This window comes from Megalopta genalis, chromosome 1 (assembly GCF_051020955.1).
Source record: "Megalopta genalis isolate 19385.01 chromosome 1, iyMegGena1_principal, whole genome shotgun sequence".
Lineage (NCBI taxonomy): Eukaryota > Metazoa > Arthropoda > Insecta > Hymenoptera > Halictidae > Megalopta > Megalopta genalis.
In genome coordinates, this window is record NC_135013.1 from 380,634 (window position 1) to 524,812 (window position 144,179).

The 144,179-nt window shown below is 38.3% G+C and overlaps 5 protein-coding genes across 5 annotated transcripts; 2 read left to right on the forward strand and 3 right to left on the reverse strand.

The window, feature by feature from the left end:
- The first annotated feature begins 30,716 nt into the window (after positions 1 to 30,716).
- LOC143263815 (uncharacterized) lies at positions 30,717 to 32,870 on the forward strand. The gene is made up of 3 exons (XM_076528567.1): positions 30,717 to 31,289; positions 31,851 to 32,120; positions 32,217 to 32,870. Exons 1-3 carry the CDS (start codon positions 30,717 to 30,719, stop codon positions 32,868 to 32,870), a joined length of 1,497 nt encoding a protein of 498 aa, XP_076384682.1.
- Positions 32,871 to 54,451: 21,581 nt separating this feature from the next.
- Positions 54,452 to 79,205, reverse strand: LOC117227898 (vascular endothelial growth factor receptor 1). Its single transcript, XM_076528351.1, is given in 27 exon segments — positions 54,452 to 55,158; positions 55,400 to 55,505; positions 56,249 to 56,580; positions 56,815 to 57,052; positions 57,425 to 57,593; positions 57,960 to 58,184; positions 58,870 to 59,020; positions 59,095 to 59,207; positions 59,280 to 59,305; positions 59,307 to 59,440; positions 59,746 to 59,885; positions 59,955 to 60,110; positions 60,238 to 60,381; positions 60,621 to 60,756; positions 61,031 to 61,197; positions 61,265 to 61,458; positions 61,768 to 61,894; positions 61,988 to 62,159; positions 62,236 to 62,384; positions 62,704 to 62,837; positions 62,986 to 63,187; positions 63,291 to 63,424; positions 65,255 to 65,432; positions 65,509 to 65,672; positions 66,816 to 68,391; positions 68,653 to 68,788; positions 79,046 to 79,205. Coding segments are annotated over 18 exon segments (3,159 nt in total). The 5' UTR covers positions 62,112 to 62,159; positions 62,236 to 62,384; positions 62,704 to 62,837; positions 62,986 to 63,187; positions 63,291 to 63,424; positions 65,255 to 65,432; positions 65,509 to 65,672; positions 66,816 to 68,391; positions 68,653 to 68,788; positions 79,046 to 79,205; the 3' UTR covers positions 54,452 to 54,681.
- LOC143263816 (uncharacterized) lies at positions 71,651 to 76,888 on the forward strand. Its single transcript, XM_076528568.1, has one exon. It carries the CDS (start codon positions 71,651 to 71,653, stop codon positions 76,886 to 76,888), a length of 5,238 nt encoding a protein of 1,745 aa, XP_076384683.1.
- A 17,734-nt stretch (positions 79,206 to 96,939) lies between the features above and the next one.
- Positions 96,940 to 98,513, reverse strand: LOC117218910 (uncharacterized). The gene is made up of 5 exons (XM_076528569.1): positions 98,477 to 98,513; positions 98,215 to 98,394; positions 98,003 to 98,157; positions 97,595 to 97,935; positions 96,940 to 97,510 (listed from the first exon to the last, which is right to left on the reverse strand). The coding sequence occupies exons 1-5, from the start codon at positions 98,511 to 98,513 to the stop codon at positions 96,940 to 96,942; spliced, it is 1,284 nt and encodes a 427-aa protein (XP_076384684.1).
- Positions 98,514 to 138,157: 39,644 nt separating this feature from the next.
- Positions 138,158 to 139,213, reverse strand: LOC143263817 (uncharacterized). Its single transcript, XM_076528571.1, has 3 exons — positions 139,060 to 139,213; positions 138,234 to 138,869; positions 138,158 to 138,189 (listed from the first exon to the last, which is right to left on the reverse strand). Exons 1-3 carry the CDS (start codon positions 139,211 to 139,213, stop codon positions 138,158 to 138,160), a joined length of 822 nt encoding a protein of 273 aa, XP_076384686.1.
- Positions 139,214 to 144,179: the final 4,966 nt, after the last annotated feature.

A 144,179-nucleotide genomic window follows, 5' to 3' on the forward strand; every position in this document is an offset into this window, starting at 1 on the left:
CTTAAATCAAAATTATATACGAAATCTTTATAAATCGATACCAAATCGTATAGTGGAAGTAATAGAAAACCATGGGGGATGTACCTATTATTAAATAAGTATATAAGTAATTATTGTTAGTTAAAATTTATGTTGATTATTAGTTTCTTATTGTATACATGTGCTATCATTTCGCTCTTAAAAAATATATATATACATTGCAAACTTTTTCTAAATTCGACCCTGACCGTCCTTTCGAGTCAAATCGACGAATGTACGACGCTAAAATAATTTTGGCCACGGATCGCTTATTCATTATACAACGGTTGACCGGTCGTTCCCGCGTTTCAAGCCCCTACGAGGATTTGCACGCGTCGAAATCGATCGTGGCCCGAAATTCGCTGCCCCCTTAGAATTGAACGATAGCATCAAAATCGATCCTCAGTGTTCTATGCGATTTATAATAATATTATGAATAACATCGAGAGAGTCGAGAATAGCCCGTAAGCTCGTGGCACGGTGATATTCGACTCGAAATTTGGCCACGATGCAATATCGTCGAGAAACGGTTGCTCGTGTCGATTACCGACGTAGAAGACACGTGCTTTCCGTTTCGCGAGCTCTCTCGAGACACCAAATGCCTATCGCACCGAATAATTATTCCAGCCGAGAGAAAGTTACCGAGCCACAGAAATGTGGCTGACAATGAGACATACCAAAAGACTCACCAGAAATTTCCAACTATGAATACAGCCTCTGGTCCGTATACTAGTCCTGATGTATCTTCAGGACCGCCGTATGAACTAACGTGGTATCAAATTCTCACTGTTACTAATTACTGATTACTGATTACTGATTACTGATTACTGATTACTAATTACTAATTACTAATTACTAATTACTAATATCCATCAACTACTCGACACTATGTCCCACGAGACAATGATCCTCGTTTTCAGCGGCTCGATCCCACGGCCAGAAGCGACGCACCCCCTCTGCCGTAACTCGGAGCTCGGTACGGCGCACAAACCCTACGCGCACCTGGTGTTGCTCAGGACTGCACCATTCGGTTCTTGGCCCCTAATAATCCCGATTCCGCGAAATATTTCATTTATGCCTTAATTGAGCAAGATATATTTCTCAGAAAATTGTCAGAAAATATATTTATCGCATATTTGTTGGGAAAGAATGTTGAAAACAAATTCAATAGACTCAATAAATGAAAAAGAAGTTTAACTTCTTAAGATTTATAAAATACAGAAACTATCTTTTTAAATTTCTAATAATAATGAGTTTTTTCCGTGATTTTATTGAAAGACTTACAAATCACGTTACAAATAAAAATGAAAAAGATACAGAAATCACACATACCAAAACAAAAAAATAAACTATAATATATATAAAACTCGACCAAATTATACAAAAACAATAAATAATCGACTGCCTAAGTATATTTCTTCATTTAAAGTAATTCAGTAATTCAAACAATTTTCGTCTTGTTTCTATTACTGTGCACCGTAATTGGATTAATGTATTTGTTTTCTGCGTGCGTTGATTAGTGAGCCCTCTGATGGCAAACTACGTGTTACATTTAACGTTACTTTTATGATTCGTAAAATATGAATACGCTACACATGATTATGTATACTCAAACATGTATAATAAATTATGATACCTACAGGCCGTACAATTTTCGAAGTTCAGTATTTACCTAGAGCTAATCACAGTAATTATATTAGTCCACAGAAATCGACGCACAGTAACCAGATGAATGTGCAGAAATTGACACATGATAACTAGAAAAGGCTCAGTAACCATCACACAGTAATTAACTTTTCATTTTCAAAAGGACACAGTAACTCGATCGAAAACTGTTTCTTATATTTTGATAAAATAAATCAAGATAAAATTCGTATTTATATTTTTATAAATAATCAATATATATCTTCAATGTTTTATATAACAAGTACGATATAGGTAAGAAAAATCTTTAATCTGTCGAGAACTCCGGCCGTCACTTTAATGAGCATAGTAATTGACACATTTATCTTATCCGAGTATCACACGGAACTAAAAAATAACAGTTATGAAACCTATATAATATTGGTTGTAAAGAATCAATTCAAACTTTTGAATGAGACATTTTCGGTTCTCCATAATTCTTTCACGAATCTAAACCGATATATCATAACTGTTTTCAACCTCTTATTTATGACGGAATATTGTAAAGTTTGCAAAGAATGTAAAAGTTTGAATTTCCATTCGTGCGTGATTCTCTATCTGCTTACATTCTATATCGTTGGTCAGTCGCTGGGTCTTTGACTAGACTCTACACGATGTTCGGCAACGCGATTGTTCGATGTGGCAAAAGTTATTCGATGATTTACAGTTGCACATTTGTCGCAGGGGTTACTGCGACGGTTTATATAAAATAATCCGAGAGAGTTTTTTTGGTTTTTATATAACGAGAACTTTAATATAACTTGTAACAAAAGGCGATGGGGTACAGTGTGTAAAAGGTAAAGGTAAACGAGTGACGGATGAGACAGAAATATGGACACGTTGAGAGTCGGAGGAAAACTTGCTAACTAACGTCTCCCGGTCGAGAGGTCCTCGTATTTATTGGGGAGAGCGTATTGAGATTGGTAAGGGAAAGTCCTTGGGAAGGGCGAAGATTTCCCGACCGGGGTGATCCGGGACCTATGGTCCGAAGCTGTGTCCCAACGTTTTTATTGTTTTATTGCGGTGTGTACGCCTTGCGTCGGGAAAACCCGAAAAAGGCATATGCACACCCCGCTTTTGAAGGACGTGTCTTTTTATGTCTGGTCCGCCACACACACAAAAGTGTTCGTCCAGCAGAATCAAATATGTTCAATTCAATTTTATTAGTATTTACATATCGTTATTTCAGAATGTGTTTTTACAATTAAAGAACATTTCTTAGTCATCAAAACTGTATAGGAGTAAATAAACACGAACCTTTTTTCTTTGAGTAAATAGAACATATTTATTATATGGTAGAAATATTAGGTAATAAAAGTCTACGAATAGTTGCGGGATAAATTGCGTAAATACTCTATTATTGAAACAAATGACAAACTGAAACATCTGAATACTGAATATTAACCGTAGGATACCTTAATAACCGATTATCAAGGAGTGCAATAAGTTCAATTAGAAAATTAGTTTGCAAATATGAGTCGCAATAAAAAATGAAGAGAAACGATCATTGAAGAGCGGGAAATGATCATTAATTTATTTAAAAAATAAAAATCGTTAAGGGAAATTGCAAGCATGGTTGGGAAATCACATTCCATAATACATTGTAAGAAAATACAAAGAAGAAGGATGTATCGTTAATAAAAGCTGTGTACGGGAAGAATCAAGAAATTAGAAACTAAAGAAAGAAATTTTATTTTAAGAAAAATAAAAGCGGAACCTACTACAAGTGCAACAAGTATTGCAAAAGAATTACGAGAAATCAATGGAATTGATGTACATGCTGAAACGATTCGTCGTACATTACATCGAAATAATTCTCATGCGTATTCGCAAAACGTAGATCGTTCATAAGTGAAACTAATCGTAAGAAACGATTGCAATTTCCAAAAAGTATGTTGGTAAACCGACGTCGTTTTGGGAAGTGTACGAACACTTTTGTGAGCAACTATATGTATGTATATATTTCAGCAAGATAATGCAGTTATATATACCGCTCATGTAGTAAAAAATTATTTTCGTTTTAAATTAGCCAGCAAGGTCTCCTGACTTATGCATTATAGAGAATGTTTATGGGAATCTCAGCCGAACGTTATATGAAGGAAAGCGCTCGCCAGAGCAACTCGTGCAAGAAACTCGCAGATGAACATCCGCCTTAACTTTTGTCGCCGTGAATGAACACGTTGCTGAGCGTCGAACCTCTAACTTCAGAGACCCAGCGACTGACCAAAAGCATGCAATCTAAGCAGATGGGGAATCTAGCATTATTTACAATTCTAATTTTTTTAGTTTTAATACGAACTATATTTTTGATGCAAATAGATTGTAGAGATTATCTTGATGAAAATGATTCCACACGACATCGTTCTGACTATCTTCAATAATATTACAATTTTTATCACTACACATTACGTATAAGTAAACAATGTTCAATTACACTCAAGTTTGGACTCATTTTCATTGATAAAAGCTCCTCAATTAATTCATAACATTTTAAATTACAGTGCATTAAAAATGTAAAAGTTTAAATTTACATTCGTGTTTGGTTCTCCGTTTGAATTGTATGCCTTTCGTCAGTCATTGGTTCTTTGATATTCGAGACTGAAATCGAACCTTTCAAGCCACTCAACACCCTGCAACACGTTTATTCGAGCTGACCTTCGAATAAAAGGTACATACAGATAAAAGACGAAAATTTTATTCGACGCTACGACTACAGAAGGTATAAACCTTCCTCGCATACATTCTTGTCCAACAAAATTATTTATTCGATACTCGGTGAATAAAAAAGCTCTTTATTTTTATCTTTTATTCATTATTTGAAATTTTTATTTAGATAAACATCTTGTCCACCTGTGTTAGACTGCAGTCGCAGTGACCGACTTAGTCTAATGGACCACAGTTTGACAAAATATTTACGTAAATAAAAATGTTGAATAACGCATATGTAATAAAAGAATTTGTATTCATTATTCGAAGCGCATTTATTCGTCGCATGGAACACAATTCTCATCTTTCAGTAATTTGAATTGATATTTTTCATAAAAAATGAAAATCTAAATATCATTGTACAAACTACTATTTATTCTACATTTATGATTCATGCATGTAACATTTTATGTAATATGTACAATGTTTTGTATGTAAGTAATGCCCAACTCTGCTAGGCCGATGTTTGCTCTTCGCTATTTCGATCATCTACAATTTTCAGTTTTTTCATTTATGTAACAAACTCACCCTTGCAACGTGCAACACGATTCGTTTTAGAAATATTAATACAATAAAGAATCGTTTTACTGTTAGTGAGCCTTTTACCCTCATTGACGGTAGCTCATGAAACATCTTCATGTCAAATATAATGTATATATGTACCTTCGAAAAGATTGGCCGCGCTCATTCCGCAGGCAACAAGCAACGTCATTTTTCTTGCTTCCTGGTCAATTTCACATTTACTTTAGATGAGAGGGAAGCCGTAGCGAGGTAACGTCGTTTATATACGGTGGCATTAAAAATATCCGAATGCGTTTCGAAAACAAATGAGTTATTACGGTTTATTATTTAGACTTCGGTACTTCGTAAGAATCTCGATGTATGAGCCGGCTCCGCCTGCTCGCGTATACGTGTTCCTATCTGCATTGTCTCTTCTCGCGTCATAGTCATTTCTCCGACAGCTTGATTTTTCTCGTTGGGCCAACGAAAATGAGAAAAGAACCTCCACGTGCACTTGAGGGTGCCTTTCCCCGAACCGTATTCGAGGACGAGAGCATTAGCTAGAAATTACGCTACAAGACAAAGTTTCTTTCTACCATTCTCACCGTAAACGAATGTTTCCAAGATATGGCATAGTATACGGTGTACCTCGTCACATTTTATTTCTTTCGCGAAATCATTTCCAAAGAAGCGCCCACCTCTGATATGCTACTGAATTTTGTCTGTTTCTTTTCGTCGCAAAGTGTGAAGCAGTAATGCAAAGAGTGTCCGATGTCACGTGGAATGCCGCATGTACGAATTTACGAAACAATCTAATATATTCAGAACACTGTTTGCAATACAGGGTGTCCCAAAAATGTTTCGTAATCCGGAAATGGAAGGTTCCTGGGGTCATTTGAAATAACTTTTTCCTTAGCGAAAAAGCAATCAGCGATTTCGTTTACGAGTTATTAACGAAAAACACTGACTAATCAGAGATGAGCTCGCTGCTAGGCCACTAAGTGGCCGAGCCAATCAGCGGAACTGGGTTTCGAACTTTGCTCGCCTCCCGTTACCTAAGCTCCGCTCTCATTGATCAGTGTTTTTTGTTAAAAACTCGTAAACAAAGCTGCGGATTGCAATTTCGCTAAGAAATGCGAGACATTTTTGAGGCACCCTGTATATTGTAGGGTTTTTTCCCGGTATGAAAGGTAAAATGATTAAGAGCTAATGTCGTCAAATACTGAATAAATAGGACAGATGTCCGCAGAGTGTTTGGGCAGCTTCGAGAGACCTGAGTTTATTTCTCGAAGGCTGCGTAGCTGATATATAAAGCGCGCGCGCGTGCGAGAGAGAGAGAGGATGAGTGAGACAGAGTATGTGCAAGAGAGAGAATGGTACGATAATGAAAGGAAGAGATTGGCGAGGGTAGCCTGTGACCGAGTGAATTCCTGCGTGTCGTTGCCGTTGTCGAGATCATAGTCGTTATTGTTGTCGTGGTTGTCGCCGTTGTTGAAATCATTGTTGTTGTTTTCATTGTTGTAATTGTTCGTGAGGCTGATCGAATCAGTTGATGATGTTATGAGTTATAACGAATTAAAGATGGCAAAAATCGCAGTTTTATCACGACTATGACCAAAAACTGGAAGAGATCTACAGTTTCTTAAATCTTTCAACGCTTGTAGCTCGACTTGTAGCTCGATCTACGAGAGGCATTTTTTTAAATTTTTGTTATAGGCTCGAATAAAAAAGTTAAAAAAACAAGTTTTTTTATATTTTTTTTGTCATTCCAAGTAATAGCAAAATATAAAAAAAGCATTTTGGTCATCGTCTGGTAGACTAATTCCGCTATCATTTGAACAAAATTCAAGTAACTTAGTTCAGTTTTCAAAAAGTTATTGCGTTTCGAAAGGTGTTCGAACACTTTTGTGGCCCACTCTATGTATTGAGTTCGCAAGAAAGTACTTTCGGTTTGCACCAGTAGATAGTGTTATGTTCGTATCGTCATTCTTCTGTTAAGGTTATAATATTTTTGTTTTCAGATTTGGTAGTTGACACTTTTAGGTTACTATAGAAACAAATTTCGTGTGGTTTTCTTTACAACTAATAGTTTGCAATCAATTTTAACATGGAGTGCAAAAATGAACATTTGCGACACATTTTACTTTTTTATTTTCATAAAGGCAAGAATGGCAAGGCTCACAAAGAGATATGCGAAGTTTATGGCGTCGATTGCTTAACAGAACGCACGTGTCAGAATTGGTTCAACAAATTTTGTTCTGAAGATTTTTCACTTGAAGATGAACAACGTTCTGATCTACCTTCTGAAGTTTACGATGATAAAATCAAAGACATAATTGAATCGAATCGTTATATAACTGTACGGGAAATTGCAAAGAGGTTAAATGCATCGCACACAACAATTGAATATCACATAAGATGTCTTGGACTTGTTAAAAAGCTCGATATTTGGATTCTGTATGAATTGAAAAAAATTCACTTAACGCAACGAATCAATATTTGCGATATGCATTTTAAACTTAACGCAATCGACCCTTTTTTGAAACGAATTATCACTGGTGATGAAAAATGGATCATTTACGATAACATTAATCCAAATAGTTCATGGTTCAAACGTAATGAACCAGTATAAACCATATCGAATGCTGTGAATTCCATCAGAAAAAGATTATGCTGTCAATTTGATGGGACTATAAAGGTGTTGTGTATTTTGAGCTGCTTCCAAGCAACCAAACGATCAACTCAGATGTTTACTGCCAACAAACTTATGAAATTGGAGGAGGCAATCAAAGTGAAAAGGCCAGAATTGGCAAATCGCAAAGGAATCGTGTTCCACGACGACAATGCGAGGTCTCACACATCTTTAGCAACACGTACAAATTTATTGGAGCTTGGTTGGGTAGTGATGTCGCATCCTCCATATAGCCCCGATCTTGCACCATCGGGGATTATCATTTATATCGAAGTTTGCAAAACTTTTTAAATGTTAAAAATTCCAATAAGAACGATAACCTTAAATCGCACTTGATTGAATTTTTTACTGATAAGGACCAGAAGTTTTATGAATGCGGAATCATGAAGTTACCAGAAAGATGGCAAACGAAAATGGTCATCGAACGGAATGGAAAGTATTTAACCGATTAAAGTTCAATTCTTGTATAGAAAAAATTGAGTTTTATTTCATATTAAAATACCGAAATTACTTTCCTGCCAAATCAATATTATTCCCGGGGAATGGTCTTATCTTTAATACTCGGCAAAATCAATATTTCGTCGATTCTTTTGTTGTGTCATTACTTTTAACCACAGTTTCAAATACAAAAGAAGCAGAAAGAATTGTGTAATATAATAGAAAGGACCTAGCGTTAATTGCGTTAAACATGGTTCTCCGAAAGAAATAAGATCCGGCGAATAAGCTGAGTACTTTTCGGTACTGATAGTTCTTTTCGGCTGTAATTGTCTCCCCAGTTCGAAGGAATGAGTATTGAATTACTCCAGTCACATTCCACCAAACTGTTATTAAAATTTTCCGTGGATTCACAGACGTTTTTGGTCTTCCACGCGGTTCATTTTGTAGGGAAAAATCACAAGACCGAAAGTTTTCAAACTAACGCTGCACTTTTCGATCGTTAACAGTATTCTCCCTAAGCCTGGTGTCTATTGCGTGCAGCTTTTGCAGCATTATTACCAAGTTTATACTCATATAAAAAAATTACACACACACACACATGCGCGCGCGCGCGAATACCGGTTGAATTCATATCCTTACGAAATTCAAAACAAATAATAAAATGGAACACTTTTGAGCAAGTCTTCTTTGTTGAAATGTGACTTTGGCAATGCACGATAAGGGCTATAAACGAGATTATGTCAATAACAAAAGCATAACGAAAACAGGGAAACAAACGTTTACATGTTATGAAAATCCGATATTTCATATGCACTAACCTAATATTTATTGAATAACACAGTTTGGAAATATGTCCTTCTATCCCGCATGATATTATACAGGAAGAACTTACTAAGCACAGTATCCGACTGTCATCCCAGATCAATTTTATTAGGGCAGGTATAAATGACCCTGCATACTCCCACATATTAAACTTCCGTAGGCAATGTTTTATTCACTGAGAAGATGTTGAAAACTTACCTGAAGCTTATCTGCTTCCTATGCAAGGAGGAGGGGCCCTTAGCCAAATTTTACGAAAACACAGATGCCTGTCATCAGACACTGAATAATATTCCATTGCGGCAAGATCCCATAGCTCTGCCAAATAATGCATCATTGAATGTGAATGCGATTCAAGCTGTGGATAAAGTTTCATCGGCCCAAGATTAAATCTTTTTTCGTCGGTAAATAAAATGAAATTGTGAAACAACGACGACAATAATGATTTGGGCCGGAATTGGTTACAGAGGCAAAATTGATATGAATTTCATTAATGGAAAAATGAACAGTAAAATGTATATAGATTTAACATCTAAACAAGTACACAAACATGCAGATAGGATCATAAAAGGAAATTTTATCTTTCAGCATGACAATGCTGCCGTGCATCAAGCTAAAATTGTAAAAGCATATTTTACGAATCAAAATATTGCAGTTTTGCCATGGCCTGCACGCTCTCCCAACTTAGACATAATGAAGAATTGTTAGGGTGAATTAGCACATGCCGTATACAAGTATGCAAGACAATATAATAATAATCACGAATTAAAAGAATCCATCGTGAAAGAAAGGGACAATTTATTCCAAGAGACAATAAAAAAACTGTTCAAATGATTACCAAATGGAATAATTGAAGTCATTGAGAATAAAGGCAGTTATACTAATTACTACTTTTAATGTAAACTGTGTTTCTAAAATAAATTTATATGTGGATTTTGTAAATGTGCTATTATTTCGACCCTTGTGTTTACACGTTATTTCGACGAACTACGGATGTCAGCGAGAACGATTTTGTTTACTAACATGTTCCTTCCTTTTGTGTCATAACCTTTAAATACTTGTAACGAACAGAGGATCTTCCCACGAATTTTTTATATTTCTTTCTGAAGGCATACGCCAGGCTGGCGCCAGCCTGGCTTCGCCAGCTTTGCTCCCAAAAAGATGCCTTTAACAAAACAGGAGCTCGCACCGCTTATTTTGAAACTTAATTCTAAATACTAAATACTAAATACTAAATACTAAATACTAAATACTGAAATGATTGAATGATAAGATGATGATGAGGTAGGGTGGTGATGTTATTTACACGATGGTGGATGAGATGAGAATGAGGTGGAGTTGCGATGATTTTATTTACATATAGGATAGATGTAAAGATGAGGTTGGGGGGAGAGCGAGGATGAAGTGAAATGAAATGAAGTTGATGACTTATTAGATAACTTATGAACTAGTTCGATTCTTAGGAACTGTCGCGTCAAGATCGTCGTGATGATTTACAATTAATCGCCATTGTACATGATTCTTTGTCAGTGTTAGGAGTGGCCGTTCAATAACAGTAATAACAATTGCACTTGCTCACTCCGCAGGTAACCGTAGTGATTTAAATCTATCGGCTATCCACCAGTATTTCTTATAATCTAATCTTTCCGTTTCTATGAGATCTTTATGCGAGATAGTTGCGCTGTATCGGTACCCTAGTTCAAGTGTAATTGGATCATGCTCCTGTTGAGAGGGTTTCTCGGATGTAAATGTCACATCCGGGTGTGCTATAGAGAATATTAGGCTATTGTTCGTGACGTGTTTTGTATTGGCAAAATAGTTTCGTGTTATTTTGATTATGAAATTATCAATTCTATGGATGTTAGCTTTATTGTATATGGTTTCATTATTTATGTGTCTTGTATAGTTTGAGTGTGCTAATCTGTATAATCCCAGGCAAGCTCTGAGGCTTCGCCTTTCGAAGATGCGTATTTCTTCCATTATAGAGACAGCGATATTGTACCATATCTCGCAGCCATACGTTATGATGGGCCTAATTAGGAGTTGGTAGCAGATTAATTTTGCTCTCCGGCTAAGTGTGCGGGAGTGGAATAGCCTTGCGCACCTGCCGGAAGCTTTTCTCGCTTTTTGATGCTGTGTTTGTGGGTGATTGTTTAATAGGAATCTACTATCTATAGCTAGGCCTAGATATTTGACTGTTCCTTTATGTGGGATTTTGGCACCAGTTTGTGGGTTGCCTATGAGATGAAACGACTTATAGTTCTTGAGTTGATAACATATTGCTCCATTAAGGATGGGCCTGAATAATATGGTTTCGCATTTCTCTGTATTTACTTTTAGTTTCCAGGATTTGTAATAAGTAAAGATACTATTGATTGCGTTTTGGAGGACTGCTTGCACCTTTTGGGGGTTTGTCCCTGCGTGGTATACTATCAGGTCATCAGTGTAAGCTATCATGGAGCATTTTGTTCGCTCCGGGCCAAATAAATTCTGGACGTCACTCGTGAATATATTAAATAGGATTGGTGAATTTATGGTGCCTTGTTGAAAGCCACAGAAGTTTTAAATGGGCGTGAAAGAGTATCGTTGGGTAAACTTACTCTAAAAGATCTGCCTCTTATCATATTTTTTATTAATTTAATTAGGATCAGCGGAAATTCTTTGCGTTTTAGTTTGTAAATCAATCTATATAACCAGACTGTATCAAAAGCTTTCTCGAGATCAACTAAACAGGCACCTATGCAGGAACCACTGCTCAGGGCAAGATTGACGTCGGAGGATAATTTGTTAATCGCGTGAATTGTGGATATTGATTCTCGGGAATTAAGCTTTTGCTATTGCAGATATCTAGAGTCCTGTCGTTGATGATGGGTTTGTAGACTTTCCTATGTTCTGTCTGGATAAGAAGGATCTTTGCCTTTTTTAGCAATGGAGATAATCTTAGCATAGATAGTCTTCCAGGAATGTGCTGAGGTTTAAGAAGTTGTTGAATAGGATTGTGGATGCCCGTGTGATATAGTTGGGGAGCTTTTTTAAAACAAAGTTTGGAATTTGGTCGTTCCCAGCCGATTTTTTATTGTTCAGTTTTTTGAATTTGTTTCTTACTTCATGAAAATTTGTGAAGTATGTTGGCATAGTGTCTGGTTGTAAAGGGGTTAAGGCCGAATTTGTTTCGGTGAAGAAGGCTACGGTGTTAGGAATAATCTTGGAAAAGTTAATCTGCACGGAAAAGTGTGCAAAATAATATTCCATTTTGTTTCGTTCCGGAGCTCTTTGGAACTCAAAAAATATTCCTTGTGAATTGTAAAAAATGGTTACAATTCCTATTAATGAATTCAGCATTATTATTCATTTAAATTATAAACATTATTCTTTAATACAAAGTGTCATTCTTATCAAAAAAGCGTGTTAAATATTTTAAAAAAGAATCAAAGTAAAAATATTGAGTAGTATTGTCACAGAATATCACATTAAAGAGAACCAATTTTGGTCGTGAAAAATACTGATTTTAAAATATCCAGGTTTCAATGTTTATTACTCTTATAATATTTATTAAATTTTGTTCATTTCTTCACTTCCGAAGTCCATAGACATTTAAGAAGCAAAGCTTTATATTTTAGGTAAAGTGAGAAGAGAAAATTGTTATCAATTGGTGAGAAGATCATTGGCAACTTTCATCAAGATTCAATTGAAAATCTTAAGGAAGACTGCATGCGGCGCCGGACGCGAACGCAGGCTCGCGGATCGCCTCCTACTATGTATTTGTATATAACGGTCAATACAAAATTAACATCGTTGTATAAAATAATTCGTAAATATAAGTGTTAAAAAGAATATTGTAAGAAATAAACGACAATTTTGTGTAGACAGTATTTAAAAATAATTTTCTACCTTTACGTGTTTCTTCTCGCGATCCTGTTTAATTTAATTGTCCCAACTACAGCGTGTTTCAAAAGATATGAAACTTTCCCTCTCATTTTTCTACGCGTAAGTAAAAATTTTTTAAAAATCGCTGTTAACCCGTAGTTTATAACAAAATTTTTAAATGTACGTTTTGTAGATTTCGTTAACTGATATGCATGTTGAAAATTTCATCGAAATCGGTTAACATTGTTATGAGATACAAACAATGAAATATAACAAAGATCGCAGTTTTTTAGAACTTTCGACCAGTAATTCTCAGAAATCTCGTGATTTTTACATCTTTTTATGTCCATAGCTTGTCTCTGCGTTAACCGATTTCGATTAAATATTCAGCATGAATCTAAGTTACCGAGATTTACAAAATCCATTTTTTAAATTTTCGTTATAGGCTCAGATAAAAAAGTTGAAAAAATCCATCAATTTTTAATTTTTTTATTAACATTTAAAAACAGTTTTTTAGCTATCTTCGAGTAATTTCTCCAACACCTCAAAATAATTTCGATCGCTTAGCCAATTATAAAGAAGTAATTTCGTTTTAAGAAGTGTTTCAATATTTTCGTGATCCATCGTCTCATATTATATATGCTAAATATTCATTTAGCATACGAATATTAGCATATCATGGTAATCTTGTACTTCGTGCGAAGGAAGATATTCTGACTTGTTTCTTACAAGTACAATTAGCGATAAAAAGATAGCATGCTTTAAAGATAAGTAATTTCTATTTCTTTAATATTACATTCAACGTTTTCTTTTTATACAAACTTGCAAAAGACCACTATAAACACACACAAATTAAATATAATTAAATTCCGCTAGTACAAACAATTTTATTTGAAGAAATAGAATTTTTATGGGAATATGGTGCGACATACTGATGGCACATTCAACTAAAAAAAAATTATATATAGCAATGAATCAACGAATGATATTTAATGCTTAATATTTTGTGGCTCCTACTTTACATTTATTAACAGACATCATTATCTTTGGCAAAGATTTATAGACTTTTTTTAATAGTTCTTTGTTTTAGTTGCTCCCACTCATTTTGAATACGGTTTTTCCATACCGCAAGGTTTTGAAATCGTCTGCTGTTGAGGACTGTATCTCTCTATACGAACCACATTATGGACAAAGCTGGGTAGGTAAATTAATTACAAGCGTTTCTCTGACGACACGTGAATCTATTTGACAGATGACTAACGATGGAAAAGTACACTGAAGTATGTAGTATAAACGCATGTAGTAGAAAGGATTATAGTATCTTCAACGATGACACTTGGATGTATTGTTTTATTAGTAACTAAAGTGGCGCCAATATATGTACCTGCTAATTTTAGCGATTGTTAGGCCTTGGGTAAAAATATAACTGGAACCTTTACTATGGAGCTTTCAAATGATCGAAATTGGAATTTTCCTCGTCATATAAGGTATTCGCGACAAATTCGATCAGCATTTTTCTAACAAACGATAAGTGTATGAATAAAACGAAAGAGGAAAAGTTTAATATTTCATATGCTCAATAAGATGTATGATAGCGATTTTTTATTCGTACAATATTTTTCGAGAAACGAAGGTGGTCTTCAATTCTTTAAATTGAATGATATACATTTTTTTTATTCGACATGGAAGCGGTTGTCAAGTCAAATTCAAACATTTTACACACCATGGCCTTTAAGGTCACACAAGGTCAGAAATGAAGAAAATATATTGAAAAATGCTGAATATTGTGCTTACTACTGTGTTGTATCGACGTATTAATAATACACTTCTGAGCTCTTTCGGTTACGTTCCTAGTATGTACAGTATTTTGTGCAAGAATCAGTGACAATTTCTCATATCCTTGAAACTGTCGCTCTAAGAAAAGTAGTCTATTCAATCAAGTCTATTTAATGTCAAAAATAAGAACCTATGTTAATTCCAAATTGTACCTGAAAATATGTTTCCTTCCTAATTTTTGGATTTTTAGTTTTTCACAAATAAGCATTATAAAAATTGCTCATCGTGGTATTGTCAAAACTTGATTCATCAGTTCACAAAATTTTTCTATAAAAATTACAATTTTTATATTATTTATTATAATACACAGACCTTGAATTGTCTGATATTTAAGCGGTTTATAGTCATACAATGAATCGATGAAATGGAATATAGTCTGGATAGTCTGGCCATTTTTCTTGTGGTTGCACGTGGATCTTCTTGAAAATCCGAAAGTACTTCCAAATGTTTGCTTTCGAGAAGTTTCAGTCGAGTACAACTTTTTCTTTGCAACGAATGCCTTCCTTATTAAAACGCTTGTAAATATTGACAAATTAATTTTTACTTGCTTGTAATTTATCCGGATATCTTTGTTTGTACATCAATTTACTTCGCCTCTTACTTTTATTACACTCAAAATAATGTTTAACATATTTATTTGATCTTATTTTAAATAATGATATATAGCTATAAATATTATTGAACACTTTAAACGTGATATTCTTCGCTATATCATGCACAAATTGCTGCTGAAACTACGCAATCAGGATAACGCTTACGTCTGTAATACGGAAAATATAAATAAATATTGAAATAGTTAATACAAATCACATTGAACATGATATGTAGTAGCCAAGTAGCCAATTCAATACAGTAGTAAGCACAATATTCAGCATTTTTCAATTTATTTTCTTTATTCCTGATATGCGTAACCTTAAAGGTCATAGTGTGTGACATGTTTGAATTTGGCTTGACAACCGCTTTCATGCTGAGTAAACCATCGTTTCTAAAAAAATATTGCTCGTACAAAAAATCGGTATCATTTTTCTTATTTGTCGCGAAACTAAATTTAACGCGAACATTCTGTATAAGGCAACTTTGCAAAGAGCAACGAACAATAATAATTATCAATATCCTTGATTCCGCAGGAGTTGGGGGATATAGAAAATAGTCAGGAGAAAGTTATAACCTGACCGAAGGACTAACGTCCACTGAAATTCGCAAGCACTTTGTAAATACCGATGCACTTATATACCTCAATATGGATGGTTGCTGATAAAAAAAGAACACGTCAAATATTTGTCGAAGAACCTGTCATAAGTTTCAATAATTTCTACAGATTTCGATGAAATTTCCAGCATGGTAATCAGTTATTGGAATGTATAAAATTCATTGTTGTAAATTAAGAAAAAATTTAAGAATGCAATTTTACAATTATTTTCTGTCGTTATAAATGTTTGTAATTTCTGTAAAATTTTTTTGACTCTTATTTCAATTTTTTAAAATTAACATCTTAAAAGAAGTCCGAACATTTTGTGAACGCCATCGCATACATTCGTAGATACTGAGCAATCCTATGAGAAGCTTATGTAGCTTACTACTTCTTTCGTCCTTTCCTAATTTGTTGGTATCTCGATGTTGTGAGCCGTTCTTGTTCTGTTTACCTATCGCGTGCACGTGTTTTCATCTGTTGTCACAAGTCGTCTGCTAGCCATTTCTCTAACAGCTTAAACCTTCTCGTCGGATACTTGAAGGTTCCATAAAATAACATTTCCCCGAACCGCTGTCAAACAAGAAAGGAGTGTCTCAAAACTACGCTGCAGGACACAGTTTTTTTTACCATTGTCATCTTAAACGAAAGTTTCGAGGATATTACACAGCATATGGTGTAACTCGACGTATTTTATTTCCTTTCATGAAACCATGTTTAAGTAAACGCTAGACCTTTTCTGATATATTATAGAATTTTGTCTGTTTCCTTTGTGTTAGAAATTGTGGTATAAAATAATAAGGAAGAAGAATGATTGATGATATACATTTTTTTTTCATAGGAATAAAAGCCGAGAACATCAAAGACCCAGCGACTGACAAAAGGCATATAATATAATCTAAGGTGATGGGGAATCAAGCATTAGTGACAATTCTAATTTTTATGGTTTTAATACGAATCATATTTTTAATTCGGATTACGTATCTTCAATAGTATTACAATTTTATCGCATATCATTACGTATTAGTAAAAAATGTTCGATTACACTTGAGTTTGAACTCATTTTCATTGGGAAAAGCTCCTCAATTAATTCATAATACTTTAAATTTCAGTATATTAAAAATGTAAAAGTTTAAATTTTCATTCTTGCGTGGTTCCCCGTTTGCTTACATTGTATGCCTTTCGTCAGTCACTGGTTCTTTGATATTCGAGACTGAAGTCGAGCCTCTCAAGCCACTCGTCCCGGCAACACGTTTATTCGAGCTGACCTTCGAATAAAAAAGACACATAGACATAAAATATGAAAATTGTATTCGACACTACGAATAAATGCGCTTTGAATAAAAAAAGGTTCATTACTCGTCGGATAAATTCTTGTCGAATGAAATTATTTATTCGGTACTCGTCGAATAAAAATACTTTTTTTATCCGAATGTTCAAATAACAAATCAAATTTTGTATCTTTTATTCGTTATTCAATATTTTTATTTAAATAAACATTTAGATAAACAACAACGTCGGTCGTTGCTAAAAAATCATTGAGTAAAGATCCAATGCACTTCCACTTACAATACATACATTTCTTATTCAATGTGTATTTATGCCTGGTGTCGAATAAAATTTTTATGTTTCATCTCTATCTTCATTTAAAGGTTACCAATAAATCATCGAATAACTTTTGCTAGATCGAACGAACGAGTTTCGAAACATCGCCTAGAGTCCCCAATGTCAAAGACCCAGCGACTGACCAACGGCACATAATGTAAGCAGATAGAGAATCACAAATGGAGACACACAAATGGAAATTCAAACTTTTACATTCTTCAATATTCCGTCACAAATAAGAGGTTGGAAACATTTATGATATATCGACTTCGGTTCGTGAAAAAATTATGGAGAACAGATAAAGTCTCATTCAAAAGTTTGGTTTATTTAGAACCGATAGTACGCGGGTTTCATAATTGTTATTTTCCACTTCTGTGTGATAGACAGATGAGGTAAATGTGTTATTTATTGTGTTCATTAAAGCGACGTCCGAAGTTTTCGACGGATTAAAAATTTGTTTACCTGTATCTCACTTCTTAAAACATTTAAAATATATATTGATGTTCATTATATAAATACGAATTTAATCGTAATTGAAATATATGATCAGATCACAGATCAGTCACAGATCAATTCGATTAACTCCACTTTTTGAAGTATTTTAAATTTAAGTGTCAAAGCACTTTGTTCAGTCATAACTTTTTTTATTTGTAATAAATTTCCCAAATAATATAGAGTAACATCATTAAATAACAAAATTTGTTGGTCGCCGAATAATAAATAATTTATTTCAGCCAATAACAATTACACCAAGGCTATTCTATCTTATTCGTTCTACGTGTTTTTATATGAAAAACTACATTTGTATTTATATATTATACAATGTTTATTTCAATTTTTATTTTAGAGAGAATTTGGAAAAACAATGTACATATTTCATCACAATTCGCCACTTTCTGTTCCATAGAGTTAATCGACTTGGCTAGTAAACGGCTCATATAAAGAACACAAAATATTTAAGAAAATATGAAATTTAATTTTCGATCGTGTTATCGTGCCCTTAAAAAATGAAAAATTAATTACTATGTGTTAGTTACTGAGTCTATTCTAGTTGTCATGTGTCAATTTCTGCACACTCATCCAGTTATTGTGTGTCGATTTCTGTGCACGGATATAATTTTACTGTAATCAGCTCTAGGTAAATACTGAACTTTGAAAATTGTATGGCCTGTAGGTATCATAATTTATTATATGTGTTTCAGTATACACATAATCACGTGAAGCGAATTCACATTTCACGGACAAAAAATAGTAACATTAAATGTAACACGTAGTTTGCCATAAGAGTGACCAACGTACGCATAAAGAAAGACATTAATCCAGTTACAGTGCACAATACTATAAATAATTAAAAGCACATTACTATAAATAAAAAAGAAATATTTAGATACTCGATTGTTTATTATTTTTCTGTAATTTGGTCGAGTTTTATGTATATTATAGGTTATTTTTTTGTTCTGAAAGGTATGATTTTTGTACCTTTTTCATCTTTATTTGCAACGTAATTTGTAAGTCTTTCAACAAAATCAAGGCAAGAACACTTTATCATTAGAAATTTAAAAAGATAATTTCTGTATTTTATAGATCTTAAGAAGTTAAACTTCCTTTTCATTTATCGAGTCTACCAAATTTGTTTTCATGATTCTTTTCTGACAAATACGCGAATCCTATATTGTTCAATTAATACATAAACTAAAATTTTTTGAAATTGTGACATGCAGCATTCCTTTACGCGCGGAATCGGAGTCGTTAGGGGCCCGGAGCCGAGAGTCGAATGGCGCGGCCCTGAGCAACGCCGGGTGCGCGTAGAGTTTGTGCTTTGTACCGAGACGCGAGTTACGAGAGTGGAGAAGGTCTCGTTTCTGGCTAGGGAATCGATCCGCTGAAAACTAGGATCACTGTCGCGTAGATCGTAGCGTTGGGTATTTGGTTCGAGTTTGCGTAAGGGTGAGAATACGATATGAGGTTAGTTCATACCGAGAAAGGTAGTCGTTGGAAATCATAGGGTAACATTCGATATAATAAAGGCAATACTGGCAATACATGACAGCGGCCGATCCTGAAGATACATACATGAGGACTAGTGTACCGACCAGGGGCTATATTCATAGTTGGAAATTTCTCTCTCTAGTCAGTTTTTAGGTAAGTCTCATTCTCCTTATAAATTTCTTTGTTTACGTTTTGGTGGCTCGGCTGGAGCAATTATTTGGTGCGATAGACGTATAGCGACTCGAAAAAGCACGTGAAGCGGGACACACGTGGCTTCCACATCGGTAATCGATGCGGGGAATCGGTTCTCGCAGATATTGCGTCACGGTCATACTTCGGGTCGAATATCACCATGCCACTAGCCAAGTGGCTTCGGGTATTCGATCTTCATAAAAATATCGATTCTCGGAATTGATTCACCAAAAAATCGAATCTCGGAAAATCAATACGATGAATTGAATTTGTAGCTTTCAGCGCAAAGTTGTATAAACATTGAAATCGTTAAATTTGCAAATATATAATTTATACCTGAAACAAGGGAAAAGAAAGAATTAAATGGAATTTTAGTGTTATCTTTATCGTTATTTATTAGCCATTTATTTAGCGACAAAGCATTAAAAAACAACAAATTTTGTAGATTTTTCGGTGATATTTTGTTGCGTTCGTAAACTATTATATTACCAGCCATTGAAAATAGTGTCTCAGATAGAACAGGATCTTTACTGTATTTAATAATCGAGTGCTTCAAACAATATATGTGCATAACGACCGTAAACTATCCGAACTGTTTCTATTTTGTTGTGGAGTTTGTGATTGTTTCTTTTCCATTAAAATATCCATATTTATAGCGACAATTCTATCATTAATTTATTTAATTGCGAAAATGCTAGTGGGTTGTTAAAACGTTGGCATTTAAACTGAGTGTCTAGAAGTGTAGACGTTGCTAAAATAGCAACTTGTTCAATGGTACGAAATCTTTTAATCAAGCTTTTTGAAAGAGTTTTAAATGATTCTTTAGCAGTGGTTGAACTTAACACAGTTTGCAGCGAATTAATGTTTTGTTTTAAACATTTATTAACTATCTTAATGATCACATATGGGTGACACTAATTTTTTACCAATTTTGAAAATTCATTTTCGTTGTTATATGTTTGAACGAAATGAATTTGACTAGGATGTTCCGGATGCGAAGAAGTTGCTTTGACTTTGGGGGAATTTTAGTGGTTGATCGTTGGCGCTGAACGTGTTAATTAGTTTTTTTGCAAGTTGACAATTGTCAGCTGACAGCATCAAAAACGAACCGGGAAACTTTAACAGACATGAACTTATATTACTGAAGAGATGAATAAATTGTTACAACTTGTAATACAATCGAATTATCGAATCCAAAGGGAAACATTAAATCCTTTGAGTTATAGAAATTTTGAGTAAGAGAGTTTTAATAAACGAAGATTCGAGATAGAGAGCTTTTGCTTTACTACACTCTTTATAGATTGCTGATCAATGGCATTATCTATTGAGGTTAATTCAGAGAATACATTTTCCTCAATATCTTTAGATCTTTTGCCAAAACTGCATAGAACATTGACTGCTGCCCTGGCTTGTTTAGTTATTACTGATTGCCCGTATGGAACAAACTCTCTTCTTCATTAACATCTTCAACTACGTCACCATCTAATGTATCTTGGTCAACAAATTCAGTAATTTCTGAATCTGTCAATAATTTAATGATAGAAACTTGATCATATCACAATGTACGAAATCCTGAAAGATTACGTTTTTGATGTTATAGTGAGACGAAATTTATTCCTATTCGACTTCCAAGTTATTACTCGTAGGAAGTGCGAATTGTTGTTCGTAATTTTCTTCCGTATCAAAGGAAAATCTACATGTTTTAAAACAACTGGTAATTGTTTCTTCTCTATTACATTCCTGCATGATTTATCCACTATTCTCATTGCTTGTAGGATGGTGATGGAGGTCTTCTTCCCTTTATCTATGTCTGTTATGATAGTTTCTACAGCCTCTTTCCTGTACAGAGTTTAAAAATTTTTAATAATTTCTTGGTTTAGTGCTAATTTCTTTCTAGAGGCTTGCAAGACTGCGTTCCGCTTTTCTTACAATGTTTCTTATAATTTTTCTTCACAATGTGTAATCTTATATTGTTAACTTATATTATTTACTTATACAACTCGTGGCAAAAGTTTCCGATCAAGCAGGTTGATACAAAATTTTACGAAAAACTGTCGTGTTTGGGGACATTAAAATGTTGTGTACAATTAATTTTTTGTGTATAATTAAAATCGATCAGGAATGTGAGGGATAATAATCAACCACAAAATAACACAATCTTGCACGGAAAAAAGTTTCCGATCAGGGAAAAACTTGGAAATAAGTTTCCGATCGAAGGTGTAATTAATATTTTGTAACATTGTCCTGTGCTCGAATAACAGCTTTAATACGCCGTAGCATTAATGTGATTAAGTTTCTGCAATCTAATAGTGAAATTTCTTGATTTGGCCTGTCTTTATGGCCTGTCGAAATTCATCTTTATTTTGTGGCTTTAAGGTCGGGACTATTCGCGGGCTATTGTATTGTTTTGATGTTATTTTGTAGTAAATAATTCTTCACTATTTTACTGTGGTGGCAGCTAGCGTTGTCGTCTTGAAAGGTAAAGTCGGCAGAATCTCCAAACATATTTTCTATGCTTTGGATTAAAATATGTTCCAAGATATGAATGTATGTTTCTGAATTAACATTGTGATAAAGGATACACAATTTTCCCACTACTTTCGCTAATATACAGCTCCATATCATGTGTTAATGTGGAAATTTTTCTTGATAGTTTAAACAATCTTCATGAAACTTTTCATTTGTTCTTCTCTAAACAAATGTTCCTGCATCATCTCCAAGGCATACACGTGACTCGTCACTGAATATTATTTTCGACCAGACGTCTAATGTCCAATTCCTACATTCTTTACACTATTGCAAGCGTTTCTTTCTCTGTGCCTTTGTAAGCAAGGGTTTTGTTTTAGTTTTTCGATATATGAAAACTGTATTGTTTAATCGATTCTTAACTGTATGATCCGAGACATTTGTTATCCATTGTTTAGTTAATTGTTTTGAAGTGGTTCTTCTCATATTCTTTAGAATATTACGTAGTTTTCTATCGTCTCGTTTAGTAGTTCCACGAGGACGACCAGAATTCTTACGATTTGAAAAACTTCCTATCTCATCGTATTTCTTCTTTGTATTCTTCTGTGTATTCCCCTCCTTGAGAAGCTCAATTATTCTTCTTTTTATGTTGTTTGAATATAATTTACACGTGATGGCATAATGCACACTTCTGACTTGCTTGTTCACTACGTGAAACACTACTAACTAATTAATGCATAACATGTAAGAGCGTTTGTTTACATTTTCGCAGATTCGTCTTGTGTTTATAATTAACTATCGACGCTTCTAGCATTGTTGAAACTAACTATTTCAGTCATAATCGGAAACTTATTTCCAAGACTTTCCCTGATCGGAACATTTTTTCTGTGCAAGATTTTGTTTTCCCTCTATATCGTCAGTGAAAATAAATGAAAGTTTGTGTTATTTTGTGGTTAATTATTTCTTATAAAACTCCACTACATTCCTGATCGATTTTAATTATACACAATAACATTTTAATGTCCCCAAACACGACAGTTTTTCGTAAACTTCTGTATCAACCTGTTTGATCGTAAACTTTCTGCCACAGCTTTTTGCCAACTTCGCTTTATGGGTATGTCTTAATTTTATTTTTAGACATCTAAAACTATCTTTTGAATTGTATAACTTTTATTACCTGATAAGTTTTATACTTATCATTTAACTTAAACTCGCTAAATTTTTAATTCTATTTTATCACAATTTCTTAATTAATTTACACTTACATTTAGTGTTGATATTGCTTTTTAAATACTGTAATTAGAAACTGTCTGTTTCATTATTTTATTTCTATATCTTTTATCTTGTTATAACTTATCTATAAATTCTTTTTACTTTTTGTGTAAATCTTTGGTTATGGTTTACTTTTTTCTTATTATTAGTTCTTTTCTTTCTATATAAATCTTTGAAAATATTAACTTTATATAAGCTTTTATAAATTTTTGTCTTTCCAATGTTATTAGTCTTAACAAGTCTATCTATTTTTACATTTTTGTACAGATTACAAAATATCGTACATCAAAACAGTCTCTGCAATTTTGTGTGTGTCTTTTTCAGTCTTAAGTGTATTTAATTCGAATTACTTATCCAAATTTGATGTTATTTATTTTGTTTCCTCACTGAAATCCCTCAACCTGTCTATCAGGGCCGTAAGCCAAAATCTAGAAAGAATTTTATTGTAACATTGTTGATTTTATGTTTGTTTACTGCTATTAACGCGTTGAACGACCAGCGTGAATCGGTAGAGTTTCTGCCGGCGCCACGAAGCAAAAAAAAAAATTAACAAAAGACTATAATGTACTGCCTGAGTGTCCAGAGTCACCCCAATTATGTTTACAATGTTTTAACGAATTCCATCGTAACTAATAAAATATTATAATATCTTAAAAACAAATTTAAACGTAAGTATAATTTGTTAGTATAAGTATATTTTATATTTTATTATCTTATTTTATTATTAGTATTATATAAGTATATTTTTAATGTTTCTTTTTGTTTACTTTATACTTTATTGTTACCCTATATTGTCTATACCGTCATAGTTGTGTTACAAATAAAATGACTATAAACTACCTCCAAAATCCTGGTTTAACCGTTTGCATCCCAGAGGTTATTCAGACAACACTGTTGAAAAATGCCGAATAGTGTGATAGCGCTGGTCTTAATTGATTGCGAAGAGAACCAAGCGAGAAGCAAGAAACCAAACAGAACCAAAAAGAAAAGAAGAAAATGAAAGCAGCTATGCGATGTACGTGTGTCACTAAAGTTGAGCGCGATACAAAATCAATACAAAATCGCACCTAGATATGTGTGTCATGACGTTCAACGTGTAAATTTCCATAATTTTTCTCCGTATTTATTAATTTCGTCCCTTAGTTTTGACCTCAGCTGTTGACACTGGAGGTTATACAGAGAACAGAAGAAAACCACGTATCCAAAGACTCCTGGTCCAATACGCAGTCGCACATCCCTGTTGTTCTCATTCTTTACGGTCTTTTGACTCCTTTAAAGAATAGTGATTAGTTACAATTTTACTCAATCTGTTAATGACTTCTCTATTGTATTCTTTATTGTAGAAAACGATTTTCCTTTCAAATCGTTTTTATGTATGTTTTCAAAATATGTAGTTCTTACCTTTTTGCTGTGCTAATTGTCTCTAATTCCCACTTCTTCCCTACCTTCCTTTTAGTTGTGCTTAGCATGCTGCTACCGGGATTTTGATGCTTCTACTTTGTATTTCTTCCGTCCTGTTCTGGGCTATCCGACTTTCTCTCTAGAGGTCGGGGCATGTCTCTGACCTCAGGAGCCTCGTATAGAGGCTCCTCAGCCTCTCGCCCAGGACGCTCATGACGAGCAACCAGACCAGGCCGGGGATACCATCCGGCCCCGGGGCAGTATTTTTGCCCCGGAGCCATTTGACGACCCCGGTCATTTCCTCCGGCGCGACCTCAAGATCCGGAGACCACTCATCGTCGTCTGGCTCAGGGACGGACCGGGACGCCTCCCCGCTAACGGGGAATAACGCGCCCACGACCCGCCCGAGTAGCCCCGGATGGGGAGCGCCCAGGGACGTAATCGTCCCATTGCCATCTTGTATGGGCGCCCCTACGGATCTCGGTTCAGAGAGCCGAGGAGATCGCGTCAGGCCTGGTCCTTACCCGCCTAATGGCCAGCTGCAGGGCGACCACCTTCTCCCTGTATCGTCCGTACAGCAGGGCAGCCAGTACTTCGTCTGTTCGTCATGATCGACGGGCGCGAGCGTACCGGCGCGGCGCGCGGACGCTCTCGGTGCGTAGCTCCGGTATCGCGCGCGACCGCCAGTACACCGCTTTCCTTGGGAAGACCCTGGCCCGGGGCATGGCGACGTCGCAAATCGACGTCATTGCACCCCGGAACCAATGGACCTCCCCATTCCCGTCGACTGGCCCGGCCGGTGTTGCTGGCCAGGTCACGACGTGGGCTGCCGCCATCAGAGCGTCCTGGTCGAGGCGCTTCAGCGCCCACCGCGGCTGAGGCAAAACCTCATCGACGGGGCGACGTCGGGGTGTCGATGATGGGGCGGCGGAGAAGCCGATAACTATGTATCTGTGGTCAGACAGCGTCTCGACCTCTTCCGCCACCCTTCACCCCGTAATACGGCGCGCGGCCGGGGGCGTTGCCCACGAAAGGTCAACGATGGACCCCCTGTTATGCCGCACGCACGTATGAACCGAGCCCGTGTTCAGGAGACGGAGCTCGAGTCCCGCCGCCCAATACAGCACCTCCGGGCCCATCGAGTCAGTCCCGGGGGAACCCCAAGCCATGGCCTTGGCATTGAAGTCCCCCAGGACCAGCATCGGACGGGGTAGGGAGATACATCGAGAGACCACCTTGGAGGTGCGTATATCGCCACAACCGCGGTGCCGTCCCAATCAACAGCCATGTATCCCAGGCCGCGCTCGATAGCCGACCTCGGCGGGAATCCCGGCCTCCCCGCCCATATTATCGCAGCGGAGCCAATCGAATCCCCCATCCAGTGTGGATGTTTGGAGACCTGTGCGGCTCCGCCACGACGGCCAACCCGGCACCCTGCTCGGCCAGGCATTGAAGCAGAAGATCCTGCGCTCTGGCCGAGCAGTTCAGGTTGACTTGGATTATCGGACCCGGGGGCCCCATTACTCGATCGTGTCCATCGCCGTCGCGGCATTCCTCTTTCGCTTCGGCTTCTCTCCAAATCTGCCGCATCCCCTCGTTCGCCTCGCACTGGCGGGGCACGCCCGGTTTCCAGACGGCTTGCCGCCCCCGCACAAAGCGGGCAATTGGGCGTGACCGTATAGCCTGCCACCTTATGGTCCCGACTGCCGCATCTATAGCAGCAGTCGGACCTGCCCTCGGCAGCAGTGCACCGCTGCCTGGCGTGACCCACACCAAGGCAGCGGTAGCAATGCGGAGGCCGAGCATTCAGGGCCTCTACGGCCGCCTGGGTCCAGCCGACAGTTGTCTGACCCGGACCGAGAGGGTGCCCAGTCTCAAGGGGAAGACCGTATTTCGCCGGTAATAACGTCCCCCTCGCTGCACCCGCCCACGCAGACAACAGCCGCAGCAAACTCTGCCGGCGTGGTCGAAACGACCAAGCCGCGCACCCTTGGGTCGTCCTTTTGACCGAGCGCGCGACCTTTACACCGGTTCCCGTCAGCGCTTGCTCCACTTTTGTGGCGAAGGTGGTGGCCCTGGCGGTCCTATCGTTGCCAGGGACCTCCTATATTATCTCCCCGGTCACCGCCCTTCGCGGCCTCAGCGGGGCGATGCCAATTTCGACCAGGTCCAGCTTGGACCTGGCAGTGGCCATCGCGTGCGCGTACGTCATGTCCACGCCAGCCGGAAAGGTAATGGTAACCGCGGCTGTGCGTGGAGGATGTGGAGGCAGGGGAGCCTTCTTGGGGGTCGCCGGGGCCACTCGTCATTTTTTATTCCCGGCCGGAGTGGCCTTGGCAGCCGCCACCGGTTTGACAGTGATAGCCGCCATTTTGGCCTTCCGGCCAACCATCTTAGACCACGCCTCCTATGTTGGAGACGCGGCGGAGGGTTGCGCTACGTTACGAGCCCGCGGGCGAGCGGGCTCTGGCTGGGCCACTTTTGCGACCCTAGCCTTCCCCTCTTTCTTTTTCCTCGCCCCCTCCCCTCCCTGTCCGTAGACTGAGGAGGGACGGACGGCCCAGCTGCCACCGATCGCGGGGCCAAATGCATCTGCGGCGCAAACTCTCTCCTGAATGATGCCAATTGAGCATCAATTAGGGAGCCTATTTGCGTCAACAGATCTGGTGGCGCAGCCGCAGGTGGGAGCTAGGACCCTTCTCGCCCGGGGTGATGGCGCTTCCGGGCGCCAACGATCGGCGCCTGAACTGAGCCCTTCTCCGGGCCCGGCGGTGGAGGCATTGCAGCAACAGCCGGTCTCGCCTCCACCACCTGACGGAGCCAGGCAACCTCCGCCCGCAGCTCCGTCATTTTCCCCCTGAGGAGGGCATTTTCGGCCTCCAAGACCCGGGTGGCGTCGGTAGCTGACCTCACTGCCAGCTCCGACACCCCCACCCTGCCGTTTAAGGCGGCCACCTTCAGGGCGCGGGTCAAGTTGCCCTTCAGCCCCTTCGACACGCCGGAGATCCTGGTCACCCCAGACAGGCTCTGCAATATGGCGGCCGCGACATCCCGCGTTGGTCGGTTGCGGAAATCTTCCGCAATTTTGGTTTCGTCCGGGAGCGGGATGCTCGACCGCGATGGTCTCGGCTCGGGGGCACCCGGGTCAAAGATTGCCGCAGCCTCTCTTGCCTCAGCCTCCAGTTGAGAGGCTTCGGCCAACCTAAGTTTGGTCCCGGCGAGGCCAACATAGTCGCCGGTCGTCGCCGCTGGTGCCCGGGGCGCTCTGCGACGAGAGGTTGGAGGAGATCGAGAAATCCGACGCCTCCCCATCGCCGCAGTCGTCCAGACCTGCCGCGGACCTTTTTATGCCGTCTGTTGCGGAAAGCATCCGCAACACCGGCACGGCAACCCGCTCGAAGCGAACACTCAACTCGCGGATGCCTCCCTCCTCATGTTGACTTCCTACGTCAACATTAACAGGTCACCCTATAATATTTTCCTTGATCGCTCTTAGTTTTCACCGCTCTTACCGGCATGGGAGGCCCTGTCAGGAACCGAAGTTCCTGCCGGCATCGCTCCAGTCTTCATCGCGGGTACTTAAGCCCCTATACTACGAAAGGTGGCGACCGCATAGGAGTGGCTTCTATTCCTGCCGAAACATACGACTATGCTTCAAATTTAGCAGATACACCTTGTTTTTTCACGTTTTCCTGGTGAGATCGAACAGTGAAACTGTTAGATCTACGAAGGTCGTAAGTCTCCGATTCAATCGTGTATGACACCGAGTCTGCGCGATTCCCTATGACTCTTTCGAGTGATACGAATGATAGGTTGATAAAGAATGGTTTTATCACTGGCTGATATCAATAACACTATATTTTAAAATAACATAACAATTTTTAGCACTATGGTGACTAACTGTACTTGGCTTAGAATGAATTGAGTTGATGGTGAGACCATCGACGGAGTCTTGATCGTCTTTACGCGTTGGTGTCTGGTTAGTATCTGTCTGTTCGTTGTCTGTTTTGCCTTTTAAGAAGATTCGTTAGGGGTGTGAAGTTTTTACTGAGACACTCGGATTGGATGTTTTTCAAGTTTTCCGGATCTAGAAAAGGAAGCGGTCGTTTTGAGTGATTGGTCAGAAAATTGTGAGCAAGGGGAAAGGTGACTGCCTCGAACTAACAGTCACTTGCAGGTATTAATTGTACCTGCGAGTGAATCTCGAGAAGAATCCGCGTGTCTCGAAGGTTGACCGTCGCAGGTGATAAGAGTGGGGAAAAAGATATTGCCTTGGGTAATTGGTGTTGTGCAGAAGGTAAAGGGAATACGTGACGATGAAAGAATTTTGGCGACCAGATGTAGGCAGCGTTGAAGGAAATATTTCAGGCAGGAAATAACGGCTTTTCGGATAATTAGATACTATTGCTACGGTCGCTTATTTGTTTGTGGTAAGACGCTTGCAGCACAGATGGGGTCGTTTGGTAATTATCGGAATCTATTGTATGGTAGGTACGGTGTAGGGTCGAGCGGTCGAGCCGCGTATGCTTCATTAAGATAGAATGCTAAATTTGAAGCTAAATCGTATGATTCGGCAGAAATTTAATCCAAATCGGACGTTTAGACTAAATTTGATTACAAATTGTATGTTTTTGCGGAAATTGTAGCTAAAACATATATTTCGGCTGACCTTGAAGCTATATCATAAGATTCGTGTGAATCTGAAGTAAAATCAGGTGTACCTGCTAAATTTGGAGATAATTTGTAACATTCTGCACAATTTGAAGCCACATCGTACGTTTAGTTAAATCTTGATGCTAAAGCATATGTTTCGGCAGAATTTGAAGGCAAATCGTATCTTTAGCCCGAATTTGAAGCTGAATTATATGTTTCGGCTGAATTTGAAGCTATATCATTAGTATTGGTAGAATCTGAAACTAAATCAGCTGTATCTGCTAAATTTGAAGCTTAATCGTATGTTTCGGCTGAAATTGAAGCCAAATCGTACGTTTAGTCTAAATTGGAAGCTAAATCATATGTTTCGGCGGAATTTGAAGCAATATCATAAGTATCGGCTGAATCTGAAGCTAAATCATCTGTATCTGCTATGTTTGAAGCTTAATCTTATGTTTCGACAGAAATTAAAGCCAAATCGTACGTTTAGTCTAAATTTGTAGCTAATCTATGTGTTTTTTGAAGAATTTAAAGCCAATCGTACGATTAGTCTAAAGTAGAAGCTAAATCATCTGTTTCGGCGGAATTTGAAGCAATATCATTAGTATGTGCTGAATCTGAAGCTAAATCGGTTGTACATGCTAAATTTTAAGCTAAATCGTATGTTTCGACAGAAATTGAAGCTAAATCGTACGTTTAGTATAAATTTGTAGTATAACCATATGTTTTTGCAGAATTTGAAGCCAGATCGTAAGATTACGCTGGTTTTGATGCTATATCATATGTTTCGGCTGATTTTGAAGTTATATCATAAGTATCGGCAGAATCTGTAGCTATATCGGGTGTATCTGCTAAATTTAAAGATAAATCGTATGTTTTGGCAGCATTTGTATCCAAATCATATGTTTCAGCTGAATTCGAAACTGAATTATATGATTCTGCTGAATTTGAATATATATACCTTCTGTCTAGAATCTATTCTCTTCTGTAGAATCTATATAGCTGCTATATATAGCAAAACGATTAAAGATCTACTAGAAGAGAGAACACTATACGAGACAAAAGTCTTCTATGAGGCAAATAATATCTATAAAGAGAAAATGGCTTAGATGAGGATGGTTAGTATCGAAGAGGTGGAGAGAACAAGAAAGATCCCTTCAATGAAAGTGGATATGATGAGTCTTGAGGCAGTAATCAAAGACATAGCGCGAATACTTTAATCGGCCCAAGCCTGCTATCAAGAGATTACGAAAAAGGAACCAAAGGTGTCAAAAGGGAAAGAAAATATAAATATGAAAATCGATGCACTTAAAGATAAGATAGCTCTCTTAAAGAAGGTCAGGATGTTTGGAGAGCTGAAAGACAAGGAGAAAACTACTGCAAAAAATAATGAGAGAACTAAACCTCAAGGCATGTTTAGGTCGGGACTTGACTGAAGCCATAGCAAAACTTGGAGAAAAAGCTGCTATATATCAGAAAAAGCCAGAGATATCTGAACAAAGAAGAGAGTACAGACGACAAAATCAGAGCTTTGAACTGTATAGAAGTAATTTCTATAGAAACCTTGAGGAATCGGAAGTCGTAGAGCATCAAGTGAAAAATGTAGAAATAAAGAATTTTTGGTCAAAGATGTGGGAAGAAGATAATGAAGAGATGAACGAAACAGATCTCAAAGAATACTTATTTGAGTTTATACCTGCAGAAAATGAAGTAAATACATTTCTATTATACAATGAGTTTACTGAGATAATCAAATATCTTCCCAACTGGAAGACGGCTGGCTGCGATGGAATATATAACTTCTTTATAAAGAAATGTGAGCTATTGCATCCATTCCTTTATGATATAATGAGAGAAATGTGCATAGAAGGCAAAATTGGAGAACCATGGCTTTACAAGGGAATAACGTACCTAATACCTAAAGGAACCCTTACAAAAGGTGGGGACTTTAGACAAACCTTTGTAAGTACCGTATGTCAAACCTTTATAAGTTAATGACGAAATGTGTCACCAAAATACTTCAAATAATCGTGGAGAATCGTGGAATGCTCGCAGAGAACCAACTAGGAACACTTAGAAAAGTCCAAGGAGCAAAAGAACAAGCACTTTTGAATAAGGCCATCAATATTGAACATAAAAATAAACTATCTATCATGTGAATTGATGTTAAGAAAGCATACGACTCAGTAAAGCATAAATGCCTTGCAGCTTGTTTAGAAAGGCTTAATCTGCCAAAGTGGATAGTATATTTCCTTATAGGAATAATAAATAAATGGACTATTTAAGTGAAATCAGGATGCGAAACGATAGTGGAAATAAGGGTTAAGAGAGGAATACTTCAAGGTGATAGCCTCTCTCCGTTGTTATTTGTACTTTGTATTGGTCAACTCAAAGCTCAACTCAAAGTTTCCTACGGTTGGAATAAAGACTAGGGAAGAATTCTTGAATACGAACTATCTTCTGTTTGTAGATGATCTAAAACTTATTTGTGAAAAAGAGGAAACATTATTAGTATTGAATTAGGAGACGAAGAAGTTCTTTAAAACGATAGGATTGGAGGTAAATCAAGAGAAATCTGCAACCAACAGTGAAAGGTGTGAACAAGATGCAGTCAAATCAGAAGGGACACAGGGGTACAAATACCTAGGAATAACGGAGGATGCAACAAGTGCAGTAAAAAAGGAAACGTTTGAAAAAGTAAAAGCCGAAGTTTTAAAAAGAACTGAGACAATATGCAAGACAAAGCTAAATGGAAAAAACATGATTAAAGTGATAAATGAATATGCGATCTCAGTAATAAATAATCATATTGGCCAATAACCAAGCGATTTCCAAGCTCTAGACTTTCAAATTCGCCAGGTGTTAATCAAACACCATATCCACCTACAGCCAGCCTGTAAAGAAAGGCTATACTTTCCAAGAACAGAAATTGGTAGGGGTCTCATTAATGTAGAGCATAGAAGCGAATACATGCTGTTTGATATCAACCAAAACTTTAATGAGACAAGAAACAATAATCTAAGATGCTCGGCAATACTTAAAGTGGAAGAAGAAAATGAGACACACCTTGCTGCAATAGACAAATACCTAAATATTAAGTACGGTAAACAAATGTTGTCAGTACGAGATATCTTAGAAGTACAAAAAGAAACATTATATAACAAAATTAAATATAAAAACAACCATAAAAAGTTGTATAATGTAAGGGATAACGAGCTAGTGAGCATTAAAGGCTCGCCGACTTGGCTGACTAAAGGGAATAATCAGGCTAGATCTGAGGCAACATACTGCTCCCTTGAAGACAGAAATATCTTTTGCGGTCAGGAGACTATATGTCCCCACTGCAGAAAACAAAGGAAAACAGTAGATCATCTAGCAACTAAATATGACTGTATGCTTGGGTTTGACTATACAAGAAAACATAATAAGGTTGTTAGATGTATCCACTTACTTCTTTGCAAAAAATACGGATTTAAAAAGTCCAATAAGATTAGATCACATTCCGTACAGGAGATCCTTAAGAACGAGAATGCAGAAAAATAAGGGCAGACACACGGATATCTACAGATATTAAAGTTGCCCACAACAAGCCTGATATCTTGGTAATTGATAAGAAAAAAATTCAAATAATTATTATAGAGGTAGGAATAACAAATCAAGATCTGCTTAATGTTGTAGAAAACGAAAAGCTAAGAAAATACGACTTACTAGCTAATGAACTTGGGATTATTCACAAGTCTAGAACCAAGATTGTTCCTTAGATAATGACCTGGGATGGGGTGGTAACTAAGTTCCACAAAAAATATTTGCATGAGCTGGGGATACAGGACTCCCTTGAAGCATATATTCAATCCATGGTGCTGAAGAAGATCCTTGAGTCTATCTCAATTGAGCGTAACAAAATGATCAACATGTCATTTAAACTAACCTATTAAATCTTTGTTATTATATTTGGCTACCGAAAAACTCAAAGTATAAATTTTCGATATGATAGTATCATTTATATGTTAGATTTATAAATGAAGTATTTAGGGAAAAATGTTTTATTTTACACGCTTCCATCAATTTATATTACTATATGCGGACAAATATAAAACATAATATGTTTTGCTTATTCTTAAAAATTGTTTTATAAATTTATGTCTGAGTACAGGCATATTCTGATACGTATTTGAAGTTATAGTGTTATTTTAATATTTTAAAAGATACCTATTGTAAAAATAATGAAATAATTTGTTTGTATTACTAAAAATATTCTTTTTATGAAAATAATGAGACATAAGATTTATAATATCGTTTTTTTTTATTTACTTAATTAGGGTTGAAATATATCATAAATGCCTTTTATTTGTTAAAAATACATATTTTATAAATCATCAAATCTGATTTTCAAAGAATCTAAAACACCGTCTTCAATTAAATTTCAAGAGAATTATTTATTTATTTTGAATTTATTATGCTTTTTATCTATCTATGTTTTATTTATTAACCCAGTATTTCAATTCAACCATAACTTACACCTGAATTTCACAACAGGAGAAGATTTATTAAATAAACGTAAAAAATTGTCAAACTAAATACATGTTTTCACATTTTTATTTACAGAGTTTTTCATTTTTATATATACAAGATTTCATTTTTTTATGTACAGGATTTCATTTTTTATGTATATCAAATTAAAAAAAAGTAACCCTTAAAATGGAAAGAAAGACTAAAAAAACAATTAGAAAAGAAAACAAGAGAATTGGTGATATTGGTGATAACAGTATTAGACAAATATCGTCAATGTTAAATATTCATAGACATACTGTTTATTTATCTAAGTATGAGGGTTAAATTTATATAATAATTTATATTCTCAACACATACTGTTAGAAAAATACTACATGACTATGAATCCGGAGTTATTTTTACAACAGCGGGCGATAAACGAAGGAATACATGCAAGGAAAGGAATGCTATGCACTCATAGGTCGAAACGATTTATAATAGTGTTTTACGTAATAATTCTTTAATTCAGAGTGAAATAAAAGATATTGTTTTAGAAAAAAATAATGTTAATGTATCAATTCCAAATATGTGCAGGAGATTGAAAAATATTGAGATAACAAGGAAAAGGCTATCTCTTCTGCCCATAGAAAGAAATACAGTTGAAAAAATTAATGACAGGAGGGTTTTTGCTACGGAAATTTCAAGGATATCGGATGAAAACTTGATATTTATTGATGAAACTGGATTCAATGAGCACACAGCAAGATCATATGGTTACTCACCTGTAAATACCAAAGCATATGTATATTAACATACCAGTTGGAAAGGGGATTAATAGAAGTTTATAATATGTGCTATTAATGTAAAAGGAATAATAGGATACGAATATATTAAAGGGTTTTATAACCCTGATCTCTTTATTTCTTTTATTAAACGGGTTTTAGTTACATGCTAAATAATAATACCAATAGCGTTTTGATTATGGATAACGCGCTCGAATTCATAAAACAAATGCTGTATCAAGGTGCTTACAAACAAATGCTATACTTTATAAATGATATTAAAACCTAAAATACTTATAAACCTTGCAAACTCGTTTCTTTTATATTATACGACAAGAATTGGAAATAGAGTATATTTTATTTTTTTTCTTAATGTTTTTGCGAGAATAAATAAATTTAAATATTCAATATAATACTATGATAATTAATGTAAGCTAAAATATATCAAACATAGTTTCATTTAATTTCAAAACGAAATCTTTTTTCATATTTGTTTTTTAAGTCTGTTAAGTTATATACTTATAAAATATTCTTACAATTAACATTTTTATACACCTAAATTATTAATATGTCGTTTTCTCAGACATCCATTCTTTAAAGATTAAACAAAAAAAACTTTCAAGATCAGTGTGTTTCATTTTTCAGCAAAATATTTCCTACATCAAAAATAGATAATCCATATTTTTTAAAGAAATAAGAATCTAATACTTTGTTTTTTAAAAATACATCATTGCGCAGATTTTTAATCTTTAATAAAGATTCTTTAATTTGAAAGAAAAATGGATTCCATAAAATCGAGCTGTTGTGTAATATCTTTCTTAAATATATAATAAAATGATGTACAATATCCTGATGTTTTATAGAAATCATTTTTTTGCGCAAGTTTAATTTGTTGTCCTTAGATGGTGTATAGATGTCCTTGCTCTTTGACGGATTAAGTCTCATAGAATTTATTTGTGATTTGTAAAAAAATATTTAAATGTTTCTTATAGTCCTTTTTTACAAAATTAGTAGATGTTTCATTATAAAATACAAAAAGCTTGCTTCTTCTATATATGGACAGTCTTTTTTATCATCCCAATCCTTAATTGATGGATCTGGTTCTAAAAGCACAAATATATCACCAGATTCAACCATATATATATATATATACTCATATGGTGATGAATTAGATCGTTATTTAGAGGATTGATAAGTTTGAGTCTTATTGAATGGATAGATGTCATAATTTCGTCTAATGTGGAAATAGAACCATATAATTTATATATCATAGGGATATAATAGAAATCGATTTTATATTGAATAATTAAAAAAGATATGCACTATCCATGATCAAAGATCTATACCGAATCTTGTCGTTATAAGATCTAAAGATACATATGAAATTTTATATCACGATTATAAAAAAATTTTATCATTCTGAATTGAAAATTAACATAATTATAGTTTAAAAAATATATATAAAAAAACAGAAAAGTTTTAAAACAATCATTATCCTATGATTTTTTAATAATGTATTTATAATATTGTTCATATTTTATTTTAGCATATGATAGAATTAAATTTCTAAAAATTTTATACATATCAATCTAATTTAAAAAAAAACAAAATTTTTTTAATATATTTTTAATTCAATTTGATACTTTACTCTTTTGTTTCTATTCTAAAGACTCTCTTAAATAAATAAAACAAACCGATTAAAATATGCCATGTTATTCATGTGATTCATATATAAAACATAACATTCAAGTATAAATATATTTTGTATTACAATTTCTATTGGTGTGTGTGTGTGTGTGTGTGTGTGTGTGTGTGTGTGTGTGTGTGTGTGTGTGTGTGTGTGTGTGTGTGACATTAATTCAATAAAATAAACAAAAATTTGTTAATGTACATGTCAAATTCGAAGCAGAAAAACCTAATTTTATTTGTTTAAATTTAATAAAACCAAAAATAACATGAGTAAATAAATATTATATAATAATAGATCAAAAGGCAACAACGAAGTAAAGGCAAGGAAACACTGTTCTGTTTTTTATAAGATATAAATTTTTTTTATGAAACTATCAAGAATTTGCATTGCAAAAATTATAAAAAGACTATGAACCATTAGACAACAACATCCTAAAGAGTATTGAATTTTGAATGTACAAGACAGCATAATAAACTCGTTCGCGGCGCGATACATTAATCACTAGATATACTTCTGACACATAATCCATATTCTCAAAAAAATACAAAACTACTCAATTTAGGAAATAATTGCAATAAAAAAGTAGATATTTGAGTTATATATTGTGGTATAAACCACATATATTGTTTAAAAATTTATCTTCTTTAAGAAAATTCTAGAATTTAGAATTTTCTAGAAAGAATCAAAGATAACAATAAAAATATTTTCTAACCGATATCCAGGAACAAGAAAAGATGAATACAAACTATCTAAATAAAAGAGATTGTTTTTTAAACATATTTTATAAACAGAGTAAAGTCGACCAAATCTAGAGCGTAGTTGAAGAGTTCCTACGTTCAGATCGCATACCTGCTAATTATGTCATATATAAATTAACAATAACGTTACGAACCATTATAAAAACTCTAAAATATTTATATTTTTGATAAAATAAAAAATATAACCACGTTTATAGATGTCGGAATAACTTGTCAGGACAGTTAGTAAACGGTCAAAACTGAAAGTTGAGGAAATATAGCATTTTTGCAAATGAAATATAGCTAATGTACAAATTGAAGACGAAGATAATACTATGGTATCGGGTGTCATTTCCTCGGACGGCCGAACGATGAACGACAAGGGCCCACGGTCGATGCCTGGATTTTTTGGCAGTGAAACATCGACTGCCAAACGAATGCGTCGAGTAAACGATTATTCGCGAACGCGTCTCAGTCATCTTTCGTAATATCCACAAGTGTTTCGGATTATCAGTGATTAATTAAGTGATCAGTGTTTGGTAACAGTGTAGTGAAAAAAGTGTAGCTGTACGTTGTACGAGGTCAGTGCCCTTCGACATCGTGAGCCACAATTCCAAAAATGGGTGAGTTTCTTATTGATAATATTTTTCATATTTCTCTAATAAACAAATCCTTTACGTCCCTGAACGCGATTATTTATTATTAAATCAGATTTGCAAATCATTCGTTGAATTCTGTTCGGACACGGAATTATTTAAATTAAAATATCATTTACGAACTTTGCTAATCCTCACTGTACACCTTGCATAAAAATTTCATATGGTACACGTAAAGTGTCATGCACACCAGAAAATTAAAACGGCTCTCACGGTTAAACTACTTATTATTTCGGGTCCGAAAAATTAGTAAATATTCTTCAGACATTCTGAAATAAGGATGAATAGCGTTTTTCTTAAAATTATCACTCTAACGTGGTAAAATAAAATTCGGAAGTTCACGCACCGTGATTTGTTCATTGATTCAAACGCAGCACGGAGCCTCCATCTTCTATCGAGATCCACGGCCGAAGCACGTTTCTCTCGATCGATCGACCACGTTGTAACTCACGCCCTCGCCTCTCATTGATCAGAATTTTTTCGTTAATAACTCGTAAATAAAGCTGCGGATTGCATTTTCGCAAAGGAAAAAGTTGCTTCAAATGACCTCAGCTACCCTTCGTTTTCGGCTGTTAAAATAATTATGGAATACATAATTGTGGAACACATCTCAGGTACTCCCCATTAACAGGTGGAAATATCTATATATTACGCATGACCACCCATGTCATAATTATGCCTCCTCCTACTATTTTTTAGAATATGTCTGTTTTTCAGACCTTAAGTCATGGCAGTAGTGATGAAATTCATCAGGTCAATCTATATTAAACCTTTTCTCATTTGAAAAAATTACATTGCACCATTCTGAAAACCACTTTACATGACTCAAGGCAAAATTAAATTGTTTAGACTCGCAGATTTTATGATAGCTCATATATATTGCATGTTTTGATACGTTAAATTGTAATTCATTGATTATTTGCTACAAATTAAGATTCCTTTTTCATTTTTAATCCCTATTTTATTTGTTCTTTCTATTTTTTTAATTTTAGAGCGACGGATTTTGTTCTATGTATTAAATTATACACCAATGTTTTGCCCTTATTTATTTAATTTGCAGTTTTTCTGACTACATTTAAATTTGAGTTATTGATCAATTTTTCCATAATATATATATAATTTTTTTTCCTTTAAACATAAATATAAACAATTTATGACAAGAAAATTTATTTTTTTACAAAAATACTAGTTTTTTTAGGTGGTCTTATAGTTTTGGAACGATTTTTTTAAATTAAAAAAATTTTTCCTTGAAAAATTGAATATATATGTATTTCTAATCACCGAAAGTTCATATATATATATATATATATATACAGGGCGTCCCAAAAATGTCTCGCATTACGGAAATGTGGGGTAGCTGAGATCATTCTAAGTAACATTTTCCTTTGCGAAAATGCAATCTGCGGCTTTGTTTACGAGTTATTAATGAAAAACACCGGTCAATCGATCGAGTGCCATGTGCTCCTGCCACTGATTTTGACAGCTGAAGGGGCACTCTGTGCTGCGTTCAAATCAATGAATAAGTCACGAAAGATATCAACTTTCGATATTGTTTTTACCACGTGGCAGTGGTAATTTTAAGAAAAACGCTATTCATCTTTACTTCAGAATGTCTCAAGAATATTTACTAATTTTTCGGACCCGAAATAATAAGTATGACAGCCGTTTTAATTTTCTGGTGTGCATGACACCTCATGTGTACCATATGAAATTTTTATGCATGGTAAAGATTAACAAAGTTTGTAAATGTTAATTTATTAAATTTTAATTTAAATAATTCCGCATCCGAACACGATTCAACGAGCGATTCGCAAAGCTAATTTAATAAATAATAATCGTGTTAAAGGACGTAAGAGATTTGTTTGATAGAGAAATATGAAGAATATTATCAATAAGAAACTCACCCATTCAGTTGTAAATCTACTACATGGTCGAAAATATATGTGCTGGAGGATAGTGCATGGACCTCGTACAATGTATGGTGAACTGCACAGCTGATCTGTATCCGTCGGCCACGGACAGAAGGATGTTTCCAGGCAATAAATAGCTATTTAACAAGACAATAACATATTATTGTACCCATCTCTAAGACATCTAAAATAACCTTAAATACTAAAAAATATGGGTGGCCTCATAATTTTGGAACGCACTGTATTAATTATATTTACTATATTTTATAAATAGTAAAATATCTTAACACTATAAAATGTTATAGTAGTTATTAAACATAAAACTTTATTATTATTCCAACTAACTAAATCTTAGAACGTCCGTTGATATTTTATATTGTTTTAACTCCCTCTTTAGTAAAGTTAACATAATATATTATTTCTAGTATTTATTTCATAAAATTATACTAAAGAGTTTTCTCTATCTCATGAATATTATAAAACAACAAATATTATCTTGATTTATAACGATTGAAATGTTCTTTTTGATATTTATAAAGAACCTAAAATTAAAATAAGGGCGGGTCGACTTTTAAAATGAAATAAGGGCCCTGAAAATAGAAGACTAAAAATTAACGGCAAAACAAAATGCCGAATAAATTAGAAGACTAAAAATTAACGGCAAAGCAAAATGCCGAATAAAATAGAAAACTAAAAATCAACGTCAAAAATGATATTATCGAATAAAATAGAAGACTAAAAATCAGCGGCAAACACAAATATTTCCGAATAAAATAGAAGACTAAATTTCAACGATAAAATATTGCTGAATAAAATAGAAGATTAAAAATCAGCGGAAAAAATAATTAACGAATAGAATATAAGACTAAAAACCAACGTAAAATAAAGCCATATAAAATATAATAGTAGAAATCAATGATAAATAAGGATTACCAAAAAAAATAAAACTGTAAAACCTAAACCTAAATTTAAAAGCATTAAAAATTTGGAGACTAATTTTAATTTAAATGTTATTTTAGTTTTTATTTGCTTAAAGTTTTTTTTAAATTATCTTAAAATTATTTTAATGTTTTAGGGTTATTAAAATCAATTGACTCGCTACTATATAAAAATTCCTGATTTTTTATTTACTTATTATCAAAAAGATATGTCAAATATAAAGTATATAGTATCTTTAATTCAAATTATTGTTTTATTTAACTTATTAACTATTTCACTATGGGTGTCGCCTAATAAAATAATCTGCATGAATAGATAATCAGCAATTGTGGCCGGCAATTCTTTTGGTTAAAAAACAGAGACGTCATATCATGTTATCGTTTCGGCTAAAATTTTTTTATGATATTAAAAAAAAGGCTATGCATTCAACATTTTTAAATTTGAAAAAATTTATGTCTAAATAAAAAAAGAATTTTAGTGATGTTTATATGCTCTATTTGTATTTAAAAAAAATCAAAAATTTAGGAATGTGTAATCATCAGTATTTTTGAATATAGTTTAATAGAAAGTATTTAAAGTCTTGAAAAAGGAAAATATCGCTTTATAAACTCACAAAATACTACTTAAATGAATAAAAAGGTCTTGGTATCATTGAGTTGTTTAGAATTCTCGATATATATTTTTTATAAGTTTAAAAAAAGATCAGAATGTGTTTTCTTTCACATTATTATAAAAGGGTATTTGTTCATTTTTTGACTAAAATAGTAGTTACATTTTAATGACGGTGTTTGTCGATGATATGTTATGACGTCAATGTTTTTTGCCGAAAAAAAATTGCTGTTGACTGTTATTATATATAAATAAATGCATCCTAAAGTTTATATTTGAACCATAAATAATACTTTTACGTTATTATAGCTTGTAAAAATATAAATTTCCCAAATATACAAACAATAATCACTTAGATCAGCATTTCTCAAACCTTTTTTTTAAGTGGAACATTTTAATAACTTAAAAATCTTTGCGGAACACTAATTCGAGCATAATACACCCAGTGGTACACTTATATATGAAATTTGTTGTACAAATCCTCTATATAACACGATTTAACCTATTTAAATTATTGTCGCAGGCCTAATCGACTTTAATGGAACACTATTGTTCCGTGGAACATAGTTTGAGAAACGCTGATATGGATAAAATCAAATTGTTTTTAAGTCTAATAAACAACGCTCGTTATTAATATAACATTTAATTATCACAGTTTTATCTAAAGGATAAAAAGCCTTTATAAGAGAGTTAAATGACTATTTGTTTTATACTGTGGTTTATCGGAAATATGATTCTTACATCAAATAAGACAAGTAGGATTGTGAAACCACATAAAAAAAGTTTTATCTTTGATTATTATACAATACATCTATATATATATATATATGTATAATACATTATATTTATTGTGCAATATCTAGTATAATACTTCATTTATCGACAAAAAGAATTGATCATCCCATCTCATAAATATCAATTATACTAACCAAGAAAAAAGGCAAATCTACAAGCTATTCTTTGTAATATTCTTTTATATTTTCAAAATTATGTAAAAATATTATATAATTTAACTAAATATTCTTAATGTAATCATTACAGTTTTGTCAAGAAAAATATTCACTTCTTTATTTGTAAACATTTCTTTAAATATAAAGACTTGTTAACCGAACATAATTAGTAAAGCGATATATTTAAAACGCGTTTTTAATTTTTATAGTATTTTAACCACTTATTTGATCATTTTAAATTAAAAATAAAATATTTTCTTCAAATGTTAACATATAAAAATGTAAGCTCTTGAAAGATGTAGATTGTAATTATGTTTAAAATATAAAATTCGTGTCTGTAAATTAAATAATTAAATTAACTTATTTTAATATTTTCATTAAAAAATATGTTATTTTTTTTCTTAGACCCAAACAAATATTGTTTGGAAAATTTAACATATATTCATTTTTAAAATCATGTTTCTAAACTTTTTATTGATTAACTAATTTATATTTTATTTAAGATTTATTATATTTTTTTTAATTTAAATTAATATTTATATATTTTCTTTTAAACGTTTAAAATACCTGAAAATAAATTATATTAACATACTTTAATCAAAGTTATTGACATATAAAAATACTTTTATAATTGATTATTTTTTAATTTTACAATAAATTCTAAACATAAAAACTTAATTTATTAACGTGATAAAATATTTTTGTTATATTTATGTTATTCTTCATAATCAATTAACTAAATTTTATGTTAAAAACTACTTTAAAAACTACTTTAACGTAGATATAACTCCATATTTAACCTTTAAGATAAATATTCCTAGAGATTCCATTTCACGACAGTACCTATTCAAGATTATTATACTTGGTCTACTCAAGCTATTAAAAAAACACATCCTAATCTTATCTAAACTAACTGTCATCAGTATTTTGAACTAGCCAAGAAAGCAGATTGTTTTTATACTCATCATCGATTATATTGTTTAAAAAATCTACATCTGTATCAGAAATAGGAATAATTTCAACGCATTCTATGTTACTTTCAGATCTAATAACAGGTTTGTTGTTATCGAACATACTTATACAATTGTCATTATAAAAACTATTTTCTTCAAAGTACATATCGCGTTGCTAAAATTCAAATCTAAAAAGGTATCTTGAATATGATTAACTTCATTTACACTCTTATCGCTTAAAAATTCAAAAGAATGAGTAATATCTGGTATCATAGAGAGTTCGGACTACTAAAAATACCATCATCAAGTGTTATATCATATTTGTTCATAAAAAAAGAGGACAGATTTGTTCTTGATAATTTATAAAAAGATCTTTTTCAAGATTATATAATGCAAAGAAAAATCTTCATCTATTATACCAGGACCATAATGATGAATCAAATCATTCAAATAGTGATGTCATCAAGATCAAGGCAAATAGCACTTTCAGTCAAAGCTTCTTATGCACAGTTCCGTGATTAAAGCTTTTAATCATATTTTTCAATTTGTTAATGCTCGTGGTGCTCCTTGTGAGCTTCGAGCTTTGTTGTAATTTGCACGTTAGTGTGCCGACAAAAACTCTATTTTGCTAACCGGGTGCTCCAATAACTAGCTTCCCGGGAGACCTCTGTATCCACTGACGACTCAAGATGGATCAGGGTGGATGGACAGATCAGGACTGACGAATAACCGTGTGGCATCCGCGAGGTCACCTCGGTTATCCCTACCTTTACTTAACCTAAGGAATTACGGTCCAATCACTGCAATCCCAAATCAAGTGAGACTGCCCCAAAACGGTGGGCCGGGAGTTAGGAGGGAGAGTGGCAAAATAACTCCTGCTAGACATCCCGCGTTGATGGGCCTACGTGCCCGAACAATGCCAGACCCAACCGTAGTTGACTGGACCGTAATCAAGGACCAGGAGACGTTATGACCGTGCCACATGTGCCCGGGAACGGCCCGGGACAGACCCATACCGTCCGGGTACCCAAGCACATGGCCCTTGCCATAAATCCTGGCCACTTGGCCGTAACATACCGCCCACCTTGAACTACCCTAGTTCAACAACAATTGATTATAAAATCGGCTGTGGCTCAACGGTACTCGATCCGGTGAGCTCGTCTTCGAGAGGCAGCAAGCAAATCCTGGTGGTGGGCCTCTTTAATGTCCCCTGGGCTGTACGGAGGGTGACCACCCTGCAGACACCATCCTGACCGGGATGCAGCTCCCAGATGCGACCTAGGGCCCACTTCATGGGGGGTAGGTTGTCCTCCTTGATGAGAACCAGAGCACCGACATTGGGAACAACAGCGCATCCTTGTCTCCATTTCCGACGTTGTTGGAGCCCATGCAGATATTCCTGGTGCCAGCGCTTCCAGAAGTGCTGAACCATCTGCTGTAACAACTGAAACCTATTCAGCCGGTTTCGCGGGGTGTCCAGGAGATGGACATGAGGCAATGCCGTCAACGCCTCTCCCACCAAGAAGTGACCAGGCGTCAGTGGGTTCAGGTCAGAAGGATCGGACGACAAAGGATGGAGGGGACGGGAGTTAAGACAGGCTTCAACCTGTGTTAGTACTGTACACATCTCCTCAAATGTGAGCCTCTGCTCGCCTATCACACGTCTCAGGTGCGTTTTGACGGAGCGGACCGCCCGCTCCCACAATCCGCCAAAATGCGGCGCGCGAGGGGGGATCAGCTGCCATTGGATCTTGTTTTGAGCCAATGCCCCTTTAACCTTGTCGTTGTGAGCGGGGGATGCCAGTAAGTGACCCAGGTCCCTTAACTCATTTCGCGCTCCAATAAAATTCGTGCCATTGTCCGAGTGTATGACGCGACACATTCCTCGTCGCGCAGTGAATCTACGTAGGCAGTTCAGAAATGAATCAGTGGTCAGATCCACTGCCAACTCCAAGTGAACTGCCTTGGTCACAAAGCAAACAAACAGGCACAGATAGGCCTTTCTACTAGTTCGAGAGCGCCCGCTGTCCACTACTAGAAACGGGCCGACATAGTCCACGCCGCACGTAGAAAAAGCCCGGGCAGGAGTAACGCGATCGGCTGGTAAATTACCCATTTGGGGTTGCGCGGCGCCAGGCTTCGTCCGGAAGCATCTCATGCAACTACGCACAACCTTCCGCGTGATTCGTCCGCCTGATGGAATCCAGTAGTTCGCGTGAAGAGATGCGAGAGTTTGTTGGCAACCGGCATGCAACAATCGGAGATGCTCGCGCCGAATTATCAGGACTGCCAGAGGACTGGAACTTGGTATTAAGATCGGATGTTTTCGCGAGAAGGCTATCGGAGCATTCCGCAGGCGGCCGCCCACCCTAATCCCGAGTTCGTCCACGAAGGGGTTTAGGGACAATAACGAGCTTGTTCGATCTAACGGCTGCCTACCTCCTAGCTGCCTCATTTCGACGCTAAAGTGATGGTTTTGCGTGACCCTGATTACAATTCGTTCGGCTGAAGAAAGTTCCATGACTGACGGGGAACCCTGACACTTGCTTCGCGAGGCCTTATCCGTCCGTTGACTCTTTGAGCAAAATCTAAGAACGTATGCTAGGATTCGTAACAATTTGCTGTAGCATGACTGCCCTTCAATCCGTTTCAAGACTGGGTGCTCCGGGCTAACCGAGGTTGTCAATTTAACTAACGCCTGCTCATAAGTTTCGCAACCGGTCAGCCGATCGTCGACATAGAAGTCGCTCCGGATGACTTCGCTAACATCCGGCAGCGAGTGCGCGCAATCTTTCCCGATCTGCTGAAGGACCCGAGTGGCCAAGTAGGAAGCGAACGCGGTGCCGTAGGTGATGGTGTTGAGGCTGTACCCCCCTATTGCATCGTGTTCCGAAAAACGCCACAGGATGCCTTGGTAGCTTCGGTCTTCCCCTCTAACCGCGATCTGCCGATACATTTTAGCAACATCCGCGGACACAACAATGCCATGTTTACGAAATCGCAGCAGGATGTCAAACAGCTCATCCTGTGTGGGGGGGGGGGCCTACCGTTTGTGTATCATTCAACGGAACGCCCGACGCGGTTTTCGCTGAACCATCAAAGATGACCCGAAGTTTGGTGGTCGTGCTATTGCCTTTCATCACTGCATGATGAGGCAGGTAATAGCTACCGCTGACCCCTCCTATGTCCTTCGGATCCAATCTTGACATATGGCCCAGATTTTCATACTCGCGAAGGAACTCCTTATACTGCGCTTGGAGGTCGGGCTGCTTCCTGAATTTGCGTTCTAAATCCAGAAGCCCACGTTCCGCCTGAGGACGAGACTCTCCCAATTCATGAGTCTTATCGTTGAACGGGATCGCTATGATGGATCGCCCCTGCTCGTCGCGCCTAGTATTTTCAACAAAGTGCTGTTCGCACGGATCGTGGTCTTTGCCATTGACCTCCGCGTTACCGACCTCCGCGTTACCGACCTCTTCGACCTCCCCGAGCCGAGGTAGACCGATTTCCAAATCGGAGTTCGTCGCAGTGACTGAGTTTTCGCGAGCTTTCAAAAGGAGTGTCTCAGCCTTGGACATGATCGAGTAGTAATCGTTTTCAAAGGACTCGCGCTCGGCAAACTGCGCTTCCTCGTGCGGGGTGTCCATGGCGATACATTCTATTTGGGTCTGAATGCGGTTGAAGGTTTCGTACAGACCCTCATTCGTTCTCAAGCGTTTCTCAAGAGCTATTACATCTACCGTTGCGCCTTCAGACTCGAGGAATTTTTTGAACATGGTGAGTCTGGCCTTGACAGTCCGGCGCTCACTAACGCATGACTTTACAGTTTCCATGATGTGTAAGGCTAACACAGATTAAAATAATGGAAATGACTCACGGAATAGACGGGTTGGATTAGCGTGACCACGTGGCTTCCTCAAATCGTCCCTTAGGATGCCTGCTGCGTCCTGGCGGCTAGAGGTGCGTCCAGAGTCCCAGTAGACAATGACGTCCTGGATGCTGTTGCCTTGACGATGGAAGCTTAATTGCGTGGCTCTTGCTGCAATCTCGAGTGGTCTTGCGCTCGAAGCGTGGACCCTGATGACGACTGTCTCTTGCTCGTATCACGTCCAGGGGTGTGGTGAGCTCAATTCTCACGCACGGCAGCCGCACTGGATGTACAAGCTGACAGCGGACTTCCAATAGGTCGAAGTTCTTCTTCAAATGTTATTGCACGATGCAACCCTTGAAGATGCATGCCGCTTGCTGCTATCACGTCCAGGGGGGTGTTGAGCCAAGTCCTCACACACAGGCGCCTCACTGGATGTACAAGTCGACGGCCAAGTCTTCCAACAATGTCACAGCACTGTGTGGACCTTTCCACACAGCATCCGGCTCGAAGGACCAAATGTTAATGCTCGTGGTGCTCCTTGTGAGCTTCGAGCTTTGTTGTAATTTGCACGTTAGTGTGCCGACAAAAACTCTATTTTGCTAACCGGGTGCTCCAATAACTAGCTTCCCGGGAGACCTCTGTATCCACTGACGACTCAAGATGGATCAGGGTGGATGGACAGATCAGGACTGACGAATAACCGTGTGGCATCCACGAGGTCACCTCGGTTATCCCTACCTTTACTTAACCTAAGGAATTACGGTCCAATCACTGCAATCCCAAATCAAGTGAGACTGCCCCAAAACGGTGGGCCGGGAGTTAGGAGGGAGAGTGGCAAAATAACTCCTGCTAGACATCCCGCGTTGATGGGCCTACGTGCCCGAACAATGCCAGACCCAACCGTAGTTGACTGGACCGTAATCAAGGACCAGGAGACGTTATGACGGTGCCACATGTGCCCGGGAACGGCCCGGGACAGACCCATACCGTCCGGGTACCCAAGCACATGGCCCCTGCCATAAATCCTGGCCACTTGGCCGTAACACAATTTAATATCGTTTTTTAAAAACAAAAAACTAAAAAATCGAGAGAGTGAAAGTTCGTTCCAAGTTTTGTTGTAAATAGTCTTATATGCATACGAATAGAGCATGATCAACTTGTCAAGAGGCCTTGGTTTGATTAGATTATCAGGAGGAGACGCGTCTTTTATTCTGTTACACAGTAGTTTTTTTATTTCGTCTATTCTAACGAGTTTTGTTTCGCTTATACTACTATATTCAATTTTTAAAAGTCTCAGTTTAGACCTGATGCACCTTATATCAAAGAAGATATTAATTCCTATAGGAATGAAGATATTTTTCATATCATTATATTTGAATAATTTTGAAAATATAGCCTTCTTAAATTTTTCGAGCCCTTTTTTCTTGAATAATAACGTCTATAAATCATAAAAAGGTAAAATTGCATCTTTTACAATAAATGCATTATCTGTTGTATTAAAATCATTGATATTGCTTTCATTGGGCGATGTGTTGTTAAAAAATTCAATAATATTTTCTATTATAAATTTTAAGCACTCTTCCTTTGAAACATATTATATAATTCAATACCAAGATTTACTAGATTAAATAACTTATTCAACCTATATGTATTGACCATTTCTAATATGCTTGAAGCTTAGTCTCAACTCTTAGTCTCAACTCCAGTTTTTTGATAGCTATTCGCAAAAACCTTGTTTTTACAGAAGTAACTATCATCAAGACTCCTGATGAGTCTGTTGAGATGTGCGGTATTCGTGTCCATAATCTTAAGGTTTCATTCGACCTACAGTGGCCCACAAAAGTGTTCATACACCTTTTAAAACTCGATAATATTTTTGAAACTAGACTAAATGATTTGGTTTTTTTTTATGATAGCGGAATTAGTTTACTAGACGATGACCAAACTCTCGTAGATTTCGGTGACTTATATGCATGCTGAATTCCCTGTGACATACCGAAGGCGACAAAATTAAAAACCTCGTATAAAAAGTGGTAACACGCACTCAATTTAGAGGATTAATGCAGTACAAGAAAATGTGTGTGATCATGTATGGTATTAAATCGTTAAAAAAAAAAGATAGAAGAAGCATTAATTTTCAAACTAATCCTACATACGTTTGGAATAAATGTAAGATTTTTAAAAACGCCTGCGTCAAAATACCATCTCAACATTCGACTGGAAATGTGCAGTATCATATGAAAATGAAGTTTACTCTAGATGAAATATGCCCTCCGTGGACCATGACAGGCCTAAATGGGCTTTCTCATTTTATATAGAATCCTCATTTTAACTCATAGTTTAGTTGCTCTAAACATAATATTAAACAAAAACAGTTAAATACTTGGGACTACATCTGGATTCAAAACTAATATGGAAACAACATATTACTGCTAAAATTGCACAAATTCGCTTAAAAAGACAACAGATGCCTTGGCTTATAGGTAAAAAAACAACAAACTATAAATTTATAAATCAATAATAATTAACATAACAAAAATCGAAGCTGAACAATCAATAACCCTACGCACAATATTAAACGCTCCATGGTTCATCAAGAATGAAGATATAAGGAAGGACTTCAATATCGCTACAGTATTAGAAGAAATAATCAAACATCCAAAAAATATAGAAGCAAAATTGAAGCCCACAACAACCCACTAGCGAACACCAACTACAACCAGCACATCAAAAGAAGACTACGAAGAATTCATCCAGCAGACCTGATACACCCTTAGAGCCCAAAACACAGACACTTTCTTGGTGGAGAAATTTGTCTACGCGATATAGAATCCAACACTAATATAAGGATTTACCAAATGTCCAATGGACAAATTGTAAAGTATTTAAGGGTTAAAAAAAAATTAGTGCATACATACTTTTGTGCAATACGTACATACCTCGCTCTCCACACACATTCTTAATGCACACTTATATAATCACTTATATAATCACAGTGATAATGCAATAAAATGAATTTCACAACAAATATTAAACAAATCAATGTAATCGAAATTATATCGTGTTTGATTTTATTTTAATCAAAAATATTTGTCCAAACTATATCATGCTTAGTCTCATTTTAACCAGAAAACTATGAAAAATATGTTTTAAAAAATCAGTTTTAAAATGTTATGTCGACTGAATCCGTCGAACCTTAGCATCGACGTAACAATAAATCACAGGGCCGTTGCAATAGCACAGGTACAAATCTCAGTATACAAAAATTGGTAAATCCCAATGCTGTGCCCTGCAATTGTTATTCTTCAAGCTGTTAAGAATTTTGGAAAATCGTTTCGTCGACAATCGACGCCGAACTCCTGCACAAGTAGTTTACACGAGCTTTTCGATCCGAACCTTCGCGGCCGAGCGAAGCTATTCTAGCGACCAAAATAAATAATATACAATAATGGACTCGAGCAAGTTTTATCCTCTCGTACACTCACATAATTGGTGACCCCGACGTGATCTGTCGCGCAAGGACAAGTCTTTTTTGGGGTTATAACGATCACGCGAAAAAGTTCCTCATGGTGATTCATCGGCGATGTTGAGTCCTCCACCGAACGACACGGTTCCAGTTCGTACTGGCTGGAATCACGAAGGATTCCACCAAATATCACTACGTCAGTGCGCATTTAAAAAATCAGTGTGACGACGTGGTGAGCGACATTATTAACAATCCTTCAGCGCAGAATATGTACGAGACACTGAAGGCGGAGTTGATTCAGCGTCTCTCAGATACTCAGGAGCACGCTCCTGGAACATGAGAAAATCGGCGACTGGAAACCGTCGATTTTCCTGCACCGATTGGAAAACCTCGCGAATGAAACTGCAAGACGGAATGGGAACGATGGCAGAGACAATTATCGTCTCTTCCCGGTGATGGCTAGTGCTAGTATCACTAAAATTCAGCGCCTTTACGGCAAGATGCCACCAGTCATGCAATTTCGTGGCGGAAAACAGAAGGGCCGATCGCTGATGATGGCAAGCAATAGCGAGTTGAAAATGAGTCGCTTTTTAGTGATGGACCGGAACAATTTTTGTGGTAAATACCAATTCGAATTTGTGTGTGTTTCCGCGATCGCGTGTTTACAGTCCGCGAAAAAAGACGGCCTATGAGCTGTACGTGACGGACGTTTTATTTAAATGTCGGGAGATTTTTCGTAGCGATTCGTCGTCGCCGATGTGACGATAATAGGTGACGATTTTTTCGCTGAAAAAATCTCACCTATTTTGGATAATAGGCCGCATGTTAGAGAATTTGAGTGAGTAACTGCATATCTCTCCATTTATCGTGAAAATACCGTGAAACAGCTAACTTCGCTTCAGGATTTATGAAATTTCTATTGGGTGCATTATGTTCGACTGCTTTGTCAAACCTAAACTTAAATTCAACATGATCTTCTATCTCCAGGTCTTGTTTAGAAGGAGTATTTTCTGTAACAGTTTTTATAAACATATCACGAAATTGTTGCCGTTTTGTTTCATTTATTACTATTGAAATGTCGATATAGTTTTAAGTATTTGTTAAATGCATGCTTAGATTCTAGTTTTATTACATCTTGCAGTATGACTCTTGGAGGGTCGTACACTTATAGGTCGGCTCACCAATGCGACGTTCGAGCCGGAGACGACGCTGCCAGGGCAATAGATGCACAGGGTAAGGATAATCACTTGCATGTGTTTATCCTGTGCCCCTGGCAACTTTAGAAAGAAAAACTATGCTACCTAGTCAGTCGAACGACAGCCTTCGCAAGAGTAATTGCATTTACTCGGTTGTCTCCTTATCCTATTCTTTCACATCTTCTACTCACCTTGTTTCTGTTAACTAAATACAATACTATTTTGCTCTAAAATAACAGTTTGAGTTCCTTGCTTATGCATAAGCACCGATACCCAACAATTACATTTAACCATCTTGCTTTAAAGCGTGAATGAGAAAATGTAGCAATGACGTCATTAAATAACACACGTTCAGAAGTAAGTAAATACGCAAAGCATCTTTCTAAATTTAATATTGTGGTTTCGGAAAACGACTAACAACATCTCCAGAGTTGCGTAATATATAGATATTTCCACCCGTTAATGGGGAGTACCTGAGATGTGTTCCACAATTATGTATTCCATAATTATTTTAACAGCCGAAAACGAGGGGTAGCTGAGGTCATTTGAAGAAACTTTTTCCTTTGCGAAAATGCAATCCGCAGCTTTATTTACGAGTTATTAACGAAAAATACTGACCAATGAGAGGTGAAGGCGCCAAGTACAACGTGGTCGATCGATCGAGTGAAACGTGCTTCGACCGTGGAGCGCGATAGAAGATAAGGAGCTCCGTGCTGCGTTCGAATCAATGAACAAGTCACAGTGCGTGAACTTCCGAATTTTATTTTACTACATTACAGTGATAATTTTAAGAAAAACACTGTTCACCTTTACTTTAGAACGTCTAAAGAATATTTACTAATTTTTCGGACCCGAAATAATATGTAGTTTAACCGTGACAGCCGTTTTAATTGTCTGGTGTGCATGACACCTCATGTGTACGATATGAAATTTTTATGCAAGGTGTACAGTGAAGATTAACAAAGTTCGTAAATGATGTTTTAATTTAAATAATTCCGTGTCCGAACAGAATTCAACGAATGATTCGCAAAGCTGATTTAATAATAAATGATCGCGTTAACGAATGTATTGGATTTGTTTATTAGAGAAATATGAAAAATATTATCCATAATAAACTCATCCGGTTAGATGAGGATGCATTTGCTGGCTGGAATTGTGGCTCACGATGTCGAAGGGCACTGACCTCGTACAACGTACACAGCTACACTTTTTTCACAACACTGTCACCAAGTACTGATCACTTAATTAATCACTGATAATCCGAAACGGAAAAAAACGGAAAAGTTCGCGGAAAATAGTTTATACGACGCGTTCGCGGATAATTGTTTATTCGACGCGTTCGATCGGCAGTCGACGTTTCACTGCCAAAGATCCAGGCCTCGACCGTGGGCCCTTGTTGTTCGTCGTTCGGCCGTCCGAGAAAATGACACCCGATACCATATTCCTCGAACGGCCGTTAATTACGTTCTAAGAGCGCAAGGTACCGCCGTATGAAATAGACAAGATATGCAGAGACGTAAACTGCGGCCGACCTGCTGTCACCGACGGTAGCCTGCGCTCTTAGAACATAATTAATGGCTGTTCGAAGAAAATGGTATCGGGTGTCATTTCCTCGGACGACCGAACAACGAACAACAAGGGCCCACGGTCGAGGCCTGAATTTGTCGGCAGTGAAAGGTCGACTCCCGAACGAACGCGTCGAATGAACGATTATCCGCGAACGGATAAGTCATCGACCTGAGATCAGCTGTAAGTTGTACGACGTCAGTGCGTACGAGTCAGCAAATGCATCCTCAACTAAATGGGTGAGTTCCTTATTGATAATATTTTTCATATTTCTCTAATAAACAAATCCTTTACATCATTTATGATTAAATCAGCTTTGCGAATCATTCGTTGAATTCTGTTCGGACACGGAATTATTTAAATTAAAATATCATTTACGAACTTTGTTAATCTTCACTGTACACCTTGCATACAAATTTCATATGGTACACATAAAGTGTCATGCACAGCAGAAAATTAAAACGGCTGTCACGATTAAACAATATATTATTTCGAGTCCGAAAAATTAGTGAATAGTCTTCAGACGTTCTAAAGTAAAGGTGAACAGCGTTTTTCTTAAAAATATCACTGTTATGTAGTAAAAAAAATCCGGAAAGTTCTCTCTTCGTGACTTGTTCAATACTTCAATACTTCAAAGCCTCGTGCTGCGGACTCTCTCGCGGACCGTCTCTCTCGCACCGTCACCTCTCATTGGCCAGAAAAATCGTTAATAACTCGTAAACAAAGCCGCAGATTACATTTTCGCAAAGAAAAAGTTACTTAGAATGACCTCAGCTACCCCACATTTCCGTATTGCGAGACATTTTTGGGGCGCCCTGTATAAGGAAACAGGAGGAGCATCAAGAAACATCAAAAGAACAGGATCAAGAATCGGGGATTTTCGTATCACTCTCACGATGGTCCCAATTAGCAGAGAGTGACAACTGAGAGCTGAGAGAGATCCGCGCTGTTTCGAATGACAATTATTCGGACATCTTTGATTGGAGGGGGTACAATCTGATAATTCTATGTATTTCCGATATTAACGCTAAGATCGCTTTAAAAATGTGCTTTTATACAATTAATTTTAAAGACCAACAAAGTGCTATAAGAAATTGAACGAACCGAAAATGATATGTTTAAACTTTTAGACAAAATCTCTATCGATCGAGGGAAGACGCAATTCACGTATAGATCAATATTTTGAAGATACACAACTTAAAATAGAAGACTCGCAAGAATATATGTATATATACAGGGATGTCCACGGATAATTTGACACGGTCGATTGGATATCGTTTGGAAGTGAAGGGTAATTGGAAATACAAATTCCAGAAAAGATTGAATGATGTATTGTTGAAATATTATTTTCGTTTTAGCTGCACGAGCGCCTATTATTACCGATACCAATTTGAAGAAAGACGAAATAATCATTGACCTTAAAACACGAGGTGACAAGAGAGTAGATTTTCACTGTTTTGCGGATGGTATGCCGAAACCATTCAGTTGGTTTAAAGTAATCAATTAGCAGTTAATATTGCGATATTATGCCTATTCGCTTAATTGTCCCGAGTGCTTACAATTGTTGGAGCGAACCCCATGTTGGCCGTCGAATTCCAGTTGAGCTCCGTCTCCGCTGCGACCCCATCGCTGATTTTATTCTGATCTATCAGCTCCAAATTATTCGGTCGGGTATAGTTAGCGTAATCCCGATCTGGATGCACGACATGATTCTTCACCGTTCCTATGTTTTTGGCAAATTTCATCCTCCGTTCATGAACATTGATAGGTTTCAGATAGTGCTCTTCCTCCTCATTGTTCAACATAGGCGATGTTTCCACAGCGTCCTTGGCATTCATACGCGAGTAGTCAGAGTTCACCATGGTTCGAGATTCAGAGGAATTCTCGCAATTGTGAGTTGGTGAAGAACGCATGATGTGGTCGGGAGCAGAGACCATCATTAGATAATCGTTCATTGCGCCCTCAAGCAGAGTTTTGTTCATGTTCAGATATGGGGCGTTTAATTCAATGTAGTGCTGAAATTACCAATTTTGCTTACAATTGAGTCCCTTAGTGCTAATTAGATAAATACAAATATCTTTCAAAATTATCATGTTCGAATATATGCATGCTACATGAGCATGACCTCCAATTATCCAGTAAAATGTGGATTATGCGAAAACGTGATCCGATATGGCAATCTTTCCGAAATGATTTCATTGATATGAATATGTCGACCTGTATAAAGTGATACGAAGATCACGTTGAGGAACTTACCGCTCTAACATTGTACTCCAACAATTTTCCTACGCTGTCGACAAGCTCCGTGAAACTCGGACGTAGTGGAGGCTTAGCCTTCCAACACTGACACATTATGTCATACCTAGAAATGGAAAGCAAAGGATGAGTTATCGATTACAAATTACACTGTACGTACGATCGTCTCGTAAATCGTAAATTACGATTACTCGTAATCGTAATTAACCATGCTGAAATGATTTGAAAACTTACATTCGGCATAGGGCCTAGTATGTTAGCGTAAGATAAAGTTAGTTTAAGGGAAACCGAAAGCAGATAACTCGTCGCGAAGACTCTCAAAGCTACAATTCCCGTCGGAGGAAGAACCACAAATGATGTAAAGCAGCTCGAAATTGTGTAGGCACTCGATGAGACGCCTTCATTAACATATGTTTTGAAAGTCAGAAATCTTTAATCTGGTAGTACACACGTGAGAGCCCAATAAATCCTCACCATTAGAAAACGTTACCTCCTTCTCATAATTATATTATACTAATTATATTGTATTATTATTTCATACTAATTTGAACAAATATACAATATATATATTTAGTCAAATTAGTATAATATAATATATAATATATTATACATATTTTATATATTATATTATAATATATTATATATTATTTTATATATTTTTATATTATATTATATATCTTGTCAAACGAATGTCAAATCGATCCAAAATTTCCAGAAATGTCTCAGGAAGTAATAAGTGGCTTTTTGCATGCAAATTTTGAAAACTCGGTAAGCCAACTTGTTTTCGAATATAATTGAAAAAAAACTGTTCCGATTCCTTTCCAAATCAAATATCTTGAGCCAACCTACACTTCAAGGGTGGCATATTCTGGCTGCTCCAATCTGTAACCCTCGATCAGCTTCTGATACACTGTTTCCGCTTCCATTCCCGGATACGGAGTCTCAGCCAGCGTGAAAAACTCCCACAGAACTATGCCAAACGTCCAAATGTCCGACTGCGAGGAGAAAATTCGATCTTTCATCGTTTCGATGGCCAACCACTTAATAGGTAATGGACAATCACTATTCTTTTTATACATTTCTTCTTTGTACAAACTTTTGGCCAGACCGAAGTCAGATATCTTCACCACATTGTCATCGGCCAGCAGGATATTTCTAGCGGCCAGGTCACCGTGCAGTATCTGCACATTCATTTTTCGGAAACGGTACATGCGATTAGACATTTGTTCAGCAACTTATTTCCAATTCAAATGAAATTTTGCAAAAATTATAGTTGTTCAATTATTATACATGAATGGACTATGGATTTTACGTGAAACATAAGAAAATGTGAATGGTACAAAAAATGATTGATATCTTCATTTTCTTTTGATTAGAAGAAATGATTCGTTTGGAAACAAGTGACAGGAACTCACTCCCCTCTGGCCAAGATATTCCATTCCACGAGCCACTTGGAATGCCCAGGACAACAAATCCTGCGTGCAAATTGTTTTGAAATTAGAGTCCTTGCAGTCTCCCCGACAGATTGCCCGTCCAGGTTGAGTAGAACCGCTATTAAGTACGGGATCATCTGCCGTCATACCGATGTCCTGGGGATCTATAGCTGTGGTGTGATACTGCACTGAATCGGATTCCGAATCCATAGATTTTACCCTACCGCGCAGACAGATGAGAACACAAAAGCGTCAACATCACAATCCCTTTCATCGCAGTAATCGCGAGAAGCAAATAGTTTCATCTCGATGCGTGAAACGACACTGCCACGCCCCTGTTAATTTAGTTAAGTGCATTTAATGTGATTTCAAATACCTAATTATAATTATAAATTGGCTGAACTGTACAACAATTCGTTCTTTATAGAAATTAAAGCACATCAGCTAATTTGCATAACATTTTGAAATTCAACCATGACAGTGTTATTTGCTAAATATCGGATGTTCATTTACAACCACATGAGATGGATTCTTCGTCATAGAGTTGTTAATAAATAAAAGGAAGCATATAAGAAAAATAATATTAATGAACCTGTTATTGCTGCGAAGATAGGCAAGTCTAGTCGATAGATCGAGATCGATACTGAGATCTAATTTGCCACTAGCTTTATCGATCTGATTGATAAAGCTGTTTCTATGCCTCAATAAGTAATTATGCAAATTTCCAAATCGACAGAATTCTACGATTACTAACAATTCACCTGGAGAATCAACAGAAATCACTTAAATAGACATGAAATTTACTTAGATGATAAACAAACAAACTAACAATATCATAATTGATTTTGATTGTTGTAAAAAAAAATTCAGTGAATAAAATTGAACAAAAGTAATTTTGAATTCGCAAGAAATTTACAACTCCTCTAGCAGCATCAATCAACAAACTTTGAGGAACCAAATAAAATAGTTATAGTAAATAAATAATTAAAAAAATGTCTTTAAGTGATCATTAATAAGCATCACATGAATATATGTACATGCTTTGATACTCGGTGCTAATTTATGTGAAAAATGGTACTTTTGTTCTTAGCGTACTCTAAATTGATTAGTGGGTAGAGAAGACATACGTTTCAAGATATTTCTTGTACAAGCGCCAAGAAGGTTGACAACATTCAGATGTTTGCCAAGATGTACCATGATCTTGAGTTCGCTGGCAAGTGCAGAGATATACATGAGATTGGGAGCACGGCGGACCATTTTTACCGCTACAGTAGTAACCGCCTCACCATCGCAAATGCCCAGAGCTTCCGCTTTCAAAACTACACCGAATGCGCCGCTTCCCAAGTGTTTTCCTGTAGATTACGTAGTTATTTACTGAAAATTATTAGCAAAACCTACTCCGTTGAACTAACATTTTTATTAGTTTTTCAACACACGGCAGATGGTTCTTATAGAGCAAAATTTCGAACAAAAATCCAGAAGCCATTTTTCTAATCACGGAAAAAAGATCGAACTTTGAAGTGTACGAAATGATTTCTGAGCCAACTGTAAAAACTACATATTGTAGGAAATTAATGGATTGGGTAAAATAAGATGAACTCCAGCCGCTGATTTTTTAAATGTAAGTCGACGAAAGGCGACTGCGAATTGTTTCTATTCTCACTATGGTTCTCGTCGGCTTTTTACAAAGTGTCCACTTTGGAAGGTTTTTCAAGCTTCCAGAAAGTTAATTTTTGTGCGACTTATCTCCTGCGACGAGAAACATAAGGCGATGGTTATCGCAGGTACGTAACGTTTTTTCGATTTTCCACGGTATGACGATATATTTTTATATAACATTCAAACTATTTCAACATATTCAAACAATATTTAAATAAAGCAGATTTAACACACCAACATCATCAAACTTATTCTTATTTAATTTCAAAGTTATACGTCTGAGAACGAATTTTAGTAATAGAACAAAATATTACATAGTAAAAAAACACTTTATTTAAGGAAAAATGTTGAAAAAAAAGATTTTTAATCGAAGCTTACCTAATTTCAACTTTTCTCTGGGAAATTCCCATTTCTTATCATAAGGGAGGAGATCTGCCTGATCGTCTACTGTCAAGTCCGGATTCAAACTCTCGACAGCTCCTTTCTCGAAATGCGTAAGACCAGCCTCCATTAATTCCTTTCTCGTTATCTGCAACATCATAAAAATGGATGAGATTGTTTTACAATCAAATTGCATAGTGTAATACCACAAACCAAAATTACCCTATCACGGCGAACCCTCATGGCGACGTAGATCACCAGGATCAGAACGAGCACTACTAACATAACAACTAAAATAATCAGACCTACAGGTCTGTTACTTACAATTCCGAACCCTGTTAATTCAAACAAGTGTAAAGTAAATTTTCTTATTCTGCACGTTAACACTACACAATCTAACAAATTACCTTTTATCGTTATTCGTTGAGAAACGAATTTTCCCATTTCGATTCTCCGCCCGACACACGTACTCGCCGCTGTCGACTTCCAATGGATATTCCAGTTTAATTTTTTGGGAGTTATTGGAAAACTTATATTTTTCTTTATTAATTACCAACTGTGTTCCGTCCTGGAAAAATTATGTCAATTTTTAATGACTTGCATCAAAATAAATTTCCGAATATGATAAAACAATAAAATAGTAGATAACATAGACAGTAAAATATTGCACTGATTTAGAAATATAATATGTAGGAGTCTGACATATTTCTGACTTGTGTTCATAAGATCTAGGAGAGAATGTGTTGTCGATCGGCTGGGATAGTTTGATTGGTTAAAACAGTAGTCCGGAAAGTGAAATATCCGGGTTCGGATTCCGGTCCCGTTCTGTCGAATCGGATTATCTCCTACAAGCTTTAACTCCTAATCGATTACCTTAAACCAACTGATGCTTGGTTTCGGCATACCATCCGCGAAACAGTGAAAATCTACTCTCTTGCGACCTTGTGTTTTAAGGTCAATGATTATCTCGTCTTTCTTCAAATTGGTATCGGTAATAATAGGCGCTCGTGCAGCTAAAACGAAAATAATATTATTCAACAATACATCACTGAATCTTTTTAGGAATTTGCATTTCCAATTACCCTTTACTTCCAAACGATATCCAGTAGATCGTGTCAAATTACCCGTGGATGTGCCTGTACAGATATATTCTTGCGAGTCCTCTATTTTCACGTTGTGTATCTTTAAAATTGATCTATACGTGAACTGCGTCTTTCCTCGATGGATAGAAATTCTGTCTAAAAGTTTAAACATATTATTTTCGGTTCGTTCAATTTCTCACCGAACTTTGTTGATCTTTAGAATTAATTGTATAAAAGCACACTTTTGAAGCAATCTTAACGTAAATATCGGAAGTAAAATTACCAGATTGTACTATTGGACCACTTTCGCTCTTCCAATCAAAAATGTCCAAATATTTAGGAATCGAAGCAGCACAGGTCAGCTCCCAGTTGTCATCCTCTGCTACTGGAACCATCGTAAGAATAATACCAAATTCCCCGACTTCATCTAAAATATTTTGAAACACATTGTGGCATCTGAGCAACACGTATTTGTAGGAAAATGCCCATTAGGTAAGAATTACGTGAACATTCCGATAGCATAGTTAATGAGCATTGAACGAGACATATTATGACAAAATTAAGCAATTAATCAAAAACTTATTTCGTCTGCACACTTCGTCTAGCTCTAAAACAAAAGGATTCTGTTTTGTTAATCGTGAAAAGTGAATCTGGTTTCGTCCTTACCGGAAACGGACACTATTTCGGTGACATTTCCGCAACTAACATAGCTGCATGCGCTGCAGGTGAGCTGGCCGGACATTTCAATGGTCGTCCATACTGTAGAGAGCAGATGAGTCACAGTTCCATTTTCACTAAAGTTCTGCAAATAATTTAATCTTGATTTAATAAATCGGTCGCAGTTGATGGAACGTGTTTACACGGACTTCAATCAATACTGAACCACCGAGTCGGTCAAGATGACCGATATCATATTTTTCACTTAAAAGTTATTGAAATCATGAACTCTAATTCATGGAAAATAACTGAAACAATATCTTCATTCAAGCATACATTATAACGAAAATAGTGTAAATTCTAAATACAATCAGTCATGTATTCGTGTTCGGTGAAGCAGGTGTTAAAACATTGCCCACCGTTAAGTACTCAAGGACACCATCGTCGCAAGAAGGATAATTGAAGCATTTGCGGTAACTCCAGGTAATATTCGGCTTCGGAAACGCTTCCACATGACATTCTACTTTTGCCACCTGATTGGGAAAGTAGTACAAGCTCGGTTTGCTCATGTACACTTTTGGTCCAGCTAGAAGATTCATTTTCAATTAAACCAGACAATTACATTTCGTTCATAAACAATAAAAGTAGCTTACCTATTATATCCAACGTAAAATTCAATGCTTCCATTTTGAACTGATTCCTGGCCTGGATGGAATATATTCCCATGTCATTTAAATCCAAATTGTTGTTTCTCAATATCGGCTTACAACATGCATTGTCGATTGAAAATTTTGATTCCTCAGATGTCAACAAACTCGTTGTAATTTCGTCGCCATGTGTATTCAACCTGCAAAACGAAACTTTTGACATCGTAATATTGAAAAATTATAAGTGGACTGCAAATCTTTGTGCAATGTTATCATCTTCAGATTCAACTGGAAAAACCAGGAACTGCGGAGAAATAATGCGATCTAGTTTGCAAAATTTTCAGTTTCCTGTACTCGTTTAAAGAAATAACTAATCGAAGTTGGTCGTTTAAATGTGCGGTATTACTAATTGTGTTACTAATCTATAGACATAACGTGCATGGATGTTTTCACTTGTGCAGAGTATTCCAAAACTCAAATGCGATGTTATTTAAACAATTTCGATATACCATTTAAATTCAGGCAAAGGATATGCGTCTACGTCCTCAACCCATTCCACTTCATCACCAATATGACGCGTATAGTATCTATTAGGATCCCGAGTTGTTAGCCTGATGAATGCAAACAATAACCCATCTATAAATTTTTATCAATAATTTCAATTGAATTGTACAAAATGAAAACGCGCTATTCTCTTATATTCATACGAAACATCATGATCGTACATACCATGCACCTGGACATACGTCTGTGAAATCTTCTCATACATAAACTTGTCAACTCTGCATTTGTAAATACCTTCGTCCTTGTAGGTTACGTTTGTGACTTTCAATAAGACCATCTTTTCAACCATGTAATTTTCAATAATCCGACTATCGTTCCAGGTAGTGACTCTGTCGCTCTGAAATATCAAGTTGTTGTATCGAATTCAACTCGGACGGGTGGTGCGAATAAAACTTGTATGTTAAGATAAATACTAGTTGCTTTGGAATCCAAGAAGCATAATAGTAGTCTTGATCCCTCGAAGTAGTTATGATACACTTCAGGTATAGAGTTTCATCTTTTATTACGTGTAGCAATGTTTTATTGACAATTGTTGGGTCGGGCAGTATATTGCCGGCCAATTCTATGGTGAGAAAAATGTATTTCTATTATTCAATGACTTCCATTAATAAGTCAATTCTTTCTGTTTCAATTTGTTTCTTAGATTAATGGAGCTATTTTACTAAAATCAAAATTACAAAAGAATTGTTAAATAAGACACTACTGCACACTAATCGACTCCACTACCTTACTCAAGTTTACAAGAAATCTTACGCAATTTCGTAATATCTGTCGACTGTCTACTATTTTTTTTTACTTAATTTGGTGAAAACGTTTTGTAACTTAAATGTTACATTGTTTCGCAAAGTTCATGCTAGAAAATTTGTTAAGCAATCAAATACCTCTTCTCGATTGAACTTTCTAATTCGGACTTCCGCTCGTGGCGATGTTGGTCTACACGGAATGACAATGGTTTCGTCTAGATATGCCGTTATCAAATCAAAATTTGCTTGTTCTACAAATCGAACTGGTTCAGCTGAAACATAACAGTTGAACTCCTAAATTGCAGTGTAACTGCAGATGTAGTTCACTAACATTGAGGAGTCTCCATAGTTCGACACTGATATTTCGGTCAATTTTTGTAGAAACCTTTACAATTTAATAGATATCTGAAGTACACTTACACTTAACGTAGACATAAACCAAGCTGATTTCAGGGCCGTAATAATTATGTCTGGTAGTTAAAATGGGATGATATGAGCAACCATACCAACCAGTGTCCCCATAGAATGTACTCGGTCGACGAAAGTCGTACCAGTAGGTGCCATATTCATCTTGGGTTTTATTTATTTCGATGGGTGATATATAATAAACAACTGTATAAGACTATTTTCAAAGCATATGTTACAATCACTGTCTTTACTTTGTAAACTTTAACTTTATATTTTTACTCTGTAAAACAATATTATCTTATTATTTTATTACTTACAAAATATGTTCGGTTAGTTGGATACGTGAAGAAAATGTCCGAGTTGCCAGAGCAATGTAGACGCAGAGGCTCGCCTTCTTTTATAATAATCTGGTCAGTTGTCGATGATATATTTGGTTTTACGGCTGTTGAGTCTGGGAAGAAGAAAAAGAAACTTATTCGGTCAATAACGAAACGTAATAATTCTCACAATTCGTCTAATAAATGAAGTAAATAAATAAGATTCGACTGAGACGATAATTGGTTTATACATATATACGATTACTTAATGCAATTCAAACTTATAGATCGAAGTGAATATTACAGTTATTTTATCAATGATATTATCTTAACAATGTCATTATACCGTGGTTAAAATCACAGTATTTAGATCATATATATATATTTTTTTGCTTGGTTTATAATCTACACTGATCTATCTAAATAATGTAACATGCTAACCACGCAACGATACGAATGGTGATACAATTTACTGGACGTCCTCGTTCTTAAGTTGCCTCATAAATCCCTGGAAATGAATTAGATTTATTGGAAATGGGTGCAAAATGAAACGTAATCTGGTACTGGTACTGGTACTTTCAGTAAAGAGAAACCGTCTTTATATTACGTCACGTGAAGAAGCTCATTACTGAACGAATCTTTAGCAGCGTCTGACTTTGGAACACCGTAGATAAAAATTGTGGTTACCTCCATCTCTGATCTTGTTATGCTTGGACTCCACAGCCTTGAGATCATGGATCAACGCATTGTATAATTTCATATGTTTATTTAAAAGGCGATTCTGAGAACATTCATCTGTTTTTGCTCTTGGACAAAGAGTTCATTATGATGGTTATGTATTGATAATCCAATAGCGTTCTTATTTCGCGAATAAAGATACAGCAAAAGTCTAGAAATGTGTCAAAAGTTTCACCGTTTATCCCGAACCAGTTGTACTATCTCAATCTTAATCGTTCCTATACTAATATAAGAAGAGAATTTTTGCTTCTTGTATCGTTTTACTACATTGACTTACGTTGACTTTGCTAACGGGAGAATGGAGTCTTCTTTGAGTATAGAAAATTGAAAAACATTCTGATTTGGTAATCTATGAAATCTGCATCACAAATCTGACTCTGTGTTGCAGGTTACAATGAGGTTACAACGCAATCAATAATGCTTGCATTTTATGAAAAATTTTCAAAACGCCTTTCGGACGTCAGAAAAATATTCAAGTTGTTCCGTTAAATTTCAAGAGAGTTTCTCCATTTCAAATATACTTTAAATGCCTTCCTGATGCCATTATGCGTGATCGCGTGTAAATTATTAGAGAAAATTATGTTATTCACGGAAGTGTGAGGCACATACCCTTGCAAATGCAATATTTACAGGAAATCGCATAATCACAGGAAGAAACTGCGATAGGAGGCGGCCGGCAGATAAAGGTTGGGGAAGAACGTATGGTCTTGTAGAAATAAGCTACAATGCACAGAAATGCAATAGAAATAATATTCAATTTTCAACACTGTTGCTTAAAAGAACACAAATATGCAACATCGCACACATATTACCCGAAACTTGTAACGTTCGAATATTCTGATTCGACCATACAATATCTCAATCTTCACGTCATTTCTGCAATACTTTCAACGTTGAAAATAGGACAAGCGTGCGCATAAATCACGCAATAACATTAGTAACGGAGTAATCAGCCAATGCTCCCAAATAATCGGTTGCTTTTCGGACAATCAAGAGGCCGAGCACTGGTGAATGAAGCGGAATAGCAGATACATAGATCCGCGGGAACCAGATTTACTCTGACAGAATCTCAATGGAGATTATCTTAGTCATCTAACAAATATAATCAAAAAAGTGCTCTTTCGAGTTTTGTTGCTCACAATCACGTTGACTACATACTCGCGACGTTGCACGCCGAATGCTTCGTGGGCCACGGGTGGATGGATGTCAGATAAAGTTGCAATTACCTCTGCACAGGTATAAGAGAAGAACGACAGCAAAGATGAACTGACGGTGGCGACACAGCATTCTTTCGTGATGCTCTCCTTGATGCTTCTTTTCTTCTATCTATCACTGAGCTTCGACTCTTTATATAATTGACAAGGCACCACGGAACGACATCCCACTGGTATACTCATCCGGCTTCTGGAAACACATCACTCATTGGCAAGGACTACAGCCTTAGTGTGCTGTCTCAGCTGAACGAACGAATTATAGTAACCTTTCTAGGATCTGACCACATCCTAATCATTTTCTGACCGCCACTTATCAACGACAACCTCATCTTAATCATCGTTCGTCGTTATTTCGTACTCCGCTCGAAGCTGACCGCAACTTCTTTTGTCAGTGCAATCCACTGAGACTTGCCGAATAGTGGTACCTTTCCTTGAAAATTAGTTTCAATTCATAACTTTGTCCGATTTTTATGAAAATCGACACTCTTATCTATTCATATGACTGATCTTGTATATGTTACAGAAAGTGTAAAGTGCAAAGTGCAAAACGAAAAATCAGACGTCACGTTCTTTTGTGAAAACAAGTTCAGTAAACACAGTTCTTGCACAATTTTCTTCAATATCACGTCCATAAATCATAGTACGTGATCATAGTGTTGTAGGTCATTAATTCGTTTTAACATAAACTGGAATGCCGTATCGTAAACAATAGGTGTTAATACGCAAACATCAAAAACTCGAAAAAAATGAACGAAGAATCCATCAATCATAATATTTCTATCTTTGAACCAAATAAATTTGTTACGACACATTTTTTCATATAAACAAAATCAACGATGATATTTGAATGTGCAGGATAAAACAAACACCTACGCGTCAATGCGCGTGATGCGTGTTAGGTATGGAAATACTTTGTCGGATTTACTGACTTTGACCTATACTCTATACTATGTAAACATAAGCGGAATGTATAAATCTGATTACTGTTTGTGAGAGATCTTTGAAACCTTTCAGTGATCCAAGTGTACATCGGTAATTTCCATAATTTAGAAAGTGTTCGATCAAAAAATGGGTAGACTAAAGAAAAATAATGAAATAAAAATCGGAACAAATAAAGGAAACGATGGCAATATTATCGGAAGAAACAACATGCTGCAACGGATAGCAATAATGAAATTTTTAAGTTGAAATTTGTTCTATGATTTGTGTACGCGATTGTGTATGGATTTTGCAATCCAATAATTTTTTCACAAAAAGTCTTATTTGTTACTCAAAGATAGAAGGTGGAAAATTAATTTTTACACAATTCGATTTTGTGTAGAAGATACTATAGAAATATATTTTTTCAAATTTGGAGAATTACAAGTATTTGATTTCTTCAGCTGATTTTACGTTAATTTGAGTTAAGTACATATATAAAATCTTAAGGCTCGTAAAAACGTGAATAGTACCAAAAATGATTAATATTTTCATTTTCTTTTGATTATAAGAAATGATTCAGTTGGAAACAGAAACTTTCCGCATAATCCTGCTCTGATAGAATTATCTACGATAAGAAGTCGTAGAAACTCACTCTTCTCTCTTGCTGAGATATTTCCTTTCACGCGCTACTTGGAACGCCCAGGACAATAGATCCTGCGTAGAAATTGCTTTTATATTAGAGTCCTTGTAGTCTCACCGACAGTTGGACCATCCAGGTTGAGTGGAACCGTTATTAAGTACGGGATCATCTGCCGACATACCGACGCTCTGAAAATCTGTAGCAGTGACGTGACACTGCACTGAATCAGATTTCGAATTACGGTTAATAATGGCAAGATATGATAGTTCCGCAGATTTTACACTATTGCACAGACAGAGAAGAACAAGAAAGTAATTTCATCGTGTTAATCACCGGAATACTCAGTCATAATTTTAAATTGGCTAAACTGTGCAATAATTCGTTCGTTAGAGAAAGAAAAGGATACTAGCAAACCTACTGTAGCAGCCCGGACGCTACCTGGTCCTGGGAAACTCTGACTTTCTTTAAAAGCCATAATTTTTACCAGGACTCTGTGCAAGCCTGCTTGTGATGGCTCATTTTTAAACAGATCTGACAACCAGACTCGTCCGGGTTAACACCGTCATCCCAGCGTTGGTCTTTGGCTCACGACGGGTCCGACTATCTCAGTTACACGTACATACCTGATGGCCGACCTCGCACGATCAAGGGTTAGTCCAGTTTCAATAAAGTTATTGCGTTTTAAAAGATGTACGAACACTTTTGTGGAACACTGTACATACTTCGATACTGGGTGCTAATTTATGAGAAGAATGGTATATTTGTTCCTATCATATCCTAAATTAATTAATGGATAAAAGATGAATGTTTCAAGATGCTTTTTGTACAACATTCAGATCTTTGCCAAAATGTACCATTATCTTGAGTTCGCTGGCAAATGCACAGATATATGAGAGATTAGGATCACGGCGGACTATTTTTACCGCTACACTAGTAACCGTCTCGCATTCGCAAATGCCTAGAACTTCCGCTTTCAAAACTACACTGAACGCGCTGCTTTCCAGGTGTTTTCCTATAAATCACCTAATTATTACTGAAAATTATTAGCAAAACCTACCCCGTTCAACTAACAATTCTATTAGTATTTCAAACACACAGAAAATGGTTCTTATAGACCAAAATCGAACTTTGAAATGTACGAAATGATTTCTGAGCCGACTGTAAAAACTACATATTGTAGGAAATTAATAGGTGAAATCGGATGAACTCCAGCTGCCGATTTTTTAAATATAACTACTCTTCGAGTGATATCCAATAAATCGAGTCAAATTACCTGTGGACATCCCTGTATAGATATATTCTTGCGAGTCCTCTATTTCCACGTTGTGTGTGTGTGTGTATCTTCAAAATTCATTTATACGTCTTTTCAGTTCGTTCGATATTTCTTCGTGTTTGAAATTAATTATATAAAAGCAACACGATGTTAGCGGAAATATCGGAAGTGGAATAACCAAATTGTACTTTCGCTTCTCCAATCAAAGATGTCCAAATAATTATGAATCGAAGCAGCCCAGATCAGTTCCCAGTTGACATCCTCTGCTATTGAATCCATCCATCGTGAGAATGATACCAAATTCTCCGACTTCATCTAAAATATTTTGAAACACATTGTAGCATCTAAGCAACACGTATTTGTAGGAAAATGTCGATAAAGTAAGAATTACGTAAACATCCTCATAGCATAGTTAATGAGCATTTAACGAGTCATATTATAACAAAGTTATAAGCAAAAACTTATTTCGTCCCTTAATGCTTTTATAACATTGTTCAATAAATTTTGTACGCTACCTCTAATGCAAAAGCATTCTGTTTTGTTAATCGTAAAAAGTGAATCTAATCTCGTTTTTACCAGAAACAGACACTATTTCAGTGACATTTCCGCAACTAACATAACTGCACGCGCTGCAGGTGAGCTGGCCGGACATTTCAATGGTCGTCTATACTGTAGAGAGCAGATGAGTCACAGTCCCATTTTCACTAAAGTTCTGCAAATAATTTAATCTTGATTTAATAAATCGGTCGCAGTTGATGGAACGTGTTTACACGGACTACGATCAATACTAAACCACCGAGTCGGAAAATAACTAAAACAATATCTTCATTCAAGCATACATTATAACGAAAATAGTGTAAATTTTAAATACAATCAGTCATGTATTCGTGTTCTGTAAGATTAGAGCATTAAGTTAAAGCACTGCGTAGCGTTAAGTACTCAAGATACCATCGTTATACAAAGTGATCATTTAGAGCATAGATTAGGAAAAAACAGGAACTGCAGAGCAGTAACGTAACCGAATTCTTAAAGTGTTTAGTGTCGTCTATCCCTTTCTATGACAAACCCATGCCGGGACAAAAAAGAAAAATATATTTAAAATTAACGTAATTTTTATTTATTCAACGTTACAACCAATGTGTTGTTTCTATACAATCTTGCAAAATATCAGAGAGACTAAAAAATCTGTTACGTGCACCAGATGATCCCTCTTAAAAGAAAACATAAAAAAAGTATAGAATAACTTTTTTTATTTGAGATTTAGTTTTCGAGAAAATCAAGATTAAAAATTTGCTAAGATACGGTTCTCCGAGTGACGTAAATCGCCTATATAGTCGGAAGGGTGTATGTAGAAAGCAAATTTTCAAACTTGATTTACTCGAAAACGAAAAATTTTCTTATAAGGATTCACTCGGTGCCCGCTTGTACATAGCTTCAAGAACATCCTGTACTTTTTGCAGAAGTAGTAAAAGAGTATTTTCCTCGAGAGAAATATCGCGTTTTGGATTGTCCAGTAAGGTCAAGATTGTTGCCACATGAAAAAAATGTTTCCAAGATAAGTGGGAGTAATTAAAGCAAAAATTTATAAATCTTTGCCAAAGATAATGATGACTGTTAACAACCGTAAAGGTTATTTACATAAAAATTCTTTTTTTTAAAATAAAATTATTTAAATTTGCGAAATTTAATTCTACTTCATTTTTGTAAGTTTATAGTGGTATTTTGCAAAATTGTATACAAACAAAAAACCTTGGTTGTAATATTAAATAAATAAAAATTACGTTAACTTTAAAGTATGCTATCTTTTGTTCCGAACGGTAAAATACGCAGTCTGTCTATACGAAAGAACTATCGAGAGTTGGTCATTTTAATGTGTAGTTTCATTAAATTTCCATGTATTGTATAAAGTAATTGATTCTTTTCGGTTCTACAGAGTATGTACTCTAGAAATATAATGAGATGTTACTTAAACAATTTCGATATACCGTATTGTTTAGGCGAAGAATACGCTTCTACAATGTTTATGGTGCATGTTAGAAACTCGAGTTATCTTGATGAATGGATCGATCGACACTAAACATTCAATAAGCAGAAATTGAGAAGAATGACGCTGGTCTTATGCACGGAACATACAATAACCAGTCTATAAAGGTCGATTCACATCTACGTGCCAGGCTCGGGCGTGCTCCAAGGCCGACCAAGGCCGAATCATTCTTGCATTTGATTTACATTGGAGTGTTCACACTACGCGTGCCGTGCTCGCGGCGTGCCAGACCGTCCGGCACCGTCCAAACGTGTCCGCACATGCAGGCAGGCTCGGGCCAAACTTGTTTCGTCACTAATCAAAACAAAACGAGACGGAACTACGAAACTGTTACCATGTGGACAGAGTGCGCAATCTTTCGTGCACGCGTTGCCGACAAATACTTTCTCGGCCTGCTCGAAATGTATATCGTTCCGATACTTCCATCTAGCTGTTTTTTTTCAAAAGTGTCTACAAAACCGATCCTGGGTAAAGTTTTCGTGCTGGACATAGAACTCGCAAAAATACAAAAATATTGCGGAGAAACTACGCACGTCGGCACTTTTTTAAACTTCGACGTTAATGTATAGTTATTTAGGACCAAAAAGACCGATTGGAACTTCCTAAAATTTTTACTTTTTATGCAATACCCCATTTTTGTCGAAAATTCTGGGTTTCTACAAGAGCTCGTTTTTTTCGAAAACTGAGGATGTTTAGGATTCGAGGCGATTTATGGTGCGTCGTTCGGTTCTTGGAGTTTTATGGAAAGGTTCGAGTGTAGAATTTAGACGCTCTATCTGTTTATGATACCAGATGTGAACGTTCCCATAAATCCCTCGAAATGTCACCCCCGGGACGGACCCCAGGTAGCACTCCACGCCGGACCACCGGGGTGGGAGAATTGCAGGGCCCGGTCGGTCTTAACAAACAAATGGGCGGTGCTATTTGCGGGATTAGGATTGGCTAGTGGACATCCCCATCTTGCGGAAGGCCTCCAAAGGGGTAGGGGTTGGAGTCAAGATGGGAGGTGGGCCAGGGGATTTAGCGGCAGAATGAATTCTCAGACCGAAGCCAAAGGTGCTCTTGGAGTATGGTCATCTTCAATATGCAAGCGTGATGTGCACCAGCCACATTCAACCCGCGCTTGTTAACATTGGTCCTTCGAGCCGGATACTGTGAAAACGTCCACTAGTATTCGGAGTGTATAATCGTGCTTGTGATTTGACATATATCACTTGCAACGTGTGAATTCAACGTGAATCTACACTACCAGTCTTCCTCACGAACGTGTCAACATCCGAGAAGCTGAAGCTGTGACGCAGACGTTGGAACTCCTACGAGGACAACACATTGTCCAACATACGACAGTTAGATCACTGTGCCAAGCCTGCCGTCGGACACAGGAAAGCAACTCTCCAGCTGGATCATCGTGCCCAACCTGTCGTCCCAGACAGAGGAGCAACTCATCAATCCTTTGAGTACTCTCATATCCCGTAAGCTCCATCTTTCTTAATTACTTTGTGCTGACTCAAGCTGTGAATGTCTGTCAATATGGAAGAAAGGTTAAAACAATTGATTATGGAACGTGGTTATGTCAAATCGGCAATCACTCGCTTCAAAACGTATTTTGAATCATTGGGTAGTACTTCTCCCACGCGAGAGCTTCAAGAGCGAATAGACAAATTTGCACTATTATACGACAGATTCGAGTCAATACAATCTAAAATTGAATTAGAAGCACACGGGTCTATTTCTGAATCCACGCACACACAAGAGCGCGAATCCTTTGAATCTATGTTCTTTAAATTAATATCGTCTGCTAAAGAACGCATCGAAAAAGGACAACGCGACCACGCGAGCACACCTGTATCGAGTCACGCATCGACGTCGCACGGGTCAGCAGATCCACAAGTCCATATCAAACTCCCGACGATACATTTACCATCATTTGATGGCGCGTATAATGATTGGATTCGTTTCCGTGACACCTTTGAATCGCTCATACATAACAATGAGAGTCTGACGAATGTTCAAAGATTCCATTACCTAAATTCAGCTTTGAAGGATGACGCGGCGCGAACTGTGCAATCTCTAGGCATCTCCGACAGCAATTATGTACTAGCGTGGACGGCATTAACAAATCGTTATAACGACTCCAATGCACTAATACAGCATCACGTTAAGGCACTGTTTGACATATCCCCCGTGACGAAACTTTCACACACGAACTTGAGACATTTATTAGATGATTTCACGAACCACTTACTAGCACTAGAATCACTGAATGAACAAGTATTTGCATGCAGTTCTATTCTTATACATCTCTTTTCAACAAGACTTGATGCATCTACGAAGCGCGAATGGGAGAAGCATGTGATGAAATACTCGGATAAGCCAACGTGGAACCAAATGTCAGAATTTTTGGAAAACCACTGCAAATATCTCGAAAGGATGGAAATTGATAAACCAGTAAGGTTACATCCACCATCAAATACTGTAATTAAAACGGCTGGAAGGTATAAGCGCGAGCACCCACCAACCGTAGCATCTTATGTAATCAGAGCGGTAAAAGAATGCCCTTTGTGCAGCGAGGAACATCCTCTCTACGTCTGCAGTCATTTCCAGAAGTTGTCACAAAGGGCACGTAATGATAAGGTCAAACAATTAAATTTGTGCTTTAACTGTTTGCGATCGGGACACAGCATTAAGGAATGTTCATCTGGACAATGCAAGAAGTGTTTCAAAAGACACCACACAACTCTGCACATTGAGGCTGACGCTTCGGCACTCGGCTCTCAGGTAAACAAAGCAATGGCACCTGAACCTGCCTCAAGCGTATCCCTAACCAGTACCCACTTCCATTCGGACGGAGTACACGTTTTATTACCAACCGCAATAGTTTACGTAGAAGACCGTCAGGGTAGGAAACACAGGTGTAGGGCCCTATTAGATCCAGGGTCACAGTCCAATTTTATGACAGAGGAATTGTCGGCTAAACTACGATTGCAGCGTGAATCATTTAGCGGCACATTTTCAGGCTTAGCGCGCAAGCTAAGTGTTGTGAATAGTTGGACCCAGACAAATTTGCATTCATGTGTCACTTCATTCAAAACACCGCTTCGATGTTTGATCATTCCACAAATTACTGAAAATCTTCCAAATGTATCGATGGAATCCAATGCAATTCCGGTACCGAAAAACGTAAAGCTTGCAGATCCACAGTTTTATAAAACTAGAAAAATTGATATCCTAATCGGCGGAGGATTATTTTGGAAATTGATGTGCGTAGGGCAAGTAAACGTTGGGTCCAACTATCCGATAATGCAAAAGACACAGCTAGGCTGGGTAGTCGCGGGAGGAATGTGTTCATTTCCCTATAACAAGCAACAAAAACTTGCATACCATCTCGTTACGAATGAAGACTTACAAAATCAGTTACAAAGGTTTTGGGCCATAGAGGAAACCAATGACTGTCCGTACAAACCGATAAACAACGAGTGCGAACAGTATTTTCGGGAAACAACTACTCGCGATGCAAGCGGACGGTTCATGGTGAGGATTCCTTTTAAATCAGAAATTAGCGGTCTCGGAGAGTCAAAACTCACGGCAGAAAAACGTTTATATGCCATGGAACGCAAATTTAAGAAGGATCCGGGTTTTAAGGGGGAATACATGGCCTTTATGAGGGAGTATGAGGAGTTAGGGCACATGACGCAACTCATAGACGACAACAAGCAAGACCGTGGATTTTATCTTCCACACCACGCGGTTATTAAGCAAACAAGCAACACCACAAAACTCCGTGTTGTTTTCGATGGATCGGCAAAAACGACCACCGGAATGTCACTAAACGACGTCCAAAGGATAGGGCCGACGGTGCAGGATGATCTGTTGGCAATCACGTTAAGATTTCGGAAGCATAAATACGTGATGTCAGCAGACATTGAAAAAATGTATAGGCAAATACATATTGCCCCAGAGGAACGACGATTTCAAAAGATCTTGTGGCGAACTGATGACAAGCTTCCAATTCAGGTTTTTCAACTCAACACAGTCACATATGGAACTGCTTCTGCACCTTTCCTAGCAACGAGATCACTTACTCAGCTAGGCGACGACCATGCTTCTAATTTTCCGCTGGCAAGTCATGTCATTAAGAAAGATTTTTATGTAGATGATTTACTAACGGGTACGGATACAATCGAGGAGACAAATTCATTACGTCAACATATTACACATATTCTGAATACTGCTGGTTTTCAGTTACGAAAATGGGCATCTAACGACTCACGCATTCTAACTACACAGGACGCATGTCCGAAGAACGTAAGAATTCAATTCGACAAGGATCCAAAAACTTTAAGTCTCTTGTGGATGGTACAAGAAGATACTCTAAATTATTCAGTTACCATTTCTTCCGAACAACGCATAACGAAGCGCACGATATTATCAGAAATCTCGAAAATCTTTGATCCATTGGGGCTAGTAGGTCCAGCAACAATTAGGGCAAAGATGATATTGCAAAAATTATGGCAGCTTGGAACTTCGTGGGATGAGTCGCTACCTCAAGACTTGCATTCGGAATGGGAACTATTTCACCATCAATTAGCATCACTCAATGAGATTAGCATTCCGAGACTCGCGTTTGGGTCAAAAAAGGGACTTGAGCTTCACGGCTTCTGTGATGCCTCTGAACGGGCCTACGGCGCATGTATCTACCTGAGGTCCATAAACGAGAGAGGTCAGTACATCGTTCGTCTCTTGTGTGCTAAGAGTCGGGTCGCCCCATTAAAAAAAATCACGTTGCCCAGACTCGAATTATGTGGGGCCGTGTTACTGGCACAACTCGCCAATAAGGTCAAAACGGCATTAGAACTAGCGTTAAGGGAATTTTATTGGTGCGATTCAACCATTGTTCTTGCATGGGTTAAAGCGCCGTCAGACAGATGGAAAACCTACATTGCAAACAGAGTATCCGAAATTCAGCATCTAACCACTAATGCCTGGTCTCACATTAACACAGAAGAAAACCCTGCAGATATCATTTCTCGGGGCATACAACCAGCAACATTGAAATCTACAAGGTTGTGGTGGTATGGACCTACTTGGTTATCTAAAGATAGTAACTGGTGGCCCAAACCAGAAAATCTGATTGTGAATCAGGCAAGTGAAGACACTCTGGAACACAAGAATCCATGTGCATTAGCAGGAACTGTCAACAGTGACTGGGATTTATTCGACAGATACTCGTCATACAATCGGTTAATCCGGGTGACTGCCTATTGCCTGAAATTCATATATAGCGTTAAGAAAAAAAAGGGGTCAAATTCTAGTATCAGAAACGAAACCACCAACAATGCCTGTAGTAAGCTTTTAACGGTACGGGACTTAGATAAAGCAATAATAGTTCTAGTTAAATTGGCTCAAAGGAATGCATTTTCAAAGGAGTTAAGACTATTAGAATCTTCAAGAATCATATCAAGAACAAGCAAATTACGGTCGTTCAATCCATTTTTAGATTCAAATGGTGTCATCAGGCTAGGAGGACGCTTGGCCAATGCACAATTAAACTACGACGAAAAATACCCCATCATACTACCTGCGAAACATCAACTCACCCGTTTGATTATTAAACATGAACATATTCAATTACTTCATGCGGGGTGTCAACTAGTGATGTCAGCAATTCGTCGAAGATATTGGCCACTCTCTCTTAGAACTACCGTGAAAGGAATATTGAGGCAATGTGTACAATGCTTCCGTGTTAAACCCAGACTTGCCAGTTATACGATGGGAGACTTACCTGCGTCCAGGATAATCCCATCTCGTGCATTTGAGACCTGCGGAGTTGATTACGCGGGTCCGTTTCCAATTAAAGAAAAATCGCGATGCCGTGTAATACATAAGGCATACATATGCATCTTCGTATGCTTCGCAACTAAGGCAGTCCACATCGAGCTGGCAACTGATTTAACTACACAAGCATTTTTAAACTGTCTGCGACGTTTCTTTGCGCGTCGAGGAATGTGCGCACACATTTATTCAGACAATGGCACAAATTTCGTTGGAGCCCGAAACGAGCTAATGAGTTTAGGCGCGCTATTGTCCAGCGACAATCATAAGTCTCAAATGACTGAGTTCTGCAGCACAAGAAATGTTCAATGGCACTTTATCCCGCCCAATGCACCGCATTTCGGTGGATTATGGGAAGGCGCTGTGAAATCAGCAAAGTACCATTTGAAACGAGTGGTTGGGGAGACCAATTTAACCTTTGAAGAATTATATACAGTACTGATACAGGTTGAATCATGCATGAACTCCCGACCATTATGTCCTTTAAATGACGATCCATCAGACCTCACTCCTCTCACACCTAATCACTTCCTTATTGGTGGTACAATGACATCGCTGCCAGATGCTGATGTTCGACATGTCCAACCAAATCGGCTAATCAGATACCAGCATCTTCAGTATATGTTGCAGCATTTCTGGAGCAGGTGGCAAGGGGAATATTTACATCAGCTGCAGCAGAGGCATAAGTGGCAACTGGATAACCCATCCAAATTCAGACTAGGAACACTGGTGGTGGTCAAGGAAGACAACTTACCACCATTAAGATGGCGCACAGGACGGATTATTGAGCTCCATCCTGGGAAGGATGGAAATACGCGTGTGGTCAGCATCAAACTGTCTGACACCATCTTAAGGAGGCCAGTTACGAAAATTTGCATCCTGCCTGTCGACGACGACCTTGATCAACCACAGACAGCAGCGCAAACAACTGCATAAGTTCATAGACTCAATAGATGATAAGCTTAAAATAATTCAAGTGTTTATAGCATATAGTGCAGCGTATAATAAGTGTTATCATGCCAGTCGAACGAGAAACTCCGTATTAATTGTTCCTCATTTATCACTCTATTTTGATGCGTTGAATTTGATACACCGGACACCTATAGAATTAAGATAAATCTTATCATCTTTGGACCACGTGTTAGACTAAGCTATTTAGTATATTGCTTATGTAATAGATATTCTATCCGTGATTTGTATCGCACAATACGACAGGATAGTCTTTGCACTCCATCGGTTGAACATCATATGTTCAAGGTGGGCGGCATGTTTAGGATTCGAGACGATTTATGGTGCGTCGTTCGGTTCTTGGAGTTTTATGGAAAGGTTCGAGTGTAGAATTTAGACGCTCTATCTGTTTATGATACCAGATGTGAACGTTCCCATAAATCCCTCGAAATGTCACCCCCGGGACGGATCCCAGGTAGCACTCCACGCCGGACCACCGGGGTGGGAGAATTGCAGGGCCCGGTCGGTCTTAACAAACAAATGGGCGGTGCTATTTGCGGGATTAGGATTGGCTAGTGGACATCCCCATCTTGCGGAAGGCCTCCAAAGGGGTAGGGGTTGGAGTCAAGATGGGAGGTGGGCCAGGGGATTTAGCGGCAGAATGAATTCTCAGACCGAAGCCAAAGGTGCTCTTGGAGTATGGTCATCTTCAATATGCAAGCGTGATGTGCACCAGCCACATTCAACCCGCGCTTGTTAACAGAGGATGATGGAGCAATTCGGTTTTCGGATTCTTGTTCGAGGAGTGAAGCTCTACAAGAATTTCATAGTGGCTATAGGAAATCAAAAATCGTGACGGGCAGTGTAATTCGCGGCTTTTTTTACGAGTTATTAACGGAAAACAGTGACCAATGAGCGAACGAAGCCCAGTTTCGCTCATTGGCTTGGTTGGCTCGTGCCAGCTGACCTCGCCTCTCATTGGTCAGTTTTCCGTTAATAACTCGTAAACAAAGCCGCGGATTACATTTGCGCTAAGGAAATACAGTAAATTCTCCTTAATTGACGATCAGCTTGGAAACAAAAATGGACAATTTAGGAAAGAAGTACGATTAATCGAGCTTTGCTGTTCACTTTTATAATTGTTGACAATCGGTAACTATGAAAACGAGCCGCAAGGCTCGAATAATTGTACCTCCTTTTCCCAAATTGTCCATTTTTGTTTCCAAGCTGAGCGTCAATTAGGGATAATTTACTTTTCGGACACCGTGTATGTGAAGATAGATACTTGTGGCGGTAAAATCCAAAATATATCATAGTCCTCAACGGCCCCATACTATTTGTGATACACTTCATGTATAAAGATTCGGATAATGTTAAAAGTCTATAGACGTTCGTGAAAAAAGAACGTTTTCTAAATCTATTGCAAGAAAAATGTACTTCATTTATTCAGTAACTTTTATTAATAATTCAATTCCTTCTATTTCAATTTCTTTCTTAGATTAATGAAATTAATTTAGATTAACTTTCTTTCTCTCATAATTTTACTAAGATAAAAGTAATAAAACGATTGTAAAATAGTAAAGGTGCGTCTTCTACATAGAAATCTTGTAAAGTAGGTTTCGTATACTCACACTGCACATTTACAATATAAGAGACATCTTCATCAGGAGTGAATCAAATTTTCGATCGAAAGTAGTAGTGAAACCAAACTTCTTATTCTGCACAATGTATTTTATTAAACAACCTTCCCCATATTAACTGTTCATATTATCCATCACGAAGCCTACGCAATTGTACCAAAACAAACAACCATTTATCTTTGCTATGACTAGACTGCTCTGTATATATTCATATACAAAAACTTTGTACACATCCATGGTTTTAAGAAACACTAGAAATTCAGGATTGTCTTATAATTTTATCGCGGTGTGTACTTTTATCACGTCCTGCGACTAAAGTACACCCGAATTCGGTAAGCTCAGGTCTTGCCGGGTCGAGAAAAATTTTGTAAAATGGTGTCAAATTGCATCGCAAACCATTTGAGCGCTCGGCCCTTCAACTTTAAAATCCGAAAATGATCAATCACGAAATACGAATCAAATGTTCACAAAAGACAACAAAAGACACAAAAAATTATAAACTCACCACGAACGAGAATCACAGCTCGCCGAATAAAAACACAATCGAATAAGCACCCGTAGAAACAGAAACTGAAAGTAAAAATAAACGAACTGTGATTGCACTCGCGACTGGTCTTAGCTAATACTATTGTACCGCACTGTCTAGAACCTAAGATTCAACTGACGCGATAGCCCAGCAAACGTAGCCATCCCCGCCAACAAGTATCCCCATACCATTCAGTCGCTGTGGTGATAGCAATACACTGGTGGAAAACGCGAAGCAAACGTGACTGCAATAAGCATCAGCGCGCCATGAGGTATGCAGCGAGATGAGGCACGAAGACTCGGTCTCACGAAGCAGACGTGACTGCGATAAGCACCTGCGCGTCAGCGGATGCAGATAGGAATGGAATGCAGCGAGACAGACCGCGAAGTAGAACCGCTCAGTAGGACTGCTCATTCGCACGAGTGCTCCCACCTGTTTGACCACTGACTGCGCTCTATAAAAACACTGGCGAGGACCGCAGTAGTCAGTCTATCAAACAGAAGTCAAAGAGTTCGTTACGTTTCCACACAAAATCTTCAAATTAATTATCAACGTCGAATAATATACATTAAGGTAACTTATATAAATATTGTAAAACTCAGTGCATGGTTTATTGTTCTAACGCCGACTTTATATTATTAATAAATTGAATTGGTTTTTGGAAATTAGTTCAAGCTGTATTCGGACGTTTCAATTTTACTAAACATCAATCAATCAAGTGTGATTCTTATTATTTACCTCTCAGGACTGGCACTTATCCTGCGTCCAAGTGACGCTTATACGTGCCAACCTCTCTGCGTCCAAGTGACGCTTATACATGCCAACCTAGCTGCGTCCAAGTGACGCTTAAGGTAAATGATACTGAGAGGTGGATAATAAGAATCTGCAATCTGTTACAAAAAATAACAATAAGCAAGATTTTATAGCTATTTACTCATAATATGTAGTTATTTCGCCCACTGGCTTATATCTTCTTTGGTTTTCTTCTAGCTAACATAATTGCTCTATAAAGGTTTTATCACGTTTTGCTTTTGAGATCAACTTATTTCCTACTTGTCTAGTATTGCACATCAAGTATCTTGAAATCTGTGTCTATTGTCTAGCGGTTTGAATCCTTTGAGTCTGCGCGTATCAGCCTGTTCGTTTAGTAGTTCGTTTGCTAACATGTTTGGGTGAAGTTCGAGTTTGAGAGTGTATTTGTCGGTAAAGTTTTTAATTTCATTTTTGACGGTAGGTATCTGTAGGTCATTACGTATGTTATTATTCGTTATATACCATGGGGAGTTTGTTATTATGCGGAGAAGTTTTGTCTGAAATCTCTCGAGGATCTCGATGTTGGACACGGAGGATGAGCCCCATAACTGTATACCATATGTCCATATCGGTTTTATGACGCATTTATAGATTATTATTTTGCTTGGAATTGACAATTTTGATTTGGGTCCTAATAGCCAGTACATTTTGCGCAATTGTGTGCCTAGTTGTTTCCTTTTTTGCCAGATGTGTTTCCTCCAATTTAGTCTTCGGTCCAGGTGTATGCCATGGTATTTCACTGATTCTGCTTGTGGAATTTGTTTGTTGTTTATTTTTACCGGTGGGCATATCTCTTTCCTGAGTGTAAAGGTTACATGGGTGGATTTGGTATCGTTCACATTTGTTCTCCATTTCAGCAGCCATGTTTGTATGGAGTCGAGGTTTTCTTGCACGTATTGAGATGCTGTTTTTGGATTGCTGTGCGATGCTAAGATTGCAGTATCATCAACAAAAGTGGCAGTAATTGTACGTGGGTTCTTTGGGAGATCCGCTATGAACAGAGTGTATAAAATGGGTCCTAATACGCTTCCTTGTGGCACGCCAGATTTAATCGGATGTATCTCACTTAATGCCTCGTTGTGTTTAACAAGGAAGTGCCTGTCTTCAAGGTATGATTTAAGGATGCAGTAAATATTGATTGGTAGAGTTTTCTTAATTTTGTATAACAGTCCTGCGTGCCATACTTTGTCAAACGCCTGGGTGATATCTAGGAACACTGCTGAGCAGTATTTTTTTTCTTCCAAACTTTGGTTTATTTCCCGAACTAAACGGTGTACCTGTTCGATTGTGGCATGTTTACCCCTGAATCCAAATTGATGTTGAGGTATTAGTTGTTTTTCTGTCATGTAATTGTTGATTCTTTTGGCTAGGAGTTTCTCCATAACTTTTGACATCTGTGGTAGTAAGTTGATCGGTCTCTCTATATGAGGTTACTTCTTCTGGGGTTTTACCTGGCTTCGGGATTAAGATAACTTGTGCGATCTTCCATTGCGCTGGGAAATAGTTCAGTCGGAGTACAGCATTAAACAGGACGGTTAAGTACCTAATGCATTTATCAGGAAGTTCCTTGAAGATTTTGCCCGTAATTAGGTCTATTCTTGGGGCTTCCTTTATGCTGATTTCTTTGTTTATGGTTTGTTTGACTTCAGTTATTTTGAATGGCTTATGTGGAGTTACTGTCTGCTGCTCTGCTTGCAAGTATTCATGTATTTCCTTCTCTTCTTCGTCTGTTATTTTCTGTGGGAAGGGTTTGAACACTTCCTTTAGGTGGTTTGCGAATGCTTCCGCCTTTTCTGGATTGCTGCGTGCCCAGATTCCATTAGCTGTTTTTATAGGAGAAATGGTGGTCTGAGGATTTTTCATTCTTTTTGTAGTCCTCCATAGGGAGTAATTTGTTTCCTTGGTAGGTGTTAATTTTTGGAGGTATTCTTCAATGGCTTTTTCTTTTTCCATTTTTATTAGCATTTTTAGTTCCCTAGTGACTCTATTGAATTTAGTTTTTTCTTTAGGGTTTCTAGTTTGTTGCCATTGTTTTCTTGTTTTCTGTTTTTTGAGTATGAGTGCCCTAATACTGTTAGAAATCTGGTTTGGAGTTTCATTGTTTGTATGTTTTGGTGTTGCTTCCCATGCTGCTTCTTGTATGTCGGTGATGAATTTCTCAATAGCGAGTTCGAGTTGTTCAGTTGTTTTTAAGGGTACGTTGCATGTGACTTTCGTTTGGAGAAATGTTTTGTATATGTCCCAGTCTGTTTTGTTATTATGTAGAGAGGGAGGATAACTGGGGGTTGTATGATTCTTGAGCTTATTTCAACTGTTAATGGCGTGTGATCGGATGAGAGGTCTAGGCTGCTTTTGATGCTCATATAGTGGCTGGCTATTCCTTTCACAACACACAAGTCGATCAGGTCAGGTGTTTTCCTTGGATCTGTGGGCCAGTAGGTAGGTTCGCCCGTTGATAGTGTATGGAAGTTATTGTCTTGTAGCGCAAGGTATAGCTGTTTTCCTCTGGGGGTGGGAGTCTGTGATCTTGAACCCCACCATGGATGTTTGGCATTATAGTCACACCTCCAGAAAGAAATCGAGAGCCTAATGTTTTGAAGTATTCGGTAAATTGTTCTTTTTTGATATTATATTTTGGTGGGCAGTATACTGCTGAGAGGGTTAGATTTCCATGCCAGTCTTCTATAGCTATATTGGTTGCTTGGATATGGTCTTCGCAGGTTTTGTGGATTTCGTGGTGTTTAATTTTATTTTTAATTATTACTGCAGTTCCACACCATGTGCTCCTCTATCAGGGTGTTGGGTATCGTATATTGTATATCTCGGAATTTTTAAGTAGCTTTTTTTGGTATAATGTGTTTCTCATATCAGCATGATGTCTATATCGTTGTTTATTAAGAACGTGCCGAGTTCCTGGCTTTTCCCCACCAGTCCATTTGCGTTCCAGATGCCGATTTTATATAAGTGGTTAGCCATCAATTAATTTTGGATATTACTGTGGTTAATAGGTTTATCATGGTGTTCATGCTGGAGAGTAACTGCATCATCATGCTTTCCAATTTTTGAGTGGCGGGATGAGTCGATTGGTTTGCTGGGGTGTTGTATTGTTGCTCTGTTTGTATTTGTGGGTGTGCAGTAGTTGTAGCTTGTGTGTATGTTCTGTCTTGCTGTACGTAACTTGTTTTCGGGGCTGTTTTTACGCTAGCTTCTGGATTCAGAGTGCGTTCCCTAAGTTTTGGGAACATTTTCTGGATTAGCTGCTTCCTTATTACACAGCCTTTGTAGCTAGCAGGGTGGTTCCCTCCACAGTTGTAGCACTTTTCTTGTTGAGTTTTCTCTTTCCATCTTGTGCAATAATTTTTGGTCTGGCCGTGTAATTGGCATCTTGTGCATTGCGGAATATCCCTTTTCTTGTAAGGCTGTTCTATATTGACTATTGTTTGTAGTATGTGTTTTGTATATTTGCGATTCTCTCTACTTTGTGACCCATCGCTTCTACTTCAGCTTGAATTTCTTCCTTGCTTGTTGATGGGTGAAGCCCTCTTATAACTATCTTGAAGTTCTTATGTTGCTTTTGTTGGTAGGTGTAAAATTGTGTTTCTCTTGCTTCTAGTTCTTTTGCTATTATGGTATAAGCTTCAGGGGTGCTAGGTTGTACTTTAATTTCCTTATTAGTGAGTGTTTTCATGGTGAATTTGTCCTTTGCTATTTTATTTAGCAGTTCTCTAAGTGGAGCTACGTATTCTACTCCGCTAATAAATATTGGGGGAGATTTTTGCTGTTTATTTTGTATAGTACCTGCCCCTTCGTTGTCCCTGGCAGTTGTGATGGCGTTTGTGTTGTTGCTATCTTCTGCTAGTAGCTGGTATCTATTTATGGTTTCGGGAACTCTACTTAGCCAGTAGTTAGGTTTTTGTTGTTTCGAATTGTTTTTACTTGGGCTTGTATTATGCCATGGGCGTTTCTTGTTATGGAATATATTCCAATCGCTTTGCTGCGTAGCGGTATTATTTGACTTTAGTGGATGTGTATGTGTGTGTTTGTCACTGGTGTTCAGTTGGCCCTGCAGCGACATTGATGGTTGTAGTACTGTGTACTCCATGTCGGCTTGATCATATTGTAGCATTCCTGTAGTAGTATGATGTGGTTGTAGTGTGTTCTGTTGGTGTTGGTGGTATGTTGGCTCCGGTTGTTGAAGTCCGTAATTTGGTTGGTAGCTGAGGTTTGTATTTGGCATTTTTTTTTCTTTTTACTTTCGCTACCGTAGGTTAGTGCATGATTTCGGACGACCAATCGCAGTTGTTAGCGCTCGAGCGATTCAGCCAATCAGTACACGTCTCGCGTCGCTCCACCGACCAATGGTGGGACGCCACTATGACTCTCTTGGCAATGTCACTCGCAAGGTTAGGTTTCCGCACAATTTTTTTCACACTGTTTTCAAACACTCACTGGTTGAAAAATCTGAAATTTATACCCTAGAATGATCTCTTTGTTACACGCTACGCGTTGATGTATAGCACACGTGAATCAGACACTGATTTGAACATAATCTGTACCGAGGCTCTTACACATCCTCAACACGTTCATGCCCCCGTAGGCGTTTTTTGTTTCTTTCCAAATTTAGATGGAAGGTTCGAAAAAGCAGACATGTAAAAGTCGTTGAAGGGGTCGTAAAACGAGATATTATCGAAGGGTCCGTGCATTGAAAAAGGAATTCTGCGTTAAATTTGAACAACGGTTACGTGACATCGGAAGGGAACTGGCTGAAGAGTCTCTGAAGCCTAATCTGCGCGCGCGCGATCCCGGACTCTCCCCCGTCTGTAAAGATTTACGACCCAGTGTCGGCTAAAGAACGGGCCAACGACGACGATATCGAGATACTGTTTGAAAATGAAAATCAACACGACCCTGATTGGGATCCCGAATATTTTAATATAAATTTACTAAACATTTAATAACTTCGACAATTAAAGTTAATTTTGTTTTTGTTTTAATAAACCAGTACAATAGAGTCTTGGATGGGTGGTAAAACCATTTATTTCTTGATTCCCTTCAATGTCCCGAACCGCAACCGGTGTAAGCAGGCAGGTTCGAAACTGCAAACACACAATCCATTCATTCATTTATTCAATTCAACGATCGTAACAATATACAGTTACTCACAAAATTGATCATACACCTTCTAAAATGCAATAACGTTTTTAAAACTGGATTTGAACTGTTTTCAGATGATAGCGGAATTAGTCTACCAGACGATGATCAAAATGCTTTTTTTAAATTTTGCTATTACATGGAATGACAACAAAAGTAAAAAAATTCTTGTTTTTAACTCTTTTATCCGAGCCTATAACAAAAATTTAGAAAATGCATCTCGTAGATCTCAATAACTTATATGCGTGCTGAAAATTTTATCGAAATCGGTTAACCCAGAGACGCGCTACAAGCGTTGAAAGATTTAATAAAAAAACTGCAGTTTCTGGTCAAAATCGTGACAAAACTGCGATTTTTGCCAGTTTTAATTGGTTATAACTCCTAACAACGTCAACCGATATCAATAAAATTTTCAGAACGCATATAAGTTATCGAGATCTATGAGAGGCATTTTTAAAATTTTTTCTTATAGGCTCAGATAAAAAAGTTAAAAAACGAGAGTTTTTTTATTTTTATTGTTATATTCCAAGTTTTTAAATTTAGAAAAAGCATTTTGGTCATCGTTTGGTAGACTCGTTCCACTATCATCTACAAAAAGTTCAAGTCGCTTAATCCAGTTTTTAAAAAGTTATTGCGTTTTAAAAGGTGTATGATCAATTTTGTGAGTAACTGTACATCGTATTAAACCTTAAAATTGATATCGACTGTCGTGAACTATGCATATGTGAATACCCTTTAAAACGGAAAAGCCTTGTGTGTGTGATAGAAGGGCTAGTTTCTTAAATAATGTCTCTTAAAATTTTTGCAAATATTACAATTGGACGGAATAACAATAGCAACCGAGACCTTCTAACATCCCAAAAATATATATTCCAGATATTTGTCTAAAAGCGTTCACAGGTATTTGTCTACGGTTGTATTTAATTACCCAACATATGTTTACGCACGTTCAGGATATTATGTTCAAAGTCATACTTCACTATTCTTGTCACAAAGCTTTGTACCCTATAGAGTGAAACACAAAATCTTACTTTCATGACGTGCTGTGAAAGTTTGTGCTTTGTCTTGTTTAGAAAAAATAATAAATTACGCTGTAGTTTAGAAAAACTAATTAGCTGAAGAACGTACGTGACACTCAAAACTTACAACACCATTCAAGAACTTCGTGAAAACGACTAATCTCATCACCGTAGGATCGTTACGTACGGTATGCATTCGACGCCCCACTCATCTTACTCCACTTCTCAACTTTAAGCGTATCTACTTTGTGATTGGCTCGTGTTTCGTTACGTAGAATTCATTACAAGTGCAACCGTCTCTGCCATTACCATTTCTACGTCGCACTTGTCGTTACTCACATATATGAAAGTTAAGCTTTTTAGTGCGAATCGAGTATTCTATATACAGTAATGTCTCTCCAACTGACATAATTTCGTTATGTCATTACTGACGTGGTGATATTGCTACGGTTCTGTAATTTATCGATTTTCTCGCTATGCTGATACTAAGGTTCGACGCAGTCGGTGAACACGTGTGCTGCGACAGGCGCCGCAGTCCCTTTGACTCGAATTTCCGGAAGACAATGCAGAATACAATGACATAACTTTTTTAATTTTAAGATTTTAAAACTGATTTTTTTAAATATATTGCTGATCATTTTCTGATTAGGAAATAAGACCAAACATGATATAGTTTAGACCAATATTTCTGATTGAAATAAAATTAAACACGAATTAATTTCGATTACATTTATTTATTTAATACTTAATGTGTATATGTGATTATATAAGTAAAATACATTGTTATACATATTAATAATAACTGTACATTAACAAGCTCCATTGACATTGTGCATAATTAGATAAGTGCAAAATTATATTCTACATTAAATTGTTTTGTTGCGTATCGTCCTTGGAATTATCTAGTATCGTGGCCTACGGGCAAGCATTGTGTCGACGGACCGTGGATGGCTATGTGCGACTCTTTACCTGATTTTTGACCTGTTTTCTATAGGCTATTATCTCACGTTTTCGTGGAATTTTGCTGAATAGAACCATCGAGGCAAATTGACTTTTCTTTGGTAATAGTTTAATTGCTTTAAGAATATTGCCATTGTCACGCCGTAAACACGATTCGAACAAGAGTGACGAGTTAATTATTGTCCTCACAGGAAAACGTGACTTCGGTTCCAGCCCTTGTCCTTCGTCGCCATATCTGCAACCCATCCGTTGCACCGTTTCAAGGACCTCGAATCTATACAGTGTCGTTCTTTCTCGATCTTCGGCCTCTTAAAATTCCAGGGTTGATAGAAAAAGTACAAAAAAGTGTTCCTTTACATCCTTCGCGCGTAGGCTTGTTCTCAGGCTGTAGTCGAACCAAGCAATTAACTCTTAGCCATTAACTCTTAGCAATGCATTCTCCCTTGCCGTTACCTAACTCGTCCTCTTCCTACCGTCGTCGAAGGTAGGCTCGAATAGACCAATAAAATAAAAAAATTTCATGTATAAAAAATTAGAAATAAAAAAGTCATTTCATCGTTTTTATTTTAGCATTGTTATGTATATGTATAAATGTACATGCTGGCCAGCTGACTTTTAAGTTTTCGGACTACCCCGGTTTTCGTTCTCTCTCTATCTCTCTCCCTCCCTCTCTCTCTCTTTCTCTTTCTTTCTTTTTCTTTCTCTCTTTCTCACAAGATGTCGGCAATTATAAAGGCGAACCACGCGGCTCGAAGAATCATGGTTGAGTTTCCTGTGATGTCCATTTTTTATTCCGAGCTCTAAAATTACTAGGTAGGATTTACTATATTTTTAATTTTTAGTATCAAGTGTTATTATTAGAAATATTAATAATTAGTATATACTAATTAGATAAGTGAAAAAATATATCCTATATTAAATTGTTTTGAGACATATCATCTCTGGAATCAAGTAGTATCGTGACTCACGGTGACGGTTTTCCGGTTCTATTGTTAATCCTAAATATTTAACTGTGTCTTTGTGAGGGATTTTGGTGCTGGAATCTGAGTCGCCTATTAGGTGAAAGGATTTGTAGTATTTGAGCAGACACTTCTTTGCTGTTTTGAGGGAGGGTCTGAATAGGATGGTTTCACATTTTTCTGTGTTCACTTTTAGTTTCCACGATTTGTAATATTTGAAAATACTATTTATTGCGTCTTGTAGGGTTGTTTGTACCTGTTTTGCGTTCACGGCGGCGTAATACACGATGAAATCATCTGCGTAGGCTATCATTGAGCATTTTGTTCGGTCCGGTCCAAATAAGTTCAGTATGTCGCTGGTAAATATGTCAAAGAGAATTGGCGATTTTATTGTGCTTTGTTGAAGGTCGTTGGAGGGACAGACTCTGAATGACCTGTCCATTATCATGCATAGCAATCCATCTAACGAGACCGTGTCGAAGGTTCATTGCAACGTGATATGGTCGTTGGCTGATACAAGATCGGTAACAATCCAGTCTTTTCTTTCAATCTAGTACACATTCCGCACTGTGAATCTAAATAAGCATGAACTATAGAACTGAATCTTACCAAACCTTACCAACCCTACCGGTCAAGTCATCAAACACATCTTAAAACATTTTCATCCGCAATTTGACTCCAATCATATCAGAGCGTGGCGACCACGGCGTCGGGCACAGCGCCACATTAAATAGACAAGAGACAGAGGTTACCAATGGTACCCTGCGCTCTTAAAATGCAATTAACGGCCGTTCAAGCAAACTGGTATCGGGTGTCATTTCCGTAAATTTAATCTGTTTAACACTGATGGACGAAAACTAGTATGGCGTAAACGAAATCAAGAGCTTAACCGAATAAATTTAAATCCAACAATAAAGCATGATGGTGTATTATGGTGTGGTGGTGTATTTCATCAAAAGGAGTTGGATAACTGGTTTTTATAGAGGAAATTTTAGATAAATTTAAGTATCTAAATATTTTAAAACAAAATCTTAAGAAAAGTGCGACCACAATGGATATAGAACACACATTTAAATATTATGAACATATTGATCCTAAACTTAAAACCAAAATAGTCCAAGAATACCTTCTGTTTAATTGCTCCACAGTATTACATACGTCACTACAGTCACCAGACTTGAACCCCATTGAAAATGTATGGGATTTTTTGGGCAGGAAAATTCGATAAATTCGAAAAACACCGATAAGATCGGAGGAGGAATTAAAAAACGATTAATTGAAGAATGGAAACGTATACTGCTAAGTTACTTACAAAAAGTTATAGACAATATGCTTAAGCGGCTGTGACACGTAATTAAAGATAAGGTCTATCCAACGAAATATTAATTATTGCTTATGTTAATAATTTTCATGTTTAAATATTGTAGTTTGTCAAGCGTCCCAATATTTTTGCGACGTTAAATTTCGACATAATTTAGTTCATTGTTTGGTATTATGACAAGTATGTGCAATAAATAAATAAAATTTATGTTATTACAAACTACAACGAATATTAAACTACCATGTATAAACTACTAATAAATGTCAAACTATTATGAATATTATATTATAAAACAAGAAAACGAAATTTACTATCACAAACAATCGAATCCAGCAACAATTATTTGAATAGCATGATGTCCGAATATTAATAAGAATCACTGTACATACGAACGAGTCTCAATTATTTGTCCAAATACCCACACCATACATTCTCTTTAAATTAATGCATTGTAAATAGCAGTGAGGTTGCAGATCAGTGACCAATTTGTCCAAAAGATCACAGTTTGACAAGATATTTATGTGAATCAAAATTTCGAGGAACGAATACGTGATACAAGAACTAGTATTCATTATTCAAAGCGCATTTATTCGTCGCATGGAACACAATTCTCATCTTTCAGTAATTTGAATTGATATTTTCCACAAAAAATGAAAAATTAAATATCATTATACAAACAACTATTTATTCTACATTTATGCTTTATGTAATACGCGTACAATATTTTGTATATAAATAATGCCCAACTCTGCTAGGCCCTTTTTTGCTCTTCGCTATTTCGATCATCTACAATTTTCAGTTTTTTCATTTATGTAATAAACTCACCCTTGCAACGTGCGACACGATTCGTTTTAGAAATATTACTATAATAAAGAATCGTTTTAGTGTTAGTGAGCCTTTTAGCCTCATTGACGGTAGCTCATGAAACATCTGCATATCAAATACGATGTATAGATGTACCTTCGAAAAGATTGGCCGCGCTCATTCCGCAGGCAAGAAGAAAATGTCATACCTCGAACCTCTGATTTAACACTATCGCGCGCGAAAGTTATCAATTCCGGAAATTAAAAAATTATTATGCTTCCAATAAAACCTACCTAACATAATTCGGCCTGTTACGCGGACGTACTAGAATCGTTAAGATCTCTCTTAGACATCACCACAGAATTACAAGTAGATTCGATATAAGTATTTCAAAAGGCCCATTAGACGATATCCCATGGACAAACATGTACAAAATTTTATTAGACCTATTTTCATGCGGAAACGAAATTATTATTCCTCCAGTAAACGAACGTCCCGACATCATCATAGAAAACCATTGTTCAGCATATGCAGGTCATTAAGGCATCACAAAAACCTATAGACGTATTAGGGAAAAATAATACTAGGCAACATTAAAACACGAAGTACAACATTTTGTGAATTCGTGCCATACTTGCCAAAAAAGGAAATTAACTCGTGTTAAAACCCGTCAGCCAATGACCATCACAGATACTCTGGGGACAGCCTTCGAGAAAATCTCTATGGATATCGTCGGACCTCTTCCTACATCCCCCAATGGCTATACATACGTATATCCTGACAATTCAAGATCTTCTTACTAAATATTCTCTCGCTATTCCCTTAAAAAATGCGTTTGCTATTGAGATTGCATACGCTTTCACCTAAAATTCATTTGTCGTTTCGGCTCACTTAACGAAATTTTAACGGATCAAGGAACTAACGTCCTCAGCGTACCCATGAGGAATATCGTGAAAAGATTTAAAATAAAACAATTTAGAACCACAGCATCCTGATCCCAAAGCAATGGCTCTATCGAGGGATCGCGCCACGTGTTGACTAAGTACGTGAAACAATTCGTAAATAAGGGCGACTGGGATGAATGGCTTCTCTTCGCCATGTTCTCCTACAACACCACTGTCCACGAAGGAACACTATTTATACCACACCAATTTGTGTTTAGCTACTTAGCAAGAACGCCTTCTGCAAATCTGATAGCTCATGATTCATCCGATAAATCTTACTCGCGATATCTTGACAATCTACAGAACAAAATCTTCGGCACTGTTACAAAAGCAAGAAAGAACTTGGACTCGGCGAAACACAAATCAAAAGCATACTATGACGAGCCCACGAACCTTTTCCGTCAGGAATAACGTTTATCTCCTCAAAGAACCAAAGAGAGGCAAGTTTGACGGTGAGTACACAGGCCCCTATCGTATACTAGAATGCTTAAACAACCAAAACGTCCGCATAGAATTTAAGTCCATATCAAGTATTCTGCATACTAATAAGCTTAAGCACGCCCCACCGACATGCGCAAAAATTGAAAGTGCAAAGATATCACGTACTCCCCCACTCGCGGATAATCTTATCACCAACCCGAAACGATATATAACCATTGCCGAGCTTTCACGGGATCATTCAGTCTCAGTAACCAGCACGATGAACATCGCATCATATCTCTTCGTCTTCTCCATCATCCAGCAGTGATCAGTCCTGATCGGAAATGACTGCGGCGGGCCCACAATAAACATCACACCAGCAATACCGACTACAAGCCGGTAATACAGACCTCCGAAATTGATGGGTTTCGAGGAAGCACGGGTTATCCAATGCAAAGTCAAGGTGGATCCGACCATCTTTTACTGTGTGTGGGATGCACTCTCACACCTCGGTGGTGAACAACGGCCGACTAAAATATATATTCTGCGTACTATAATATATTTATATATATATATATATATATTAACTCCTAAATTCTTGATTTAAAACAGAAAATTGCATTTTTGAAATGTGTCAACATACATTCCGCGACGACTGTACATGATGGCTGTTTTGATTCGTGCGAATATTTCTTTGAGGGGAGATTTGATTTCTGCGTTCGACTGCACGGGCTCTCCAGAGGTTGACGCAGGAGGCCTTGTCAGTCGCATAACCCGCTCAGAAACACAAGAGCGTGAGTTTCAATGTTATTAATTTACGGTGTTTCAAAATTCAACGCCTAGACGTTCCCATGCGCTTGCTTTCTAACTCGATCTCGATGATGCATTCATTACGTGTGCGGTTGTTCGTTATTCGTTTCGGTCGACATATGTACTTCGACAACTTTCTTTTTTCATTCGATCGCTCCTTGTGAGCGATTTCGGTCGGCGTATTTCGACAACAGCTTCTTTCTTTTCGGTTGACAATTATTGGTTTGTGAGTTCATTCAAGGGAGTCAACTCGGTTGACATCTTTGTTAAATTCATTTCCGTTAAAATTATTGCAACTTGCCCGAACTTGTTACACAGTTTCAACGTGACCTAATGCGTAATATACGATTCACTCTTTCGTTTTGGTTAGGTTTTAAACCCTCCCGTTCAGTTCCTCCACATATTCCAATGGAAAAGACTGATTAAAGAAGATCGAATATAGAAATAAACAACAGAAATAAAAAAGAAGACATGGAAATAAAAAAAATAGCAGATAGAAATATGGAATAGACATATAACAAAAGCAGAGATAGAATGGTTAATAGATTACTCCAAGAACAGCAAATCGGCTCTAGGAACAGATAAAATAGATCATATCATAATAGGAAAACAACCTAATTTCATGAAAGATATATTAGCAGAGATGATAATAGAAAAATGGAATCCACGTGTGTCCAATAAATTTAACGTTACGTACCGGAAAAATAACGGAAAGAATAATAAATAGAAGATTGAACTCATAGACAGAAGAAAATAACGTACATGTAAATCAAGCCGGATTTAAGAGACACCGATCCACCATGAACAACCTCAATATTATTCGCATGGTAGCCAAAGAGGGAAGTAGATCACACAAACCAAAAAGCAATAGCTAAAGTAATCAAATTTTTGAAAGCAATAAACCTGCATTTAAATATAGAAAAATCGAAAATATTACATTTTATCAAGTTACCGAAACTGTCAATAGAAATTAAATACCAAGAAAATGAAAAAGAAGTAAGCATTAAAACAATAAAGTCAGCATAATTTTTAGGCATAGAATTCGTTAACAATGTACTATTTTATGAACACATAAATCGATAATTAGAAAAAGTTAAAAAGAGAATCTCTGTTATCAAATACCTCTGCAAAGGAAGAAGCGGAATAGATCCCTTCTCTGGGGTATAAATATATGTATACAGCAATGATCTGGTCGGTTATAGAATATGCATCTACATAAATATAATAAATTCCGAAACTGGTGCATGGAGCTTAAAATACAGAACGGAATATTTAGCAGAAAGATATTGGTGCAAACAAGCAGAGAGAAATTTAGTATGAAAAACGGCCATCAACATAGTAATAGAGAAAAAATCAATAATGGCCCACAAAAAGATAAAATCAAAAGTAGCTATGTGGTTACAGAGGACACCTTTTACTAAAATAGATAACAAAAGAGAAGATTTATATCTTCTTCAGATTGGATTATAAATCAAAAAAGACAATGGAACAAATATTTTACAGAAGATAGGAAATCTACTAGTGCAAAAAGCTCTACTATAAGTAACCATATATAGAAGAAGCAATTCTGGGAAAATAAGAAATGGAGAAAGGCAAGTCAATATTGATATACAAAGATGGACCTAAAATAGGAAACGGAAATGCAAACGGTACAGGAATTACTAAAAGAATTTAGCAATTAACAAAGAAATGACCCTCTTCACAACAGAAACAATAGCCATCTCAAGAGCTATAGAAGAAGAATCTAAAGAAAACCAGAATGGAAAGTAACAAAAAAGTAGCAAAAAACCTAATTACTTTATTAAACTCATTATCGGTAATAGCAAATCTAGAGAAAGATAAATAAATAATTGAGGAAAAAGAAATAAAAAGAACCATGGATCTTGACAATAATAGAATAACTTAATCAATGTTATTTTCATAATACTGTTATAGGCTGAATCCTGGCACATGTCGGTATACCAGGTAAGTAGAGAGCTCACGCCCTAGCAAAGAACAGGACGGAAGAAATACAAAGTAGAGGCATCAAAATCCCGGGTAGCAGCATGCTAAGCACAACTAAAAGGAAGGTAGGGAAGAAGTGGGAATTAGAGACAATTAGCACAGCAAAAAGGTAAGAACTACACATTTTGAAAACATACATAAAAACGATTTGAAAGGAAAATCGTTTTCTACAATAAAGAATACAATAGAGAAGTCATTAACAGATTGAGTAAAATTGTAACTAATCACTATTCTTTAAAGGAGTCAAAAGACCGTAAAAGAATCAGAACAACAGGGATGTGCGACTGCGTATTGGAACAGGAGTCTTTGGATACGTGGTTTTCTTCTGTTCTCTGTATAACCTCCAGCGTCAACAGCTGAGGTCAAAACTAAGGGACGAAATTAATAAATACGGAGAAAAATTATGAAAATTTACACGTTGAACGTCATGACACACATATCTAGGTGCGATTTTTGTATTGATTTTGTATCGCGCTCAACTTTAGTGACACACGTACATCGCATAGCTGCTTTCATTTTCTTCTTTTTTTTTGGTTCTGTTTGGTTTCTTGCTTCTCGCTTGGTTCTCTTCGCAATCAATTAAGACAAGCGCTATCACACTGTTCGGCATTTTTCAACAGTGTTATCTGAATAACCCCTGGGATGCAAACGGTTAAACCAGGATTTTGGAGGTAGTTTATAGTCATTTTATTTGTAACACAACTATGACGGTATAGACAATATAGGGTAACAATAAAGTATAAAGTAAACAAAAAGAAACATTAAAAATATACTTATATAATACTAATAATAAAATAAGATAATAAAATATAAAATATACTTATACTAACAAATTATACTTACGTTTAAATTTGTTTTTAAGATATTATAATATTTTATTAGTTACGATGGAATTCGTTAAAACATTGTAAACATAATTGGGGTGACTCTGGACACTCAGGCAGTACATTATAGTCTTTTGTTAATTTTTTTTTTGCTTCGTGGCGCCGGCAGAATCTCTACCGATTCACGCTGGTCGTTCAACGTGTTAATAGCAGTAAACAAACATAAAATCAACAATGTTACAATAAAATTCTTTCTAGATTTTGGCTTACGGCCCTGATAGACAGGTTGAGGGATTTCAATGAGGAAACAAAATAAATAACATCAAATTTGGATAAGTAATTCGAATTAAATACACTTAAGACTGAAAAAGACACACACAAAATTACAGAGACTGTTTTGATGTACGATATTTTGTAATCTGTACAAAAATGTAAAAATAGATAGACTTGTTAAGACTAATAACATTGGAAAGACAAAAATTTATAAAAGCTTATATAAAGTTAATATTTTCAAAGATTTATATAGAAAGAAAAGAACTAATAATAAGAAAAAAGTAAACCATAACCAAAGATTTACACAAAAAGTAAAAAGAATTTATAGATAAGTAATAACAAGATAAAAGATATAGAAATAAAATAATGAAACAGACAGTTTCTAATTACAGTATTTAAAAAGCAATATCAACACTAAATGTAAGTGTAAATTAATTAAGAAATTGTGATAAAATAGAATTAAAAATTTAGCGAGTTTAAGTTAAATAATAAGTATAAAACTTATCAGGTAATAAAAGTTATACAATTCAAAAGATAGTTTTAGATATCTAAAAATAAAATTAAGACATATACCCATAAAGCGAAGTTGGCAAAAAGCTGTGGCAGAAAGTTTATGATCAAACAGGTTGATACAGAAGTTTACGAAAAACTGTCGTGTTTGGGGACATTAAAATGTTATTGTGTATAATTAAAATCGATCAGGAATGTAGTGGAGTTTTATAAGAAATAATTAACCACAATATAACACAAACTTTCATTTATTTTCACTGACGATATAGAGGGAAAACAAAATCTTGCACAGAAAAAATGTTCCGATCAGGGAAAGTCTTGGAAATAAGTTTCCGATTATGACTGAAATAGTTAGCCTCAACAATGCTAGAAGCGTCGATAGTTAATTATAAACACAAGACGAATCTGCGAAAATGTAAACAAACGCTCTTACATGTTATGCATTAATTAGTTTGTTAGGGCCGTACGAATGTATCGCACGGTGCACAGATTGAAGGTTGCTCCTCCAAATGCTGCGCCTCCAACGTCAACTTAATGGCGGTGAAGTTGATTTGTAAAAAAGGTTTAAACTATGTTGTAACTCAAAGCAACACAGTTTATTTGAAGAAGGTCCAGGGGTTTATAAGTTATGTGTGAGACGTTGCTCTAGGGCCTTGAAAAAAGGGCAAGTCGACGGAAGGCAGTTGGAGACCACCTTGGGTTTCCGGCTAAAATGCAGTAATAAAAATGTCGTTACAGCGGGTTGTCGTTGTAAATCCGAAATATTGACCCTTGTCCCGTAGGGTTCGGTTTATTTTATAGGTCTGTCAGGCACCTTTTCTCGGGGTCGTAGTTTAGGCCCCGTAGGCCCTCGAGTGACCTGACAGATTGTTCGGTGTTGATCCGTCCAGGACGGAACATGCCGCCCCCCTTGAACGGCTCTGTTCAACATTCGTTAACAAAACGCGTTACGCCTTTAGATCCGTAACGCTTATAACTAGACTAAATTACTAATTTAGCTTATAACACATTAATAACGCATCGCAATGATTGCTTACATAAAAATGCCTTAAATATAGTGCTTAAGCTACTTGAGTTGGTAAAGGACACAGTTTCTTTACACTTCTTTTGTACAGTCCATTCGCGGTTTTAACGGTCGCTACCCTTACAACACCGTCATGTCCCGGATGGATCTCCATGATCCGTCCCAACGGCCATCGCATCGCTGGTAGCGTTTCGTCTCGAAGGAGTACCAGCATGTCCACCTTGATCGCATCGGAGGCTCCAATCTTCCATTTGCTACGAATACTTAATTCGTTTAAGTACTCTTTATGCCAGCGCGTCCAAAAGTGTTGTTTAATACGCTGTATGTGTTGCCACAAAGATGACCTATTCGTCGCAATAGTCGTGAAATCATGTTCAGGCAGACTAGTCAATGACTCGCCGATTAGGAAGTGAGCAGGTGTTAATGATTGCAAATCGTTTGGATCGGATGAAAGGGGTGTTAGGGGACGAGAATTGAGGATGCCTTCAATTTGAACTACGTACGTGTTTAGTTGTTCATATGTCAACAAAGTGTCTCCAACGGTTCTTATTAGATGGTGCTTGAAACTCTTCACAGCAGCTTCCCATAAACCACCAAAATGGAGTGACCTGGGCGGTGAACAGTGCTATACTATTCCTTCGTTAGCTAGATGTCGCGCAACTTGATCATTGTGATCCCTTGATCTGACTAACGTCAATAGCTCTGCGATCTCATTTTTTGCACCAATAAAATTTGTAGCATTGTCGGAGTAGATATTTTTAGATCTGCCTCGTCTTGAAAAGAATCTATTTAATGCCGCCAGGAAGGCTTCTGTGGTCAAATCACTAACTAATTCTAAATGTACCGCCTTTGTCACAAAACACATAAACACTGCTACATACACCTTGAGGCGTTTTTGGTTGCGAAAACGTTGCTCTTTCACAAACAATGGACCGCAATAGTCTACGCCGGTGTTCTCAAACGGTCGAGTCGCTACGAGCCGATCGCGGGGAAGGTTGCCCATCAGGTAGTCAGGCGGACCTGGCGGTTTAGCCTTGAAGCATCGCACACATTTGCGAATTATGTGGCGTGTCATATTTTTGCCATCAACTGGCCAGTACCGCTGTCTGACCGCATTTAGTGCCCCTTGTATGCCAGAATGCAAGGTTTGTTGGTGTTCGAACTGAATTATCAGTGCGGTGACTAGGATGCGATTTGGATAGTATTATGGGATACCTTTGCGCATACTTGATGTCGGCGTTTCTCAACCGACCACCTACACGAATTATACCCTTATCATCTAGGAAAGGGTTTAAACTAATTAATTTGTTACGTTTATCGAGGGCCCCTTTTACTTTCAACTGTTCGAATTCCGAATGAAAAGTCTGAGCTTGCGTTCGTTTTATAATCCTCTCGAGCGCTATGCCTAATTCTGTTACGGAGAGACTACCCTTAAAATTACCCTTATTTAAAGCTGACTCTTTAAACCTCGAGCAAAATAAGCCACAACTCTCTGTAATTTAGAAAAAGATGAAATTCTAAAGAATATGTCTTCCCTTTCTAGTACTAATTTACTAAACAAAAGGAAACATTACTCCGTTGTTCCGGTATCTCTATTGTAGGTAATGGCATATTGGGCCAGGTATCTTCGTCCCGAACCAATCACTCGGGGCCATAAAGCCAGGCTAAATTGTGAATAAATTTGTCGGGCATTCACCCACGAGAAATGTAATCCGCAGGGTTGTCCTTTGTGGGTACATCTGACCAATTCGTAGATTCCGTGAATTTTTGTATCTCGGCTACACGATTTGTAATAAAGGTTTTGAATTTGTGTGGCGACGATCTTGTCCACCATAATGTTATAATTGAATCGCTCCAAAATCTAATTTGACCAATAGTACGGCAGCACACATAATTCTAACCTAGGTAGTGAAACTGTGTTCAACGGTGCTACTCGTGACTTAGCGCAGATCAGTCTAGAAATTATGCTACCATTGCTATCTGTGGACCTAAAATATATACAAGCTCCATAGCCGCGTTCACTAGCATCTGCAAACCCATGAAGTTGTATGCAGGTTGGTTGTGTAACTAAAACCTTTCGAGGAATATGAATATTGTTAAGACTGGGGGTAACTGCTGTAGGTAATTTGTCTAAGCAGTGTATAAAAGTTCCTGCATTAGAAATTTGGCTAAATTAATTACCGGTCCTAATAACCCTAATGGATCGAACAATTTCGCGATTTGTGATAGCATGGTTCTCTTTGTAATAGGCTGCGACGTTGCATCAATATTGACAGTATACGAAATCATGTCAAGTCTCACATTCCAACAGACACCTAAAGTCCTTTTTGTTTCCGATGCGTTAAAGTGCACAGTCTCGTCCCTACTTTGTTCGTTGCAGGCTTGAAGTAGGGTTTCCTCATTGGAGGCCCATTATCTAAGATTAAAACCGCCTAATCTAAGCAATACTATTAATTCGTCTCTAAGCTGAGCTGCTTGTGAGACAGTATTTGCTCCAGTTATCAAGTCGTCCACGTAAAAGTCATGTTTCAGAGCATCCGCTGCCAAGGGAAAAGCTTGATCTTCGTCCTCGGCTAATTGTGTCAGAGTTCTAACCGCGAGAAACGGTGCTGGTGCCGTACCATAAGTCACGGTATCTAATTGATAGGTTTGGACGGTATCATCTTTAGAATTGCGCCAAAGAATCTTCTGGAACTTGGCATCAGTTGCGTGAATTCGAATTTGTCTAAACATTTTCTCTATATCTGCCGTTAACACATAATTGTGTGTTCAAAATCTAGTGATTAATTGGAAAATGTCATCTTGTATTGTAGGTCCTACTAGCAGTGTATCATTGAGGGATATTCCACTAGAGGATTTAGCTGACGCATCAAATACGATCCGTAGTCTTGTTGTACTGCTAGTGGTTTTTAGCACAGCGTGATGGGGTAAATAAAATCCTTCATCTACGCGATCTTGTTTCACGAGCGACATGTGTCCTAGCTGCAGATATTCATTGATGAATTCTTTATATTGTTATTTTAATTCAGGCTGACTCTCTAAGCGATTTTCAAGAGTATAAAATCGTTTCAATGCCATTTTACCTGAAGTTCCTAATTGAGATAGGGTCTTATTAAAAGGAAGTCCGACTACGTACCGACCTTGCTCATCGCGATACCTATTGTCCTGAAAGTGTTGCTCGCATGCCTTCTCTTCGACGGAAAAATGCTTTTCACTTGGACATTCCTCTCTATCTTCCAAAAATTTGCAACCTTATCATTGAGATCGTGGTTGGCCAGATGACACTTAGCGCTCCTAAATGAGTTGTGCTGACAATCGGTTTCTCCCGAGATTAGCCAGCCTAATCGCGTCTTTTGTAATACGCTCCTCCCATTAGGTAGCCTGATTTGTCCTACGCATAATAACTTGTAGAAGAGGTATTCTCCTAGCAGAGCTTCAATAGCTGCTGGTTTATTGAATTCCGGATCTGCTAACTTTATATTGCTTGGGATGGGTATACCTGACCGATCTACGTGCCGAGAGGGTAGACGACCCGTTATTGACGGTAATACTAAAAACGTTACGTTTTCCGAGAAGCTGGCTATTCTAGATATAATAGTGCTCTTTGCGCAATATCTAATACTGTTACTAGTATTCCCGAGTCCCGTAACTGGCATATTGATCGCGTGCAAATTTAAACCTAAAGTTTTTGCGAGATTTTCTGTGATAAAATTCGATTGAGAACCGGGATCAAGTAGTACGCGGCATTGATGTTCCCTGTTGTTTTTGTCAAGAATCACAATTCGTGCTGTGGATAACAGAATTTCTGAGTTTTCCTGAGAAAACAACGTCACCACACCTGACGATCCTTGTTCGGCCTCCTTGGGAGTGCTTGCAGTGTCTACCTGACACGCGTTGGCCTCCTCGAAATGCAACAAGGTATTATGTCTTTTGTCGCATCGACGACAACTACTAGACTTGCACGGAGGGACCCTATGATCTGGACGGAAACAATTTAAACAGAGTTTAGCCCGTTTTACCACCTGCATTCTGGCTCGGGTATCTAATTGTAGAAACTGTTCGCACGATTGTATAAAATGTCTTTGTTTGCACATTGGACAATTAAAGGAGTCCTTAGCAATAAGCAAGGATTTACTCGCGTCTTGCTTAGTTTTTACGAAACGTTTATCTCTAGTAGCGGATGATTTGACACTAGCGAGACTTACAGGCTCAATTTCCTGTGCAAAATTACAAATGAACCTAAATAGATCGTTTATGGTAGGACTGTCGTTCCCAATGAATGCGCGTAGTTCTATGTAATTTCGCGGTAATTATGAATATCAGCATTTCGTGCCAGTCGACCGGTTCTTTAAGCGATCTTAACGCGTTGATGTGCATCTCCGTGCGGTCCGCCAAACCACGTAATGCCGATGGGCAATTCCGATCGATCTCGGGTAGGTCATGTAGAGCCCGAATGTGTGAATGAATAATTTTTCGTGGATTATTAAATCGCTTCTGCAAGAGGCTCCATGCTACCATGGTGAGTCTATGGCCTACCTGAGCTGATTCACGCTTAGCCGCTATTGATGAGCAGAAGGAAATACAGGCTGCTGACACGCGTGCCTTCGCCGTTCCCTTCGTTGACGATCCGAATGACCTGGGCTTGTTGTACCACAAAAGTCGCCTCGCCACCTAATAGGGTAGTTAGGAACCGTTGTTCCGTGGTCCTGGTCACTTGGGCAGGTGGTTGTCACGAGTCGTAGGTGGTTCGCCTGTTAATCCTCTGCAGCAGGCCGTCCAAATAATTGTTACAGATGTATAATTCTCTTGCAGCTTTTCTGTAGCCGGGGAGAAGTCCGTTGCGATTGTCTCCCTTTGCAGCTAACAGATGAGTCTTGAAGATGATAGTTGCTCCCTTTGCAGCTTCCAAGCCGGGGAGACTTTATAAACTCTTTGTCACACAACAAGTTGCTGGACACTTCTTCCAAGGGTGTATCCGGCTCGAAGGACCAAATGTTAGGGCCGTACGAATGTATCGCACGGTGCACAGATTGAAGGTTGCTCCTCCAAATGCTGCGCCTCCAACGTCAACTTAATGGCGGTGAAGTTGATTTGTAAAAAAGGTTTAAACTATGTTGTAACTCAAAGCAACACAGTTTATTTGAAGAAGGTCCAGGGGTTTAGAAGTTGTGTGTGAGAGTGCTTGAACATCTCTCGTGAGAGTTACCGAAAAGACTGACTGTCTCAACAAGTTTTGGGTTGCAGGTTGACTTGCTCGGGGTGGAGTCAATTTTGTGCGGCCCATTTTTGGAGCCTGATTAGCTTCACCCCCAACCTGCCCCCACTTCCGAAGACGTTGCTCTAGAGCCTTGAAAAAAGGGCAAGTCGACGGAAGGCAGTTGGAGACCACCTTGGATTTCCGGCTAAAGTGCAGTAATAAAAATGTCGTTACAGCGGGTTGTCGTAGTAAATCCGAAATATTGACCCTTGTCCCGTAGGGTTCGGTTTATTTTATAGGTCTGTCAGGCACCTTTTCTCGGGGTCGTAGTTTAGGCCCCGTAGGCCGGAACATAGTTAGTAGTGTTTCACGTAGTGGACAAACAAGTCAGAAGTGTGCATTATGCCATCACGTAAATTATATTCAAACAACATATAAAGAAGAATAATTGAGCTTCTCAAGGAGGGGAATACACAAAAGGAAGTAGCATAAATAATCGAGTGCAGTCAAAGTACCATTAGTGATCTAAAGAAGAAATACGATGAGACAGGAAGTGTTTCGAATCGTAAGAGTTCTGGTCGTCCTCGTGGAACAACTAAACGAGACGATAGAAAACTACGTAATGTTCTAAAGGATATGAGAAGAGCCACTTCAAAACAATTAACTGAACAATGGATAACAAATGTCTCGGATCATACAGTTAAGAATCGATTAAACAATATAGTTTTCATACTATATATCGAAAAGCTAAAACAAAACCCTTGCTTACAAAGGCACAGAGAAAGAAACGCTTGCAATAGTGTAAAGAATGTAGGAATTGGACATTATAGTCGTCTGGTCGAAAATAATATTCAGTGACGAGTCACGTGTATGCCTTGCAGATGATGCAGGAACATTTGTTTGGAGAAGAACAAATGAAAAGTTTAATGAAGATTGTTTAAACTATCAAGAAAAATTTCCACATTAACACATGATATGGAGCTGTATATTAGCGAAAGTAGTGGGAAAATTGTGTATCCTTTATCACAATGTTAATTCAGAAACACACATTCATATCTTGGAACATATTTTAATCCAAAGCATAGAAAATATGTTTGGAGATTCTGCCGACTTTACCTTTCAAGACGACAACGCTAGCTGCCACCACAGTAAAATAGTGAAGAATTATTTACTACAAAATAACATCAAAACAATACAATAGCCCGCGAATAGTCCCGACCTTAAAGCCACAAAGTAAAGATGAATTTCGACAGGCCATAAAGACAGGCCAAATCAAGAAATTTCACTATTATATTGCAGAAAATTAATCACATTAATGCTACGGCGTATTAAAGCTGTTATTCGAGCACAGGACAATGTTATTATTTCCAAGTTTTTCCCTGATCGGAAACTTTTTTCCGTGCAAGATTGTGTTGTTTTGTGGTTGATTATTATCCCCCACATTCCTGATCGATTTTAATTATACACAACAAATTAATTGTACACATCATTTTAATGTCCCCAAACACGACAGTTTTTCGTAAAATTTTGTATCAACCTGCTTGATCGGAAACTTTTTGCCACGAGTTGTATAAGTAAATAATATAAGTTAACAATATAAGATTACACATTGTGAAGAAAAATTATAAGAAACATTGTAAGAAAAGCGGAACGCAGTCTAGAAAGCCTCTAGAAAGAGGTTAGCATTAGACCAAGAAGTTATTAAAAATTTTTAAACTCTGTACAGGAAGGAGGCTGTAGAAACTATCATAGCAGACACAGATAAAGGGAAGAAGACCTCCGTCACCATCCTACAAGCAATGAGAATAGTGGACAAATCATGCGGGAATGTAATACACAAGAAACAATTACCAGTTGCTTTAAAACACGTAGATTTTCCTTTGATACGGAAGAAAATTACGAACAACAATTCGCACTTCCTACGAGCAATAACTTGGAAGTCGAATGGGAATAGATTTCGTCTCACTATCACATCAAAAATGTAATCTTTCAGGATTTCGTACATTGTGATGATCAAGTTTCTACCATTAAATTATTGACAGATTCCGAAATTATTGAATTTGTTGACCAAGATACATTAGATGGTGACGTAGTCGAAGATGTTAATGAAGAAGTGTTTGTTCCATACGAGCAATCAGTAATAACTAAACAAGCCAGGGCAGCAGTCAATGTTCTATGTATTTTTGGCAAAAGATCTAAAGATATTGAGGAAAATGTATTAAAGCAAAAGCTCTCTATCTCGAATCTTCGTTTATTAAAACTCTCTTACACAAAATTTCTATAACTCAAAGGATTTAATGTTTCCCTTTGGATTCGATAGTTCAATTGTATTACAAGTTGTAACAATTTATTCATCTCTTCAGTAATATAAGTTCATGTCTGTTAAAATTTCCCGGTTCGTTTTTGATGCTGTCAGCTGACAATTGTCAACTTGCAAAAAAACTAATTAACACGTTCAGCGCCAACAATCAACCAATAAAATTCCCTCAAAGTCAAAGCAACTTCTTTGCATCCGGAACATCCTAGTCAAATTCAGTTCGTTCGAACATATAACAACGAAAATGAATTTTCAAAATTGGTAAAAAATTAGTGTCACCCATATGTGATCATTAAGATAGTTAATAAATGTTTAAAACAAAATATTAATTCGCTACAAACTGTGTTAAGTTCAACCAACTCTTTAAAAAAGCTTGATTAAAAGATTTCGTACCATTGAACAAGTTGCTATTTTAGCAACGTCTACACTTCTAGACACTCAGTTTAAATGCCAACGTTTTAACAACCCACTAGCATTTTCGCAATTAAACAAATTAATGATAGAATTGTCGCTATAAATATGGATATTTTAATGGAAAAGGAACAATCACAAACTCCACAACAAAATAGAAACAGTTCGGATAGTTTACGGTCGTTATGCACATATATTGTTTGAAGCACTCGATTATTAAATACAGTAAAGATCCTGTTCTATCTGAGACACTATTTTCAATGGCTGGTAATATAATAGTTAACGAACGCAACAAAATATCACCGAAAAATCTACAAAATTTGTTGTTTCTTAATGCTTTGTCGCTAAATAAATGGCTAATAAATAACGATAAAGATAACACTAAAATTCCACTTAATTCTTTCTTTTCCCTTGTTTCAGGTATGAATTATATATTTGCAAATTTAACGATTTCAATGTTTATACAACTTTGCGCTGAAAGCTACAAATTCAATTCATTGTATTGATTTTTCGAGATTCGATTTTTTGGTGAATCAATTCCGAGAATCGATATTTTTATGAAGATCGAATACCCCAAGCCACTTGGCTAGTGGCATGGTGATATTCGACCCGAAGTATGACCGTGACGCAATATCTGCGAGAACCGATTCCCCGCATCGATTACCGATGTGGAAGCCACGTGTGTCCCGCTTCACGTGCTTTTCCGAGACACTATACGTCTATCGCACCAAATAATTGCTCCAGCCGAGCCACCAAAACGTAAACAAAGAAATTTATAAGGAGAATGAGACTTACCTAAAAACTGACTAGAGAGAGAAATTTCCAACTATGAATATAGCCCCTGGTCGGTACACTACTCCTCATGTATGTATCTTCAGAACCGGCCGCTGTCATGTATTGCCAATATTGCCTTTATTATATCGAATGTTACCCTATGATTTCCAACGACTACCTTTCTCGGTATGAACTAACCTCATATCGCAAACTCTACGCGCACCCGGCGTTGCTCAGGGCCGCGCCATTCGACTCTCGGCTCCGGGCCCCTAACGACTCCGATTCCGCGCGTAAAGGAATGCTGCATGTCACAATTTCAAAAAATTTTAGTTTATGTATTAATTGAACAATATAGGATTCGCGTATTTGTCAGAAAAGAATCATGAAAACAAATTTGGTAGACTCGATAAATGAAAAGGAAGTTTAACTTCTTAAGATCTATAAAATACAGAAATTATCTTTTTAAATTTCTGATGATAAAGTGTTCTTGCCTTGATTTTGTTGAAAGACTTACAAATTACGTTGCAAATAATGATGAAAAAGGTACAAAAATCATACCTTCCAGAACAAAAAAATAAACTATAATAACTAATAATTAATTTTTCATTTTTTAAGGGCACGATAACACGATCGAAAATTAAGTTTAATATTTTCTTAAATATTTTGTGTTCTTTACATGAGCCGTTTACTAGCCAAGTCGATTAACTCTATGGAACAGAAAGTAGAGAAATGTGATGAAATATGTACATTGTTTTTCCAAATTCTCTCTAAAATAAAAATTGAAATAAACATTGTATAATGTATAAATACAAATATAGTTTTTCATATAAAAACGCGTAGAACGAATAAGGTAGAATAGCCTTGGTGTAATTGTTATTGGCTGAAATAAATAATTTATTATTCGGCGACCAACAAATTTTGTTATTTAATGATGTTACTCTATATTATTTGGGAAATTTATTACAAATAAAAAAAATTATGACTGAACAAAATGCTTCGACACTTAAATTTAAAATACTTCAAAAAGTGGAGTTAATTGAATTGATCTGTGACTGATCTGTGATCTGATCATATATTTCAATTACGATTAAATTCGTATTTATATAATGAACATAAATATTGTTACGGCGACTTGTCCAAATCAAGTCGCTGTAATGTGAATCTGCCCTGTTGTGAGCAACTCCTTAAAGAAAAATAGAAGAGAGGGGTTGCCACGGAGGTGTTTTATCAACGGACAATCGAAGAGTCGGGATCGGACCGTCGAGCGATCAACACCATCTAATTCAAAGATCTCTAACATAATTTAATTTAGTTGTATTATAGTTCGTGTTCTCTATTGTAAATAAAATGCCGCGACGCGGGAAAAGTGTAGTAATTCGTAACAATATATATTTTAAATGTTTTAAGAAGTGAGATACAGGTAAACAAATTTTTAATCCGTCGAAAACTTCGGACGTCGCTTTAATGAACACAATAAATAACACATTTACCTCATATGTCTATCACACAGAAGTGGAAAATAACAATTATGAAACCCGCGTACTATCGGTTCTAAATAAACCAAACTTTTGAATGAGACTTTATCTGTTCTCCATAATTTTTTCACGAACAGCAGTCGAGATATATCATAAATGTTTCCAACCTCTTATTTGTGACGGAATATTGAAGAATGTAAAAGTTTGAATTTCCATTTGTGTGTTTCCATTTGTGTGTTTCCATTTGTGATTCTCTATCTGCTTACATTATATGCCGTTGGTCAGTCGCTGGGTCTTTGACATTGGAGACTCTAGGCGATGTTTAGAAACTCGTTCGTTCGATCTAGCAAAAGATATTCGATGATTTATTGGTAACCTTTAAATGAAGATAGGGACGAAACATAAAAATTTTATTCGACACCAGGAATAAATACGCATTGAATAAGAAATGTATGTATTGGAAGTGGAAGTGCATTGGATCTTTACTCAATGATTTTTTAGCAACGACCGACGTTGTTGTTTATCTAAATGTTTATTTAAATAAAAATATTGAATAACGAATAAAAGATACAAAATTTGATATGTTATTTGAACATTCGGATAAAAAAAGTATTTTTATTCGACGAGTATCGAATAAATAATTTCATTCGACAAGAATTTATCCGACGAATAATGAAACTTTTTTTATTCAAAGCGCATTTATTCGTAGTGTCGAATACAATTTTCATATTTTATGTCTATGTATCTTTTTTATTCGAAGGTCAGCTCGAATAAACGTGTTGCCGGGACGAGTGGCTTGAGAGGCTCGACTTCAGTCTCGAATATCAAAGAACCAGTGACTGACGAAAGGCATACAATGTAAGCAAACGGGGAACCACGCAAGAATGAAAATTTAAACTTTTACATTTTTAATATACTGAAATTTAAAGTATTATGAATTAATTGAGGAGCTTTTCCCAATGAAAATGAGTTCAAACTCAAGTGTAATCGAACATTTTTTACTAATACGTAATGATATGCGATAAAATTGTAATACTATTGAAGATACGTAATCCGAATTAAAAATATGATTCGTATTAAAACCATAAAAATTAGAATTGTCACTAATGCTTGATTCCCCATCACCTTAGATTATATTATATGCCTTTTGTCAGTCGCTGGGTCTTTGATGTTCTCGGCTTTTATTCCTATGGAAAAAAAAATGTATATCATCAATCATTCTTCTTCCTTATTATTTTATACCACAATTTCTAACACAAAGGAAACAGACAAAATTCTATAATATATCAGAAAAGGTCTAGCGTTTACTTAAACATGGTTTCATGAAAGGAAATAAAATACGTCGAGTTACACCATATGCTGTGTAATATCCTCGAAACTTTCGTTTAAGATGACAATGGTAAAAAAAACTGTGTCCTGCAGCGTAGTTTTGAGACACTCCTTTCTTGTTTGACAGCGGTTCGGGGAAATGTTATTTTATGGAACCTTCAAGTATCCGACGAGAAGGTTTAAGCTGTTAGAGAAATGGCTAGCAGACAACTTGTGACAACAGATGAAAACGCGTGCACGCGATAGGTAAACAGAACAAGAACGGCTCACAACATCGAGATACCAACAAATTAGGAAAGGACGAAAGAAGTAGTAAGCTACATAAGCTTCTCATAGGATTGCAATGTATGCGATGGCGTTCACAAATGTTCGGACTTCTTTTAAGATGTTAATTTTAAAAAATTGAAATAAGAGTCAAAAAAATTTTGCAGAAATTACAAACATTTATAACGACAGAAAATAATTGTAAAATTGCATTCTTAAATTTTTTCTTAATTTACAACAATGAATTTTATACATTCCAATAACTGATTAGCATGCTGGAAATTTCATCGAAATCTGTAGAAATTATTGAAACTTATGACAGGTTTAGTTCTTGGACAAATATTTGACTTGTTCTTTTTTTATCAGCAACCGTCCATATTGAGGTATATAAGTGCATCGGTATTTACAAAGTGCTTGCGAATTTCAGTGGACGTTAGGCCTTCGGTCAGGTTATAACTTTCTCCTGAAGAAATTTTCTATATCCCCCAACTCCTGCGGAATCAAGGATATTGATAATTATTATTGTTCGTTGCTCTTTGCAAAGTTGCCTTATACAGAATGTTCGCGTTAAATTTAGTTTCGCGACAAATAAGAAAAATGATACCGATTTTTTGTACGAGCAATATTTTTTTAGAAACGATGGTTTACTCAGCATGAAAGCGGTTGTCAAGCCAAATTCAAACATGTCACACACTATGACCTTTAAGGTTACGCATATCAGGAATAAAGAAAATAAATTGAAAAATGCTGAATACTGTGCTTACTACTGTATTGAATTGACTACTTGGCTACTACATATCATGTTCAATGTGATTTGTATTAACTATTTCAATATTTATTTATATTTTCCGTATTACAGACGTAAGCGTTATCCTGATTGCGTAGTTTCAGCAGCAATTTGTGCATGATATAGCGAAGAATATCACGTTTAAAGTGTTCAATAATATTTATAGCTATATATCATTATTTAAAATAAGATCAAATAAATATGTTAAACATTATTTTGAGTGTAATAAAAGTAAGAGGCGAAGTAAATTGATGTACAAACAAAGATATCCGGATAAATTACAAGCAAGTAAAAATTAATTTGTCAATATTTACAAGCGTTTTAATAAGGAAGGCATTCGTTGCAAAGAAAAAGTTGTACTCGACTGAAACTTCTCGAAAGCAAACATTTGGAAGTACTTTCGGATTTTCAAGAAGATCCATGTGCAACCACAAGAAAAATGGCCAGACTATCCAGACTATATTCCATTTCATCGATTCATTGTATGACTATAAACCGCTTAAATATCAGACAATTCAAGGTCTGTGTATTATAATAAATAATATAAAAATTGTAATTTTTATAGAAAAATTTTGTGAACTGATGAATCAAGTTTTGACAATACCACGATGAGCAATTTTTATAATGCTCATTTGTGAAAAACTAAAAATCCAAAAATTAGGAAGGAAACATATTTTCAGGTACAATTTGGAATTAACATAGGTTCTTATTTTTGACATTAAATAGACTTGATTGAATAGACTACTTTTCTTAGAGCGACAGTTTCAAGGATATGAGAAATTGTCACTGATTCTTGCACAAAATACTGTACATACTAGGAACGTAACCGAAAGAGCTCAGAAGTGTATTATTAATACGTCGATACAACACAGTAGTAAGCACAATATTCAGCATTTTTCAATATATTTTCTTCATTTCTGACCTTGTGTGACCTTAAAGGCCATGGTGTGTAAAATGTTTGAATTTGACTTGACAACCGCTTCCATGTCGAATAAAAAAAATGTATATCATTCAATTTAAAGAATTGAAGACCACCTTCGTTTCTCGAAAAATATTGTACGAATAAAAAATCGCTATCATACATCTTATTGAGCATATGAAATATTAAACTTTTCCTCTTTCGTTTTATTCATACACTTATCGTTTGTTAGAAAAATGCTGATCGAATTTGTCGCGAATACCTTATATGACGAGGAAAATTCCAATTTCGATCATTTGAAAGCTCCATAGTAAAGGTTCCAGTTATATTTTTACCCAAGGCCTAACAATCGCTAAAATTAGCAGGTACATATATTGGCGCCACTTTAGTTACTAATAAAACAATACATCCAAGTGTCATCGTTGAAGATACTATAATCCTTTCTACTACATGCGTTTATACTACATACTTCAGTGTACTTTTCCATCGTTAGTCATCTGTTAAATAGATTCACGTGTCGTCAGAGAAACGCTTGTAATTAATTTACCTACCCAGCTTTGTCCATAATGTGGTTCGTATAGAGAGATACAGTCCTCAACAGCAGACGATTTCAAAACCTTGCGGTATGGAAAAACCGTATTCAAAATGAGTGGGAGCAACTAAAACAAAGAACTATTAAAAAAAGTCTATAAATCTTTGCCAAAGATAATGATGTCTGTTAATAAATGTAAAGTAGGAGCCACAAAATATTAAGCATTAAATATCATTCGTTGATTCATTGCTATATATAATTTTTTTTTAGTTGAATGTGCCATCAGTATGTCGCACCATATTCCCATAAAAATTCTATTTCTTCAAATAAAATTGTTTGTACTAGCGGAATTTAATTATATTTCATTTGTGTGTGTTTATAGTGGTCTTTTGCAAGTTTGTATAAAAAGAAAACGTTGAATGTAATATTAAAGACATAGAAATTACTTATCTTTAAAGCATGCTATCTTTTTATCGCTAATTGTACTTGTAAGAAACAAGTCAGAATATCTTCCTTCGCACGAAGTACAAGATTACCATGATATGCTAATATTCGTATGCTAAATGAATATTTAGCATATATAATATGAGACGATGGATCACGAAAATATTGAAACACTTCTTAAAACGAAATTACTTCTTTATAATTGGCTAAGCGATCGAAATTATTTTGAGGTGTTGGAGAAATTACTCGAAGATAGCTAAAAAACTGTTTTTAAATGTTAATAAAAAAATTAAAAATTGATGGATTTTTTCAACTTTTTTATCTGAGCCTATAACGAAAATTTAAAAAATGGATTTTGTAAATCTCGGTAACTTAGATTCATGCTGAATATTTAATCGAAATCGGTTAACGCAGAGACAAGCTATGGACATAAAAAGATGTAAAAATCACGAGATTTCTGAGAATTACTGGTCGAAAGTTCTAAAAAACTGCGATCTTTGTTATATTTCATTGTTTGTATCTCATAACAATGTTAACCGATTACGATGAAATTTTCAACATGCATATCAGTTAACGAAATCTACAAAACGTACATTTAAAAATTTTGTTATAAACTACGGGTTAACAGCGATTTTTAAAAAATTTTTACTTACGCGTAGAAAAATGAGAGGGAAAGTTTCATATCTTTTGAAACACGCTGTAGTTGGGACAATTAAATTAAACAGGATCGCGAGAAGAAACACGTAAAGGTAGAAAATTATTTTTAAATACTGTCTACACAAAATTGTCGTTTATTTCTTACAATATTCTTTTTAACACTTATATTTACGAATTATTTTATACAACGATGTTAATTTTGTATTGACCGTTATATACAAATACATAGTAGGAGGCGATCCGCGAGCCTGCGTTCGCGTCCGGCGCCGCATGCAGTCTTCCTTAAGATTTTCAATTGAATCTTGATGAAAGTTGCCAATGATCTTCTCACCAATTGATAACAATTTTCTCTTCTCACTTTACCTAAAATATAAAGCTTTGCTTCTTAAATGTCTATGGACTTCGGAAGTGAAGAAATGAACAAAATTTAATAAATATTATAAGAGTAATAAACATTGAAACCTGGATATTTTAAAATCAGTATTTTTCACGACCAAAATTGGTTCTCTTTAATGTGATATTCTGTGACAATACTACTCAATATTTTTACTTTGATTCTTTTTTAAAATATTTAACACGCTTTTTTGATAAGAATGACACTTTGTATTAAAGAATAATGTTTATAATTTAAATGAATAATAATGCTGAATTCATTAATAGGAATTGTAACCATTTTTTACAATTCACAAGGAATATTTTTTGAGTTCCAAAGAGCTCCGGAACGAAACAAAATGGAATATTATTTTGCACACTTTTCCGTGCAGATTAACTTTTCCAAGATTATTCCTAACACCGTAGCCTTCTTCACCGAAACAAATTCGGCCTTAACCCCTTTACAACCAGACACTATGCCAACATACTTCACAAATTTTCATGAAGTAAGAAACAAATTCAAAAAACTGAACAATAAAAAATCGGCTGGGAACGACCAAATTCCAAACTTTGTTTTAAAAAAGCTCCCCAACTATATCACACGGGCATCCACAATCCTATTCAACAACTTCTTAAACCTCAGCACATTCCTGGAAGACTATCTATGCTAAGATTATCTCCATTGCTAAAAAAGGCAAAGATCCTTCTTATCCAGACAGAACATAGGAAAGTCTACAAACCCATCATCAACGACAGGACTCTAGATATCTGCAATAGCAAAAGCTTAATTCCCGAGAATCAATATCCACAATTCACGCGATTAACAAATTATCCTCCGACGTCAATCTTGCCCTGAGCAGTGGTTCCTGCATAGGTGCCTGTTTAGTTGATCTCGAGAAAGCTTTTGATACAGTCTGGTTATATAGATTGATTTACAAACTAAAACGCAAAGAATTTCCGCTGATCCTAATTAAATTAATAAAAAATATGATAAGAGGCAGATCTTTTAGAGTAAGTTTACCCAACGATACTCTTTCACGCCCATTTAAAACTTCTGTGGCTTTCAACAAGGCACCATAAATTCACCAATCCTATTTAATATATTCACGAGTGACGTCCAGAATTTATTTGGCCCGGAGCGAACAAAATGCTCCATGATAGCTTACACTGATGACCTGATAGTATACCACGCAGGGACAAACCCCCAAAAGGTGCAAGCAGTCCTCCAAAACGCAATCAATAGTATCTTTACTTATTACAAATCCTGGAAACTAAAAGTAAATACAGAGAAATGCGAAACCATATTATTCAGGCCCATCCTTAATGGAGCAATATGTTATCAACTCAAGAACTATAAGTCGTTTCATCTCATAGGCAACCCACAAACTGGTGCCAAAATCCCACATAAAGGAACAGTCAAATATCTAGGCCTAGCTATAGATAGTAGATTCCTATTAAACAATCACCCACAAACACAGCATCAAAAAGCGAGAAAAGCTTCCGGCAGGTGCGCAAGGCTATTCCACTCCCGCACACTTAGCCGGAGAGCAAAATTAATCTGCTACCAACTCCTAATTAGGCCCATCATAACGTATGGCTGCGAGATATGGTACAATATCGCTGTCTCTATAATGGAAGAAATACGCATCTTCGAAAGGCGAAGCCTCAGAGCTTGCCTGGGATTATACAGATTAGCACACTCAAACTATACAAGACACATAAATAATGAAACCATATACAATAAAGCTAACATCCATAGAATTGATAATTTCATAATCAAAATAACACGAAACTATTTTGCCAATACAAAACACGTCACGAACAATAGCCTAATATTCTCTATAGCACACCCGGATGTGACATTTACATCCGAGAAACCCTCTCAACAGGAGCATGATCCAATTACACTTGAACTAGGGTACCGATACAGCGCAACTATCTCGCATAAAGATCTCATAGAAACGGAAAGATTAGATTATAAGAAATACTGGTGGATAGCCGATAGATTTAAATCACTACGGTTACCTGCGGAGTGAGCAAGTGCAATTGTTATTACTGTTATTGAACGGCCACTCCTAACACTGACAAAGAATCATGTACAATGGCGATTAATTGTAAATCATCACGACGATCTTGACGCGACAGTTCCTAAGAATCGAACTAGTTCATAAGTTATCTAATAAGTCATCAACTTCATTTCATTTCACTTCATCCTCGCTCTCCCCCCAACCTCATCTTTACATCTATCCTATATGTAAATAAAATCATCGCAACTCCACCTCATTCTCATCTCATCCACCATCGTGTAAATAACATCACCACCCTACCTCATCATCATCTTATCATTCAATCATTTCAGTATTTAGTATTTAGTATTTAGTATTTAGTATTTAGTATTTAGAATTAAGTTTCAAAATAAGCGGTGCGAGCTCCTGTTTTGTTAAAGGCATCTTTTTGGGAGCAAAGCTGGCGAAGCCAGGCTGGCGCCAGCCTGGCGTATGCCTTCAGAAAGAAATATAAAAAATTCGTGGGAAGATCCTCTGTTCGTTACAAGTATTTAAAGGTTATGACACAAAAGGAAGGAACATGTTAGTAAACAAAATCGTTCTCGCTGACATCCGTAGTTCGTCGAAATAACGTGTAAACACAAGGGTCGAAATAATAGCACATTTACAAAATCCACATATAAATTTATTTTAGAAACACAGTTTACATTAAAAGTAGTAATTAGTATAACTGCCTTTATTCTCAATGACTTCAATTATTCCATTTGGTAATCATTTGAACAGTTTTTTTATTGTCTCTTGGAATAAATTGTCCCTTTCTTTCACGATGGATTCTTTTAATTCGTGATTATTATTATATTGTCTTGCATACTTGTATACGGCATGTGCTAATTCACCCTAACAATTCTTCATTATGTCTAAGTTGGGAGAGCGTGCAGGCCATGGCAAAACTGCAATATTTTGATTCGTAAAATATGCTTTTACAATTTTAGCTTGATGCACGGCAGCATTGTCATGCTGAAAGATAAAATTTCCTTTTATGATCCTATCTGCATGTTTGTGTACTTGTTTAGATGTTAAATCTATATACATTTTACTGTTCATTTTTCCATTAATGAAATTCATATCAATTTTGCCTCTGTAACCAATTCCGGCCCAAATCATTATTGTCGTCGTTGTTTCACAATTTCATTTTATTTACCGACGAAAAAAGATTTAATCTTGGGCCGATGAAACTTTATCCACAGCTTGAATCGCATTCACATTCAATGATGCATTATTTGGCAGAGCTATGGGATCTTGCCGCAATGGAATATTATTCAGTGTCTGATGACAGGCATCTGTGTTTTCGTAAAATTTGGCTAAGGGCCCCTCCTCCTTGCATAGGAAGCAGATAAGCTTCAGGTAAGTTTTCAACATCTTCTCAGTGAATAAAACATTGCCTACGGAAGTTTAATATGTGGGAGTATGCAGGGTCATTTATACCTGCCCTAATAAAATTGATCTGGGATGACAGTCGGATACTGTGCTTAGTAAGTTCTTCCTGTATAATATCATGCGGGATAGAAGGACATATTTCCAAACTGTGTTATTCAATAAATATTAGGTTAGTGCATATGAAATATCGGATTTTCATAACATGTAAACGTTTGTTTCCCTGTTTTCGTTATGCTTTTGTTATTGACATAATCTCGTTTATAGCCCTTATCGTGCATTGCCAAAGTCACATTTCAACAAAGAAGACTTGCTCAAAAGTGTTCCATTTTATTATTTGTTTTGAATTTCGTAAGGATATGAATTCAACCGGTATTCGCGCGCGCGCGCATGTGTGTGTGTGTGTAATTTTTTTATATGAGTATAAACTTGGTAATAATGCTGCAAAAGCTGCACGCAATAGACACCAGGCTTAGGGAGAATACTGTTAACGATCGAAAAGTGCAGCGTTAGTTTGAAAACTTTCGGTCTTGTGATTTTTCCCTACAAAATGAACCGCGTGGAAGACCAAAAACGTCTGTGAATCCACGGAAAATTTTAATAACAGTTTGGTGGAATGTGACTGGAGTAATTCAATACTCATTCCTTCGAACTGGGGAGACAATTACAGCCGAAAAGAACTATCAGTACCGAAAAGTACTCAGCTTATTCGCCGGATCTTATTTCTTTCGGAGAACCATGTTTAACGCAATTAACGCTAGGTCCTTTCTATTATATTACACAATTCTTTCTGCTTCTTTTGTATTTGAAACTGTGGTTAAAAGTAATGACACAACAAAAGAATCGACGAAATATTGATTTTGCCGAGTATTAAAGATAAGACCATTCCCCGGGAATAATATTGATTTGGCAGGAAAGTAATTTCGGTATTTTAATATGAAATAAAACTCAATTTTTTCTATACAAGAATTGAACTTTAATCGGTTAAATACTTTCCATTCCGTTCGATGACCATTTTCGTTTGCCATCTTTCTGGTAACTTCATGATTCCGCATTCATAAAACTTCTGGTCCTTATCAGTAAAAAATTCAATCAAGTGCGATTTAAGGTTATCGTTCTTATTGGAATTTTTAACATTTAAAAAGTTTTGCAAACTTCGATATAAATGATAATCCCCGATGGTGCAAGATCGGGGCTATATGGAGGATGCGACATCACTACCCAACCAAGCTCCAATAAATTTGTACGTGTTGCTAAAGATGTGTGAGACCTCGCATTGTCGTCGTGGAACACGATTCCTTTGCGATTTGCCAATTCTGGCCTTTTCACTTTGATTGCCTCCTCCAATTTCATAAGTTTGTTGGCAGTAAACATCTGAGTTGATCGTTTGGTTGCTTGGAAGCAGCTCAAAATACACAACACCTTTATAGTCCCATCAAATTGACAGCATAATCTTTTTCTGATGGAATTCACAGCATTCGATATGGTTTATACTGGTTCATTACGTTTGAACCATGAACTATTTGGATTAATGTTATCGTAAATGATCCATTTTTCATCACCAGTGATAATTCGTTTCAAAAAAGGGTCGATTGCGTTAAGTTTAAAATGCATATCGCAAATATTGATTCGTTGCGTTAAGTGAATTTTTTTCAATTCATACAGAATCCAAATATCGAGCTTTTTAACAAGTCCAAGACATCTTATGTGATATTCAATTGTTGTGTGCGATGCATTTAACCTCTTTGCAATTTCCCGTACAGTTATATAACGATTCGATTCAATTATGTCTTTGATTTTATCATCGTAAACTTCAGAAGGTAGATCAGAACGTTGTTCATCTTCAAGTGAAAAATCTTCAGAACAAAATTTGTTGAACCAATTCTGACACGTGCGTTCTGTTAAGCAATCGACGCCATAAACTTCGCATATCTCTTTGTGAGCCTTGCCATTCTTGCCTTTATGAAAATAAAAAAGTAAAATGTGTCGCAAATGTTCATTTTTGCACTCCATGTTAAAATTGATTGCAAACTATTAGTTGTAAAGAAAACCACACGAAATTTGTTTCTATAGTAACCTAAAAGTGTCAACTACCAAATCTGAAAACAAAAATATTATAACCTTAACAGAAGAATGACGATACGAACATAACACTATCTACTGGTGCAAACCGAAAGTACTTTCTTGCGAACTCAATACATAGAGTGGGCCACAAAAGTGTTCGAACACCTTTCGAAACGCAATAACTTTTTGAAAACTGAACTAAGTTACTTGAATTTTGTTCAAATGATAGCGGAATTAGTCTACCAGACGATGACCAAAATGCTTTTTTTATATTTTGCTATTACTTGGAATGACAAAAAAAATATAAAAAAACTTGTTTTTTTAACTTTTTTATTCGAGCCTATAACAAAAATTTAAAAAAATGCCTCTCGTAGATCGAGCTACAAGTCGAGCTACAAGCGTTGAAAGATTTAAGAAACTGTAGATCTCTTCCAGTTTTTGGTCATAGTCGTGATAAAACTGCGATTTTTGCCATCTTTAATTCGTTATAACTCATAACATCATCAACTGATTCGATCAGCCTCACGAACAATTACAACAATGAAAACAACAACAATGATTTCAACAACGGCGACAACCACGACAACAATAACGACTATGATCTCGACAACGGCAACGACACGCAGGAATTCACTCGGTCACAGGCTACCCTCGCCAATCTCTTCCTTTCATTATCGTACCATTCTCTCTCTTGCACATACTCTGTCTCACTCATCCTCTCTCTCTCTCGCACGCGCGCGCGCTTTATATATCAGCTACGCAGCCTTCGAGAAATAAACTCAGGTCTCTCGAAGCTGCCCAAACACTCTGCGGACATCTGTCCTATTTATTCAGTATTTGACGACATTAGCTCTTAATCATTTTACCTTTCATACCGGGAAAAAACCCTACAATATACAGGGTGCCTCAAAAATGTCTCGCATTTCTTAGCGAAATTGCAATCCGCAGCTTTGTTTACGAGTTTTTAACAAAAAACACTGATCAATGAGAGCGGAGCTTAGGTAACGGGAGGCGAGCAAAGTTCGAAACCCAGTTCCGCTGATTGGCTCGGCCACTTAGTGGCCTAGCAGCGAGCTCATCTCTGATTAGTCAGTGTTTTTCGTTAATAACTCGTAAACGAAATCGCTGATTGCTTTTTCGCTAAGGAAAAAGTTATTTCAAATGACCCCAGGAACCTTCCATTTCCGGATTACGAAACATTTTTGGGACACCCTGTATTGCAAACAGTGTTCTGAATATATTAGATTGTTTCGTAAATTCGTACATGCGGCATTCCACGTGACATCGGACACTCTTTGCATTACTGCTTCACACTTTGCGACGAAAAGAAACAGACAAAATTCAGTAGCATATCAGAGGTGGGCGCTTCTTTGGAAATGATTTCGCGAAAGAAATAAAATGTGACGAGGTACACCGTATACTATGCCATATCTTGGAAACATTCGTTTACGGTGAGAATGGTAGAAAGAAACTTTGTCTTGTAGCGTAATTTCTAGCTAATGCTCTCGTCCTCGAATACGGTTCGGGGAAAGGCACCCTCAAGTGCACGTGGAGGTTCTTTTCTCATTTTCGTTGGCCCAACGAGAAAAATCAAGCTGTCGGAGAAATGACTATGACGCGAGAAGAGACAATGCAGATAGGAACACGTATACGCGAGCAGGCGGAGCCGGCTCATACATCGAGATTCTTACGAAGTACCGAAGTCTAAATAATAAACCGTAATAACTCATTTGTTTTCGAAACGCATTCGGATATTTTTAATGCCACCGTATATAAACGACGTTACCTCGCTACGGCTTCCCTCTCATCTAAAGTAAATGTGAAATTGACCAGGAAGCAAGAAAAATGACGTTGCTTGTTGCCTGCGGAATGAGCGCGGCCAATCTTTTCGAAGGTACATATATACATTATATTTGACATGAAGATGTTTCATGAGCTACCGTCAATGAGGGTAAAAGGCTCACTAACAGTAAAACGATTCTTTATTGTATTAATATTTCTAAAACGAATCGTGTTGCACGTTGCAAGGGTGAGTTTGTTACATAAATGAAAAAACTGAAAATTGTAGATGATCGAAATAGCGAAGAGCAAACATCGGCCTAGCAGAGTTGGGCATTACTTACATACAAAACATTGTACATATTACATAAAATGTTACATGCATGAATCATAAATGTAGAATAAATAGTAGTTTGTACAATGATATTTAGATTTTCATTTTTTATGAAAAATATCAATTCAAATTACTGAAAGATGAGAATTGTGTTCCATGCGACGAATAAATGCGCTTCGAATAATGAATACAAATTCTTTTATCACATATGCGTTATTCAACATTTTTATTTACGTAAATATTTTGTCAAACTGTGGTCCATTAGACTAAGTCGGTCACTGCGACTGCAGTCTAACACAGGTGGACAAGATGTTTATCTAAATAAAAATTTCAAATAATGAATAAAAGATAAAAATAAAGAGCTTTTTTATTCACCGAGTATCGAATAAATAATTTTGTTGGACAAGAATGTATGCGAGGAAGGTTTATACCTTCTGTAGTCGTAGCGTCGAATAAAATTTTCGTCTTTTATCTGTATGTACCTTTTATTCGAAGGTCAGCTCGAATAAACGTGTTGCAGGGTGTTGAGTGGCTTGAAAGGTTCGATTTCAGTCTCGAATATCAAAGAACCAATGACTGACGAAAGGCATACAATTCAAACGGAGAACCAAACACGAATGTAAATTTAAACTTTTACATTTTTAATGCACTGTAATTTAAAATGTTATGAATTAATTGAGGAGCTTTTATCAATGAAAATGAGTCCAAACTTGAGTGTAATTGAACATTGTTTACTTATACGTAATGTGTAGTGATAAAAATTGTAATATTATTGAAGATAGTCAGAACGATGTCGTGTGGAATCATTTTCATCAAGATAATCTCTACAATCTATTTGCATCAAAAATATAGTTCGTATTAAAACTAAAAAAATTAGAATTGTAAATAATGCTAGATTCCCCATCTGCTTAGATTGCATGCTTTTGGTCAGTCGCTGGGTCTCTGAAGTTAGAGGTTCGACGCTCAGCAACGTGTTCATTCACGGCGACAAAAGTTAAGGCGGATGTTCATCTGCGAGTTTCTTGCACGAGTTGCTCTGGCGAGCGCTTTCCTTCATATAACGTTCGGCTGAGATTCCCATAAACATTCTCTATAATGCATAAGTCAGGAGACCTTGCTGGCTAATTTAAAACGAAAATAATTTTTTACTACATGAGCGGTATATATAACTGCATTATCTTGCTGAAATATATACATACATATAGTTGCTCACAAAAGTGTTCGTACACTTCCCAAAACGACGTCGGTTTACCAACATACTTTTTGGAAATTGCAATCGTTTCTTACGATTAGTTTCACTTATGAACGATCTACGTTTTGCGAATACGCATGAGAATTATTTCGATGTAATGTACGACGAATCGTTTCAGCATGTACATCAATTCCATTGATTTCTCGTAATTCTTTTGCAATACTTGTTGCACTTGTAGTAGGTTCCGCTTTTATTTTTCTTAAAATAAAATTTCTTTCTTTAGTTTCTAATTTCTTGATTCTTCCCGTACACAGCTTTTATTAACGATACATCCTTCTTCTTTGTATTTTCTTACAATGTATTATGGAATGTGATTTCCCAACCATGCTTGCAATTTCCCTTAACGATTTTTATTTTTTAAATAAATTAATGATCATTTCCCGCTCTTCAATGATCGTTTCTCTTCATTTTTTATTGCGACTCATATTTGCAAACTAATTTTCTAATTGAACTTATTGCACTCCTTGATAATCGGTTATTAAGGTATCCTACGGTTAATATTCAGTATTCAGATGTTTCAGTTTGTCATTTGTTTCAATAATAGAGTATTTACGCAATTTATCCCGCAACTATTCGTAGACTTTTATTACCTAATATTTCTACCATATAATAAATATGTTCTATTTACTCAAAGAAAAAAGGTTCGTGTTTATTTACTCCTATACAGTTTTGATGACTAAGAAATGTTCTTTAATTGTCAAAACACATTCTGAAATAACGATATGTAAATACTAATAAAATTGAATTGAACATATTTGATTCTGCTGGACGAACACTTTTGTGTGCAACTGTAAATCATCGAATAACTTCTGCCACATCGAACAATCGCGTTGCCGAACATCGTGTAGAGTCTAGTCAAAGACCCAGCGACTGACCAACGATATAGAATGTAAGCAGATAGAGAATCACGCACGAATGGAAATTCAAACTTTTACATTCTTTGCAAACTTTACAATATTCCGTCATAAATAAGAGGTTGAAAACAGTTATGATATATCGGTTTAGATTCGTGGAAGAATTATGGAGAACCGAAAATGTCTCATTCAAAAGTTTGAATTGATTCTTTACAACCAATATTATATAGGTTTCATAACTGTTATTTTTTAGTTCCGTGTGATACTCGGATAAGATAAATGTGTCAATTACTATGCTCATTAAAGTGACGGCCGGAGTTCTCGACAGATTAAAGATTTTTCTTACCTATATCGCACTTGTTAAAACATTGAAGATATATGTTGATGATTTATAAAAATATAAATACGAATTTTATCTTGATTTATTTTATCAAAATATAAGAAACAGTTTTCGATCGAGTTACTGTGTCCTTTTGAAAATGAAAAGTTAATTACTGTGTGATAGTTACTGAGCCTTTGCTAGTTATCATGTGTCAATTTCTGCACATTCATCTGGTTACTGTGCGTCGATTTCTGTACACTAATATAATTACTGTGATTAGCTCTAGGTAAATACTGAACTTCGAAAATTGTACGGCCTGTAGGTATCATAATTTATTATACATGTTTGAGTATACATAATCATGTGTAGCGTATTCATATTTTACGAATCATAAAAGTAACGTTAAATGTAAAAAGGAGTTTGCCATCAGAGGGCTCACTAATCAACGCACGCAGAAAACAAATACATTAATCCAATTACGGTGCACAGTAATAGAAACAAGACGAAAATTGTTTGAATTACTGAATTACTTTAAATGAAGAAATATACTTAGTCAGTCGATTATTTATTGTTTTTGTATAATTTGGTCGAGTTTTATATATATTATAGTTTATTTTTTTGTTTTGGTATGTGTGATTTCTGTATCTTTTTCATTTTTATTTGTAACGTGATTTGTAAGTCTTTCAATAAAATCACGGAAAAAACTCATTATTATTAGAAATTTAAAAAGATAGTTTCTGTATTTTATAAATCTTAAGAAGTTAAACTTCTTTTTCATTTATTGAGTCTATTGAATTTGTTTTCAACATTCTTTCCCAACAAATATGCGATAAATATATTTTCTGACAATTTTCTGAGAAATATATCTTGCTCAATTAAGGCATAAATGAAATATTTCGCGGAATCGGGATTATTAGGGGCCAAGAACCGAATGGTGCAGCCCTGAGCAACACTAGGTGCGCGTAGGGTTTGTGCGCCGTACCGAGCTCCGAGTTACGGCAGAGGGGGATGCGTCGCTTCTGGCCGTGGGATCGAGCCGCTGAAAACGAGGATCATTGTCTCGTGGGACATAGTGTCGAGTAGTTGATGGTTATTAGTAATTAGTAATTAGTAATTAGTAATTAGTAATTGGTAATTGGTAATTAGTAATTAGTATCTGGCGGACTGCCAGTTCGGCTTCCGGGAGGGAGGGTCGACGATCGACGCAATCGATCGTCTTAAGTCCCTCTCGGACCATGCCGTGGCACGGGGCGGGGTGTGCTTGGCGGTGTCCATTGACATCGTCAATGCCTTCAACATCCTGCCCTGGTCCGCCATTAGGGAGGCCCTGGCCGAGCATCAGGTGCCTCCCTATCTGAGGCGGGTGATCGGGGCCTACCTGCGGGACAGGTGGGTAGAATACCCGGGCCGGTACGGGATGATTCGGAGGGAGGTGGACTGCGGGGTCTCACAGGGGTCCGTGCTAGGACCACTCCTGTGGGACCTGGGGTATAACGCGGTCCTGGAGAAGGCCTCCCTGCCCGACGGTGCCACCCTTATATGCTATGCAGACGACACGTTGGTGGTCACCGTCGGGGACACCTTCGAGAGGACCATCCGACGAGCGGTGGTTGCAGTGGCAGTCGTCGTCGCGAGGATCCACGATCTGGGGCTGAAGATGGCCCCGGAGAAGGCCGAGGCCGTCTGGTTTGGACGGCCTCGGTCGCGGCCACCGGCCGGATCGTGGATCCGGGTTGGAGAAGCCTGCGTCGAGGTGAAGTCTGAGATCAAGTATCTCGGACTGATCCTCGACAGCCACTGGAGGTTCGGAGCGCATTTCGGCCGCCTCGTCCCCCGAGTTGAGAGGGCGGCGGCTGCGCTAGGCTGCCTGTTGCCCAATCTCGGGGGGCCGGGCGATATGGTGCGCCGCCTATACCTGGGCGTTGTGCGGTCCATGACCTTATACGGCGCCCCGATTTGGGCGCCGTCCGTGAGGGCAAACCGGCGCAACACACTGTTGTTGCGCCGGCTTCAGAGGCAGATGGCCCTTCGCCTCATAAGAGGCTACCGCACCACGTCTACCGTGGCGGCGCTTGCTCTGGCGGGAGAAATTCCCTTCGAGCTGCAGGCGGCGATGCGCGCCTATATTTATAGGCGCATATGCATCGCTGGCCGGGCTCGGGGGGACCCGCCGGAGCAGGAGGCGGTCCAGTGCTTCGAGCTCCAGGCACGGGGACTTGCGCTCGCCAGATGGCATGCGGAGCTTTGTTCCCATGCCGGCGAGAGCGTCCATGGGGCTCTCCTGCCGCACTTCACCTCGTGGCGGGAGAGGCGGTTTGGCAGGCTCTCCTACCGTGCGACGCAGGTATTCACCGGGCATGGCTGCTTCGGTGTCTACCTGTGTCGCATCGGTCGGGAAGCGGCGACGGTGTGCCACCACTTTGGCGCGGAGGAGGACTCGGCGCAGCATACACTGGAGATATGCCCCGCCTTTTCAGTGCTGCGCCGAGTCCTAAGAAGGGAAGTTGGTCGCGACCTCGCTCTCTCCAGCTTAGTTGGGGCCATGCTGGAGAGCCCGAGAAAATGGGCGGCAGCCATCGCCATCTGCGAACAGGTAATGTTGCAGAAGGAGGTTGCCGAGCGGGGTCGCCGTGAGCGGGGGGTGCGGCGTGTGCGCGCACGCCTAGAGCCCCCCCCCCCCCGAGCAGCTGAGAATAGGCGGGCGGCGGGTGTACCAGATTATGCTGGTTTAATTGCCCGCCGCCCGCCAATCGAAGATGTCCTCCCTATACCGGGAGTGGGGCGACGAACATCGTCGCCCCCGACGGCCGCCGTGCCCAGGGCGGGGGCCCTGGGCACCCCCATTGAAAAGCGGCCGTCGTGACGAGGCGTTGCGGGGAGCGGTCCCCCGCACCGCCGAACCAAGATTATTCATGGGGGAGGATAAATCTCCCCCCGGGACGCGGCCGACCACCGCCATTCCATCCTGGTGGCCGGCCAGGCGAGGGGGAGCCGCGGTTGTGTTCGTTAAGAGTTCCCGTGGCTCCCCCAGTAATCGCCAGCGCCCTAGGCCGCCGTGGGGGTTTTAGCGGGTCAAACCTCGCACTACCCCCGTCCCGCCCCCCGGGCGGGACGGGGGTGTCTGGCCAGCAGATTTCCCCCACGATAAAAAAAAAAAAGAGGGGGATGCGTCGCTTCTGGCCGTGGGATCGAGCCGCTGAAAACGAAGATCATTGTCTCGTGGGACATAGTGTCGAGTAGGTGATGGATATTAGTAATTAGTAATTAGTAATTATTAATTAGTAATTAGTAATTAGTAGTTAGTAATTAGTAATTAGTAATTAGTAATTAGTAATTAGTAATTAGTAACAGAGAGGATTTGATGCCACGTTAGATCATAAGGCGGTCCTGAAGATACATCAGAGCGTAGATACTGTTCCGTTCTCGTAGAACGTTTCATGCCAGTACAACTATCCGCATTTTTCAACCCATAAAACAAGCTAATCAGACACTCCACAGCACATCTGCGCCGCACATTTGCTCCGGCACGGAAGAACAAATTCCGTCGAGTTTTCGTCGACCAGGTTTACGACACGGATTCGACAATAGGATAAAAACCTTTTTCACGTCTGGCGACCATCCGGCCTCCAAAACTAATTTCCGGCTATTCCACCAACCATAACGTGTCGTAAACCTAGGATTTCCGAAGGGTCATCTCGAGCCGAGTGCGTAACACGGTACTCGAGGCTACCGTGAGTTGACCTGGAGGAATTTCCGTTGTGTCGTCGAAGGCGGCGGAAACCCTTCGACCGTGTCATAAAACAATCACGTCCTCTCCGAGACCAGTCGCTCTCGGGGAGTTGCTAAAATTTAAAAGGGCACTGATTGGACAAACATAACTTTCGGCAAAACCAATCAGTGCACGTCTCTATCCGGGAAGGGGGAGCTTCACAAAGAAGCTTCCTCAATAAAAAGGCCGGTACATCGCGAGGCGCAGATAGTCTTCAACAATCATTCGACACCACACAGACCGAAAACACTCCATGTACTATAACTAGTTTTCTAAATTAAAGTCGTTATTTCTGTTAAAAAGTGCAACAGTCAATACCTTTCACTACCAGCTCTGTTACTTTAAGTGGGCACAGAGCATCGCGAACCACATTGTCAAATTAGAGTCGGGAATTTACAACCCCCGTAGACCGAACAACGGTCGCAGTGTCGGTGCGCGAACATTATTGGTCCTTCGAGCCGGATTTGAGCGTTCCTACAACAAACACATCAAACACAGCATCCCGGTTGAATCAGTACCACCACAACGGACGTTCACCCGAGCATCTCTTTTCAAGACGACAGGACTTCGTGACATCACCGGAGTTCAACCTTCCTGACGTCCTCACTCCGTAAAGGTAGGCTTGTTTAGAGTATCACTGATTCCCGTGTCGCGCTCCCATTACCGTCATGTCCATTCAGAAGCCCGACGGTACTCAAACCAGCACTCTACGACGCAGACGCAATCAAATAATCAAACAACTCGCGGAGATCACTAAATTCCTTGACAATAGCGAACTAACCGGTAATCTAGAAAAACACGTCCTCGACTTTTATACAAACTCAGTAGAGAAGGCATGGAAGGATTACGAGTTCCTTTTAGAAGACCTCGAAGATCCTGAATCCGAAGACGACCGCAAGTTTGAAATTCAAGCAAAATATTTTGCAACACATGGCAGAGCAAAACGAATGCGTGAAGCAATTCAACCGCAAGATGTTCCGCGTGACCAAGTCACTAATTCACCTGCTCCTACCACATCGGGTCCGATGGCGATAAAGTTACCTGAAATGCGGCTACCCACGTTCGATGGTTCTATTGAAAGGTGGGCGTCGTTTTACGATCTGTTCACTTCAATGATTGATCGCAATGAGAGTCTTTCTCCGGTTCAGAAATTACAATACTTGCGTTCGACCCTTACCGGCAAAGCCGCGGCATGCATTCAATCTCTCAACACCACAGATGCTAATTATCTTGATGCGATCGCGATATTGAAAGAGAAATTCGACTGCCCGCGACTAGTCTTACTGCGACATTGCAACGCTATTCAGGAGATTCCGAAACTAGCGAAAGACACACCGCAAGCACTGGGAAATTTATTAGACTCTTTGAAACAACATCTGCGGGCGTTGCAGAATCTCGGAGAACCCGTGACATCCTGGAACACTCTCCTAATTTCAATTGTTCTCGCGAAACTGAATCCCGATACCATCTGGCAATGGGAACTTACACTACCCGATAAAAAAATGCCTTCGTACGAGCATCTGATCGAGTTCCTCCAGAAACGAGCAAATTGCTCACCTGCAGCTTTTGACAGGGTTGCATCCGCGCCCGGGATACGTGTTTCGACCGGACGCCAAACATTGTCATCAGAGAACTCACGAGTACCTAACCGGGGATTTCCGCGCGTTCAAACTTACGCCACAACAAACACATTCCAATGCTCGATCTGTGAAGGGAGCCACAGAGTCGGGAACTGCGAAGCGTTTAATGTATTGTCCGTCAATGAACGAATGAAGGCCGTTGCTGAGGCCGCACTATGTCAAAACTGCCTGGGTAACGGACACACGTCCAGTGTATGTCGATCGAAGTTTCACTGCCGAATATGCCAACAACGACACCACACTCTCCTACACCGACAAGAACATTCAACACGTGAACGAACTGTCACTCCACCAAGCTCAACACACGATCCGCCCATCGCCACATCACTTCAAGACAAGGCAGCAACCGACGAGAAACCAAGGCCCACATGACTACCATCGCAGAAAATCCCAAGACCCATCCAGACACACACCTTCATAATAAATTCCGACACCAACGAATTATTAGTCACAGCTCAGATTAATGTCGCCGATGTCAATCAGAACATAATACCATGCCGTGCCTTAGTTGACACTTGCTCTACCACCAATTTTATGACAGAAGATCTAGCCAAGAGGCTCCGTTTGCCGCAAGATCGATGCACTATCTCTGTGGGCGCTCTCAATGCTCTGTCGACCATATCTAACCATACCATTAGGGCAAACATTCAATCTAAGGTCAGCAATTATCATCGAACCCTTACATTTTTGATCGTACCAAACATCGCTCCATTAGTACCAGACCAGACAGTCGACCGCACAATGCTCAGAATCCCTCGCAACATCGAGCTCGCCGACTCAACGTTCCATCGACCAGCACCAATCGACATGTTACTGGGGGCTGGAACAGCGCTATCGATATTATGCGTAGGGCAAATTGATCTTTCTCAACCAGACGGCCCAGATCTTTTCCTCCAAAAGACAATGCTTGGATGGGTCATCGGAGGCAGTGTGCCAACAGCACAACCAAGGCAGAAGGTCACATGCCATACAACAACGGCACTACAACGCGAGCTAGCACGTTTCTGGGAAATCGAAGAAGGTCCGCAATCTCAGCATCTATCCAAATCAGAATCGACATGCGAACAACATTTTCAGAATACCGTTACAAGAAACACAGAAGGTAGATATGTTGTCGCACTTCCATTTAACGAAAACAAGGACAAGCTGGGTGAATCTAAGACGCAAGCACTGAAGCGTCTTATCTCTTTAGAACGGAAATTCAAACGCGATCCAGATTTGAAACAGCAGTACCAATCAATCATTCAAGAATATCTCGATCTTGGCCACATGTCCGAAGTGCAGATATCTCACCAAGGATACTATCTTCCACATCACGGGGTCATCAAAATGTCGAGCGATACAACTAAATTACGCGTAGTCTTCGACGGGTCGGCAGTCACAAGCACTGGATTTTCACTTAACGACACCTTACACATTGGACCCAAAATACAGGACGATCTGCTATACATTTTGCTCCGATTTCGCATCCATCAGTATGTTATTACTGGCGACATCGAGAAAATGTATAGGCAATTTCTCGTGCGCCCAGAAGACAGTTAGTGTCGTCGTTGTGAGTCTTAAGATGGGCTATGCCTGGGTCCTATGTGGACTATACTAGCCGCTCTCTCGACGCGTGCCGATGGTCTGGCTCTACCCTCGTTCGTTATCGTGACAGGGGAAGACAACGTGCTACTCCCGCTGCCACCTCGAGTCCAACCCAATCCAGGCACTCTTGACGGAGTAGTGTTAAAGTCAATTTATCTCCGCAAGAGGGGCTTCAGCCTGGCTCGAGGGGACGAACCCCGAGGGGTCCGCCCAGCATGCCGTTCGAATGGCGGAGTGGACAAGTCCACGTCTGCCCGTCACTCAAGTCGGACACGGGACGACTCCAAAGCTAGCGCCGCCTGATAGGAAGCGCAAGCTGGGTCCCGCGACTTGTGTGCACTAGCCCACCCTCTGTCCTTGCAATTAGAGCAGACCGGAGGTTCACTCTTCTTGCTACAGAGCGTGAAGGTATGCCCCTTTTGGGAGCAGTGACCGCACACGTCCTCCTTGAATTTACAACGCTTCGAGGTATGCCCGAAGCGTTGGCAACGGTAGCACCGAAGCACCTGGACGAAATCCCGTACACGACAGGAGTTCCATCCAAGGTAAACTCGGCTACCCCTCTGCTTCAGCCGCTGAAGATTCTGCGGACTGACGGCAACGACCCAGTTGGCTGTCTCCGGGGTCTTGCCAGCCATGCGGCTGACCCGAATTCCCGAAGGCACATCCTTCTGGTTCGCATCGCAGAGATTTTGCCTCCAAATACTGGAGGCAATTTCGTCCTTACCCATCCGACGCGGGACGTCGTAAACTAAAACCTCGGGGTCCCGCTTGGTGGGTAAGGAGACGGACAGACCCGCGCTCCGGAGCTTCTTATTGCCAACGAAGGCTTGCAGGTCCTCCTTTCGGTCGGTCTCGACGACGATGCCACCGGAGTGGATGCGTCGGACCGACTTTACTCGGATCGCCTCCTTCGCTGGTTTAACGAGGGACAGAACAGTAACCTTCGTAACTTCGCTGCTCTGTCCTTTTTCCTTCGGCGGGAAGATTTTTACCACATGCTGCGATTGTGGCCGTCTCCCCGCTTCCGGAGAAGCTCCTTTGCAGTCGACTTTGTTCACATGGGCGTAAGTCGACTGCGCGGCGTTGCAGGCCGTCTTCGGGAGAGTTCCCTTGGACGGCCCAGGTCGCATCGCACTCATTACGGCAGGACGCGCTTTTAGGTCCGCCCTGACCGCGGCGAGTTGCCCTTCGACGAAGCTATTCCGTTGAATAAGCTCCTGGACCAACTCGTTGAGTGCCTCAACCTCGGCGAGTATCTTTGACCCGGACTCCTTATTGACTTTCGACTCAGGTCGAAAGCAAAAGGTCCGTATTTCGGACACTCGCCTAAAGGCTTCGTCTCTTACGAGATCGAGAGGCCGTACCTTCTGCCCGGAGAACGTCCCCTTCGGTCTCCTGGCCCGGTTTACTGCGGCCTTGCCGGTGGGTGCGCCCGGCTTGGCTCGCTTCGACTTTTTGGTGACGGTTTGCCAACCGTCACCAGTAGGGTCCTCGACACGCTCGGGTGCCGACTGCACCTTCACGAGTGACGTGTCTCCGACTCGTTCGATTACTTCCACGTTACCGGTGTCCGGCGTACCTTCTACCGTGGGCTCGGTTTTCACCGAGACCGCTCGCGTGGGAGTCACACATCTTTGCAAGATCACACGAGGATTGGCGATATTAATCACCTTCCCGGATCTTGTCTTTCTCACAGACGCGGGGGGACTGACAGCTGCATTTGCAGTTCCCGCGTCTGCGGCGACGGCTTCACTCCGAGTAGGAGCTGGACCCGTCGTCTTTGGACGCTTAGTTTTTGTTTTTGTTTGTTCAATTTTATTCAGACCCATAATGTGTCTTGGTCTTTCATCCAGTGCGCTCCCCGGCCACCACCGACCCGCACAATTTGAAACCCGCCAAAGGCTGAGTTAGGGCTACGCACCGAATATAGTCTGCTGGCTGGGTCGGTTTCCTTACCCAGCCCGCGTCCTCGCCCAGCAGAACCCACTTGCCCGAAGCGTGTGGTCGTTCCAAGCCGATTGACTGGACCAGGGCTGCTTTTCTCGTCCAGCCGCCCATCTAGCCGAAGCAGAGGCCAAAGGTACGTGTTGGGGACGTCTCACCCGCAGGAGAGGGCCCCCTCAGATCCCAGGATCCTCTTTTCCGACGACAAGGGTCGCCACGCACGGCAAACACGTGGGAGACAGCAGTCGGAGAGGCTGCCTCTTCCTCTCCACCACACTTCGTTCAGTTCGCTGCGTATTTAAGAACACGAGCTATCCAGCGGTACCTTTTTCGTGGAGGCTCAAGTGTGGCTAGGGCACGTTTGCCCCTTGCGGCCTGGGTTGCCCAGGGGATTGATTGCATCCCATGTATTCCTGAGCCCAGCGGAGTGTTGTCTAGTGGCGTGTTCCGCCCACGAAAAACGGTCTGAAAAACCGTTTAACGTAAACTGGGGAACTGATGCCACGAGTGACAACAGTTCCCCAGTCGGAAGTCATACAGCACATACAGTGCTGTACAAAGAACACGCCACAGCCCGTATGCTAAATCAGGGCCTCGCCATTATGCGAAGTACTACATGTACGACGCACTGCCGGTCTCTAATGCCTTCATCGCCGATACACCCATCGACTCAGCCGATCAACCCTCCTACGCGAGGGCTAGTTCGGGGGTTATCTCCCGCCCTGGGTGGCCACAGACCGCCACCGCCCGCCCAGAAGACAGAAGGTACCAGAGAATCTTCTGGCGTGACACCGACAATTGCGTAAAAACTTATGAACTAAATACTGTTACATTCGGCCTATCAGCCGCCCCATATCTGGCTATCAGATGCCTCCAACAACTGGCACAAGACGAAGGTCACCGCTTTCCTTCCGCCGCGAAAATCTTGCAGCAGGATTTCTATGTGGATGATGCACTCACCGGCGCGTCCACGATCCAAGAGGCCCTCGCATCACGAAACAAACTTATACAACTCCTTCGCTTATCTGGTCTAAATATCAGGCAATGGGCTTCCAATAACCAAGTATTGTTAAGCGGGTTGTCCGATCAGAATATCAACCAGAAACTTCACCTCGGTGAATCTTCAACAATCAAAACGCTCGGGATCGTTTGGGATTCAGTCGAGGACTCCATTACATACACAGTCAAGCCTCTCACACATGCATCTCTAGTCACCAAACGATTGATCAGTTCTGAAATAGCAAAGGTTTATGACCCGTTGGGTCTCCTAGGCCCAGTCATCATCGTGGCAAAAATCCTCCTCCAGAAAATATGGACTTTGAAAGTTGATTGGGACGAATCGCTACCCATGAGCTTACACACGGAATGGACACGATACTACACGCAACTACCATTGCTCAACAATGTGACATTTAATCGAAAAACCGTAATCACTGCGGCTTCAACCATCCAGTTACATGGATTCTGCGACGCCAGCGAGAAGGCGTACGGAGCCTGTGTATACCTCCGTTCTACAGATGCAGAGGGTCAAACGCAGGTGGAACTCCTAGCAGCCAAATCGTTAAAGAGTCAATCTATCCCGCGACTCGAATTGTGTGGAGCCTTATTACTATCATCGTTCATTAATACTATTCATAAAGCATTACACATACACATCGACCGCACGATTTTATGGACAGATTCAACAATAGTTTTGCATTGGCTTAATTCGTCACCTCATACATTAAAAACATTCGTCGCCAACCGGGTGCCCGAGATCCAGTCCAAAACAAAGATCGAAGAATGGCGCCACGTTAGCTCAGCTGATAACCCAGCAGATCTCATTTCTCGAGGACAATCAATAGAGGAGTTCCTTCGACCATCCATCTGGTGCAATGGCCCAACTTGGCTTCACCAGGATGAGTCATACTGGCCAAATGGAAAATTAGCACCTGTTCTCGATGACTCGGAGTAACGGGTTGCTGTCTGCTTAGCCATGACCACCATCGACGCAAGTTTACTCGAACGGTTCTCGTCGTGGAGCAGGCTTTTGCGGGTCGTTGCATGGTGCCTACGGTGGAAGCCAGGACGGATGACGAAGGGTACTCTACAGGCAACCGAGCTAGCTCGAGCAAGGACAATACAGGAATCAGCGTCGCATAAAAGTATACGTAGCCGTTTTTGTATGCCTCGCGGTAAAGGCCGTCCACCTCGAGCTTGTCGGCGACTTGACCAGTGAAGCCTTTGTTGCAGCTTTGGGACGATTCATAGCAAGACGAGGTTTTTGCAAAAATCTGTACTCCGACAACGGTTCCAATTTCATCGGAGCTAATAACGAATTCAAAGAACTTCGAGAATTGTTGCGCTCCGACAATCATTACAACAACGTAGCTTCGTTCCTCGCAGATCGCTCAATTAATTGGCATTTCATTCCACCTCAAGCTCCGCATTTCGGCGGCCTCTGGGAAGCAGCAGTAAAATCATTTAAGAAACATTTGAAACGCGTTATGGGTGCTGAATTGTTTACCTTCGAAAACTTGAATACCTTAATTATCAACATTGAAGCTATTCTCAATTCCCGTCCTCTGACTCCAATCTCATCCGATCCAAACGATCTTCTTGTTCTTACCCCCGGTCATTTCCTTATCGGTGATGCTCTCACAAGTTTACGCGAACACGAGTTAACAGATATTCCATCCAATCGGCTATCCGGGTGGCAACGCATTCAACAGCTAAAACAGCATTTTTGGAAGCGTTGGCATCGAGAATATTTGAACGAGCTGACCAGTCGTAGTAAATGGTTCAAGGGAGATCACCAGATCACTGAGAACTCTATAGTCCTCCTCAGGGAAGATCACGTGCCGTCCATGCAATGGCCGTTGGGGCGAGTCATCAAGGTCCATCCAGGCTCCGACGGCATAATTCGCACAGTTACAGTAAAGACTGCTACGAATGTATTCGATCGGAGCATAAAAAAACTCGTCCCATTGCCAATCGAACCAGATGACGACAACCAAGGACGCAGCAGATCTTCGACAGAAGATGACCAGCCTGGGAATGTTACATTTAGTAATTCATAGATATAAGGCTCTCAGATACACGTACGCCTACGCGAAACATTACATTCATACACGTTACACATCATACATTAGTCATCCACATTGGTCACCACACATCGATTAGACTTTCCTCATTTCACTTTGATCGGTTCCCTCTCAAGGCGGGGAGGATGTTCCGTTCTCGTAGAACGTTTAGGGAGTCTCCACTGTAATATCTTCACTTTTCGTGAATTATTTGATAAACATTAGAAGGAAGATTAAATTCGAGTTACCAAGATTAGGGAAGTGTCTAGCCATCTGAGATGCTTCTAAGAAGTCCGCTTTTTCTTAACGATAATAATTGTCGTATCATAAAATTCTAGTATAATGGATGTATACTAAACTATTTTTGTGTGCATTTTGACTTAAATATTTTTCAAACATAAAAAAAATATTTCCAAAACATTAAAACAATATTTTTAAAATCACGCGAATAAACCATGTAATATGAAATTGGAAAAATATAAAGTGTGATTTAGGGAAAAGAAATTCTCTCCAATGGGATTTGAACCCCAGCGGAGAGAGCATATCGTAGTCGAAAAAAAACTTAACCATTCAACAAACACATTTAGGTATACAAGATGTCTCAAAAATGTCTTACAATCCGGAAATGGGGGGGGGGGGGTACTGGGATCATTTGAAGCAACATTTTCCTTAGCGAAAGTGCAATCCGCGGCTTTGTTTACGAGTTACTCAGGAAAACGAGTGACCAATGAGAGGCGAGATCAGCTGGCGCTAAAATTTGCATTTATTGCAGCAGTTGCAAGAAACAAGAGTCAAATTACTTTCCTTTTGTTTAATACGTCTGTTTAGTTGGAAAGAATATGTTTATTTTCTGATACCGTTTCAATTACTCGACTTGGAGAAATGTTAACTCTCGCTTTCTATCATAAACTCATAAAACCAGGGCTCGGAATTAACCTGCACGCAACATGATAACCGCGACGACTACGCTTTCCGAGTTCCGTCGCACGCGTCTTGCTCCCTGATAATCGCCTAAATAAATGAAATGATCGCCCGATAATCGCCTAAATAAAATGAGGTGATCCGTGCCGAAAGAGGCGACCACAGTGGTGGGAGACGGAAGGCGTAGATGGGCGCGATGGGAGTCAGAAGGCGTAGCCCTCGCGACCTGAATGTTGCGTGCTGGTTAATTCCGAGTCCTGAAATAGACAATCTAATAATTAGATAATATCGTGAAAGGTGTTTTAAAAAAGTTTGTGCGATCTTTACACGAAGATAGAAATTAGTTTGCAACAATCAACGTTCAAATTTCTATCTTCACTTGATAGTTTTAATAAATTGAAAATAATACGTTCATATTCTGTTACCCTTTTAATTGTTCTAGTTTTTACAATTCCAACTCCTGATTTCCATTATAACTGCATAAAAACTGCAGTCTAATAAGTAGCTAATGTTTTGAAAAGTTTTCAATTTGAAATGAATGATCGAACGAATTCTTCGTTCTCTCATTGCTTTTTAACTCTTGCTTTTTTATCAAAAGTGCATAAAATGTGCAGTCTCATAAGTAGCTAGTATATTGCATAGCACAGTTATTGTGAACAACTACACTTGAACTATATATATTTCAACTTTTCTCGGACTACTAACTATGAACAGACGTCACAGTAACTGTGGTGCTCAACAATAACGGATTTGCTAGTCGTTCGGCCAGTATTAATCTACGTTTACCTTGAAATGAGCCGTTTATTTTGAAAGCGGCATAAGTCACTTTTTCAAAAAAATCGAGTTAATGGTAACACTAATTACAATTGAACGGTATCTTCTCATTTTTTTTAAATTTGCAATCAATAAGTTGAGAACTATTGAGATTTGTTCCAGAGAAGTTTTGCTAATTAACGGTATAACAAACATGTTTATTTTGAAAGTGGCGTAAGTCGTTGTACTCAGGAAATTAATTGCGGGGCTTAGTGTAAAAAAAAAAATAGAAACGTGTGATAAGTGTGTGTGTGAAGTATTGTTTTGAATTATTTTCAGTATTTTTAAAAAAGTTGTGATCACTGGACTTATTTTTATAAGCTAAAAACGAAAAAAATTGTATTTTATAAAATTTTAATTTTAGTTTTTAAATTTTTTAAATTTTATTTTTTCCAAAACGAAGTTAATTGGCTAAAAATTCAATGGATACGATTTTACCATGATATTCCCTATAAAATATTTTGTAAACTAACTTTAGATGAAAAAGATGAATTTCTAACTTTGGAAAAACGCTGGATCTCGTCCTGTTTGATGATGGACTTGCTTAATTATATACCCCCAATATACCACAGTTATTTTAAAAATTTGAAACAAAACACGATTTCCGAGGACTTAATCACTCCTATTGATGACGAAAATTAAATTGAACTGATGTATTTTCATATAAATTACTTATACTTATGTTTCAAAATGTACTAATTATTTTTGTATTTTATGAATATTAAAATAGAAAATACTTAAATCAAACCTTTATATTAAATATGTTCATGGTATAAATTATTATTATATGAGCCGTTTATTTTGAAAGTGGCATAAGTCACTTTTTCGAAAAAATCGTGTTAATGGTAACACTAATTACAATTGAAAAAAAGTGACTTATGTCACTTTCAAAATAAACGGCTCATATATGTAATTTATTCAACAATTTTAGTAAATCACTGTCCTTTCAAAACATCACTTCTGTTACTTTAGGATAATGACTGGGATGATAAAGTGTATAACTGAAATGACCTAAACTGAATTTATTGACGAACAAGTATATCTTACTTACTAAACAACGATAGACACTGTATAAAAGATGGAATTCGATATGTGAGCGGCTCCGATGTACTCTCCACCGGATCTAAAACGAGACTGTCTCGCCGACATGACTACTTCCATAAACAACTCTGCCTAATTTTCTCCTTACCTGGGTTTTTTTTGGGAATATTTTCCTCCGAGCGCAGACCCTAAACTCCCCGAGAGCGATATGCAATAAAAAGGACCGTTACCGCTCCACTCGGTTGACTCTTAGGCAGGTAGGCTCAACAACATCTTTGAGGGCCGTGTCATTTAACATCCTCCCCCCAATTGAGATTTATTACACTGACGCTAAATCTCAATTCCCCCCCTTTTTTTTGAAATGACACTTAATCTAATAACAATTAACCTGTAATCACCAGCCCTCTTCCTCCTTTTTTTTTTATTCTAGGTATACAAGATTGTTCCTACAAACACTATGATTTAATTGTAACCTAATCGGTCAGGCTTCACTACCTTTCTCCCGCTTCTCGTTACAATATTGCCATTGTGACTATTCTCACTATCATTCTGTTCTGGCTCTACTGACTGACGCGCTGAACAATCGCTGATTTTACTTGAAACAATTTCCTTTATTCTTGTTGGCGATCTCGCACATCTTAATTCGAGCGGATGAATGCGTTGGATAGGTCTAATCATTTCTCCGCCGGCTGTAATTAAATGCACAACTCTTACATTACTATCCTTACCGGGAATCAATGCCTTAACGCGTGTTAATGGCCAATCAATACGCTTGATCTTTTCACATTCGACTAATACAAGGTCTCCGACATTCACACTTACATTATTCGCGGGCTTACTGTTTCTATTTATTAACGCCGCCAAATATTCGTTTCTAAATCGATGTCGCAAATCGTTCTTTATTTTTTGTTGGTACTGAAACTTTTTATCCAACCGACAATTTTCAATTTGGTCAAGGTCTAAAACCCCTACTTCTTTTATCTCCTGCAGAAACATTGATGGCGTTATAGGAAATAGATCTTGCTTACTCTCGGACATAAAGGTGATGGGTCTGTTATTAATTATGGCCTCACAATCTAATAGGGTAGTTAACATTTCTTCATATGTTAGGCACGATTTTCTCAAGGTTCTCCTTAATAGGCGTTTCAATATGCCAATAAGCCGTTCCCAAAAGCCGCCCCACCATGCCGCAGTCGGAGGGTTGAATTTCCACTCAATCTGTTTGGTAGCAGCTACTCTGGCTACCTCCTCAAAATTCGTGCCATTGTCGCTGTATATTATCCTCGGCCTACCTCTTCTAGATATATGGCGTCTTAAAGCCATTAAAAATGAGGGGGTCGACAACGACGTCACCAGTTCCAAATGCATGGCCCTATAAATTGCGCAGGTAAACACGCAGATCCACGCTTTCTGTCCTCCCTTTAAATACACCGGCCCGGCAAAATCCACGCCCACTATCTCGAAGACCGCGGCGTCCCTAATTCTGTCCAGCGGCAACGGTGCAGGTACAGACTCGAGCGGCTTGGAATCATGCCTGCGACAATTCACACACTTCCTGATTGCCGACCTAATTACCTTTCGGCCAGCCAAGATCCAGAAACTTTCTCTCAGCGCGCTCATTGTTATTTCAACTCCCGCGTGATTTAGTTCCCTATGTTTCGCCTCTATAATTAAATGCACAATCCTATGATTACAAGGCAAAATGATGGAGCATCGAAAATTGTACGCATCTTCTCGCAATACTATTTTCGTGCTTAGACGAAGCAACCCATCCACATCCCTGAACGGCTGTAAATGTTTAATTCGCGCATCATTTTCCCCGTGAATGAACGTTTCTAACTGAATCAGTCTCACGTATTTCTCTGACCCTATTGTTTACGAAAGTGACCCAGTCGTATTCCTTCTTAATCCACGCTAGCACCGTTGACGAGTCGCTCCAGTAGTACGTACTAACATTTTCTAGCTTTAGGGCCTGCGGCACGCTGGTTGTTAATCGCACGGCTATCATCGCCGCTAACAATTCTAATCGCGGGATGTTAGTGCACAGCACTAATATCTTTATGACACGGACGTGCATAACCGGCTGTTTTTCGAGCGCAGGTTTTTTGGGAAATCGTTTCTCTCGGTCTCGATGGCCGGGACTAGTTATAAAGAAGGAAAGGTTCCGAAGGGTCAGCCTGACATTGTTTTATGACGGTCATGCCTGGAGGAACTTTCCTGCCTTTGCTGGGGCCTTGCGGCCGTCTGCTTTGAAACGGACCAGCTGATTGGCTATTGCCAAAATCGGGCAGGACCAATCGGCGCATAGTGTAGGTGCATTGGAGGGATGGTAGTCTGTTACGAGCGAGGGTATTCTCTGATAGAGCTTTAGAGTTGTAATAGAAGTCGTAGCATCAAGACATCCTGACCAAGGGTGTACTGTAGTCAGGGGCTCAATACAAAATAGCAGGCAGAATCCGGTTCTTTATTTTATACAGTCCACAAATATAGCGTCATAATTCGTCGCTATTATTGACAACGCTGTGACGCCCCAACAGGCGACTTACGGAATATACAGGGTGTCCCAAAAATGTCTCACATTACGGGAATGTGGGGTAGCTGAGGTCACATTCTAAGTAACTTTTTCCTTTGCGAAAATGTAATCTGCGGCTTTGTTTACGAGTTATTAATGAAAAACACTGACTAATGAGAGGCGATGGCGCGAACCATATGGTTATCGATCGGCCGAGCGGCACGTGCGTTTACCGCTGAGTTTGACAGTTGAAGGAGGGACTGTGTGCGGCGTCCGAATCAATGAACAAGTCACGGAGCATGAACTTTTGATATTTTTTTTTACCACGCGACAGTGATAATTTCAAGAAAAACGCTATTCATCCTTATTTCAGAATGTCTGAAGAATGTTTACTAAATTTTCGGTCCCGAAATAATATGTAGTTTAACCGTGACAACCGTTTTAATTTTCTCACGTGTACCGTATGAAATTTGTATGCGATATGTACAGTGAAGATTAACAATAAGCAACCCAGTCGAAGTACATAAATGATATTTGAATTTAAATAATTCCGTGTCCGAACAGAATTCAACGAACGATGCGCAAAGCTAATTTCATAAATAATAATCGCGTTAAAGGACATAAGGGATATGTTTGTTAGAGAAATATGAAGAATATTATCAATAAGAAACTCACCCATTTAGTTGAGGATGCATTTGCTGGCTGGAATTGTGGCTCACAATGTCGAAGGGCACTGACCTCGTACAACACACAGCTGATTCCAGGTCGATGACCGCAACATTCGAGGGATACTGTCGGAGGAACCTCTGGTATGGATATTTATGAAATTCACTTGCACTGCACGGTCACCAAACACTGACCACTTAATGAATCACTGATAATCCGGAAACATAACGAAATATCACTGAGACTAGTTCGCGGATAATCGTTTATGCGACTCGTTTGTTCGGGAGTCGACGTTTCACTGCCGAAAAATCCAAGCCTAGACGACCATGGGTGGGCCCTTGTCGTTTGTCGTTCGGCCGTCCGAGGAAATGACACCCGATACCATTTTCTTTGAACGGCCGTTAATTATATCCTAAGAGCGCCGAGTACCGTCGGTGACAGCGGGTCGGTCGCAGTTTACGTTCGTACACACCTTGTTTATTTAATATGGCGCCATGCCCGTCGCCGATCTTCCAAACACCGTGAGGTATCCTATGGAAGGGTAGAGTTTTTTTATGGAATCGTTCAATCCCTCGTTAAATATTGGTGGCCCTGAAAAGGGCCGATTACAATTAGCGGTAATGCTGCTCGAAGTGTCTTCCTCCAACTTCGGCACGGCTTACAACTTGTCGCTGGACTTTTTCCAATGTATCATTGGTTATCATTGCGACAGCTGCGTGCATCCTCATGACAATGTCATCGACATTGTTTACCGCTTCTTTGTACACCGCATCCTAGAAGTAGATAAAATTAATCTAAAGAAACAGTAAAAAAATGCAACAATAATTTGAAAATATTCATTTCTAAAATTACCTTTAGGTGCCCCCAGAAATAAAAATCCAACGGATTCAAATCAGGTGATCGTGGGGGCCACGGCACAGGTCCGCCACGGCCGATCCACCTGTCTCGAAAGGTTTCGTCTAAATGGACGCGAACATCTGTGGCGAAATGGGCCGGAGCACCGTCCGTTTGATAAAACATGTCCTGCCAGAACTCCAAAGGAATGTCTTCCAAAAGCTCTGGAAGAACATGTTTTAAAAAAATTTTATACGCTGGACCGTCCAACCTGTTAGGAAGGATGTACGGCCCAACGATAAAATTATCACAAATTCCGGCCCATACATTTACCGAGAAGCGAACCTGCGCATGGTGTGACCGAAGCGCACGCGGATTCTCGTCGCTCCACAAATGCAAATTATGGGCATTGAAACACCCTTCTCTTGTGAAGAGTGCTTCATCTGTCCATAAAATGTATTTGGAGAACGATGGATTTCGCGCTACTTCTCCCAGTAGCCACCTTGAATATTGAATCCGTTGATCGAAGTCGGTATCCAGTAATTCCTGCACCCGTACGAACTTGTATGGGTGCAGAGAATTGTCCTGCAGGATACGGTGTACGGTACTACGGCTGACACTAGAAAAAAAATACATACAAATGCATAAACATTTACAGATCAAGAACATTTTTTTTTTTTACATAATTAAAAATCATGGTTACTTTAATTGTGACTTACCCCAAGCGGCGACTGATTCCTCGCACACTTTCTGTGCCGTCCTCCTCTATCAGCGCCTGCACATCATTTTCTGATCGGGGGGTCCGCGCAGAGAATGCTCTACCCGCCCCCTCGTCATTTAACCCTTTCGCTACGGCGGTTCAGTCCGCCGTAGCGCCCCTCCTGAACGGAACCACCCGCCGAAATTGTGCACATTGCGCGTGGATAGTGTATTTGGGAAGAAAAGGGATTTTTCTTTAAAACAGTATAGTTATAATTTCTGCATAAGGTATAAAGTTATTTAATAGGTAAAAAAAGTTTCATTAACAATGGAAAAAGTGAAGAAATAATATATAATATACAGTAATAAAATAAAACATAATATTCATAATACACAAAACATAATACATAATAATTAGTCCTAAAGTTAGTACTTTCGATTTTCTATCCCTTTATGACATGTAACACAATAATAATGGGAAATGCAGGTAGAACAAATATAACTTGAATGGTGTGTCGTTTATTTCGGACTGTCGTTTGTTTGTTTCGTCAAAAGATTCACGCAATAGTAACAAGAGGCGGTGCAGTCCAAAAATTAGGTCGCGATTTTACCAGCATGTCGGATATATCCGGCGTTCGTCCCCAGAGGGCGGGTGTTGAATATGCTGTACTACTCCCTACCGGGGGACTGTTGTCACTTGTGGCTGCAGTCCCCCGCGTTACGTTATGCGGTTTTTCTGGTCTAACTGGAATGCCGCATTTTCGTTGTCTAAACACGCCACAAAGCAACACGCCGTCGGATTGAATGTTGCTGCCGAGTTGACGGATGCATCAGATGCATCGGCGATGAGGGTATTTGAGACCGCCAGTGCGTTGTACATGTAGTACTTCGCATAATGGCGAGGCCCCTGAACTAAGCATACGGGCTGTGGCGTGTTCATGTACAGCATTGAATATGCTGTACTACTCCCTACCGGGGGACTGTTGTCACTTGTGGCTGCAGTCCCCCGCGTCACGTTATGCGGTTTTTCTGGTCCGACTGGAATGCCGCATTTTCGTTGTCTGAACGCGCCACGTAGCAACATGCCGCTGGATCTAGAAATCGGGATGCAACCAATCACCTGGGCAACCCAGGCCGCAAGGGGCAAACGTGCCCTAGCCACACTTGAGCCTCCACGAAATAAGGTACCGCTGGATAGCTCGTATTCTCAAGACGCAGCGAACCGAACGAAGTGTGGTGGAGAGGAAGAGGCAGCCTCTCCGACTGCTGTCTCCCGCGTGTTTGCCGTGCGTGGCGACCCTTGTCGTCGGAAAAGAGGATCCTGGGATCTGAGGGGGCTCTCTCCTGCGGGTGAGACGTCCCCAACACGTACCTTTGGCCTCTGCTTCGGCTAGATGGGAGGCTGGACGAGAAAAGCAGCCCTGGTCCAGTCAATCGGCTTGGAACGACCATACGCTTCGGCGAGTGGGTTCTGACGGGTGAGGACGCGGGCTGGGTTGAGTAATCGGCCCAGTCAGCAGACTATGTCCAGTGCGTAGCCCTAACCCAGCCTGATGGCGGGTTCCAAAATGTGTGGGTCGGTGGTGGCCGGGGAGAGTACCGGATGAAAGAAAGATTCACATTATGGGATCTAAAAACTTACAAATTGAACGTCCGAAGTCGGCGGGTCCAGCTCCTACTCGGAGTGAAGCCGCCGCCACAAACGCGGAGACTGCAACAGCAGCTGTCAGTCCTCCCGCGTCTGCGAAAAAGACAAGGTCCGGGAAGGTGATAAACATCGCCAATCCTCGCGTGACCTTAGAGAGATGCGTGACACCCACGCGAGCGGTCTCGGTGAAAACTGAGGCCACGGAAGAAGGCGCGCCGGACACCGGTAACGTGGGGACATCGCCAAAGTCGGGGAACTCCCCCAGCCGCAAGGCTGGGAAGGAGAAAGCCAAGAAAATCGAACTAGTCAAAGACACGCTCGTGAAAGTGCAACCGGCACCCGTGCGTGTTGAAGACCCCGAAGGTGGCGGTTGGAAAACCGTCACCAAAAAGTCGAAGCGTGCCAAGCCAGTCGCACCTACTGGCAAGGCCGCAGCAAACCAGGCCAGGAAATCGAAGGGGACGGTTTCCGGGCATAAGGTACGGCCTCTCGATCTCGTGAGAGACGAAGCCTTCAGGCGAGTATCGGAGATACGGACCTTTTGCTTTCGACCTGAGTCGAAAGTCAACAAGGAGTCCGGGTCGAAGATACTAGCAGAAGTCGGAGCACTCAACG

What these genes read in the sequence shown, in the direction of transcription:
- LOC143263815 (XM_076528567.1), top strand. Translation starts at nt 30,717, where the DNA reads ATGAGAGAACTAAACCTCAAGGCATGTTTAGGTCGGGACTTGACTGAA. An exon ending in GGGACTTTAGACAAACCTTT is followed by an intron (nt 31,290 to 31,850) that starts GTAAGTACCGTA and finishes GTATTGAATTAG; the next exon opens with GAGACGAAGAAGTTCTTTAA. An exon ending in TAAATGAATATGCGATCTCA is followed by an intron (nt 32,121 to 32,216) that starts GTAATAAATAAT and finishes ATCCACCTACAG; the next exon opens with CCAGCCTGTAAAGAAAGGCT.
- LOC143263816 (XM_076528568.1), top strand. Translation starts at nt 71,651, where the DNA reads ATGGAAGAAAGGTTAAAACAATTGATTATGGAACGTGGTTATGTCAAA.
- LOC117218910 (XM_076528569.1), bottom strand. Translation starts at nt 98,513, where the DNA reads ATGCCATTACCTACAATAGAGATACCGGAACAACGGA. An exon ending in AGAGATACCGGAACAACGGA is followed by an intron (nt 98,395 to 98,476) that starts GTAATGTTTCCT and finishes TCTAAATTACAG; the next exon opens with AGAGTTGTGGCTTATTTTGC. An exon ending in AAAAGGGGCCCTCGATAAAC is followed by an intron (nt 98,158 to 98,214) that starts GTAACAAATTAA and finishes TAATTCGTGTAG; the next exon opens with GTGGTCGGTTGAGAAACGCC.
- LOC143263817 (XM_076528571.1), bottom strand. Translation starts at nt 139,213, where the DNA reads ATGATAGCCGTGCGATTAACAACCAGCGTGCCGCAGGCCCTAAAGCTA. An exon ending in CAATAGGGTCAGAGAAATAC is followed by an intron (nt 138,870 to 139,059) that starts GTGAGACTGATT and finishes ATTTAATTATAG; the next exon opens with AGGCGAAACATAGGGAACTA. An exon ending in CATCACCTTTATGTCCGAGA is followed by an intron (nt 138,190 to 138,233) that starts GTAAGCAAGATC and finishes ATGTTTCTGCAG; the next exon opens with GAGATAAAAGAAGTAGGGGT.